This window comes from Lonchura striata, chromosome 3 (genome assembly GCF_046129695.1).
Source record: "Lonchura striata isolate bLonStr1 chromosome 3, bLonStr1.mat, whole genome shotgun sequence".
Taxonomy (NCBI): domain Eukaryota; kingdom Metazoa; phylum Chordata; class Aves; order Passeriformes; family Estrildidae; genus Lonchura; species Lonchura striata.
The window spans coordinates 104,280,752-104,424,930 of record NC_134605.1 but is presented as its reverse complement, the minus strand read 5'-3'; the positions used below and the strand labels follow the sequence as shown (position 1 = coordinate 104,424,930).

General features: G+C 41.4%; 3 protein-coding genes and 1 long non-coding RNA gene across 11 annotated transcripts; 2 read left to right on the top strand and 2 right to left on the bottom strand.

The window, feature by feature from the left end:
* Positions 1-21,204: 21,204 nt before the first annotated feature.
* Positions 21,205-23,573, bottom strand: RHOB (ras homolog family member B). Its single transcript, XM_021525337.2, has one exon. It carries the CDS (start codon positions 23,276-23,278, stop codon positions 22,688-22,690), a length of 591 nt encoding a protein of 196 aa, XP_021381012.1. The 5' UTR covers positions 23,279-23,573; the 3' UTR covers positions 21,205-22,687.
* Positions 23,574-26,033: 2,460 nt separating this feature from the next.
* Positions 26,034-29,779, top strand: LOC116183499 (uncharacterized). Its single transcript, XR_013339622.1, has 5 exons — positions 26,034-26,156; positions 27,720-27,846; positions 28,548-28,908; positions 29,108-29,198; positions 29,747-29,779. It is a non-coding gene; the product is annotated as an uncharacterized LOC116183499 (long non-coding RNA).
* Positions 29,780-48,410: 18,631 nt separating this feature from the next.
* On the bottom strand, positions 48,411-57,858 carry LOC110467985 (b(0,+)-type amino acid transporter 1). The gene is made up of 6 exons (XM_021525461.2): positions 57,115-57,858; positions 55,397-55,530; positions 52,541-52,670; positions 50,214-50,338; positions 49,708-49,795; positions 48,411-48,644 (listed from the first exon to the last, which is right to left on the bottom strand). Exons 1-6 carry the CDS (start codon positions 57,856-57,858, stop codon positions 48,411-48,413), a joined length of 1,455 nt encoding a protein of 484 aa, XP_021381136.2.
* Positions 57,859-71,013: 13,155 nt separating this feature from the next.
* Positions 71,014-138,627, top strand: PUM2 (pumilio RNA binding family member 2). Of its 8 annotated transcripts, none has more exons than XM_021525344.2 (21): positions 71,014-71,237; positions 93,458-93,526; positions 98,630-98,735; positions 99,017-99,204; positions 99,818-99,990; positions 102,958-103,228; positions 103,523-103,616; positions 105,462-105,587; positions 106,754-106,893; positions 108,579-108,717; positions 115,473-115,616; positions 116,622-116,903; positions 121,641-121,877; positions 128,076-128,343; positions 128,885-129,014; positions 130,565-130,699; positions 130,956-131,093; positions 132,718-132,843; positions 133,383-133,504; positions 134,771-134,963; positions 135,704-138,627. In XM_021525344.2, the coding sequence occupies exons 2-21, from the start codon at positions 93,476-93,478 to the stop codon at positions 135,833-135,835; spliced, it is 3,195 nt and encodes a 1,064-aa protein (XP_021381019.1). In that variant the 5' UTR covers positions 71,014-71,237; positions 93,458-93,475; the 3' UTR covers positions 135,836-138,627. The 8 variants fall into 8 exon arrangements, with proteins under 8 accessions (XP_021381019.1, XP_021381017.2, XP_021381015.2 ...); XM_021525342.3 differs by lacking the exon at positions 71,014-71,237 and adding an exon at positions 71,423-71,514 and having other exon boundaries at positions 105,465-105,587; positions 130,565-130,693; XM_021525340.3 differs by lacking the exon at positions 71,014-71,237 and adding an exon at positions 71,423-71,514 and having other exon boundaries at positions 105,465-105,587.
* Positions 138,628-144,179: the final 5,552 nt, after the last annotated feature.

Genomic DNA, 144,179 nt, shown 5'->3' with positions numbered 1-144,179 from the left:
TGTGGCATTCTGCTTTAGATCTAGTATTTCTCCAGTGCTACTGTTCATTTCTATGAATAATCTGGAAAATGAACAAGATGGAATACTTTAAAAATATGCTAGCTAGAAGAACACCCCAATAGATAAATTCGGAGATTAAAAAGCTTGAAAGAAAATCATAAAAGAACCCAACTCTGCAAGATTTAATTGATTACATACACATGAAAATCCTAAATTGAGAAGAATGAATCACAGGCACAAACACAAACAAGGAACACGTAGGTTGGCAGCAGTGCAGCAAAAAAGGGCCTGGAGTTACAATGGATCAAAAAACAAAGATGCACCAAGGATATGAGACTCTCTGTGAGACAGGAGATAATTACTCTGTTCTGGCCCACTCTGGAAAATCCTCAACTAGAACCACTGTGGCTCAATTAGAGAGAACAGAGACAAACTGGGGAGATTAAAGCACAGCAGCCAGAATGATGAAAGGACTGAAAATTGTGACCTACAGGCAAAGGCTGAAGAACAGGGGCTTGTTTTCTCTAGCAAGGAGGAAGTTTGAGGGGTTAAAACTTGCAGCTTTCCTTTGTGTAAAAAGCTCAATACTGAGCCATAGCCCAGTAAAGTATGAGGAAGATAAAATCAGCTTTGCAACAAGAGAAATGTGGGCAGGTTATTGCACACCTGTACAAAAAAGAGCCCTTGACATAAAAGGGAGATTTCACACAGACTAGATATGCCTCATCAGACTAGATATGCTTAATGCCATTCCCAGGGAGATATCCTGCTGGGACTATGCCTGGTCTAGATCCATATCTGAGCCCACACACAGCACAGCATCCTCAGCAGATGGAGTTAGTGCTGGACAGCTGAGAGAGGTCCAGAGTGAAAATCTGCCATGACCTGCACTGGATGGGAATGTGATCTATTCTGCTAACAGCAAAGCTCATGTGTGGCCCTCCCTGGATCCTGCATCTGACAGCAGGGGAAAGGGAGCATGTGCCTTGTGGGAGCTGACTTGGTGACTCACAGAAAGGTTTCTCGCCTGTGCATTTTGTTGTGGGATAGGCGAGTTTAAAGAAGGGGAGGTTCTTTAAACCAAGGAGATTGCTGCAGCATGTAGGCAAATCTTGGTTTTATAACACAAGCAACCATTTGGAACAAGGTCGTGACTGTTCTTAGCAACACTGGTACTTTTCTGCAGCACAAATCTACTTCCAACAGTATCTTCTCATCCAGTCACAGGCAAAGCATGACACAGAGCAGTATTTAGTGAATTTATTTTCTAATAACCCCCCAGAGCTTGAAATCTGGCAGGGTAAGGGCTTACTACAGTCCTACTGTTGCTGAAGGGAATTAAAAGGCTTGGCTCAAATCCACCCTAACAGGCAGCAGATTTAACTTCCATCTCCTTGCTGGAGGTGCATCCAGCTGTGCTGCTCCTTTGTGTGTGAGCTATCTTTGTCCTGCGTGGTCCATCCCATGTAACAGCAAAAGACTCAGACCAAAACCTTTCAACCAACTCGGTGATCAGCTTCTGCAGAGGAGCTATTTCTGATGGAATAGCCTTGATCTCCATGAGCTCTTGGCATGAGAGAGGTTTGACTGTGTGAAAAGGGATAAAGGATCAAGTCCTGAAATATTTTGTCTGAAACAACCTGGGAATGTTCCTCCATGCTGTGAGCAACCCTGTATTCAGTCATCTGAAGTAGCTGCTCTGACAGGATTTAAGTCCCCATAATTAGGTCTTTCACATATAAAAACCCAAAGCACAGACTTTCAGTTTTAAATAGTCCTGGCCTGTGTTCACCCTTCTGCCTCAGTTCTCAGAGGCTGTGCTTTGTGTCTGTGGAGGCTGTGTCATTATCCACCCACAGCAGCAGCAGGAAATTTTCCTGGGCCTGAACCTAACTTTTGTTTTTAGTTCAGTTTCTGACACCTCGCTCCCACTCCCGTCCTCAGGAACAGCTCCCAGGGAGGGTGAGTCACTTCACAGCCTTGGGAAGAACAGAAATGAGGAGCTCATTCTGGCCCCAGCCCCTTCCCAAAGCAGTTTGCACTGTTTGCAGGTACAGCCCCTGGAGGACTGCAGCCAGCATGGAGATGTTTCCCTATTACTGACTGAGGAGCCCAAAGATCTTAGAGAAGGTCTAGAGAATTTTCTCCTTTTGTCCCAGCAAGTCACACACAAACACACCCACATTCCTCTTCCCAGCTAAGGTGCCACTGCAAACAAGGAGGCACAAGCCTGCAGGGATGGGCAGCAGGCAAAGCAGCAGCTGCTGCCTGTGGGAGCTGCTGGTGCCTTCTGCTGTACTTTCCACAGAGCTCCTTCCTTCTCCCACAGCTGAGCTTGCTCAGCAGGTGCCATCCCCTGTCTCTGTCCTAGAGGTGTCCTCACTGCCCTGCTCTGCATTCATTTCCTGGCAGCATCTCAGCCAGAGAGAAGCCCCAGGACAGAAGCACTTGGGATGGTGGCAATGCTGCTGCTGATCACCTTTACGCCCCTGGCATGGTGACAGGATAGTGGAGAGGTCTCTGGTGGCACCTGCCAGCTGGGAATGTGCTCTGGACAGAGAAGGCAGAGAGCTGGCAGCTGGTAGATAGCTCCACAAGCAGAAGTAAGTTGATTTTAGTGACTTTTTAAAGATTGGAAAGAGTTAGTAATAAGGTCTAAATGCAATCTAACATTCAAAGAAGATCTCATGTTTAAAGTAGGAGATTTGGTCAACTTCAATGGAAAATAATCACAATTTTCATCCCTGACACAGAGGGGATGTGTCTGTATGAGTTTCAGAGTGCTTCAAAGGTGAGAATTTAGATGACCTAAACACACATTAAATTGATGGTTATTCACAGAACAGGCTAACCTCATTGGCTTACTGTGCCTGCAAGAGTATTTGTCTAGTCATGGATAATTGTCAGAATATTTAGAATTATGGTTTGGAAAAGCATAAGAGATCTGGAGATCTGTCTGAACCCTCTGAACCGTCTCTTTGCAAATGCAGCCTGGCAGCCTCACACAACTGGGTTTTCCTGTTGAGTCCCCTGGCACTGCTGTGTGTGTTCCTGGCTAGACACGCCACAAGTGAAACCTCTCCTGTGTGAACAGGGTGGCTCTTCATGCAGTCTTGGCCAGGAAAGCAAACAAAACTGAAAGGCAAATGTTATCTGACCACTTCTAAACTTCAAAAGCATTTAAAGTCAAGCTGTTATGTTGGTATATAGATATATGCTAAAAAAAAGCAGCACAAAAAAAAGTGGAAGGGCTGAGCAAAGAAGTTTCCTGTGGTTTGCTTTCTTTTTTTTTTTCTTTTTTTTTTTTTTTTTTTTCAGACTGGATTTCCTGTCAGGTGCACCCAGAATGAGGAGAAGGGCACAATTGTGTGGATCAGGAGAAAAAAAGTCAAAGGTGATCCCTGACGAGGACTGAACAGGTGGGAATTGTGGGTATGACTGAACTCCAGGGATCCTTTCCCAACATCAGCCAGGCATAAAAGGTGCTCCAAGCAGCCCATGGCACATGTGATGTCTGTCATGCAGCTCTCTGACACACAGGCATTTCCTCACGGGCACTTCCACAACATCTGTGCAACACAGACCTGCCCACTATTAATGTTATATATAACTGAGCAGGAGAGACTGAAAAAAGCACAGTGAAATTAGGCACACGTGTTCAAATTGCCGTGTCAAACTATAACCTGATGTAGATATTGAAGTTAATTATGGAAGTCACTTTTTTAACCCACCTACTTGGAGTTTTTTCTGCGCAAACTCACAATTCAGGCATTCTTTGCCCAATGAAGCATTATGCAACTTGTTAATTAAGGCAGTTAGAGATTTTGCAATCCTAAATTCTGTCTGAGAGGCCTTCCTATGGTACAGGGCTCCCCTGGGCTCCTAAGGGCAAGTCAGAAGCAAACTTCCCATCTTCCATGGGGAAGATCTCTTTTACAACATTCCCAAGGCAACAGGGGACTAATCCAATACACACACAGCCATCTGACCCACAGAAGCAGGAAAGTCAATTTTGTCTGAACTCAAACTTTTCTATGTAAGAGCAAAGTCACTAAGGGGTGTGTTTTGACAATGTTTGAGACTGGCAATTTCTGTCTGCAAAAAGATTATGCAGTATTTTTGAGCTTGTGGTGAGAGAAAGGCAATTCTCTCAGGCAAGAGAACACGCGCAACTATTTGTCATAAAATCACGGAGTCAGAGAATTACAGAATTGTAGAATCACAGAATCATTTGGATTGGAAGGAACCTTAAGGAGCATCCCATTTCAGTCTCACCACCATGGGCAGGGACACTTTCCAGTAGATCAGAGTACTCAAGGCTCCATCCAACCTGACCTTGAACACTTCCAAGGATGGATATCCACAACCTCTCTGGGCAACCTGTTCCTCTCACAGGCACATCCACTCAAGAGCCTCTGAGAGCTCAGCTGGGGTGTTGGTGGCACCAGTTCAGGGGCAGCAGCCCAGTCTCCAAGGCAGGCACAGACAGCCTGCAGCTGGCTGGAAGCTGCTTTGGGAAGGCAGGTGCCCTCCCCCAGGCCGAGCTCTTGGCAAAGCCCTCCTCGCCTGTTGGCTGTGCTCACAGACAGGGCTCACAAGGACAAACAGCAACACAAATCCACTGGCTCCCAGGGTGGGTAAGAGGTCTGCTGCTCTGCTCAAGTGGCACATTGCACACCAGAGCAGAGATCTGGCTGGGAAAAGGCTGCTTAAGACAGGGGAGGGTCAGCGTGCTCTCCTCCAGAGTCTGCAGGGAACCTAGAGATGGGGATAATATGATTGTAATTGTGACCATGGGACTGCTGCCTTTCCCTGGAAAGATAGGCCTATCTGCATGCCAGGCCCACCACAGCAGCAGGCAAACTCATCCCTTAAGTGTACAGACAGCTAGCATTGGACTCAAGGGCTTTGTGGCCACCCAAAGAATTCAACCCTGAATGCATAAACCTAGATGTTGCCTTGAAAATAAAGCAACAATCTAGCCCCTCCTCAGGGAAGATGTGAGCTTTGCCATGGCTGACAGCACTGTCTTGTCAGAGGGCATCTTCCTCTCATTATTAGCTAAGAGACTCAGCTCTATCCCAGATGACTGCTCCTCCTTGAAGGCTTACGGAGAACTGAGCTGGGAAACCTGTATGGTTTCACCTCCAGCCTAGAAATGCCAGAACTGAGACTGCACCAGGTCTGACAGCTTAGCAGGGAGCAGAAGAACTGAAAATCATTGCTCTGGCTTTTCAGAAGCAGGCATGAAGGATGTGACACGTTTTAGGATTGCTGTCAGAGGGGAAAAGTCTGCCTTCGTGTCAACGTAATGCTGGAGAAGCCTGACCAAGTTTTATTGTTGCCCTCAGCACAGCACAAAGTCTGTACTGCTCTGCCCAGGTGAGAGGTGGCTATTCATTCACCAAACTTTAAACGCTGCAGGAAAGTCATTTAGCACCTGAGCACATGCACATAAATCATCAGCCACGTTAAAGAGTATGAGGAGCTTTAAAAAACACCTTGCCTCCTCCTTGGTGCACAGTAAAGGCAGTACCAGCCTTTGGTAAGAGAAGCATTGAAAGCAACAGCTGGTACAGGCACTGAGTTAATTCTTGGCTACCAGCTTCAGCCCCGGGACTCCACCTTACAACACAGCTTTCTCCTTCAGCCTGTGGAAGCAGAGAGAAAAGAAAACCAAAGTGTTATCCCAGTTTTAATGATCTATTGCTTCAAGCCATACTTGGGGGAAGCCTCAGACTGAAGAGAAAGAGCATGGAAAATGCAAGGTTCACCTTCAGGACAAGGTCCTCAATGCATGTGTCTTAATGACAGCCTGCTCTTGGCTTATTTGGCATTTAATTGCTAAGGTTACTCCTGCTGTGTCTTCTGCACTGCAGAAAATAAGGGTGATCTGCAGAAATTAAGGATACAGATGGGTAGCAGATATGTCTGACACTTAAAGCCTTGGTAAGTGTCAATGGGGATGGCAGAGTTAGGGGAACTACAGCATTACAACACTTTCCCTCATCCCATCCAAAATTTATCAGCCAGAGTAGCCTTATAGCTCCCTTTGCCTGCAGGGAAAAGTATCTCTGCTGAAAGGAATATTTTTTACAAGGGCCAACTGCTTTGGTGTTGTTCCCATATTGGACAGCCTTCAAAGAAAGTGCAAAGCCAGTCCCAAAAGAAAATTGTTCTGTCTCTGTACACAATCCCAAAGGCCCACTGCTGAAAGCAGGGAATCCCCAAAAAGCCTTCTGCAGGTTTGAAATAAGTTATTCAGGAGAGAGAAAAATGGTTGTTTCCATGCATCAATTTCTCCTTGCTCCATGAGCAAAAGGTAACAAATAAATCTCCATAATGCACAACCACCTCCATGGCACCCCCTCTTTGACTAGAAAATCATCCTTATGGGCTCTGTTTTGTCAGTGGCTGAGAACAAAATAATAGAGACACAGTAGGATGTCCCTGCCACCCAGCTGGTTTATGGCTGACAAGGGCTATTGCAGAAGACTTGAGGGGTTTATAGATCAAATCAAATCCTTGTTCTTCTTACTCAACACAACAAACCATCCTTATCCTGAGTGATGGGGAGGAAAGCCTCCAGATATCCAACTTTTTGGCTTGTTGGGAAAATTTTGCCTGTACTAGCTCATTTTCCCACACAATTGAACCCTTTTTAGCTTAGGTGTCATTCCCTCTACAAATTTCAGAGGACCGAAGAGAAGGGAAGATGAAAATAGAATTAATCCCTTAGGCCAGGGAGGAAGCCAAACCATGGTTGTGTGACAGCAACTTTCTTGGCTCTCACTTGGATGTGAGGAAGGGCTTCTAGACAGAAAGCAAGAAGTGCTCTTATATTCTTGGCTGTGTTAGGTTCATGGTTGGACTCGATGATCTTAGATACTTTTTCCAACCTAAGTAATTCCAACCCAAATAATTCTATGACTCTATGAGTGTAAGATTGGCATCTCCTACTGCACCCCAAAAACCCCAGCTCTCCCAGCTGGTAAACTGGCACTCATCCCCATACACAGAGAATATAAAACAGAGCAGCAAAGCAGACCCTTTCAGAGGGTAGATAAGGCTTTCCACAGTTTTTTTTTTCCCTCTGTCATCACAGAATCATGGAATACTTTAAGTTGGAAGGGATCCACAAGGATCACAAGTCCAACTCTAAAATGAATGCCCAGAGAGAGCTCAAACCCAAAACTTGGTGTTATTAGCACCATGCTCTGACCAGCTGAGCCAATCTCAGTCATGATAAAACCAACCCAGCATCTCACCTCCATGGCTTTCATGTTTGACAGTAAGCATATATCTACATATCGCAGCTGAAGAGAGGTTTTTCTTCCTGTCAGGCTGGCTATGTACATGACCAAAGGAAAGCTTAACCGGGCCTTTGCAGGTCTTCATTTTTCTGTTACACTTGTAATATCACAAGTTTCATCACTAAGCCAAAACCCAAGGCATTTCTTGTGGCATCCAAGCTGCAAATTGGAATGTCAAGTAAAATAAAGACTTATAGGGCTGCAATTCCCCAGGACAAAAGAGGGGCTGCTTCTACAAAGCACTTCTGTCAGCTCCATGAAAATCCTTCCAGCAGGCTCAGCCTATGAAGGAGGAATTTACAAGCTGGTGATGATTAAAAGCCAGAATTGGGAAAATAGCATGCAGTCCTTGCTTAAAGGGCTAATCCAAGTCAATAATAGCATGTCTAATGGAAAGGCAGTTTGTATTCAACACATAATTTCATCCTCTCTCAAAAATGCAGGGATAAACTCCACCACAATCCTGGAAATTAATTCTGATCACAAGTTGCAGATCTGTCACTTCACATCAGCACCTATTACCTCTCAGATTCCCTTCCAAGGAACATTTGGGGTCTGGCGCATACCTGGTTAAGAGTACAAAAATGGAGAGAAATACAAAACAAATGTCCAGATTCTGCCTTCCTTATATTCAGGTCTGGTTTCAGAACTGAATAAAGGAACAGAATCTGGCCTCGGGTCTCAAAGGTACCTGGGAGCCAAGGCAGAAGAACCTGAACTGACTCTACCCACTGCTAGTTTCCCTTGCATGCAACTCTGGTCATGCAGTGTTCCCCAAATAGAAGTTCAGACCTCTTCACCTTCAGAGCCGGCCTATTTCTGCTCTCTGGTATTTAAAAATAAGTTTCTCTCCTTCCCAGGAAGGAGCCATGCTATAAATATCTCTATGCAGGTTTCCTAAGTCCTAATGTTTCTCACAGAAGGGTGCAGCTTCTTGTCCAGAAGCGACAAGCCTGGCTGGGTTCTGCAATGCCTTCATTAATGTCCTTGTGCTGCTGTGATTGCAGAGTAGGAATGGAGACATGGGCAGGAGCTGTGGCATTGCTGTAGCCATGGTGGTCCAGACACCAGCAAGATAAAAGTCAGGAAAATCTCTTCAAACTTAATCAGTGTTGGTGAGGCCACACTGAGAGTCTTGGGTTTGGTTCTGGGCTCCCCACGACAAGAAAGACATTGAGGTGTTGGAACATGTCCAGAGGAGGAACACAGAGCTGGGGAAGGGTCTGGAGAACAAGTCTGATGAAGGACCTGGGTGAAGGTTCAACCTGGAAAAAAGGCAGCTCAGGAGGAACCTTAGCACTCTCTAGAACTCCCTGGAAAGAGGTTGTAGCAAAGTGAGGCTCTGTTTCTTCTCCCAAGGAAGAAGAGATATGACAAGAGGAAATGTGCACAAGTTGCACCAGGAGAGGTTTCAATTGTACATTAGGAAAATTTTCTTCCCTGAAAAGGTGGTCAAACATTAGAACAATACCCAGAAAAGTGGTAGAGTCATCATCCCTGGAAGTGTTCAAAAGACATGTGGATATCCTGGTTAGGGGCATGGTTTAGTGTTGGACCTGGAAGTGTTAGGTTAATGGTTGGACTCCATAAACTGAAGGGTCCTTTCCAAACTTAATGATTCTATGCACTTTAATAAATCAGCTCATACAGGAGGAGAGTTTGGTTGTGAAACATGCATTACCTCAGTGTTTTTAACTGTGCCTTACATTGGGGACTCCAAAAAATAAGACATCAGTTTTCTTAAGAACCAGTTGAACTGATGAAAACATTCACAATTGTGTAAGGGGAGAGGGGGCCTGCAGGGATAATGTGTCTTGCCCAGGGAATCAGCAGCAAGCCCAGGAACACAGCAGAAGCCTCTTAACACTATGCAGCAGTGCAATAGTAGACCACACTTTTCTTGCCTGAAAGGAGCTTATTAAAATAGTTAAGCAATATAAACACTGCAGAAACAGTGATGCAGGCATATATGTGATTGTAACAAGTCCCACTGAGGAGAGAGACCAGCTAACTGCTGCATGGCACCTCCACACTCTGAGGCACACTGGTAGTGCTATTTCAGGGATTTCTAAATCACCTCCTTGCTTCAAACACTTTTCACATGAAACTAATCCCAGTAGTATCCATGAGCCAGGTCTGCCAAGAGGGATACAGATCAGAACAGATGTTCAGGGTGGCTGAAGCTATTAGACACAACCAAGCCAATAATGAGAAACTTTTATAAGGAACATTAGCCCTACATCCTTGAGATGTGAAAAGATTGAGGGGGCATTTCACACCCTACTTATTTCTCCTGATAAAAGTGTTTTCACCAGCAGACCCTTGCAGAAGCATCAGACTCTCCCACCAGCATCTCAGCATGTGCTGCAGTGTCAGAGCCTGTGACTCAGTGACAGCTCCAGAGACTTTAAATCAGCTGCTGGATTAAACGGACTGTGTAGAAACACTAGGTTTGGGTAATTCCAAGAAATACAAGCTCTGTGACTAAAAAAAGATGTTCTCAGACTGTTAAATATTTAGCTGCCAGCTGGGGTTACTATGGAGAGAGGTGGCTCTGTTAGTAAGGAATACTGAGGACAGGATTTAAAGAGCCTGTAAGGAAGAAAAGCAGTTTGGACAAAAATACATGTAAGGGTCAGATGGACAGTCCCAAGTTCAAGACCTTTCAGGCTGATTATTTGATGAAACATGGTGGTATCTCCTTTGCCTTATGTTTTCTGGGTCCTGTACACAGCAGGCAGTTGGCTTTCAAAAAGAGAAGAAGAAATACTGAGAGAGAAAAAAAAAAAATATTTTGTGAGTCAGCTACAAAGGAACATGAGGAGAGGGAAAAGAGTCAGGTGTCCCTGGGACCTCCTCGACCTCATTTACTTCTTATCTACAAGGGTGAAAACATAAGCAAGGAGAGCTGCGTTTCCTCAGCTGTCCAGAAATGACACAGGTGAAGGGCAAGCACAGTGCAGGGAATATCTGTGGCCAGATAAGAGCTGTGCAGAGAGTCAGATAAAGGTGACATTTCTTATCAAGCAGTCTGGAAGTCTGACAGCCATGCTGTGTGTTTGATATGAAAGGAGGGGACTCCCCACATCTCCTCCACTCTGGCTGCTCACTTTTATCTGGTAATCTGTCCAGCCTGGAGGAAATACTGTTGCCTTTGGAGGGGCAGAGTATTTTCCTCTGCTAAAAAACCACATATATCCAAAACAAAAAAATAAAAAAAAGCTTGTACAAACTGCCTCCAAAGCTGATCATACTATTGAGGAAGCAGTGCCCTACACACATTTAATGCATGAGCTCACCTAGGAAGCATCCCTTTGTTAGGCCACTGACTACAGCCTGAGCAGGGAGAGGACACACCTCAGCCTTGACAGTGCAGTTCTGTAGGAGTAATTTGTTGATCTCGAAGCATGAAGCTGAGTTATTGAGGGTGTAGGAGGAAAAAATGTTCTGCAGGAGCAGCCCAGCTCCGTCAGTTCCAATCAGTAATACGTGGTTGCAGACTCTCGCCCCTGTTTTTCCTTCCTCACTGAAAACAGAAAAAAACAAAGCTGCTTTCCATGACTGACAGCTGTGGAAAATAAAGTCAGTTGTTTTGGCCACAAAATCGGGTGTGCGTGAGAGCCCTGAGTGACTCAGCTCTGTCACTTCCCCACTGCAGGTTCGGTGCCGCTGCTGGCGAGGGGCAGGCGGTGGAGGAGGCTCAGGACTGGGCTGCACCCTGAGATGGACTCAGAGATGCTCACAGGAGCCCTGGAGTTGTGTCCCCCAGGCTGTGTCCTGCCCTGCACGTGTCCCTGTGTGCCATGGGGACAGCCTGCGGCTCCCTCAGCTGTCCCCCAAAACCACGTCTGAACAGAGGGCGGTGCGGAGTGGGGTGTGCTATATTTGTGTCTGCACTGCTCCCCATGACAAAAGATTCATCAAGCACAGGCAGGAGGGTTCCATGTGAAGCCAAAAGAAAGGCTGGAGGTAATACTCAAAATTATTAGTTCTTGCTCATGCTATTAGGGGAAATGTTGCACACATGCTGCTGCATCACAGGAACCATGAATCTCCCCAAGTGATGCTCAAGAGAAAAACAGGGACTGAAACCTCTCCATAAGAGAAGTTCAGATGAAAATTTTCCATCTGTAAAGTTGGGAGCATTCAACAGACTCTAGTTCTTCTAAGAACATTTAGGAAAGGGCCAAAACTCCGGTGCTTTCCAGGACAGAGGACATTTTACCTTCTTTCTAAAAATGTCAGACTAATTTATGAAGAGTGGAATGAGGAACAACAGTCATGGGCAGACATGAATGTCTGGGAAGTGTACAAGCAAGATGTGAATGCTAGCAACAAACACAACCTTCTCAGCACAGAGGCTTAAATGCTTCCCATTTAGGAACTGATTTGGTCCAACAGCTTGTCATAGTTTGTACAGACAGGAAAAACCTGTATTCAGTAATGTAGCAATATGGTTTTCCTATACCAGGGGAAAGGTCCATTAATCTTGGCATATTAATAAATGAGCACCTATTAGCAATAAATAGGCTAGAGATCAGATTTCAAGTGCAAGGAGGTGATGCTCAGAGCAGCTTTCTGATGAGAGAAGTAGAGGTCAAGAGAGGAAAAAACCCAAAATCTGACGGACTTTCAGAGAGATTTTGATAATAAGGGACAATCACAGGGAATGAGCTTGCCCTGGGTGGAGAGAGCACACAGGCACCTCTGTGTGGGTCCAGGTGGGCTCTGCAGCAAGGAGTAGGGCTCTCAGTGCAGCTGCAAAGGTCCATGCTAAGGGGCAATGCCAGGGACAGCAGGGTCCACTGTGGCTGGGGAGGAGCTACCAGGCTGAGTGCCCAGTGGCCTGGTGGGTGGGCTGGGGAGAGTCCTGACCTCTGTGTCTGCATGGCTGAAATCCCATCTGATCCTGTCCTGCCAAAGGGACAGCGCTGGAGCAGGAGCCACAGCTGGAGCACACGGATCTCTGTCCATCCCAGTGGTGACTGGGATGCTGCCAGCTCTGCACGTTCACACAAGGAAAACAGAATTACGTGGCAAAGCAGAAACCACGTGAAGTTCCCCTGGGTGTTTGGCTGCCATTGGGGAGACAAAAGCATTGTGAGCACACCTCAGTTTTTGAGCTCCACAAAGCTGCACATAAATAGGAATGAGATCACAAGCCATGGAACCTCAAACCCCAAAGGTCAGTGAGGACCCTCCCAGTGAAGGGCACGGCCACAGTGCAGAAAAAGCCCTGTCACTGGACAGAGCAAGCTTGGAGAAGGTCCTCTCCTCTGCACTAGCACCTCGGCTCTCTCGTCTCCTGTCCCATGGGACAGGATACTCTGGTCCTTGTCAGACCTGTGAAACTCACTCATCATCCCTCAATTTAAATAATGCCCTCAGAGTTCAGCAGGATGAAAAGAGGTCAGTTTTGATCATGCAGGCTTGGTGACTACCCATGTAAGCTGCAGCATAGTGGGTAGGACAGTCACTGAGGCATCCAAACTGTCCCTCAAAGAAGGGAGGCCACTAAACATAGGTCTACTCAGAAAATAACATGTGAAACGTGAGTTTGACCTCCTCCCAACTTTGTAGGTGACAGCTAAGCTTTGATGGACAGAACGAGTGTAATTTAGGTTGGAAGGACCTTGGGAGATGGTAACATTGACATTAGTCCAGGTAAATCACTGGCATTCATTTCTTCTGAATTCACAGGCAGCTTCTGTTTAATCAAACCTCTGCTTGGTGACAAATAACACACACAGCAAAGAAAAAGACAAACAACAATCCTGTCTCCCACCATGGGCAGAGCTTTGCCATTCAGTGCTCGGCTCTCCTCGGACACAGCCCCACCTCTGGGTGAAAGGGCTTTGGCTCACAGAGAAAAGAAAGGGTTAACAAACCCCTCAGCAAATGAAGCCCCATTAGAAAAAGCTGGACTGCTACTTTCTAGGATCTAGAACCTTTAGCCAAGGGACTCAGCTGGCTGGGAATTGGTCCCAGAGTGCCACAGTAGCCCAGACAGTATGACTGAGTGCTGGCACGATGCCCGTCACATTGTGAGAGAACTTCTAATCCTGGTTTTTGGAGTTGGGGTTTTTTGGTTGATTGTTTTGTTGGGTTTTTTCCTTCCTTCTTTCTTGCTATTAGTTATTTTTATAGCACTATTTTCAAGCACAACGGGAATTGTCTAATTGGAATTGTTTTGTTAAAAAAGGCTGATGAGCTTCATGAGAGACATCAGGAAATTCTGCAGAACAGTTATCAAAGCCACAAATTCTGGAAAATTTTAATCCTGCCAGTATTATGGAGGAAATCCCATGAGCATAACTATGTGCATATGGTTTTGCAGATCTTCCTTTTGTCCACAAAGATTTCCTCCATCTTTACTATCCACAGTGTTGCTGAGACACCTCGATAACCCTATTTGCAACAGCTCTTTCAGCCAGAAAGCCTCAAAGGAATACACTGTCCAACAAATGTTCCTGAACAGGGAAGCAGTCTACACTCAGCCTTTACTTGAAGTGGCTTCAGTGTGAGGGCAGCAGTTTGAAAAGCTGTGACTGAAGGCTGGGTATGGCCCCAGCTCAGCTGCAGAGCACTCAGTGATGCTCAGTGCTGCCCAGCAGTGAAGCCAAGAGGTGACTTAGGGCCAACCCACCAACCAGGGCTGGAAGAGCCCAGGGCCAGCCTCCCCTCCCCTGTTCAATTCATCCAAAAATGCAACAAATTTTGGCATGTGAGTGCCTTCTAGGTTGTTTTTCTTCTTTTGTCAACTTTTAAAGCACAGCCACTGGATTGGCTTGCAAAAATTAACATATAAGAATGCATATTTTTCTTGGGTTTTTTTAAAACCATTCATGCATAGAATTAACACAGTCTGTTAGTGGAAAAACTGCAAGTTCTGAGACCAGTGTGTGACTGCTTTATGAAATAGCCTTTTGGGAATGCCTAATAAACAATTGCTTTTAATTTTGAACATCTGTATCTATAACAATAGGAGCTGCTGACGTGGCCCTCCCTCAGCCCTGGGCTCTGGCTTTAGCCGAGTAGGGACCGGCTGCAGCCTGAAATCGATCTCCTCTGGCCCCGCTGCTTCATACGCTGTAATTCCAGCCCTCTGCAGCTTGTCCTGGCTGATTTTCCCTTGAAACTTGATCTTTACATGGATCAAAGGAGGAAAAGGGGAAACAAGAAACTTTTGCAGTGAAATTTCAGCCATGGCAGCTTGAGCTGCGTCTCCAGTTCAATCCCAGTCACCGGCTGCTGCCTGTGGAGTGTGCTGGTGTTTCCAGCCTCATGTCCTCATCCTGCCGGCAGTTTGCCACAGCACAGTCCTGTTTGGAGAAAAGCAACCTGCAAAAGGGAAACCTTGCCCCTAATCACATGAGGAGTTTTAGCAGTGCAACAAAAGCCATGCTGACATGGAATGACTCTGCTGATAAACTGACCTCTGAGACAAACCAGTATAATCCCAAAATTTAACAAAGAGTTCAGGAGATTATCACCAGCAGAGTGAATCAATACATTATTTACAATTTGCCTGCTATATGGTATTAGGGACACTGTCTCCCTGCAAGGTGACTGTGCACCAGCCCCCCAGCCCTTAGTGACACTCTGTCCCCTGGCAGGAGGGGGCTGGCACCAAAGGTAACACCCTCAGCTACCTGAGGGCAGCTGCCCTGGGCCATCCACAGCATTTTCACACCTTCAGCATGGGGTTGGTAGCAGTCAGCTAGGGAAAAAAAACTTCCTTCCGTGGGCATCTCTGCAGGGTGTGCAGTTAAATGGGGGTCCCTATACCTGCCAGATACCTGCACCCAGCTCAGGGGCCCAGCATAGACTCCTTTAAATTACTGTGGTCATTAGTTTCTTGTGATCAGATGGAAAAAAATATGCCTGTCTTATTTCTTTGCCTAGTTTGTGAGATGCAAAACTATAGAAACTTATGTTTCAAATACATGCTTAGGCTAAGGAGAGTAAAAAGTGGCTGGAACCAATGTCTTAGAGTATATATTACAACTGCTACAGTAATGTCAGTCTAAGCACAAGTGAAACATCCTGCCATCCTTACTTAGCTGCCTCCCTGGAATGATGAAGAATTAAAAGCATTTTTAGATTAAAAATGTGCAGAGGAATGTTTTTTTATTAAACCCATAGGTACCTCTGGAAAAGACAGAATCCCTCAGTAATCAAAGCCCTTCTTCCAGTCTGAAATCTTCCTGTATGAATATAGGGTGAGAACAGTTGCTCTGAATTTCACACCATGGTGTTAAATCTGAGCCCACCCAAGAGGAGAGGCCACGGGTGTCTGGGAGCCAGGGCTGTTAGCAAAGAGCTCAGGCATTAGGCACACCTTCGCTAAATTCCTGGCTACGAGATAATTACTACAATTTGCTTTCCTTGTCACCACTTTACTGGAGTATGTGTGTGTCCTCTTCGAGGCTCAGATTCCAGTAATCATTGGGAGTGTTTTGAGTGAAATGCAGCAATCATTGCCAATGCAAAGTGTTCTGCCACCATCAAGAAGGAATGAGCTCCCCAGCTGAAGGATGCCTTGTTTGGGAGCACTTCCATAAGGAGCAAACATGAGAGAGACACATCTACCTTCCTGCCCATCGCCTCACTCTGGGAAGGTGTGTTGGTACAAGCTGTCTTGACATGAGCTCTCTCCTATCCAGTTTCCATGTGCCTCTGGATGCCAACATTTTACTGTCCCTCCAAGATGACTATCAAAGAAAATGTAAATTGTGAGTATTTTTAGAAAGCAGTATTTAGAAACTTGAAGTTTCTTTCAGACACTCATGGTTGGTTGGTCTAAACTCCCCCCAAAAAATATATATCTATCTTTGTCTTTCTGATGTTCTTACACTTGCATACCAGGCAGTGACTTTCCTCAAAATTTTCCAAGCTGATAATTTGTCAAAAATACAAAGTGTCCAAATACTCTTGTAAGAACCCTGAACACAAGACCCCAGAGAATCCAGGAAAGTGGAACCGGATCCTGCAGTCGCCCTTGTGCTGGTGCGCTCAGAGGGAAGAGCCCCACAGAGCAAGGGCTGTACGGTCAAACTGGTCAAACCTCCTGGTATGAAAACCTCGCTGCACAAAAGCTTAGGAGCAGAGAAAAGGCTCTTCCAGGGCAGACCCTTGGGAGATCCTTCCTCTCCCTTCCCCATGCCCTGAGGACTCCCCAAGCCCTGGGGTCTCACCACCCTCCCCTGCCTGCAGCCGGGAGGGGAGGGGATATTCGCATGCAAATGAGGTGATTTCCCACCAGGAAACCCCCTTTGTTTCCAAATCCATATCTACAACCCTGCCAGAGCAAGCTTTGAATGCAGAAGCGGATGAATGACCTAAAAGGATGAATGACCTAAAAGCAACGGAACTAAGCATTCAGCATAAAATCCCACCCACTGGTCCCCTTTACTGGAAAGCAGGATTTAGCAACACAGACAAAACCCACACAAACTGGCAAGTGAGGAGGGAAATGTACACACTCAGTTAGTGCTGTAGGCACCGGGCTAATGTTCTTCCTCTGCAGCTACAGCTCAGTGTGAGGTATCACATCAGTGCCTCTGGCTTCGACCCCCTCTAACCCCACCTTTTAGCACCAGGGCATAGTCATGTAAGCAAAGCAGATATGCCTGCAGCTGTTATTACACCGAATAGTATAAACCTCTGAGGTATGGATGGATAATACACTGCTGACACATACACCTCTCACCTTCAAAGCCTCTCACTCGTGGCCCCTGTGACAAAACTGGGGAGAGGTCTGTCCTGTGCAGAGTGTGCACGGCCACAAAACTGAATTTACCTGTCTGCTACATTTCACAGACTGTGGCTTACCACTGCCACTGGGAGCAAGCCTGAAGAAGATTTGCTCTCAATAAAAAACTGGACAAATTCAAGGGAGGAAGAAGGAAGTGCAACTCATTCCTTTCCTCTAGTAGCATTGAAGAAAATGTCCATCCATTACATCAGCCTACTTAAACACTTAAAAACATAGAATCATGGAAACATAGGGTGCCTTATGTTGGAAAGGACCTTATATATCATCTAGTTCTGCAGACAAGGAATTAAATCTGTGAGTGAATTACTGTTAGCGACACTGATTCGAGTAAAACACTTGTGCAGTCCCTTAGAGTAACTATTTCTCTTTCTGTAGGAGTTTGTGTCAATTCTTTACCTGATGCCTTGAGAGGCTACCTAGAACAGAGGGTAGTCTGTGTTAAGGGAATAAAGTAGGTATTTGCTTTCCAAGGATACACCCTGGGCAGCACAAGAACCTGGCCAAGGCTATGATGGACAAGGAGGGAGGGGGGAGGGTCACACGTTTTCACACTTTTATAAATTCTAGGTCATTTACATATTGGGGTTAATTGTTCAATTACAGCTTCAGGTTATGAAGTCCCATCCTCCCAGATTGCTCTCCTCAATTCACTGTTGTTGATACTTTTTGGGTCTGAAACTGCAACAGTGTCCTTGGTTCTCCGGCTGGAAAAGGATTGATTGCCTTGTCTAACTAAACTGTGAAAAGAGCTTGCTAACAAGTTCAGAGTTAGTTACTAGTGCAGTGCAGAATCTGGAAAATATGAAAGCTAAAACTTAAGGCATCATACCGAGCTGCTAAAAAAGATTCGTAACCCATCCAACATAATGTAAGGCAAATGGAGCTAAACTAATTTATTGTTGCAAACCCAGAAAGCCACCAAGAGGACATTGCTTTAAAGTCTGCAATTGCACTTGTGCAACCCCCCTGGAGTGCATGGAGTTACATGAGGGTTAAAAAAACTAGCAAGCATAAAGCGCCTAATTCCAATTGAAAACAAGAGCATCATCAAATATCCTGCCAAAAGTACCGAGGAGATTTCCTCGGTACTTCCTTTCTCCCACCAAATATGACTTACTCTGAGTTTGACATACTCTATGGAGTGTGCCTTCTATACAGAGATTCTCTGTTTGATCATGCAAGGGCTGAAGAGAAGAGCAAAAGGTGGTTCTGACCTTCCCTGTGCGCCTTCATTTTCAGCCCTGACAAGACACCCTCACACTGCCAGAGGGTTCAGCCCAGGAACCTTGTGGGAATGCACAAGTGGCCTCCTCTCTTGAGTGGAGAATGATGGAGATGGTGATTGGGCCTTTCAGCAAGGTGCCTCTACATTTCCAGAGTTTGCTGCTGAGGATGTGGCAGCACCATCACAGGGTTCTGGCTCACATGAGAAGAAACAACTTCAGCAGAAGCTGAACTCATCTTGAACAGAATAAAGGAAGACACAACCTTCCTCAACTGAGGACATCTGTGCAGTGTGTGGACACAGCTGGCAAAAGCCTCTGTGCCCAGCAGTGTGCACAGGGACTGTGAGGTGAGTCAATGGTTGACCTTCCTTTGATGCTCCGACTTGCTCAACTCACTGCTTCTCCTGCCAGAGGGTTACAGCAGACAGACTGGGATCAGATGGATATGAATTAGGGGACCAGATGAAGATAAGCAAGAGAAGGTCCAGATGAAGCCAATCCTCTGTCTGAATACAGAGTGTAGGCTGTCAGGCACCTGCCCTGAGCTCAGGTGCCTGCCTGGCCCCAGTGGTGCAAAACCCTTGGGTACACTTAGGCAGATGCAGCTGTGGGGTGGAGCTGGTCAGTGTGACACTGTCACACTGTAGAGTGTCAGATGGAGCTGGTCAGTGTGACACTAACACTGTGGGGTGTCAGATGGAGGTGGTCAGTGTGACACTGTCACACTGTAGGGTGTCAGATGGAGCTGGTCAGTGTGACTCTAACACTGTGGGGTGTCAGATGGAGGTGGTCAGTGTGACACTGTCACACTGTAGGGTGTCAGATGGAGCTGGTCAGTGTGACTCTAACACTGTAGGGTGTCAGATGGAGGTGGTCAGTGTGACACTGTCACACTGTAGGGTGTCAGATGGAGCTGGTCAGTGTGACACTCTCATGCTGCAGGGCAACAGCCTGGCCGTGGGTGTCTGAGTCATGAAGGGTGGGATGTGCCACACCTTATGTTTCCCCTCCACCAAAGCAAGCCCAGCAATGTGACACAAAGTAAAGGAGTTACGTTAGAGCCCTGACCCCACCATCTGACCCCAATGGGTGGACTCCCACAGTGATCTCACCCTGACAGCTTACTCAGCCTCACACGTAGCAGAGAAAGGTCATGCTCGGTTAAAACCAAAATTTGCTTTCTTGCAGCTTTTTCCCCCTTGGGCCAGAGGCTGTATCCCTGACTTGGGCAAAGATCCAACTGGAAATAATGAATGTAATTACCTTGTAAGCACCTCAGTGGAAAATATTGGTATAGTTAATTATACAGGGATGCAATGCTAGCCCATTTCCTAGTGTTTAAAATACAAATATGAATGCTTTCTCCTTTGAGGTTTTGAGAAGATTAGTTATTGCTGCAGTCCAACTGAATTGATAAGGCTTTCAGCTATTGCAATCATTTTAATGAGAAGGTTTCTAATACAGGTTTAACATCAATGGCTGGCATCATGTGCAAGAGTGTTACTCTGCACAGAGCTGGGGGTTTGAGTCCCCCTGCAAGAACGAGGGCCCCTTTGGCCATGCCCTTTAAGCATCCAACACTGAGATTTCTTTCAAAGGATGTTTGATTTTAACATTCTCAAACTGAAGATAAGAAACTCATACACCGAGTATCTAGAGAATTGAAATTTGAATATCAGGAGAATGAGGATACCCAAAACCTAGGACTTAGGTACCTTTCAAGAAATCCTGACAAACTGGCTACATGAAAATGCGCCTGTCTTTCATTAAGAATCATAGGAAACAGTGTAATAAACTCACAGCATGGACTGATCATGTACTGTAGTATTTTCATATTATGGTTTATTGACTTTCCAGGTGTTGAACAAGGAACCTGTTATTTCTATGTCAGTCTGCCTGAAAAGCCCCATCACTTTCAGCCCTCTGTGAGCAAATGAGCAAAAGCCACTCCATGTGCTTTGCTTGCCTTTGCATTTGATAGCAGCTGTTAACATTTTTGAACTATATGTACCCTAGCAGTTACTCATAGGTCAAAACCTGAAAAAGCTCAACTCTCTTCTCACATCTCTGCAAAAGTAGTGGAGAAGATTTATGAAAATAGAAGCCTGTCCTTGTGAAGCTATCTGAGAAAGCTTTTCCAGGGGAAAAAAAATAAAGGAGACAACAGCACTTTGGGTATAGGTCTTATTGTTTAGCAACAATCACATTTTGGACAAGGCCACGTCTTCCTGGCAGGAGCCAAAGCCACAGCAGCAGCACAGGGCCTTGTGCACCTGCCCAGGAAAGAAGAGGGGACAGGCACAATGCCCTGCTAGGGAATCCCTGAGGCGGAGAGGCCCCCCGCTTCTTAGGTTGCCATGGGAATTAATGAGGCCACAATCGGGAAATCCATCCCGGCAGCTTTGGAGATGCTGGTTCAACAGAGAGCAGTGTTTGCTCCCATGCGCTGCTGCAGGAAGCAGGGCCATGCGCTCCAAGCAAAGGGGAGACCGCTAAAAAAACTGCTTTTATCTAAATACTTCCTTGACAAATAATCCTTACTGCTGGTGCTGCTTTTCAGTTTTGTGCCCGTTCTGCTGCAACACCAGCTCACCGGAGCCCAGGCAGGAGCCACAGAGGCTGCCCGTGGTCAACAGCAACAAGGATGGATCAGTCACCACCTTGACTTTTCAATACATTTCCATATACCATGCACTGAAAAAAAACTAAGGAAGCAGCTCCCCCAAAGGGAACTAAAACCACCATCCTCTAAAAGCTGCCAGATAGGTGTTTCACCCAGTGGAAAAAAGCCAAATAAAAGCATGTGTAGGCAAGGGGCAAACTCTGGTCTAGTTCAATAATATCCAGAGGACAGTCTCCATGAATCACAACACTGGTCTCACAAGTGTCAGCATAGAATCTTTTAATACTTTACATAAAAAACTGCATACACTATAGTTTTATGTAAACATCATATACATCTCAGTTTTTGCCATGTCAGTTTATTAAAAACAGTCTCAGTACCACTGTTGAGGGAAGAGGGAATAAAGTAAACAAACATAAATGGATACATTTGTTCTCTGAACCAGAGAAACAGAAAATTATTTTCACCCAGGCTGGCCACCTTGTGAAAATAAGTTTTAAATAAACCTTGATTCTTTAAACTGCCCTTTAGTACTAAAGTCTGATGTACTCACTGCATAAGTAACAGTGCTTTCACCCTTTTTTTTTTTTTTCCAAGGCAAAAATAATACAGTGGTTTTATTTTGTCTTGTGTTGAAATCAGTTTTAAACAAGACCCAGATGAGGTTACCGAGTAAGAATGTTTCCAATGCTACAGTGTTGTATGCAGATGAGCGCATTGAGTGTTTAATTTAAACATTAAAAACTCCACCGAGTTGTGCAAAGTAACATCTTTTGAAAATAAACTTTTAAATAAACCCAAATCAACACACTTGCAGGAGACAACATCAAAAGTAAGGAGCAGGCACCAAAATCATAATATGGCAATATCATCCCCTTGCTCATCCTGCCTCATCTGTCAGGAGGTGGATATCCAGCAAGCAGGACAGTTCAGCTTTACTTTCTGGCCTGGTGGCTTCTGCAGCTGGAGTCAGTTCATGGCTCCTGTTATCAGCAGGCATCAGTCACTCAGGGCAAGTTCCTTTGCACAACACAAGTCCCACCTGGGCACCCCCTCCCCACCTCACTTTAAATAAGCACCCCCTGTACTACCCCAGTTTGCACAAGACAAAAAAGGTAACATATATACAGGCTTTGCTTGGGATGACCCTCCCCTCCCCTCCCAGTCTCGGTCTTCAGGGCGCTAACTTCCACAGCAGGTCAGGCTCAGGCTGAAACATGTGAGGGAGAAGCAAGGATGCTGCAGGCAGCCTGGGAGAGGCAGCCCCTTTCCCCAGCTCGCCTGGGTGGAGGCACATGCAGGCAGGAGGCAGAAGTCCCTTCGAGCATCTCAGCTCCACCGCCCTCCTCTTGCAAAAGAGAGGAGGCTGCCCGGGAGCAGGAAGCAGCAGGTGTTGGCAAAGGGGCAGAACCGGGTGCAAGGTTTGCTCAGTCCAGTCTCAGCAGCTTTTTGTCGTTGAGTCCACGACTAACTCGCAGGGGCCAGCGGTAGGAGAAGGCTTCTCCCCACTTTATTCCCAAGATTCAGGGCATGCAATCCCCCCCTCCCTCCGTCCCCGCGGCTGAGCAAGCACAACCCTTTTTGGCCAAGGCTCAAGGAGCGTGCTCCCTCCCTTAGCCCCCACCCCATGCACAGCCAGTCCCTAGCGGAGGGGACAGGCAGATGCCGTGTGCGTATAACCCAGCTCCTCTGCACCTGCCAACAGGTGACCCGGGCGCTGTGCCCAGCGCCGCGCTCCAGACACGCCCTATAGGACTTTGCAGCAGTTGATGCAGCCGTTCTGGGTGCCGTAGCGCTTCTGCAGGGCTGCCCGGGTGGCAGTCTCGAAGACCTCCCGGACACCCTCCTTGGTCTTGGCCGAGCACTCCAGGTAGTCGTAGGCCTGGATGCGGATGGCCATGGCCCGGCCGTCCTCGGTGCGCACCGGCTCCTGCTTCATGCGGGCCAGCTCGTTCCGCACGTGCTCGTCGTTCCGCAGGTCCTTCTTGTTGGCCACCAGGATGATGGGGACGTTGGGGCAGAAGTGCTTCACTTCGGGCACCCACTTCTCCGGGATGTTCTCCAGCGAGTCCGGGCTGTCCACGGAGAAGCACATGAGGATGACATCGGTGTCCGGGTAGGAAAGGGGACGCAGGCGGTCATAGTCCTCCTGGCCAGCCGTGTCCCACAGGGCCAGCTCCACCTGCTTGCCGTCCACCTCTATGTCCGCCACGTAGTTTTCAAAGACGGTGGGCACGTAGACCTCAGGGAACTCGTCCTTGCTGAAGACGATGAGGAGGCAAGTCTTGCCACAGGCACCGTCCCCCACCACCACCAGCTTCTTGCGGATGGCAGCCATGGCCAGGCTCGCCAAGCTGGCCTTGCCGTGCAGCAGGACGATGGCAGCGCCCTCCTCCCCGCGGCCGCCGCCTCCCGCTCCCTCTCGCTTCTCACAGGGCACCGTGGCGAGCCGGCCCGCGCAGGCAGGCGGGCGCGCCCTGCTCTCTCCGCTCACCGGCACCGCGCCGCCGTATCCTGCCTCGCGGGAGCGCTACGGCCGCAGGGCAGCGCCGCCGGCCCCGGAGCTCTGCGGTGGGAGCGGTGCCGCCGGTTCTCGCCTCACTGCACAGACACGAACGGGACCCGCTCCGCGCAGCCACTGCCGCAAGCTGCGGCCCGGCGCCGCTATTTAAAGGCGCTCGCGGCTTTCTTAATATAGCTGGCCAATGGGAAGGCAAGGAGTGAGGTCATCCCCGGCGGAGAGCGCTGCGATTGGCGGGCGGCCGCGGGCGGGGGGCGGGGCCGAGGCGGGGGGGAGCGGCCGGGCCGGGAGCGGCCGGGCCGGGCCGGGGCAGCGCGCCCGGGGTGGCGGCGGGCGGAGCCGCGCTGGGGCGGCCGGGGCTCCGTGTCCCCGGTGCGAGCCTGTCCCGGTGCGAGCCCGGTGCGAGCCTGTCCCGGTGTGAGCCTGTCCCGGTGCGAGCCTGTCCCGGGTGAGCCTGTCCCGGGTGCGCCTGTCCCGGGTGAGCCTGTCCCGGTGCGAGCCTGTCCCGGGGTGAGCCTGTCCCGGGGCGAGCCTGTCCCGGTTTGAGCCTGTCCCGGTGTCAACCTGTCCCGGTGCGAGCCTGTCCCGGGGTGAGCCTGTCCCGGGGCGAGCCTGTCCCGGTGTGAGCCCGTCCCGGTGCGAGCCTGTCCCGGTGTGAGCCTGTCCCGGTGTGAGCCTGTCCCGGTGTGAGCCTGTCCCGGGTGAGCCTGTCCCGGTGCGAGCCTGTCTCGGTGTGAGCCTGTCCCGGTGCGAGCCCGGTGTGAGCTTGTCCCCGGTGCGAACCTGTCCCGGTGCGAGCCTGTCCCTGTGTGAGCCTGTCTCGGTGCGAGCCTGTCCCGGGTGAGCCTGTCCCGGAGCGAGCCTGTCCCGGGGTGAGCCTGTCCCGGGGTGAGCCTGTCCCGGTGCGAGCTTGTCCCGGGGTGAGCCTGTCCCGGGGTGAGCCTGTCCCGGTGTGAGCCTGTCCCGGGGTGAGCCTGTCCCGGTGCGAGCTTGTCCCGGGGTGAGCCTGTCCCGGGTGAGCCTGTCCCGGTGCGAGCCTGTCCCGGGTGAGCCTGTCCCGGGTGAGCCCTCCCGGCCCGGGGATCCCGGTTGTCGCCGGGGCAGGCAGGGCCGGTCCCCGCCGCAGGCTCGCCGCTCGGGACGGCCTGAGTGAAGAGGCTGGGCGGGCACCGAGAGGAGCGGGGAGCGCCGCTGCGTCCCAGGGGCAAAGTGAACAGAGAGCATTGCAGGCGGGTGAATAAAATAAAAGCGTCCGCTGGGCGCTCCTGGAAAAGCGCTCGACACCCTTCCTTAAGAAATTAATCATATTCGACTCTCGCCAGCTTTTGGCCAAAAGGGAGCAGAGGAATTGCAAAGCGGGAGAAGCAGCAGGCTTGAACTGAATTGGCCTTTGGGTCTCAGTTTACAGGGATATCGGAAGTCACAGCAAGGAAAAAATGAACGTGGAGAATAAAGGGGCGCAAAGCCCTGTAGTGAGGGGTTGCTGGGAGGGCAGGATGCGAGTCCCTTCACAGGAGGAGCTGGCTGGGCTGAGCTGGGCCGGGCTGGGCTGAGCCGAGCCGGGCCGGGCTGGGCTGAGCCGGGCCGGGCCGGGCTGGGCTGAGCTGGGCCGAGCCGGGCCGGGCCGGGCGCGCTGGGGTGGCCGCAGTGCCGGGGCACACACGGACACCGCCGGCAGCGACGCGCTCGGTCCCTGTTGCAGCTGCCGCTGCTCAGCCGGGTGGTGTCCCAAACTTCTTCCCTGCCAGCACAGGCGCAGATGTCTTGTGGCTACTGCCTCTCGGGGTTTGATTCGAAGTGTCCCGTTTTCCCAGCCAGTACTGGCATTAGGGTATGGAACAAAAATGAGTGGTTTGTACAATACTGTTGTTATTAAAAGTTGCATTTTAAAATACCCACTTGGAGAGCGAATGCATCACTGAGTACATCAAATTGCCTGACAAGTTACTTGCAGCAGACTGTTACAGAGGGGTGTGTGTCAATAGGGCAAAAGGTTCGTTTAATCCTAGACATTGAAATAAAATTCATTTTCTGTGAGATTTTTGTAATACCCATTTCTCCCAGTCAAAAGAGCATGTTCCTGGATGCTGACGGATGAGTTTGTGCCTTGATCATACATAGGTTTGTACAGCATATTTTATATGAACATAATAAATTCAAACTGATTTTTTTAAAGAATTCAGCAATAAAGTGTAGACATAGACATGGATGTTCTTCAGTACCTATGGCCTTCCAGCGAGCCAAATTTCTGGCTTGCATCATCCCTTTAAATCCGTTGTCACTGCTCACAGGCTTCAATTCTTCTCAAACTGCGTGGAAATCACCCCCCTGCTGCCATGTCCTCCTGGCACGGGGGGATGGTGCTCGGGCAGCTTGCAGCTATTTTCTCCGCAGTCCCAGGCGGGGAAGGCCGCTGGGAGAGGCGGGCGGGGGGATTTGCGGCGGATTCCCGTTCCATGGAATCCCCGGCTCGCCGCTCCCCCCGCGCCGCCCGGCCGCGCCGCGCCGACGGCGGGGCCCCAGCGCCCCCTCGCGGCAGCTCCGCGCCCTGCACCGCCCTGCGCCTGCTCCGTGCGGCTCCGCAGCTGGAAAACCCTCCGCTGGAAAACCCTCCGCTGGAAAAACCCACCGCTGGAAAAACCCACCTCTGCGGCGGCAGCAGGAGAAGCTGCGACTGCTTCACCTGGCCTGAGAGGTGCTGCTTAAATATACTTCTGATTCCGCTTGTATTTTGAATCATGCCTGGGTGTTTGGTTTTGTCCTTTCAGGAGCAAAATGTTTTATTAAATAGAAGAAGGAATAATGCAAATGAGCAGTTACGTGTATTGACTCATCTGTGCTGTGCCACCGAAGGCAGATAAATAAGCAGTTTATTCATTTCAAAGCACACGGCTCTATTGTTGCCCAGAGTGCTGCTTACCTCTTTAAAGGTTGCCAAGCAGGGTGACCTCATCCAAATTGTCTGCTGATTCCAGCTTCCAAACTGTGCAAAGGAATTACTCCAGAAATGTCCAGCTAGCTCAAGTTAAGTCCATAGCATGATTTTTTCTTGTAACTGAGCAGTATATATATATTTGCAGCACCCACTTATGGTCTGAGCCATGACTTAATGGCTCATGCTTAATTTTCAAGTCTCACATCTCTAGTTTTCCACACAGTTGCACTGAAAGCAAAGTGCCTGATGTTTCATCTCTCACCTTGCAAGACAGACTTCAGCAAAGGCTATGTAACACCTTGACCAAGGCTTTCAAATGCTTTATAAGTATTTTTTTCCAGAAACTTTATATCATGAGACTCAGCCCTGTGACCAACTCAAGCTGAGATCACACTCCTTTCACTGTCCTGGGGTACACTCCAGCAACAGCCTCTAGGGGGAACATCTAAGTCATTGTGGTTATTACACATCTGTAATTAGTGAATATATCCAGCTTATGTATTTTAGGGCTGAATTTTAACTGACATTGTAGCTTTTATATTTTCTGCATGAATCTGCATGATATAAACTGTAGTTCTTTATGCAAGCTGAATCTTCACCTCTAGTTAGCTGTTCTAGTGCAAAATGTGCACTCTAAGCATACTGTTAGTTCTGCTGCACCATATACTTCTGTATGATTGAGGAAGAAAGCATGAAGTAGGACAAAGAAGGAAGACACCACTTGTTTGTTTTTATTGCTTGTGGGGATGGTTTTGAGATTAAAACTCAGATTTTGTTGTTTATTTATTTATTTATTTATTCATTTATTTAATCCAAGTGGCATTTTTTAGTTGAGAAGACAATTCCTGTCAATTACTGGAGATTTTTTTTCCAGCTTATATTCCCCCCCTGCTCTTCTTCTAAGCAGATTTTCTAAAGGGCATGTCTGTAACTCAGATACATTGTGTTCAGGTGTAAATCTGTACCAAAAGTATGAAAGCTCAGTGGGGAAGGCAATCTTTCTCCTTTCTGTCAATAAGTAGGCAAGTAAGTACATAGCCTGCTGTGGCATAACATGCTGAGGGAGCCACATGTCCTCTCATGGCACACAAAGTCCTGCGTGCTGGCTTGTAATGCCAGCATCAGGCATCCTGCAGTCCTCATGCAGGCAAAGCTCCTCAGCAAAGCGAGGAAGGCAAGAGGCAGTGAAATATGAGCAGTTCACAGGCTAGTGTGGAAAAGCTCTGGGTAGATGTTAGAGAATGGACAGAAATGGTACCTGTCCCCCTAAGAGAAAAGCTTCTGGCACATTTAGGAACCAGACCTTGCTGTTTGTCACCACAGGTCCATTGCTTTCCAACGTTCCTGGAGGAATGCAGAGTTCAACTCTCAGAGCCGGGATCAGCACCCTCAGCAGACAATCCAGACTGATCTGCCTAGAAACTGGAATGCCAAGGCACAGCAGGAGAAGGTGAAATGACCTGTGTGTTTTCATGCAGATGTTTATGCTAAGTGCAGTGCACATGAAAGCATACCAGCCCAAAAAATATGCTTTCATGACTAAATAGCTGTATGGGATCCACTGGCATTGCTCTTCCAGGGAATAAGAGAGGTCAGAAGCTGTTTAATTTTTTCCAGTTCTTACAGCAAGACTATAAAATTCATACTTTAATAGGACTCAGGAAATACGGGTTGCCAGAGTAAAATTATACCACTACAGTATATTAAAGTGGCCCTTTGTCTCCAGGTGAGTTCAAATTAAATAAAAACAAGTGCCTCATCCTTAGGCAAGAATTTTTAGACCTAAAACACCTAATCTCAGTTGAAGAACCCTTCTGTAGCTTAAGGAAATAAATGAGCTGACCATATAACTCTTATGGATACTCATGATGTTACATGTCTACATCACCAGTGATGTCTTTGGAAACAGTTCTTTCTGCAGAGAGACCAAACTTGTCACCTGGTTCCCTTTGTTCTCAGTTTTTACTGACTGCAGACACCTTGCTGTCTTTGTCTACCAGGAAAACTGAGACAGAGTAAAGGTTGCTTGTCCAATGCCAAGATAGCAGGGAATTCAGTCTCTCTATCTGGAGTTAAAGAAAGTATCCTTAACAGTGGGAAGTTCTTTATTTTTAGGATCTCCAGTGAATGTACTTCATTCCATATTTTCAGGATGGTCCGACACTGGAAAAGGCTGCCCACAGAAACTGTGGAGTCTCCATCCTTGGGCATATTCAAAACCCAACTGGACACAATCCTGAGCAACCTGCTGTAGTTTATCCTGCTCTGAGCAGGGCAGGGTGGAGTAGATAACCCCTCCTCACCTCATCCATTCTTTGGTTCTGCAATTCATCCATCTGTGATGCCTCAGCAGATCTGAAAAGTGATGTTTGGAGGGTCTCTCTTGCAGGTCTACTCCTGTTTCACACTCCAGCACTGTCAGCCCACATTCCACCAGGGAGTTTGGCACACTCGGTTCTGAAGTGCTCACACAGGATGAGTCTTTTGCAATAGGAACAAGGAAACTTCTGAAGTAAGCATGTTGTGATTTGTTAACAATTTGTGTAATTTCCACTTTATTGGCAGTAAAGTAGATTTCTTTAAAAAAGCAATGATGTCATATGGTCCTCCATGTAGATTTATTTGCTATATTAAGATACATTAACTTATTGTTTTAATTACTGTGGTCTTCATGGTGGTCTTTGAAGCGTGGTAGTCAGTTCTCTCTGTAGGGGAACCTGTGACCTGAGGAACCTGAGGCAGCAAGAATATTAGAAGAAACTGGTCTGAGGGAAGGTGGTTGATGGTGGCAATTACTATCCTGTAAGTCTAACAAACTTATATTTCATATAAATTAACCATGACTCTATGAGGACTTGAAAACACTTTCTTAATTCCCACATGATCAATGCTCTGTCAGCAAAAGCAGCATGAGTGCACATAGAAGAGCTATTGCCATGTAGAATTCCACTAACAGATCATGGCAGGAAAAATGTCAATAAAACCAATTTGGAAATTTATTCAATACAGTGTTTTACGTTCCATCTCACTCACAAAATTAAGTCATTCAATCTAAAAAATAAATCTGTTACAGACTGAACACTGACCATAAACAATATCTGAGATTATAAAACAGAAATACAGGGTACTGCAGGAGTCTTGGTTACATACAGATTTGGCTTATACCTTAATTTTTTGATTTATAAGATGAGGTAAGAACAGGGTAGTCACAATTTCAGAAAATTGTGATGTCAGAGAAATTAAAAGACAGAAAAATAATAGGGGAAAAAGGTAAGACAGGAGTATAGGGACAAAAAAGGAAATAAGGGAAATTCCAAACTAATGGAATTTCTCTCCTCTCCTCATTCTAGCCTTCAGAAGAGCTTACAGAAAAAAAAAAAAAACCATCCTGGGAAAATGTGATTTTGTTTTATTTTCAAGGAGGGGCTGCTTTTAGGAGAAAGTTAGCTGTAACTGGAGATTACCCCTGTGGTAAAATATACTTCATCTTTGCTCTGTGCCATGAACACCTTCCCAAGTCCTGTGAGCCAATGCTGACACTACTGACACAGAGAGAGAAGTGGAAGAGATGATTCTTGGATGTGGATTCTTCATTCTCTTGGATGTGTCAGTGAAGGACAAAGTGAGCTACTGAGATCTCTGCCCAGAGTTCCACAAGGATGTAGACATCTACAGATGTTACTTTTATGTGTTTCTTCATGGTCAGGACTGGCTTACAGCAAAATCCTTGCATTTTGGGTTCTGGAAATCAAAGTGTTCTGCCTCACAGCACCTATTATTCCAGTGGCTGCCAAGATAGAACTCAGGTATTAAGAAGAAACAACTCCAGGCAAGGAGACAATTAACACTACAGAAGGAAAAGCTTAGGCTGCCAGCACTGGGGCATATGCTTACCTAGGCTGTTCTGCCAAGACAAAAGAAAGTGATGATAGAGGCCTGGAGATCATTAACCAAGTGCATTACATGAGGAAAGGAGGAGAAAAAAAACACTACAGGCACTGCCAAATTTTATGAGAAGGGAGCATTATTTTGTGGTTGGATTTCATCATGTGGAAAGGTAAGCAGATATCTTTGTTACTGTTGTGTTTGTGCTTATATGTTATAGGAGGAAAACATCACTTATCTGCAAAGCATCACACTTGAAAACTGGATTTGTTTCTTTCTCCACCTCCAATACAGGCTGAAGAGAGCAATTCTAAGTTTGAGATGTGGAACCAGTCCTGAGAAATGGAAATGAGCAAGCTACCATTCTCCATGGAGGTTTTTTTGTTCAAGGGAGTTACACAGAGGCTAGGACAGAAAAACCATCACTACTGGGACAAGCACAAGAAGCTGTGTTTTAGTGAATCTAATCCCAGGTTCCTGGTAGTAAGACTCAGTGGCAAACAGCTGTGCTGACAGTTTCCTTCCATACACTTCCTTGAAGGGTGTCCTTAGGGAAGTGTGTCACCACACAAGTGTCCAATAGTCTGCTGTCTTAATAGCAGCGGGTTTCTGACTGGCAGAGCAGGTCTGCCTTGCTCTAGGATTCATTTGTAAAGCTGGCCCAAGCTTGGTTCCATATATGCATCAGAAATGCAATGTATAGCATAGAGTACAATGGAGGCAGTGCTATTTCCACCTCTTCTTCAGGCACAGATTAATAAACTGGGGTAAACCAGCCTAGGATCTGGGGTAGAATAGTCCAGTTCATTATTGAATTCCTACCTTAAAAGTAAAGAAAAAGACTAGACTTCAATTTCTACACCTCTTTGTTCTTATCATCTGAATGTATGGTAAAATTTTCTGTCTTTCTGTAGCACTTGCAGGCAGAGGACATAAAGAGGAGGCAATGCCAGCAACCATGCTGTCAACTTTGCAAGTCATTAACAATCTGGAAAGAGACTCAGACATACTGTCAACCTAAGCAGAACATCTCAGAGAGGCACTGAGATGGACCAAAATGTAAAGATTTTGGGTGCAGCTCCCCATTCCTCCCTTCTGAGAAGCAGTGAGTCCTGGCAGTCCAAAGAATTGAGTTATGAACTGAGATTAAAGGCACAAGGCTGGAAGCAGGCAAGTAATGTGCAGGGTTTGAAGTCACATGCTGAAACACAGAAATGGACAGAGAAATATTCTAAGGCAAACCCCTTCTGATCCTGAAGTAAAGGTACCCCTCTAACTGAGTGCAACTGTCATGAACTAGGAGAACATGGAAGTCTGTCACTTTGTCTTGCTGCCTTCCTTGATGCTGGTGTCATCACTCTGGCAGCCTGGTTAAAGTTTCCCAGGAGGAAACAAAATGAGAACAAAGACAAATTTCTAAACTGATTATGCACCTGGAGCTGTACACTTTGCAAATGAACTTTTCCAGGTGAGAGACCTAGCAAAATATACAATAAGATTTTTTTTTTTTTTCTTACCCCTCTTCCTACCATTATTTGTCTGTTGATGATATCTTGGGTAGAAATGTTGGGGCTGGCCAAATATTCAGTATTGGATGGATTGCTGCTTTCCCTCTGCATCACTTTTTGGTTGCAGTTTCAAGTCCAGAATCACACTGTGCCATAACAACAAATGCTTCAAAGATGACATTTCCAAAAAGTACCTTTCTTCCAAGACTCTCTGAGTGCTTTTCAACATGAATTACCAGCCCATCTCTTGGTGATAAGTAGGTGTTATTTCCATCTTCAAACTGAGAAACTTAAACTGCTGCCTAAAGTAACTATGAATCATCTACTTCCTGGAGCTTTCTTTTTGTTTTCCATGCCCTTTCCTTTTTGTCCCCTAGGCCATTCTTAATCTCAATTTCTTCTCCCTTCTGTCTCTAATAATCCCCTCGATGCCACCTGATGTTGTACCCAAACTTGAAAACTCTCTTACCGCCACCCCTGCATGCACCTTGGGCGTGCCTGTGTGCTGCGGGAAGTGCTCTCCTGATTCAGGTAGCAGCATCAATTGAGCCTTCCAAGGAGCTGTATTTATGTAGAGAGGTTTCAATTGTTATTTCCATCCAGTATGTGCATGTGTGGGCGGGGAGGATTAGTCTGCAGATAAGTTAAAGAGCACAGGTGTCTCAGGTGCCTCCAAGGTGGAGCGCTGAACTGGGGAGGGGCAGTTTTGCAAAGATTCTAAGCACTTACTGCTCCCCCTGCTTGGAAAGTTCAGACCAATTGGGTGAATCAGAGCTCAGCTGATGCTTTGTAAAACACTGGGCAGCATATTGGCTGATGTCTCTTTTCAGTCTAAATAAACAAGTGCTTTCCTCCAGAACGGTGTTTTGTTCAAGATAAGGGTAACTGGTTTCACTCCCAGTATCCACTGAACATATCTCTGAATAAAACTGTTGTTACACTGACCTTAGTTTCTGTTTCTTAACATTAATCTTTTTATTGTTTTTTTTTTTTAATGGGAAATAGAAAGTTGACAATCTGTTTTCATTGTATACTCCTCTGCAACTGGAAAAGATAAACTCAGGGGAGGTTTTTAATCAACTTTTCTTAACCTGTATAAATTCAAGTTTTTGCAACTTCTATCAAAAAAATCAGCGATCTCCCTCTGTATCTGTCTCAGAGCAATTTTTCAAAAGATGTTTACTATGTGGCTAAGAAATTGATTTGGCTGGAATCCATATTTAAGGGCATCTGTCTCCGAAGAAAAATACAGGCTGGATAGTTTCCTGTTCTGTATTTTAGCATTGTTCTATGATCCAGCAGTCAGTGTATTATCCTGAGGCATCTGTATCCGGGGTTGCTTCTCTATTCCACCTCAGGCTATGTCTGTATGGCTGTACACACAAGGATGTGCATGTCTGCACTGCCAAGTAGCTGGAAAGAAGCAGTACCCCATGGCAGCAGGGTGCTGGTTCACCTTTCCACTCAGGAATGTGTCCCAGGATCCTGTGCAGACCCCAGTGCAGGAACACCTGCCCGGTGATACTGGGCTCACACCTGCCCGGTGATACTGGGCTCACATCTGCCCAGTGATACTGGGCTCACATCTGCCCAGTGATACTGGGCTCAGACCTGCCAGGTGATACTGGGCTCACATCTGCCTGCTGATATTGGGCTCACATCTGGCAGGTGATACTGGGCTCACACCTGGCAGGTGATACTGGGCTCACACCTGCCCAGTGATACTGGGCTCACATCTGGCAGGTGATACTGGGCTCAGACCTGCCAGGTGATACTGGGCTCACACCTGCCAGGTGATACTGGGCTCACATCTGCCTGGTGATACTGGGCTCACATCTGTCAGGTGATACTGGGCTCACACCTGCCCAGTGATACTGGGCTCACATCTGTCAGGTGATACTGGGCTCACACCTGCCTGGTGATACTAGGCTCCTGCCCACAGGCCTGCTGGCATGGATGTTGTACTCACTCCTGGCAGAGCTCAGACATTAGCTGTGGAAGAACTCAGATATTAGCCACTAATATCTAGGTCTTCTTTCTAGAAGACCTAGAAAGTCTGTAGGAGACTGACACTTGGAAAGTGATACGTGCCCGTATCTTAAGCTTGGAACAAAAATTAATAGTGATGAATCCATGCAGAAACAAACTGCCAGCAGTCAATACTCAGGCTAAGCTTGAGCCAAAGTGCTCTCCTCTAATTTAAATCATGCTGCCAGTGTTGGAGGGGAAAGGAGAAGAAACAGAGGAAGAGGAAACTGTTTTATTAACCTTTTTCTTTTTTACTTTTGCATATTTAAATATTAAACATGAATATTTATTAGGAAAATAAAAAACAAAGGAAAGAAGCACTATGGAACAGAAGATGGAAATTAAATAAAATTCATATATCATTCAATAGGGCCATTTCTAAGATGAAGAACAGTATTTGCTCCCCATCACCACAGTTGTCCAATTGAAACAGCAGGGGAACTCATACTATATTAGGTGAATATGTTGTATGGTACAATTTGGGATTTCAGTGAAGCAAATAGGCAAATAAATGATGTATTCACTAGAAACAAGAATTAATAAAAAAATAAAGTCAGAACATAACAATAAGAAAACAGTGTGTGAGAGAAATTTTCCATTTTCATTGCAAAGATAGTTTATGCATTTCATAAAATAATGTTGTAGTAGACTGCATGCTTAAGAATGTCATCAAGGCAAGGTTTGTAGACAAGCTGACTTAGTTGGGAAAAGAATAGACAAGATCTTGGGCACTCATGTCTTCAAACACCTCCTCCAGATCCCATTTGATAAAGGACCTGACTTCCCCCCATAGAGCTCTGCAGACCATGATAAGCCACAAAAACCATGACAATCTAGAATGTGTTTTGTGCAGAGATGTAGGAAGAACCTGTAGACTTCACAGATATCTACAAAGTGATATATCAGCAGTGCTTTAGCAAAAACCTCCCTGCACAGCACCCGGTACAGGGTTTTGGAAGGAGGAGCATTTTGGAACTAAAAAAGCTCCATGTGTTCTCTCCTTTCCGTTGCTTGTTTTGCAGATGCAGTGGAGAGAGGGTAATATGTCTTGCTTAGCAAGACCATTTTCCATTTTGCATCAGTTTCTTATGTAAATAGGTCTTCCTAGTGAACAATCTACCTACTAATTCATCTGTTTACTCAAAATCATCTTCAGACAGGAAACATGTTCTATTTTATGAAAATAGATTCTCTTAGGCTTTTGTCTCAGTTTTCTTCATGTCCTGACACTTAATCAAATTCATTTTGTGAAATGTACTGCATCTGTTTTAAATAATTCATCATCTTGTACCTCTGCAATCACTCAGAGAATGTCAAAGTGATACAAGAGCCTGTCATTTGGTATTATATTTTGATGGAGATGCAGGGCTAGATCATGCGACACACACACAAACACAATCAGCTCCAAGGGCCTCATCCTCTTCTGCTCTCTGGCAGATCATGATGAAAGCCCATTAATGGAATACATATATATACAAACACATTTTAAAATATATTTTATTTATATATATATATTTATACATTTTTATATGGACATCTATACAGTGTGGATCCCTCCAGCCACTGTCCTGAGACACTCAAGACTACACAGTAACTGGTCCTTGAATCCTCTCATCTCCAGTTGGCTCTTGTACAGACACACAGTCAGGTCTCTCAGCTGACTTCCAGGCTCCACAATAACCCCAGTAGCTGGCCAGGACCACTGGTCCCTCCATCCAGCCTTGGTTGCTTTGGTGTCTGTCTCTTAAAGCCTTTTATCCTACTCACCTGTTACTCCAGCTTGACATTCACCAGCGACACACCTAGACTCCCAACACACATGTGCACACAGAGCAGAGTCTCTCACTCATGAAAAGTCTTTGAAGTGGAGTTCAAGGAGAAGACAAGCCCTTCTGACCAGGTTCAGGGCATGGCCAGCCAGACAAAGCAACCAGCCAACCCTTGACATGTCACTGGCCTCTTTTATCCCCTTATCATTGTGTTTTTACACCTTTATTCCTTTCCAAACCACCAAGATCCCTCCCCTTCTCCCTGCATTTTTCCTCCTCCAAAGATCCCACAGTAAATCTTATGCAATTCCAAGATGCTCCTCCTCTGTGTCCTGTACCCTTACCCCTGTCAGTGCATACAGCCTTTCCCTTTAGCTCAGGTGTGCCCCAGGCTGAGACTCCCCAGGACAGCCCTGAGAGGGGCTGCACTGGGGCTCATGTCCCCTACTGGGGGTTTCTGGGGTTCCCCCCACTGCCTCTGATCCACATGTTCCTGTGGCCAGGCTTTAGTCACACTCCCCAGCCATCATGGGAAAACACTTTTGTGTGTGCCACAGGCTCTGCCCAGCGTGGACAGCTGTCTGCCAGCACTTACCCTGGAGGGAAGTGAAATGTAGCTGTGCTTAAAGCCTTTGGCAGGCTAAAGCCTAAATAAATATTTATCAACAGCCAAAGGTAGAAGAAAGAGATAATAAAAATACATCTTTTGGAAGGCTCCCTGTCCACCAGTATTCTGCAGGAAGGTAAATTTAAATTAATGTTGCACTTAAGCATTGCTTTGATTTTCAAAACAATGAATGGGCCCAGGTACATTTCCAGTGACCTGCTGTGAACCTGGTACATGCTGCATCACTAGGAAATTGCCAACGTATTATGATGCTCTGAAAATCTGAGAGAGGCAGCTCAGACTTTTTCTTCTCTTCATCCCAGTCTCACTTTCCCAGCAAGTGGAGATCAAGACCCACAGAACTTGGTCTGCCTCTGCCATGGTTGTCAGAGCATCACCATGGTCCCCCTCTCCAAACCAACACTTCAGCCTCACACCGGGACCACAGAGGAAAGGGTGAGGGATTGGGCAAGAGCAGGATCCAACATCACAAAAACAAGCTTGTTGTTTTCTTCCACTACAAGACAGCTGGATTCCCATTATAATTAGACAGCTATGGAAAAGCCTCATGGTAACCCCTACCAGCCTTTTTTTGACACAGTTCTGTGATGATTGCCATACGCATCAAGAGAAGAGATTGCAAACTCAGCACTGCCTTTTTGTTTTGTTTCCATATAGTTCCATAAAACCCATGAGGGGTTTTACCAACCCAGAGCAGAGGGAGGTGCTCCTGATGGTGACAGTGTTTCATGACATCCCTTGTTTGTCTGGCCACAACTCAGTTGCTTTAAGACCATGGCAAATCATTACATCTGGTAAACTCTGTTAACCAGAGATCTCTCCAGATTCTCAGTCTGTCAAGAAAAGACATTAATAAATTGCCATTACCACAGGGCTTCCCTATGTGGTCATCCACTAAGACCCTTGGGGAAAGAGAGAGCCCTGGGACAATCTTTACTCACTTTGACTCGTTGGGAAGCCATCCACCCAGTGCAGGATCTGGCACTTAGTCTGCTGCCCTATCTCAGCTACAAATTAATGTTAAACATAAATGTTATTCATCTCTAATTAATTATTAAGGCAATGTGTAACAGCACTCAGGAAAGATCATATTGGTGTGTGTCTGGATGCAACCCAGCCCTCCCTAAATCATGCTGAAAGCTGACTTCCCTCCTGCTGTAAGCACATTACTTCAGACTCAGTGTTGGTACATAAGGAGAAGATTTGTCACCCTTCTGGAAAATCAATAGGGTCTTGGCAAACTGGCTTCAGTGCTGTTAATCATCCTGATGGCACCATCTGCCCATCTACCAAACTGCAGCAGGGGAACCACCCTGCCTGAGGGCCCCCTCAGTGCCTGCAGAGCCTTGGCACAGCTGGGTTTGCACCTCTCACTGCATTTGAAAGAAGCCCAGCTGAAGGTAGAGGAGATCTGGGGACTGGGAGTGCAGAGTTCATGGAGAACTCTGTCATGTCTCCTCAGTATTTCTGTTGCATGTCTGGGGGCAGCGCCTCTGCCTGGTGCCCAAACCCAGCTGAATGTTCACAGGAAAAACAGAGGAGTAAAAAATGCTGAAAATTCCAGACGTCTGAGGCATCACTGCTGGTGTGTGCAGCTCCCCAGCACCTCATCAACATGCAGGGGATGAAGACATCCCATGGCAGCAGCTCCACTGACTATGGACTGTCACTTGTCACCACATGAGACTCTGATGTAAGTGCCCTACCTGCCCTGTAGGGAAGGGTCTTCTCCTCCTCATCCTCCTAACGCAGCTCAGTGTGGGGAAACCTTCTGTGCAGGGCCAGGACAGGCTGGAGACTGGAGCTGAACTCCAGGAAAGGATGAAGCAGATGAAAATCTGTAGCATGAGCAAAGGAGCTCTGGCCAGGCTGCAGGGCCATTGCTGCAGCAGAAGTCCTGGCTGCTGCCTCTGGAGATGTGCTCAAAGTGCAGCAGCTGCCCAGCTGCTGGGGTGGGGCAGGACCCTTGCACCACTGCTGTGGCTTCCCATCCAGCCCTCCCAGCCTCTGCATTCCCCCAGTGCCAGCAGCATGTGGGACCTGCAGAGAGCCAGGCTGGGGCCAGCGGGCTGGGGACATGGGCAGGGCCCGACTTCCTCCTGCTCTGTATTAATCAGTGCTTTTCTGAATCACTGATGTGGTTTGGCTGTGGGATATCAACTATGAGATTCAGAAATTAATTCAACTTGGGAGCTTTGGATGACTCAGACTGCTGTGAAAACACCCCAGGGCAGAGATGAGATGTAGGGAAAATTCACCCTGTGGGTATCTCTCAATGGACTTTAGCTGAGGACAAATTTAATTTGCAGAAGTGAAGCATATTTTATTTACTTTTTTAAACTAGTACTTGAAAGTATTCAAATAGGTAATCAAGATGCTCTTAATGGGTTGCGTTTATTGAGAGTTTGTTTTAAATCCCTCAACCTCAGAATTCCAGAAATATTTCCTTCCCCCAAGTGAATTCTCTGTTGAATTTTAATAATAATGATTCTACTGCATTAATTATGAAAATCAGAACTCACCAAATAAACAGACAAGATGACACAGCAGTGATGTTAGGCTGCCCACCTAACCTGTGATCCCACTGGAAGTTGTCTGTAAGTCTCAATGGAAAAGCAGTATGCAGTAGTTATACTGCTTTTAGGACTTTGTAAAGACAGAGCTCTTTCTCATGCATCACTGGGCTCCCAAAAATGGGTCTGTGTTATAACAGCCCTTAGAGTTCACTTAACTCTGCTGCCAAATATCTGCCCAAGAGAAAAAAAAAAAAAAAAAAAAAAAAAAAAACATTTTTGTAGCTGGAAAAATATCGAGGCAAAGGATTTGAAACACTGAGCCATATGGACTCCTGCCTTAGCTCTCAGTGCAGCAATGCTTCATTGCAATCAATAAATGTTTCATCATCATTTCCAATGCAGGGAGGCTTTAAGCAGCCCAGGCTCCATTCTTGGCTCCACTGTCTGCTCACTGTGAGCTTTAAGCTTAGTTTCATGTCAATATAGCAGGACTCAGTGCCCTGTTTTCTTCATGAAATGCAGGCTGTGTGCTGGGGACTCCCAAGGAAGAATCAGAATCAGAATCAGAATCAGAATCAGAATCAGAATCAGAATCAGAGCAGTTTGGACTGGAAGGAACCTCCAGTCCAATCCACCTGCCATGAGCAGGGACATCTTCAACTAGATGAGGTTGCTCAGAGCAGCTGCTGCTGTTCAGCTTGACCTTGAATGCTTCCAGGGATAGGGCACCCACCATCTCTCTGGGCAACCCTTGTCAGTGTTTCTCAACACCTTACTGTAAAAGCTTTCTTCTTTATAGCTTAATTGATCCTCTTTCAGTTTAAAACTATTGCCTCTTATCCCATTACAACAAGCCCCTACTAAAAAGTCTGTCCTCATCTTGCAGTACTAAAGGTACTGGAGGTTGCTATAAGGTCTCCCTGGAACCTTTTCTTCTGTAGGCTGAACAACCCCAACTCTCTCAGTCTGGAGAGGTGTTTGAACCCCCTGATTATTTCTGTGGCCTCTTCTGGCCTTACTTCAACAGGTTGATTGCCTTCCTGTGCTGGACACCCCAGAGCTGGATGCAGGAGTGTGGGTGAGGTCTCACCAGGGGAAAAGGGGCAGAATCCTCTCCCTGGGCATGCTGTCCACTAAGCTTTGGATGCATCCCAGGATGTGGTTGGCTTTCTGAAGTGGTGCTCAGGGTGCTCCACTCCCAGTGTGTAGGGGATGGACAGGCAGCAGACCGCAGCAATGGAAAGAAGCAGGCAAAATATTGACCATGCCTTCACCCCTGGGAAGCCAATGCTGATGACTGGCAGCTGGAGGGAAGCAGCTGTACATTATAAGAAACAGGCCCCAAGAGCAAAATCTGTGGAAAGATCTGGGGAAATTCCTTCCAAAAGCAAGGCCTTGTGCTGGAGGACACATCTGGATCCCATTTGTTGTCCATTGTCTCTGGAGATGCATCAGATTGTTTGAAAGCTCCCTGTGACCCACCCAGCCTGTGAGACACAAGGGTTGGATCTGGCTGTTTTCACAGACTAAAGTCTGGGATGTGACCAGGGGTGAAATTCACTTGGAGGAAGGAGTTCAGAGAGACCTGTGTGCCTTGCACTGGGCTTTAGGAGAACCTCAGCAGGAAGTGAGGGGCAGTTTGGCCACATCTGTCCCCAGTATGGCACTTCTGTGACTGCGGGGGGTGGGGATAATTTTAAGGCTTTGTGTTTAATGATGCAGGTTTTATATCAGGCTGATTTTCTTGCTTTACTGGTGGATGTGCTGGTTCCTTCCTTACACCCCCCCAGCCAGTCTAAGTCAAAGCCACCCCCACAAAATGCTAAGATAGTGTTGTGGACAGTGTGGATCCTCCCTTGGAGAGGATGGTCATTATCTCAGGGGCAACATGGGTCCCAGGACACTGGCTTAAGAAAAGCCAGATAATGGAACTTAAAATAACCCTGGAGAAATTGCTTCTCTGTGTAGTAACAAAGAGACAATTGTTGAAGTGACCTGCTAATATTCAAAGTGCTTTCAGGAATTAATTAGCTATTGCTGATGCCATTTGTGACTGACTACATCTGCCTGGGACATTGTCAGAGCCATCAGCCAAAGTTTTTGCCCTTCTGAACTTTATTTTCTATAACCTCTTACAAGCTAGAGCAGGTATAGTGCTTTACATGTGTTCTTTCCTTTGCAAGATTTATGATATGGGCTATATATCTTCATTTCTGCTTAAAGCCATAGAAAACATCTCTGTGGCTCCTGACACATCATGAGCATGAATCCAGGTATTCCCTTCAGGGGATGCAGGGCAAGGAGATACATCCTTGTGGACAAACCCAGCTGGTGGACTGTTAGCTCTTTTTTCCTTCTGCCCCAGGAGAAATGTGCTCCCCTGCTGTCCTGCCTGAGGGAATGCTGGAAAAGGAAAACTTGAGTTTGTTTGCCAGTCCCACCTCTTCTGAGAAAACACTCCTGGAGAGAGCAATATCCCACAAAGCATTTCCATGGGTCACACTTTGCAAAGCCCATTGAACTGCACAGTAATTGGGGTTCCAGGGTGAAAACATGAATAAGTTTCTTCTGCATAGCTCATTGCATTGCCTAGCAGAGTTATGGTGAGATGCAAATGTTTTAATTTTTAAGGGGGCTTCTGCATATGTACAACAAAATGCAGGTCCTAACTCACAGCTACAGCTTCTTTGTGTTAGGAACTACCACATCTTAAATAAATTACAACATTCTTCCACCCATACTCCATCTGCAGAAAAAATATATGTAATTAACCCTTCCCCATTATCCCTTGTGTTAATCTGTTTGCACTCACCTTGGATAATGAAAAGTCAAATTCACTTTGTGCTCAGTTACACAACTTGAGTCTTGAGTTTTGCTCTGGGTTTCCAGCAAGCCCTGAGCTCAGCTCCAGGAGGCAGCTCCTGCTTCCCAACCAGCTTTGATTTCAAGACAAGACAAAGAGCCAGGTTCTTAAAATGCACAATAAAAGTACCTCTAGGGCTATCCAACTTCAGCACAAAAGCACTTCATCTGGATTTCCAAAATGGCAGGATGATGGATATGTTTTGAATACAGTGATGAATAATTCGGTTTTCATGTATTTGCCTGACTCATCCTGATTTCAGCCTGAAAGCTGCCTTCCTTTCTAATCACTACTGCTTCAAGATAAGAAAGCCATGACCCTGGGGGGAATCCCCTGTCCCAGGGAAGTTACTGCAGCCTGAGAGAAGTGTCCCCAGTGCTGTTCAGCAGGTGGCTCTGGTGGGTGCTGTATTGTGGATGCCTGGGGTAGACACAGGGACAGATGGACACAGGAACCAGAAGGCCTCTATGGCAGAGGGCAGGACTTGTTCCCTTTTATCATTTCCCTTCCAGCCCCAGGACAAACCTCTCCCTTGCTCCAGAGCTGGCATCTAAGATTAGAGCTGTTTGATCTCACTCTCCTGCCCCAAAAGGAGCTTTTCTGTTGCCAGTGGAGGAAGCTGGCTCTGGGTGGGCAGGGGCTGCATGCAGCTGTCCATTGCAGCACAGTGAAACAAGTCCCTGGGCAGACCGACCCATCCCTCGGTCCCAGCTCTTTGTCCTGCCCAGCCGCAGGGCGAGGAGAGGCTGATGCTGCCGAGTTCTTCCTCACCTGACTGCCACTGACACCTGCCAGCCCCGCAGTCCCTGCGATGTCACCTCCCTGTCCCTCAGCTCCCAGGACCCTCTCACCTGCCTTGGGCACAGCAGACATGGGAACTTGTCTGACCTTAGGGGACACCTTACTGCTCTCTACAATGATCTCTCTATGATCTTAGAGGTATTGTCCTACCTAAATGATTCTGTGGTTTCAAGGAAGCCAATATTAAGCTGAGGTTTCAGCCTACAACTGCAATGCCTTCCCCATCATTCCCATCTTTGCCAATGCCTATTCCAAATCCCCCAATCCCTGTCCTTTGCCCATATTCAGGACTCCTGAGTAAAGTATTTTGGTGCTGTCTGACAGGTATTTTGCATTGTAAATATGAGGAATGCTACTTTTATGGGAAACTAAACTAGAGTGGAAAAACAGACAGGGTTGCTGGGCGGGTTGGCAGCACAGCCCTCAGGGCAGGAGGAGCAGGAATGCTTGATCCAAGGGGACACGGGGTGAGAGGACACTTTGGGAAGCTGATGAAGATTGCAGGGGATTTTTAAGGACCATTTCTGTTTCCAGTGGCCTGGAGTCCAGGCAGCTCCAAGGGGATAAAAAGTCACCATATGCTTCTTTACCATGGTCATGCTTGTGCCTGGTACATGAGAATCCTGGTAACCTGCAGCAGGATCAGTCCAAGCCTTTTGTCTTGCTCCAAAGGATGCAGCTGTGCAGGTTTTGGGGATCCCAGGGACCCTGATACCTGGAATAGCTTGCAGCATCACTTAGGTGTGCTCAAATACATCCACACTCCTCTGTACTTTCTTGCTGGGCATGAAGCATGGCTCCTGTCTGCAGAGTGGACTGGGAGCCATCCAGGGACAACAAAAGGGTAGCTCAGCTGGTACAATTTACAGAGCAGCCCTTCAGACAGAATGAAACCCTCCATACTTTCTGCAGCCTCTGCACACTTAATATAGATTGTAAAAGTATAGGTAAGAGGGACTACTTGGCCTAGGAACAAAGAAGATTATTGGCATCATTTGGTCCTCCTGCTTCCTCTTCAGTGAGATGAGATTATTTCCTTTTATTTACAAATATGAATGAACTAAGATTCACAACAGCTCAGACAGGCTGAAGTCTCATTACTTCAATTTTAAACAGGGTGGGATGTGAGTGGAAAACTGAGCACTAAGAGCCCTGGAGTAAGGCCACAGCAAAGGGAGAAGGACAGCAGATTCAATACCCTGAGAGATCCTGGGCACAGCTCTGGATTCCTAATTCAGGAACTGTGATGCTCCTTGTGCCAGGGTCTGTACCTTCTGCTGGAAATCTCTGTGCATTCTGGTGCCATCTCTTCAAAGGAATCATGACCTGTTGATGATGTTTGGCAACCACAGACTGAGCAATGAAAAAAAGGCTGAACTGTTGCTCTACTTTGTTAATGACACAGTTATGCTGTGGGAAAAACATACTGCAAACTGAAGAACAGGCCCAGAATGTACAAACAGAAAGGAAATCTATTACTGCTAAGAAAAAAAAAAAAATTATTCTGTCATTTCAAAAATTCTGGGCACACATCTTTGCTGTTTGTGTGTTGTTCATGTCTGGATTTTACATAGGTAATTCAGACAGACAAGCCAAGACTTGTATGTACAGTAATTCTCTTTCAAGCTACTTCTCATTTTCCCTGTTCTCAGCTCCACTGTTGCCTTTCATGTCACTGCATGGAAACCAGGGCATAGTCCATTAAATTAAACAATAACAACAGATGACCAAGCTTTAGAAGGAAAAGATGATCATTTATCTGCCAGACACTCAAGCCATAGGGTTCACTGTCTCTGAGGACAAACATGACACGGTAGCTTGATTCTAAAGACAGATGGGCTATTTCACTAGCCATTAATCTCACTGCTAGTTCACAAACCTAAGACCACCCATTTATTGTATGACTGTGGGTGTGCATCCTTTTTTAGCAAAAGCACTCCTTCATGAGGAATGAGTCACATACATAAAGACCCTGACAGTAGTCAACTAACTAATCAATAAATGGTAAAGTGCAAGATGTAGATCCCCCTGCACTGCCAGACTGAGTCATCCTAATGCTGGATTTATCACAGCCTAGACAAAGTTTCTAATAAGCGCACCAACTGTACAAAGTAAGGGTTTTCTATTGCTTCAACTAAGTCAGCTGAAGCTCTCAGAAGTGACTGACTGAAAGGGTTACACACAGTGGCCTGCATTAGGAAAGGTACCTAAGCAGACCAAGGGATGTCAGTGTCACTGTAGACTTGACATCTGTGAGGGCACACTTGGAATGTTGCATTCAATTTTCTGACCCCTTCCCTGTTCAAAAGGAAAGCAGAGGAACTGGAGGGAGCTCAGCAAAGAGCTCCCAAGACAGAGGTCCAGAGCACTTTGCCTACATGAAAAAGCTTCTTGAGTTGGGCTTGTTGAGTTTGGCGAAAATAAAGAGGCAACATAACAGCAACATACAGCTCCACAAAAGAGTTACAAAAAGGATAGAACCAACCACTTTGGTAGTAGAAGATGATACAGGGAAGGGCAACAGCCACAATCTGCAGCTTGAGATGTTCAGATTGAACTTCAGCAAAATTTCTTTATCCAGAGAGCAATGCAGAGAGATGGTGGGCTCTCTAGCTTCAGTGTTTTCCAAAACATGAAGAGACAGAGGCACAGATAAACAACTTGACATGATAATAGTCCTGCTTCAAGATAGAAGTTGGACAAGAGACCTCCAGAGGTCAGTTCCTACCCACAATGGAATGGTCTGTGATTCCCAGAGCTGACTGTATTTATTTCATCCCCTAAGTGTAAATGACCTGGAGAGCAAGTTAACACTCCTGAGAGAGCCCAGTGAGGTCTTTTTCATTTCCTATGCCCCAGCAGAGAGCAGGAGAGACTAAACACCAAAACCTCTGCACTAGCTGAGAACTATTCAGATAAACCCACTCAGTCTAAGTCAGTGAACTGTGTTTCTTGAACAGAGAAAAATTTAAAGTCATCTTGAATTCTACTCTGCCCCACCCAAACGGAAATTTGTCCTTAACCACAAATTATGGTAATCACTTGAACTTGGGCTTATGAGCATGCCTGACCAGAAAATCACCAAAGGAGGATTTTCTGCCCTCTCTCACACATTGGATTTTCCTTTACTGTCCCTAGGTGTAGTCCATCTCTGATGCTTCTGAGGAAGTCAGGAAAAAGCCCAGAATACATTCAGATTTGTGCACCAAGGTAAAGCTCCCAACAAGTTGTTGCAGGGTGCCAGCTGAAGGATGGGACCCAATGATACCCAGGGTCTAGAGGTGAAGTATAGATCTTATGATTATCTTGAGGTCAATGTTGATAATCCATTTTTCCTCTGAGCCCATGAAGAAATTATCTAAGCACAGGTCACAGGGATCTGGAGCTTTGGAAACAGACAGGACCAATAAGATCTTGTAGGATAACCTGTACAAGCTGCAGTTACAGAGCTCTGTCCACTGTCACACAGTCACTGTGCTGCAGAAATAAATGGTAAGGATGCGTTGCCTCTTCCTGGTACTTCTGTTGTAAATGTCTCGGGAAGGAGAAAGAGATTCCAATTTACATATCCTGGGGCTGAATAGATAAGCAATCATTTTGAAAAATGAGTGTACACACATATAAACACCCACACATGTTGTTAAACCTTCTGACCAAGGAGAGATAAGCCTGATGCTGATTGTTTATGATCATGCAGTAAAATTGCTATGGAATTGTTTTTCTTGGATGAAAAACAGAAACAGACACATTAACTCACATCATTGTAATGCCCGTTTTATTGCAATTATCTTTTAATTCTCTGAGTTTTCAGCATCTTGTTTTGGCATTATAAACACCTGCAAATCCTAGGCAACATAAATAAAAAAGAACATCTTGTTACAATAATATCTATAGAAAATGAGATTGGTGCCGAGTATGATAATTGCAGCTTTCCAGTTCCCTTATATCCATACACAAACCAATAACATATAAAGGCTATTTATTCAAAGTGCTAAGTCTTTTCATGTTCTTTATTAGAGCACAGCTCTATGTAATAGGCTTCATAAATAGGTAAGAAAAAAATTGTTTCAAAAATATTATAATCAGAGAAATTGTATTATTCTAATTTAGTTAAGTATCTGAGATGCAGCTCCTTTAAGAAGTTTCCCTGACATCAGACGAAGAGCCTGAGGCAGTGGGATGAAGGTAACCTAGAGCTCTTAACCTCATCAGTCCTTTTGAGAACATCCCCTCCTTTAAGAGACTCATCCCAAGAATTTTATATTGTCAAGGGATTGAGGAGGAAAAATTGTTCCCTCATTGGACTTTGTTGGCAACTCCAGTAAAAATCAGTGGAAGGAAATCCTCCTAACACTGTTTAAGTTAAGGATTTGGATGAGTGGCATCTGGCCTATACATTATCATACCTAACCCTTGGAAAAACAGACTGTTGGTGCTTCCCTGTAGCTGCTGGTATCACCACACAGTGGAGCAGGAGGGATGACATTGCAGAATGAGATTGTAATCAGATACACAACTCTGAGATGGGCTGGAAGAGGCCTGGAGGATCAAGTAACCTGTGTTCTAGGATCACATCAGGTTAGGTAAAAGGTAGCAGGATTGTATCAAGTTCTATAGAAGAATGTTGACAGAAAGTTAACTTTTCGTATTTTAACAAGTCATTTTAGGGACTAACTCCTAGACCGTTTTAGTCTATGACAGATATCCTGGAACCTTCTGGAAAAATGTGAAGAAAACAGCTTACAATACCTCTCCTTCCCCTAGAGCAGGAAAAAACCAATTGTGCCTCAGCATAATGGAAACCAACAGTGACTTCACTGTGTTAGGGGTGGGTGAGAGCACAGCCTGTGACTTTTTTGCTGTGCCTTTAGAATCATAGAAATTGGTGGAAATGGCTGTGGTAGAAAATGTAAGGGAACTGGAACCTTTCTGCACACTGCTCCAACACTGCACTGCCCTCATGGGGCACATTTCCCCTAAGCCCAGCCTGAACATCTCAAACCACAGCTTGTGACCACTGCTCTGAGTTGCTATTATAAAGGGCCCAAGTGTCTTCACAACTTCACTTTGAACAGCAGGGCTCAACACTAGATACATGATTTCAGGTGTTGAGTCCAAAGAGACAGACTGTTTCCTTGCTCTGCTGGTCACACTTCTCCTAATGTAGCCCAGTATGTGGTTTCTTTCATTCCTAGTCAGAGTATCTTGCTGGCACATATGCTCTAGGGTTTTCTGGTTGTTTTTTCCTCACTTTGTCACAAAATAGTTTTTTGTTGTTTTTTATTTTTTTTTTCTTTTCTTCAGGGGATCACAGGAAATGCATGGGTGAATGTTGGTACTTGACTGAAGCTGCTTGCATCCTCACCATGAATGGATGAATCCCAGATGACAAGTACATTCTCAACTGAGTAAACTGACAGAGCTTTAAATAACTTCTTGTCTCATGCCATAGGGTTTTCTGTGGGGCATGTGGGATGGTTTCTGAGACAGAGAAAGGACTGTTGTGACTGTGCACCTGGAACTGGAAGAAGCATAATCTTCCCAGGGTGAATACCTGAGTGAAAAAGGGTTTATTTCTTGTGACCATGGTGAGCCCTTGCATTATTGATTTGAGAAGCTCTGCAGTCACAGTGGGCATAACCAGGTGTAAGTAATCAAAGGCATTGCCAGGAATGGCTATGGGACTCAGCCTGCTATGTGAATAATATTTCATTGTCTATCTGCATGAAGTAAGAGGTAAGAACCTGAGAAACAGCCCTTTTTGGGATGCAAAATACAAAAGCACATATTCCTTTGGAATCTCTATGTAATGCCAAGGCAAAGCTGAAAAGAAGAAAAACATGTCCCCAGAATTTTAAGGAAACATGAGAAATCATAGCTGTGGTCCATCTCACTTGGACACTTACTGTCACTCACATTCTACTCATTGCTCTTTACAGAAGAATATTTTCTGAGCCTTGAAAACCAAGGGGAAAACCATGAGGTGCAGGCAGCCACGTGAAGGAAGGATGTTATCTCAGTTTGCATCCCTGGTAGTTGGAGCAACTTCCAGCAACAACTGGAGGTGTAAAGTGACTCTCTGTAAGAAGCGAGGGTGGTACTTAAAGTGAACCAGTGGGAAATAAAAAATGATGCCACTGAAAATGAACAGGATGATGTAGAGGATCTCTATTTGGGGTTGATCAATGATGGGAGCTAACACCAGGTACACAGCTGCCATCAGCACAATTACGGGGATGATAATTGGGACCTGTGAAAGCAAAACATCAGCATAAATACTCATGCAATTCTGGGCCTCTGTATGTCTGGACAACCCTGGAACTTCTGCAGAAGGCTTTTTAGATTAAACCTTTCTGCAACCTGAGGTATTACCTAGAAATAATACCAATTAATCCAGACATCCTGTTTCCCACCCAGCCTACTCCACTCCAAAGCTGAATATCCTTGCAAGAGCTACACCACCATATCACACCTTAAGCCCTAGTGTTTCCTGCCCTCCTAGACCTGAAGATGCAAACTACTGGGTTTAGTGCCAGGTCTACTCTTGCATCTAAAAGCCAAGCTGTAGACAAAACACAGAGCAATTGTATCCAAATCAACTGTACCTTAGCACCCTTGCACAAAAAGTTTTATCCATGTGTTGGCAGACAGGTGGACAGGCAATCTCAGCAGCAGGTTCTGTAAGCCTGGTCAGAAAGCATTTAAACTTCAATTTGAAGCCACCCTTCCTTAAAGGAGGGTGGCTTGTGCATTCATTAGTAATCCTCAGTCACTGAGGAAGCACTGAAGATCAGCTCACTCATGGCATCAGGAGAAGAACACATGACTCTTGATTTCCCTCCTTTTATCTGTTTTGTGGGGAACAAACCTGTCCCTATGTCATCTCAAAGAACTTGGGGCACTCCACCTAAGTTATTTTTCCCTCTGCAAGGTTCTTACACCTGGGCTACCCTCCAAGGAGTGTGCTCAAAATCTGCAAGCATAAACAGGTGATTGCAATGATCAGAATCATCCTTCATTTACCACTTAAATCTTTTAGAAAAAAAAGGATATGGTAGACATATTTTCATAGTGAGGAGGTAGGTAGGGCATTATTAGCTTATCAAGATAGAGAATTCAACCTTGACTTATGCCTGTATGTTCACACTGTCTCACCCCTTGTTGGCTTTGCTGACAAAAAACTTGACATTAAAAAAGGAAGAACAACCACATTGAATCTGTAAGCCACCAGTGCTCACTCTTTTCTCTAAATGTTCTCTTAGTCTTTTGAACAATATAGGAAAATATTTGAGGGTTTTATGTTATTATTTTACCTTGTAAGATCTTGGCAGTTCTGGTTTCTTGATTTTTAAATACAGAAGCCCAGAAATAGTCATTCCATAGAAAAGCCATGCCATAAAACTCAAAGAAAAGAAAAAAAATCAGACAGCATTAAACTTGGGGTGAGATCATCCAGGAATGTCAGTCCTACCTTGCAAATCCCAGATGTTCATATCTCCAATTTAAAAAGTGAATATTGATATAAATGTAGTAGTTCTTTCATTAATTTTCTTTCTAGCACAAACAATGAGAACTTTAGAATTACCTGAACATTACTGATTCAATGGGGATGAATCACATTCATTTAAGTCTCTAGTGACAGGAGCATTCATGCATTGCAAAGGTTCCCAATTTCTTTTTCTTTCTTCCCTCCTCCTCTCCCCAGTATTGGTTAGAAAGCAATAGCCCAGGCTCAAAAAGATCATGCAAGAAACTACTTATAAACAATGTAAAACCCAGGAGCACAGGGGATGCAAAGAGAAACCCTACACACACATACCTGAAAAAGTTCACGATGCTGGTGAAGCTTCCTGATATTATCATTATTAAAGACATGGCAGACGTAAAGAGTAGAGCAGGGGAGGGTGTGAGGCGTCGCACATGAACCATGGACAGAATGTCTGGCTGAAAAACAAAGCAAAGCCCTGTATCATCATTTCATGGACTCAGAGGTCCTTACTCATCCTCCTCAGCTGCAGGTGGGAGCTTTGCCTGCAGCCAGAGCCACTCATAATCAGCAAATAAGTGTCATATAAAGCCAGCCCAACTCCAAGGAGTGTAAATACAGGAAACCCCTTCAAGAGTACTTTGATTGTGTCTCACTGGTTTAATATCAAATATTTTGAGCAGGCAAAATGAGGTTTTCAAACTACTGATGTGACAGAATTAGTCAAATTAGAGCTTTCCTGACCACCATCAGGACCTTTGCCACAGGCCTCTGCCCTCTGTCTGCCCTCTGTCACGTCTCTCTGGGACTTGACTTCTCTTGGGATAACTGGAAAATGAGACAAGGACTATTCCTGAAACATTTACGTGAATACAAATTAAACCAGGATTTCCTTCAGGATTAGTAGCCTCTTTATTGTTTGTTTCATTGGCAAAGTCTAATGAGAAAGGCTGCTTTTAAAATTTTATTTTATTTTATTTTTAATTCACAACCAAAATATAATGCAAGAACCTTTGCTAGAGATGAATGTCTGAGAAATGGCATAAGCATTCAGCTCATAGTCTGGTACGGTCAGATTCAGACCATCTGTGCACTTCTCAGCACAAAGCTTTGCATGATAGAGCAGGCACTATCCTCAGAGACAGAAGTTGAGGAACCAGTAACCACCAAAACCAGCAACCACCAAAACCAGAAATCATCAAAACCAGCAACCACCAGTCCAGTCATTTCCACCAACCTGGTTGTTCATATGGATAAAAGATTCCCTGCTATGAACCAGGAGTGGAGCTGGTGTGGAATCATAGATTGATAGAATTATTTTGTTTGAAAAGGACCTTAAAGATCATCTAATTCCAACGTCCTTCTGTAGGGAGGGGACAGCTTTCACTAGACCAGACTGCTCAGAGCCCCATCAAGCCTGACCTCAAACTTCCAGAGACTGAGCATCCACAACCTCTCTGTGCAACCTGTTTCAATGCCTTCACACCTGAGGACTGAAATGCCAGACATTGTGGGTGGGAAGGACCAAAAAAAGCAGAGAGATTCAGGAGGAACACAAGAGGACTGCTCAAAACAGAGAACAATTCAGCCTTTTTCTCCTCTTTGTGGTGCAGTGTGATTAAGTGTGTGTGGAGGTGTACCTGTGAGTGAGGGGGTCTGCATCAGCAGCTGGGATGTGACAGCAACCTTGGGGGCTTGTTTGCCCAGATACCAGCAACTGGGGAGACTGGGATCCAGGTCCTGCGTATCTGAGCCCAGCTGTTGGAAGGACCCACACTGTACATATGTTTTATATGTATTTCTCACTAAGAGACCCCTGATCAGCCACACAGAGAAAATGAAAGGCCCTTGGTGTTGTTAGTGCTGGTGTTTGTGTGAGCCCCAGGTAAGTCTATATGTGGACCTCTATGTTCCCTGCTGGCTCTGCATGTATATATACAGATATATATGTATGTATAGCTGTATATAAATATGTTTGATACCTGTATTTGGCTCTGTGTGTGGCTACTGGACTTATTGGTTGGATGAGGGAGGAGGGAGCTACAACAGCCTGACTTCCACTGAGTCACCAGATCTGGCCTACTTAACAAAACCAATGATAAACCCAAGATAGGAGAGATTAAGGCTGCGTGTCACCTTGTAATTGCTATGAAGCTTGAAGAGCAGAGATATCCTATGCTGCATCTAAGCTGGACTACCCATGTGAAGACTGGATCACCCCTGAGACCAATCTGTGTAGTCAGTATACCAGCTGCAAAGGCAGCTGGAGGGTGCTGGGCTACCTGCCCAGTGCAAGCAAACACACAAGCATGGCCAGGTTCTCCTTTCCTGGCAGATATATTGACTGGGTCACCCCACAGCCTGTGACTGGTGCTCTAATGCAGCAATATTTGAGTGGTTAATTTCAAAGCTGTTCTTAGAATTTAGGCTAGATGTGAAGAAGTTCTTATGAATATGCTTTTGGAAGTGCCTGATTGAAGAAGACCAGAGACAACATACACCTTACGTTTGCAAGAGATGGGGATTAATGAGCAAGGAACAAACCCCTTGAAGAGCTATCACTCTGCCAGCTGAACATACACAGTGTTCCCATCTCTGCTTTAGTGTCACAAGAGGGTGAAGTTGCTCAAAGCAAGCCAGACCCCTTTCTTTGTGCTTACCATATGGCCCTCCCTGGCAGCAATGTAGCACACGCGGCCTCCGCTGAAGAACGTGCCGTTGGATGAACCAAACGTAGACAGGGCCACCGACAGGGAGATGAGCCATGCCCAGCTGCCCAGGACTTTGTCCCTGAGGTGGGAAAGAGTTCACAGCATAAGATGCAGTTCCAGATTTATTGAATACTTACTGTAGAACCAGACAGGTTACATCCCTCCATTATTTCTGTATTATACAGAATCTTTTTCCAAAGTCTTTCTAAAAATTTAAAGTCTTCTTGCAATTCCCATAATATTAGTGACCAGTAAGTTTGTCTTGTCTGACAGCTTTTCTTCCTGCTATATATTCTGTCCACACTACAATGGTGTACAAAGAGGTCACAACAGGCAAAACCACCTTTTTATGTACTGATGCTGTGGAAAAATGCCTGAAGATACTGCAAACACAACCAATAATATTAGCTCAGAAATCACAGAAAAACTGTTCCCATCACACTGGAAGAAATATTCTGCATTACAACCTCTTCCTGAATAGGCATAGGATTTTAACCCTTCAATCCCACATGCACCTATTACTGTTCTTCTGTGAATCTGACTTAAGCCAAAAAAATTGTTTGAATTCCAGATGTTTGGAACTACAACATGTTCAGAAATTTCTGTTTTGCAGTAGCAGAGTCACAGAGTTCAAGATAAACATTTGGAAGGAATGATAATTTTCTCACCTAAAAATGAAGATTGTCTTCTAGAATGAAGCAGCATTAAGAGTATTAACTGAGTAATAAATGATGGTGTTTGGGGTAATTATCACATACACAAACACTGTTTATCTAATTGGCAAAATCAAAAACTCAAATGTTTTTTTAGATCACTTTATTTCAAACAAACTGAAACCTGTGGTTGCTGTTTAATCACTGTCATCAAAGAAACACCAGGAAGTTTCCTGAACTCCTTTTGTGGCTGCACCTCTCAGCACTGAACAACGTTTCTTTCGGGCAGTTTTCCTCTTATATAGGGAATAAATAAATTAAATAAATAAATTTAAATGTCCTCCTCTGGTTTCTTTATACTCCTCTCATTCTTTCTTAATGGCCTGAATAGCTGAATGTCTTACTTGTGAGCCACAACCTTCACTTCCTCCTCAGACTGGCTCCCTACCTGTTCCCCAGCCTTTGAGTGCCCAGCTTTCCTGTCACAATATTTCTTCCTGAATTCACTCTTGGGTGAAAAGGTTAATCAGGCAGGAAAAGGAGATGTGTTACAAAGGAAGAAGCTCACAAATAACTTGTTAATTAGGAATGATGGGAAAGGAAGTGCAGGAAAGTTCATGACACTGCAGCTTAGTGAGGCTTTGTGACATGCTCAAACAAAGCACTAGACCTTTAAAAGCTCCTACTCATAATGATGTGAAAGGCTATTAGAGAATACATCCAGCAAGAGCTCAGTCAGATCTTCAAATAGGAGATCTTGTGAAATGCACACAGACGGTGCTGCTGACTTTTTAGGAAGAGCAGTACATAATCTGTGGATACACTGTGTCATCATTTCTGCCAGACAACTCATTTAGGGCTATCAGGGATTCTGTGTCTTTGGAAATATTTAAACTAAGGCTGGATGTTCTGGTGGAAGACCATTGATGGTGTCTATACCTCTCATGATGGTCCCTTCCTTCTCTTCCTAAATTCCTTGTCTTGTACAGAAACTGTTTAATGCCACCAAATACTTCAGGTTGATGAAAGGTAGAAATTGTTTCTGTGCAGGTCTGGGAAAACACAAGCCAACTGAAGTTATGAAAGGCAAGCCAACCTGTGTATAACAGCTCTCAAAGGTGTTGTTGAGATCAATGCCATTTTCCAGTTCCCCACAGATGGAGAAACTGAGACAAAAGACTCAGGTCTGCTCTAAATTCCAGGTGCCAAGTAGACAGGATTCAGCTGGTTGACTCCTGTCTCACTCCCAACACACTGCATAAGCAGGGCAGCACATTGCCCTCCTCATTTCCCTGGAAATATCAAAAATGTGCACCATTTATCAATCCTGAAGTCTGGATGTGTACCCTCACTGTACTCCCAGTGCCTGTGGGGAGATGCTGCTGGTGTGATCTTCATGTCTCCTTTATGGACACTTTCCATGAGGCAAAACATGACTTGGGGGAGTTACAGGTTCCAGGTGCAAACAAAGGGAATGAGGAGTAAGGAATGTGCCATCTTGGCAGCCTAAATGCACCTTGGAGACCGTGGCCAGAAGGAGCTGTTCAGCCTTCACCTCAAAGAACCACAGATTTATAGAATCATAGAACAGTTTGGAATGGACCATGAAGATCATCCTCTTCCAAGCCCCTGCCATGGGCAGGGACACCTTCCACTAGACCAGGTTGCTCAAAGCCCCCTCCAACCTCAACTTGAATGTTTCCAGGGATGGGGCATCCACAGCTTCTCTAGGCAACCTGTGCCTGTGCCTCACTACTCTCACAGTAAAATAATTTCTTCCTTATGTCTAAGCTAAACCTACCCTCTTTCAATTGAAGCCATTCCTGCTTGTCCTACTTTTACATGCCCTTGTAAAAACTTCCATTCCAGCTTTTTTATAGCCCCTTTAGGCACTGGAAAGTGTTGTAAGGTCTCCCTGGAGCTTTCTCTCCTCCAGGCTGTAGAGTCCCAGCTCTCTCAGACAGCAATGTGCTTCTGCCCTCTGAACATCTTTGTCACTCTCTTCTCTGTAACATGGCCTGACAGGTCCCCCTGGCCTGACCAGTGCAGTGCTGCCATTCCCTCTGGGAATAACATTTAAATCTCCTGAAAGTCAGGAGAGAACCAGTGTTTCTCAGGGCTGTGTTGCCCATGTTGCCCCATCAGAGCTCACCCCCAGGTGACGGCCACAGCTCCTGAAGACAGCAGCTCAGAGGGAGTCATGGCTGCCAAGTAGCTCACATTTACCAGCACATACAGGCATGTAACCAAAGGAATGGCAATCATCAGAGCTCTGGGAAGGGTCACCTAGAAAAGGGATGACAGCAGTGTTAGGTGCAGCACTGTGCTTTTTTTGTTTGGTTTGGTTTTGCCACCACCCACGTCTCTCATTCAAATTTTTCCACTCCCTAAACTTTTCCTCAGAATAAGACATAGATCCAGATTCACATGGCAGCTTTCACACCAGTCTTGTACAGTTCCAAAGTTAGTCTAAAAAACCCCACAACCAACCAACCAAAATAAATCAAACAAAAAGTACCCACTAAATCTTATTTAAAATATTTTAGTTTGTAGCTGTCCAAGATGGCTTTTGCATACTTCTTGATTATTTTATACTGATATATTCATTATTAGTATGTTATGTCTCCTGGTGTGCTGAATCTTCCCATAAATGCCTCACTGCCATGGACAAAGTTCCAGTGTATTGCATCACATTTAACTATTCTACAGTTTACATCAAAACAAGGGTTTGATCTCAAAATCTTAAAGGGGATTTACTCTAGGAAGGAAATATTTATTTTTTCTTAGTGGCAGGATTGTGTCTTAGAACACCACAGGATCATTTTAAGACTCAATAAAATCATAGTGTCTTATGCAACTGAAAATATTGGGAAATGTCAACTATGCATCCAAGAACCTGAAATATCAATTTTTGCATTCCCCATTCTCAACACAGGACAAGATATAGCAATTTCTACTGCTATATCCCTTCCCCACTCTGGAAGGGCCTGAATATCAGTGCTCACAATCCAGTGGGAGAGAGTGGCCCTGGGATCTTTGCTGCCATTTAGGTTAATATTTAATTGTATTTGCATTTAATCTGTAGGATCTTGTGTGCTGCACTGGTACAAAGCACACTCTATAAACCCTGCACTCACACAACTCTTGCAAAATAAGAGTTGTTCACTGCTGCAGTGTTTGATCTGTGAAAATGGGTAACATGGCGCAGAGAAAGTGATGTGAGATGCAGGTGAGCTACTTCAGTGCCTATAGCATGGACTGCAAAATGCTAAAATACGGATGTTTAAAAGCAGGGATCATTCACAGAGTTAGATTCCCTTTCCAGTGAGGCTTGGCTTGCTCTGAAGTTGCCCCTCAATGCAACAGGGAGAGATAAAGTAGTTTTCCAAAGTACAAATTATGGATCAAGTCTTTCAAAAAATACATGTTGTTTATGGATTATAGCAATGAGTGTTTTTCTGAATAAATCTAGGTGTCTACTGTGAGATCCTCTAAACGCTAAGAAAAAACTTCATCCCCAGAGCATTCAAGTGCTGCTTAATAATTTCTTTCCAGTCAATGGGTTAATTTAGGACTTTTATAGGACCATAAGATGGTTTGCATTGGAAGGGACCTTAAAGATTATCTAGTTCTAACTTCCATGCAATGAGTAGGAGTTCCTTCCACTACACCAGGTTGCTCAAAGCCCCACAAAAGCTGTCTTTGAACACTTCTGGGGATGGGGCATCCACAACATCTCTTGTGTCAGTGTCTCACCACCCTCACTATAAATCCCTTGATTACCATTCTTAACACAATCACAGATAGAATCAAACATATTTACAGCAGGATTAAGTAGGTAAAACCCAGCTTGCTTGCTCACTCACTCACCTCAGGCTTCTTCAGTTCCTCAGTTACATAATTTAGGTTGTTCCATCCATCATAGGACCAGAGTCCCTGGTAAAACGCCACTCCAACTGCCCCAAAACCTGCAGTCGTGCCTTGAAAACCATTCTGAAAACTCTGAGTTTGTCCGTTGGCAAGCAGCACCAACCCACCCACCACGATCACCAACAAAGCCAAGAGTTTGGCAGCTGTAAAAATGTTCATAACAGATGTTGCCAGCCTCACATTGAGACTGTTGATGATAGTTAAAATCAGGATGCAGGCAGCAGCTGTACATTTGACAGCAACCTGCGGAGATGAGCAGCCTGGGTAGAACGGCGCAATGGCGTACTCAGCAAAGCTCAGACACACAGCTGCCAAACCAGCTGGTCTCACCAGGATGACAGAAGTGTAGGCAAAAATGAAAGCAGGAAAGGAACCAAAAATCCTCAAAATGTAAATATAGTCTCCTCCAGACTCTTTAATTATTGTTCCAAGCTCAGCGTACGACAAGGCTCCAAACATGGCCAGCAGACCACATGCTGCCCAGATCAGCAGGCTGCTGGCAGGGTTCCCCATGTGATGTAGTACCCACTCAGGGGACATAAAGATCCCCGAGCCTATCATGGTACCTGCAATTAATGACACGCTGCTAATCAGGCCGACCTCTCGTTTCAGTCTTAACTTCTCCTTCCCTTCACTCATCTCTGTGGATGAATGGAGTGGATCTGTTGCCTTCATCTCCCTCATTGTGGAAATGTGAAGAGACAGAAGCTGTTGTAAGGAGAGAATCTGAAAAAGGATTTGAATAAGGACTACCTCAGGCTTTAAGGTTTAGTTAATAATTACAAAAGTCACACTGAATGCTGTTGAGAAGCACAAACCTATCTTCAGCATTTCACATTCTTTCATTATCCATCTTATCTTGGTAATTTATTATGCCAAGTTTGATTATCCCTGAATCTCATTGCAAGCAATGGTAATCCTAGTTATCTCTCCTTTAAATAATACTGCAAACAGCATCTGAAATAAGGACGAAGTAAGCAAAGTCCCCATGCAAATCTGTACTTTATTCTTTGCTGAAAAGTCAAGGTTCAAGCACTCACTTCAGTGCTCAATCGTATTTCCATTCTTCACCATAACATGATCAAACAAACAAGTCTGCTGAGCAACATGCTAAGGCTCTGCTCAACAAGGAACATTTCCAGTGTCTTGATCAAAGAAACAGAAAGGTTTTGCTAAAAACAGTCCAGAGACTCGTTTTCTGCACAGTAGTAGGGGCAATATGAGCTTTTTCCAATTTTAGGAAGTGGAGGTGGAGAAGCATGAAAAGGCTGTAATTAGATTACCATTGTACATAAGGTGTGCACACTCCCACCAGACCACAATCTTCAGAGCACTTTGTCACACCTCATCATACATACATTTCAATGCACACATGACAGAAACATGGTACAAGATTTTGAAGCTACCCCTGACCCTTACTTAGATATCTAACACATAAAATTCCAGGTCTTCAGGCAGGTTCTGCTATAAATATGACTATTACAGGCAGACCTTTCTCTGCCCTTCACAGCAACCACAGACCTTGAATCTTTAAAACTATCTGTCCTTCTCAAATATTTGAGCTAAAAAAAGCATGACTATAAACAGAGCTATTGTTTCTCTAAAAATTCCTTATAAATCATTTAGACTTCTCTTTTACTTTGCCTTTTTGTAAAAAAAAAAAAATCTAACTAGCTTTGCAGTTCTCTGCAAGAAGGTAACTCTTGGACTCTTAACATAACTAGTAGGTCCACAGGAAAAACACCACACACAAGTCATATAGTTTCTCATGCTAAGGCAAATAAAGGTGCTCAAATTTTATCGTCAGGTTGAAGGACTTTAAAGAAGAAAAAAGCTCTCAAATCTCATTTAGAAGTAGATTAAAAAACAGAGGGGTTAAGAGTATAAATGCTATTATTAGATTAAGGAAATAATGAAAAATTTTGATGGGTTTTGTGAAAGATTTTTCTTAATTTCAAAGTCCTTATAGAAATTAACAGCTGATCACGGGGTAGCTGTAACAAAAGCAAAAGCCTATACTTTATCTGTCAAGTAGGTTTTTTAAGCTTTCCCAGCAAAGGTGTGAGTTCTGAGAATAAACCTTGTACTGCAAGGGTGCAAATGAACACATTTCAAGTTAATGGTTTGCAAAGTGGTTGAGAACTTGGAGGGAGGCATCCCAGTAATGCAGAGTATTTTGGTTTGCTTTCACTAAGTGACAGTGCTCTTCTTGTCTGGTTTAGCTATTTGTAGTGTATTCTTCTTTAAATTGCAAATGACACTGTAAGGCAATGCTGGAATCCTTCAGGGGTTCAAAGGTCTGGGTTTTTTCCTGCACTACTGATAGTCCTGTGTACATCAATACATGTATTATGTATACCAATAATTATTGAAACAAAGGCACAAAATATGATTAAATCAACGCTAAAGGAAAATTTCATATGACTACAGGTAGATAACTATCCTTCTAGTAAAGCTATATATATATTTCTTTAACTCTTCTCCTGTTTTAATGAAGGAACTTCTGTTCTGAAATGTAAATGCAAAGTTCTTGGAGGGGATTTTTTCAAACCTTTAGTGTAGTTGCTCCTAGAAATGAATAGCTTTTAATATAATGTTGTAGGAAAAAAATTAGAATGTCTTCAAACTTTATTATGTCAAAAAAAAAAAAAAATCTGTAAAGCCCCTCATATAACGAGAATTAATTAACTGGCATGTCAATAGCCCCAGTCAATTCCTAGAGGGAAGTCTCTTTCCGATCCCAGATTCATTGCTACTCAGTTCTAACAGCTTCCACCTAAAGTAATAAGGAATCTATATAATAATAAGAAGAACTTGAGGCTATTCCTGTGGAAGTTAAGGTAGTCTGATTGCTTTGGATTTTTTTTTTTCCCCATTGTCTTGTTCTTTTTTTAACTGATATTAGCATTAAGGAGCAGCCTCAGATAGGAGCAGCAGCAGATAGTTTAGTCAAATGAATTGTGACAATTATAATTTGTCAAAACTGAGTATGGAAAAGGGCAACTCACTGTTCCCTTCCCAAAGGGAGAGGTATAAGTAGGAGTAAAAAATACAAGTTCTGCCTTCTCCTCGTGTGGAGTAGCAGAGCTCTGCTGCTCGACCTGTCTCCTAATACATCCCCTACCTGAACAATTCTCACTTACCTTTGACACTGCAATGGGTGGTTGCCATCTGCTGGTCCCGAGCAATAATGCGACGTGGCTCAATCACTTTTTTGTTTGATATTTTTCATTCCTGGCTGAAAAGAAAGCCTACTGTAAGTATTACTCCTTCAACATCAAGATAGCATAAATAGACTATATTCGAGCTGTGAATGAACAGTCTCCTCAGTGTCTTCATGGTTTTTTTCATCTCAGAAGGACTAGAGAAAACCAATTTAAAGTAAAGGTTAATTTCAGTGCTAAAAACTAGGCAAAACATGGACAAATATTTTGCAATATTTAATTTTAGGTCCCAGGAGTAATATTTGGAACACAGTTACAGGCTTGGCTTCCTTGTACCACACTTGGAAAAGAGTTACAAATCTCTAGATGGGATTAAAAATAACCTGTAATCTCAGGGTTGATTGGCCAAAACCACTGCCCATATCTTTCTTTGGAGGTAGACACAAATACTATACTTATAAATTTGTGCAGAGATCAAGATTTTTTTTTAATTAAAAAACTCACCAAGCAACAAACATTAAGTTGGAGGAGAGGTACTAAAGGTTAGAGAATTCACCCAGGATGTGGGTTTGATAGTCTTCTCTATTTAAGAATATAGAAACCCACAAATTCAGTTTAAATACTCTCACCTCCAAAATGCAAAATTTGAACTGCAGTTGCAGGCAGATCTTGATGCTTGTGCTTGCCATATAAGTAGAGATGCCTGACTGAAAACAGAGAGGAAATAAAGACCAGGGAAGTGGAGCTCTGAAATACATCTCAAGCCCATAAGAAAAACTGGGGCAGAGACACAACACACCCCAGATGTCCTGTGTGAAAACAAAGGAAAGAGGACTCATTGAGAGGTATCCGCCTGGGGAATGTGTACTCCATGTGTTTGACTCTAATGCTCTACATCCCCAGTGCATCCTGGCTCTTCTCACATCTGAGCCTTGAAAGAGTGCAGCTTTGGCCTTCCACCCCACTGGAGATGGCCTGGACCCATCAGCTTCTTTCATGATGTGCCCAGGGGCCAGCAGTGTGTGGTTAGCCCCAAAGCAACAGCACACATGGCATAAAAAATAGGGTTCCTTGTACAGCAGAGCTCTGGCTGGGATTTTTAAAATGCCAATGTAAGCTGCAGCTAGCAAAACAAAAACACAGCTTGGGCTACTGTGAGTAGGATGGTGGGGTAGAAACGACATTTCTGAGGTTGCAGGACAGCCCTAGGGTTCACAACAAGAATCATCACTAAAACTGAGCTTGTTTATATTTAGTGTAACTGCCCTTCCCTGTCATGCTACAGTAGAGGATCTGAAGTTGGGGGGTTCAGAATGAATCTTAAATGGCCACAAGCTGCACCAAAGAAAGTCCATGTTGGATATAATGAAGAATTTTTTCACCCTTTTTTTGAAAAGGTGGTTAAGCATTGGAATGGGCTGCAGAGGGAAGTGGTGGATTCACCATCCCTGGTGGTGACTAAGAAACTACCGTTTGTAGCACTTAGTGCTAGGGTTTAGTTGGCATGGTGGTATTTGGTCAAAGGTTGGACTTGATGGTCTTGGAGGTCCAACCTTATTGACCTTATTGATTCTATGATTTTATGATACTAGATGCTCTAGAAGATACTTGTGGAGTAAGATGAAACACTGATGAAATGAGAACCACAGCTGAAAATAAATAATTACAACTTGGGAAAAGTACTGATCCCACTGCTCCTTGCCCAAGTTGAGTTAATCTATCAAGTGCTATTGGTACTTTTTCTTTCAGCAACTGAGGGAAATTATACTAATTTCTTCCTTCATTCTGTATTTCCTGGGTTTATAGCTATATATGTATACAATATGTGTGTGTACATGTGTGTGTGTGTGTGTGTGTGTGTGTGTGTGTGTGTGTGTGTGTGTGTATGTGTGTGTGTGTATGTATATACACACAGTCTGTCCTGTTTTCTTTTCCTAGCAATCTAGACTTAATAGTTTATTTGCATTAGTCTGTACTCTTAAGAACTCCTTTTAAATATTGGAATTAAGTTTCATTTATTTATGAAATTTAATTCAAGATTAGATTATCTTGTCCTATACAAAGTCATTATCAAATGAATGCTATCATTACCAGAATACAAATTAACATTTTTATGAAAACTGTCTAGCAAACAAGATTAAAAATAGAACTAAAACATGCCAAAATTCTATTTAATCACTGAAATGCATTCCTACATTTCTGAGTAGATACACAGTAATACCTTCACTAACACAAGATAGTTTTATTATTTTTAAGATAAACTTTTACAGTACATGCTTACATCTTAACCTGTAAATCTATATTCATTCTGTTAGGTAGCATTCTATAATAAAATAGTTTTCTCTGTACAATTCCTGTCAGAAACATCACAATAACATCGACCCAAATAATTCCAGTTTTCCTCAGGTGAAAGGGGAACATAGTAACTGCAGGAACTAAACTGAATTCCTGAAAAACTTCACAAAAACGGATCCCTATTTTTGAATGGAACCCTGGACCAGAAGTGCCATTTAGGCCACACAGAAGTCAGGTCCCTTCTCCAGCCTGTCCCATTGCTGCCACATCTTCCCAATAACCCTGAGGACTGAAGAAGGGCTGTTTGCCCACCTGCCTCTTTTCTTCTTCTTAATCACAAAAGTGAGGGAAGTTTTGGTGGTGTGGCACAGCAGACGACCTGCCCTACTACTAGGGTACTAGCAAAAGCACATGGAGAACAACAGCCAGGAAGGAAAACAGGGCACGATCGCTTGCAGCAGCTGGTAAAAGTCTTGTGAGCTGCCTCCAACCTGTTTGCTTTCCCTGGGCCACAGTCGGGAGTGCAGGGTGGGGCTGGGTGCCTTATCCCTGCCTGCCACTGCTGCTGTCAACACGTGTGAGTGTGAGGCAGATCACCTTCCCACTGCCCTCCCCCCACGCAGGGGTGGGATGTGCTTCAGCTCACAGTCAGGGCCAGCACGAAGGCAGGGTTTGTCCCTACATGCCCAAAACACTTTCTTTGTGGAGTGGCTACAAGCTGTGTGAATGGCTCTGGCTATCCAAGCTTCCAGCTCTGTGACATTGATCTCCTGGGATAAGCTCAGCCAGGATCAAAGGCTTCTCAAAGAGCTAGGACAAGGGGGTAATTTTAATGCTGTTTAAGTATAACATCACTTAGACTCTATCAAATATAAAGGAAAAACTAATGTTTTCCTGGAAAAGTCAAGTAAGTTATGACAGTCTTTAAAATCTCTGCTTTATGAAGTTGCAACAAACATGTATTTTCCAACTAATGCTTCATCTTGTGCATTTTTACCAGCAGAAAAACTAATGATCTTGGGAAGATAGTGATGTGTTGAGACTAATTCCTCCCATCTGTATGCTTTGGTTAAAGCTAAAAATAGATATAAGTAAAAGGAAGGATGAAATTGATTAAGCATCTTTTCTTGGCCTTCCAGGGGAAGTATGTATGTGTGGGAGATGGGAACCAGGTTTCCATTCCACTTGGTAAATTTTCACTTGAGATCGTATGAAGAAAAGAACTGTGCTAAAAGGTTTGGAGGACTCTTCCTGGTCTAGGGATCATAGCTCCTTAATCACCCTTGTCAATGATGCAGTCAGCATGATGTAACATGGATGTACAGGAATCACTCTTAAGTAGTTTTGTTCTCTTGAATGAAAATTGGATGCATCTACAGATGATGTTGTTCTCTTGAATGAAAATAATGAAAATTGGATGCATCTACAGATGATGCCCTCTAATTCTTAGTCCTTAGCCAAAATGAGTGGAAAGGCACCTCTTATTTACACGTAAAAACTTCCTGATTTGCAATCCACTAACAGGATGTATTACAAGGGAAGAAGTTTTCCAGACAAACTGGATTTCCATCTGGAGCCAGCTCGAGCCAGTAGGCAAAGCAAGCTGCAGGGTGTGGTCTCGTGCCTACTTTTCCTGTGCCAGGGAAATGGGAATTGATTATTCCAATTTGAACAGCTAATCTGTGCTTCCCACTTGCAAAGCTTTTCATTCCTGGTGTCACAGAGACAGCAAAGGTATAGCTGGCTGGGTGGTGGGTTTCTCCCCCAGCAGGTCCCACAGGAAAACAAAGCAATTCTCCTCCCTCTCACCCTGCCTTTTCCATTTCTTGCTTCGGATGCCGGCTCACCCTTGGGTCCCCACCCCAGCACTGGGGGTGTGGATGCTAAAACAGCTGTTGGGCCATGATAATAGATTAGCTGAAGACAAGGGTCCTGTACTACAAGAGAGGGAGAGCTGACTCACAAAATGAACTTGAATTTTGTAATGGTTTAAAACACATTGTTTCAGCTCAATGAATTGGTTATTTTGTTCTGTATTTGACTAACTACCTAGGAAGAAGGATGCATGAGAAACGAGAAGTACTTTAGAAGTCTGTAAAACCTGCAGATATAATTAAAGGTAAGCCCACAGAGTTATGAAAACACTGTTATTATTTTTATAATATGTGCATAACATTGGCACCTAATTTTCAGTATTATAGTGCTCAACCGCTTTGTTTATGCTCAGGAAGCAAGGCGGAATTTCCCTTCCTCAGTCTGTGTCTGGCATTCTATGCTCAGTATGCTGTGCCCTGCTGCTCTGAAGGCATGTTTGGCACAGAAGGAGGTTTGGGTTCTCTGGGTGGAAATGAGGGCCAGTGGGTATGTCTTCATGCTCTAATGATGAGTCAGAACAGAGGTCTGAAGCTAATAATCTGTGCTCCATTTTGGTATTTAAATGATGTGTCCAGTCATCTTGTTGCTTGTGGTTGGGCCCCCTTGACACTGTGTAAGAACAGGAAACTCTTGTGAGCTTCAGGTGCAGTTAAAATACAAGAAAAAAAAATATAGCCTAGTGATTACACCAGAGGAGCAGAGATGACTGTAGCTGTCCAAATGTTACCCTAAGCAAAATCCACTTGGTGTCAAGGCTGCTAGTTCAGAGCCCTGTCAGAAGAACATTTGGCAATTGGGAGGATCAGTATTTGATATGGCAAGAGGTAGAAGGGTGTTGATGAACCTAAGACATGAAATTATGTAAGTCAAAGTACTGTTGCAGATCTTCTAGTTTATCCTTTGCACTACAGCTTCTCTTTTTGAAAATACAGAGTTCTAGTTCATGCAAGTTGGCGAAACTTCATGCAAAAAAATCAAAACTTCTGGATATGTTCTTAGGGTTCTTATAATGTATTTCCCTAGGAGAGAAAATAAACCAAAGCATTCTTCCCACTCTTCCTTGTTCTGATATGGCTGAATTATGTCATCCTAAGTGTGCAAAAAAAACCGCTCCCTATTATTCAGAGTTCTTGTGCTTGCTTCCATTGCCTCGAATATTTCTTTAACTTTTCTCCCCCTTTTAGAAATTAGAATGTTTACTCATTACTGCTTAATATATTTAATGAGTGACAATTAATTTGATGCCCAACTCTGAGGTTTCTGTACTGACTATCATATTCAATCTTCAATTCTAAGAGCCATGGCCTGCCTCTATCATGGAGAGTTCCTGGAACTTAATTCTCCACCAGAAACAAAAATATACTTCTATTGAGACACGCAGGCTCTTTTTTTAAAGATAAGCATTGATGCCACTCTGTTGTGAATGAAGTGAATGTGAATGTGAATATAAAAACCAGCTGGCATTACTTCTGGCTTTGCTCTCCACAGCTATTCACATTCATTTATGTACATGAGGTGATGCCATTAATGACAGTCGCTGGTGGCTGTGACTCTGAGGTATGGTCATGAAGTTTCTTCAGACCTTAGCCAATTATGAGGGGATGAATGACTCGGGGACCAAAGCCATCCTGCAAGAGAAACAAATCTCCTCCACCATTATAGCATAGATTTACTTAGCAAAGCATTTCCAGGAGAGACATTTCTTTCTTGGGACAAGTTCATGATGATCTGTGCTGCACGCCACTCATTGACATCTCCTCTCGTGCATTTCTTTTAAACATCTTGTTCTTGTACAATTATTATCTTGCTAACAAAGTCTACAGGAGCAATGACCATGTGTGCAACTGAATGGCAAGCCAGCATTTTGGAACAGTAGTATAGTAATTAGTCATTCAAAAATGGCATTAGTGACAGAATTTACCATAATACAATTGTGAATTTTCTGTAGGTGATAAATTAATGTGCACTAACTCATTATGTTATGCCAGTTGCTATCTAGTCCATAAAAAACCCAGATTATGTGTCCTTCCTTGAAGAACTTTACAGGTGCACATACAGACAGGGAAAAACAAATGGAAATAATACCACAATTCTGAGGAATAGAGCAGATTGGCCTTTTCAGCATACTTAGAGGCTGGCTGTTGTCAGATGGGTTTATGGGAATAATACTAGGGTAACGCCTTTTTGTACCAGTTTTTGTGTTAAATGGGAAATTTGAAGGATAAGTAACTCAGAAGAGTTCTTCCCACACATGGGATTAAAAGCTTAAAACATGTAGCTTTAAACATTAAAATTAGACAATGGATGCAGTTGCATAATGTGGGTCAAATGTTTCCATATCAGAAGAGAGGGTTGAGACAGGCTGCGAAAGATTGAGGGAATTCAGACAACAGTATCAGTACAAGGAGAAGCTGCAGAGACTGAACAGGTTAGTGGTCAAAAGCAATAGAACAGAAGATCAGCTCTGACTTAGCACATGAATGGCTGTGGCAGGGAAAGGCTGTGCTTGTGAAGCAATGGTGAGGCAAAACGATGCATGGATGGGAAAGTCCTTCTGTAAAAAGAGTCTGCAGCTCCTAAGCCTGTTTCTCTGAGGCTCTGGGGACAGATTAGCCAAGAGGGAGGCTTGGCTCACTGGGGCAGAGTTTTTACTGCAGTAAACCCTCCTATGTGTTATGGTAAAACATGAAATACAAACAAATTCCTACAGCAATACATCTAGCAGCATGTCTAGGGACTGTAGCATTTCAGACTCATTGATTTTATTAATTAAAGTCTCTTGACAAAATGGGATGCAGAACCCAATGCATCGGGTGCCTAGATTTGGTATGCAGTGGTGATGTGGGAAAGTTAATTTCAGGATGGGATCTGCTCCTGCAAATGCATGAAACATCCAGATCATCATATTTTACCAAGGTGTAGCTCACAAGGGACATGCTAAGGATATAAAGCACCATTCCAAGGCCCTGCTCTGGCACTGGGACAGACAGCTCCAATGGCTCCCGAGCTGCAAGGCTGTCCCTCAGCAAAGGTGTAGGTAGTTAACTGCGACTGTTTTTTCAGAGAACTCAGAGGTTCACACATCCCTGACTGCCCCTCTTAAGATGCAGAATGACAGCCAGACTGGGGATTAGAGAGGGGATAGTTAGATGTGGGGTTTGAACTAGAGGGCCATTAAATGCCTTCCAACTTAAACAACTCTATGCTTCTCTGACAGCAAGGCCATTAAGCAGAAGATCTGAGATAAAGATATTGACTTCTTCCCTGCAGAACAGACCAGCTGCAGCAGAGGGCAGCCAAAGTAGGCTGCTGATCTGGGGACTCTTTCCAAAGAAGTCATGCCTGTAAGTCTTGAGCAAAGGAATCAAATTTGGGTGGTCCCCCGTACTGGGAGTGAAGGATGTCACACACCTTGTTTTAAAAGAGTGCAAGATTTAGCAGGGACCTTTTTTTGTGGAGATGGTTTGAAAGTGTCTACCACATCTAGTTGTTTCATTTTCATGGCAGAATACCTTTGTTTTAATTAATACAGGTTAAGTATTTGCTACCCTGATAGATCCAACAGCACTGTTTGTCAAAACTGCTGCTGGGACATTGAGGATACTTATTCACAGAAAAACAAAGCATTACTGTGTTAGAGGAGTTTATCTGAAATGTCTGCAGTGTACACAGAGCACAGACAGCTGTTAGCATATCATTAGCAAGAGGAATACCTAGGAAAAACATTTTGTAATGGACTGATATCAAGTAAAACTATCTAAAGCATTAAGTATTTTTAAAGTTTCCACTCAGAACAAAGGTCAGAGAGAAAGTAATTTCTTGAACTATTTTAGCATAGTCAAAAACTTTAGTGCCATTATTAAATTGTGAGATGTGTGGTGGTGGAATTGTTTTATTCTTTAAAAAAAAAAAACTTTAGAAAATAATCAAATAATTGTATTTATCAGATCAAATCCCAAACTGATTGCACTTAAACATTTTTCTGTTTCATGATCAGTTTGGGTTTTTCTGAGAAAAAGCACACTGAGAAACACATTGATGTCAAAATCATTCAAGCTCATGCTTATCAAATGCATGTTGAGTTCTTTGTGAAGATTTGATGCTTTATACAAACACTGATTATAATTATTGAGGACAAACAGAGTCCCCAGAAGGGTAAGAGCTGGAGAGCTGGTATAATGTAGACCAGCTGCTGTAAGTGTTCAGGATGCCAAGAGCATAACAGGGTTTCCTTCAGTCCCAGCTGGTCTGCATGAAGGGAAGGGCTGGCTTGGAGGCTGTGACTTAGAGGCCTTCCCTCCTCAGTAAGCACAGGAATTGGCTTTTCAGCCCTGCAGCCTCCCTGGAGACAGCCCCAGGTGGCAGTGGGATGGGACACTGGGGATCACAGAGATTAGCCACGTGAGTGGCAGCAGGCTGCAGACATCTGAGTATTTAGCTGACTAGTATTAGACTCAAGAAGTCATTTTCATTTCTTGCAGAAATGTTTCTATCTTTATCAGGAGCTGGGAACTTTTATGTTCTTAACCATGTCTATAAATACTGAAAACAGTGAGGATTTTCTCCTTTGAGACATCTCTATTTTTAAGAACACAGTTGGTAGTCACAGACATCTCATCCACACAAGTGCTGTGCCAGCAGTAGCACCAGTACAGGTGCTATTCCTGCAGCCCAGCTCGCCTGGAGTCACTGCCACAGGCAGGGCTGGCCTCCTCCCTGCCAGCACATCGAGGGGTCAGCAGCACCAATGTGCACTGCCCACAGGGCCCAGAGCCAGGCTTGGCTGAAGGGTTGAGCTGTGGATGGCACCTGCCACTGTTTCCTGCACTGGAGCATTCTCTAACCAGGCTCTTAAAGAATGGCTAAAAAGGCAAAATAGGGGATTTTCTTGTGTTTTAAAATGTCATTGACATGCAGAGATCCCTCTAATTTTTAGGGGCTGCTAAATATGCAGAATTTATGCTCATGTTGAGGTTATCAACACGCAGTGCTGGCAATGCCTACCTGCACCAGAACTGTATTTACCAACAGCACCTCCCTGCTGTACCAGTGATCCCATCTTTAACTCTCTCATGGGAAGGGCATAATTGGCTCTTTGCCTAAAATCACCACACAGTAACTATTAGCACAGCAGTTAACTAATAAATTAGTAACTGCCGAGATGCATTTTCATTTGGTGTAACACACACATGCAAACGTACATGGGTGGCGTGGGGTGTTACCAGGGACCACTGGGGACCCCTCAAACAGGCCTCGCCTTCCCTTTGTCTCCCAGGCCCCCAGGTGGGTGCCACTTCCCACTGCCACGCTTCCTGAAAAGCCTAAAATCACAGGATCACAGAATTGTTAGGGTTGGAAGGGACCTCTGGAGATCATTTAGTCCAGCCCCTGCCAAGGCAGGTTCACAAGAATTTGTCCAGGTGGGTTTTGAATGGAGATGAAGATTCCATGGCATCCCTGGGGAGCCTTTTCCAGTGCTCTGCCATGTCAATTTAAAGTTCTTCTCCATGTTCAGGTGGAACTTCTTGTATTTTAGTTCATTGCCACTGCTCTTGTCACTGGGCACCCCTTAAAAGTCTGGCACCAGCCAGGTGCTCCAGGCTGGAGGAAACTGAGAGGAGACCTCATTTCAGTCTTCAGCATCCTCATGGGGGAAGTGGAGGGGCAAGCAGCAATCTCTCCTCTCTGGTGACCAGTGACAGGAACCAAGGGAGTGGCTTGAAGATGAGTCAGGGGATGTTTAGCTTACGTATCAGGGAAAGGTTTCACCCAGAGAGAGGTTGGCTGGACACTGCAACAGGCTCCCCAGGACAGTGGTCACAGCACCAAGCCTAAGAGAGTTCAAGAAGCACTTGGACAACATTTTAAGGCACATGGTGTGACTCGGGATGTCTGTCCCGTGCGGGGCCAGGAGGTGGACTTCTTGATCCTGATGGGTGCCTTCAAACTCAGCAAATTCTATGATTCTGTGATCCTCTTGGCACCTGCCTTTGACATACTTATATGTATTAATGAGATCCGCTCTCGGTTTTCTCTTGACTGAACAGGCCCAGCTTCCACAAAGTCCTCTCATACGGGACATGCTCCTGACCGCACATCATCGTTGTGGCCTCCACTGGACCCCCTCCAATAGTTCCCTGTCGTTCTGGCACTAGGAGCCCAGAGCTGGCGGCAGTAAATGCAGGAGAGCACAAGCACACCAGGCCAGCGCTACTGACGCTGCCGGCGAGCAGGACAGGGACGGGGACAGGGACGGGGATGGGGACGGGGACTGGGATGGGGACAGGGACAGGGACGGGGACAGGGACGGGGATGGGGACAGGGACGGGGACGGGGACAGGGACGGGGATGGGGACGGGGACACCCCTCCGCCGTGCCCGCTGAGGGGCGGCGGGCGGCGCATGCGCGGCGGAAGGGGCCGGGGGCCGCCGCCTCCTCCCTCCGCCTCCCCGCGGGCCGGGCCGGGGCGCGCAGGCGCGGCGGGGCCGGGGCGGGCAGGGGCGGCGGGGCCGAGCGGCGGCGGCGGCCGGGGGGAGCGGCCGGGGAGGTTCAGCCGCGCTCTCGCTGTCCCTGTCCCTCCGCGCGATGTTGTTGTGAGCCCCGAGCGGGCGGGAGGGGAGGCAGGAAGGAGCGGCGCCCAGCGGGAGCGGCAGGAGGAGGAGGAAGGGGCCGGTGGGCGGGCAGGCGTGTCCCAGCGGCCGCTCCGGCTCCGTCGCCGCCAGCCAGCCCGTGAGTAGCCCCGGGGGGCCGGCGCCGCGCTGGGAAGGCCGCGGGCGGGCGGAGCGGGCGGGCGGGCCCCCTTCCTCCAGCCCCCTTTTGTCTGCGGGTTCGGCTGCGCGCCGAGGGAGGGGAGAGGGAGGGAAGGAGGAGGAGGAGGAGGAGGAGGAGGAGGAGGAGGAGGAGGAGGAGGAGGAGGGAGGGGGCCATGTTGTGGCAGGTCACCGGGCGGCGCGCGGCCTGCGCGGCGGCCTCGCCGCCTTTGTGTCCGCCCGGGAGCGGCGCCGAGGTGGGGACGCAGCGAGCGCCGTGAGGGGCGGCGGCGCCGGGGGAGCGAGGAGGGAGGGAGGGAGGGAGGGGCGGCATTGTGCGGTCGGGGAGCCGAGCCCGGCCCGGCGGGGCGTGCGGGGCCGCGCTGCTGCCCGGGGCAGCGCCGGGGCCCGGGGCAGGCGGGGGCGGACGCAGCCCCGGGGCTGCAATGGACTCGGGCTCGGGGGGAGCGGAGACAGGGGCGGCGCTCGGACCCCACGGGCCACTGCGTGGCTGGGATCACACGGGCTTTGTTCGAACGTGCGAAAAACTTGTGTTGTTTTTTTAGTGCTCTTAAAGATAATAACCGCTTCCTGAGAGTGCAGCGAGAAGGCCAAATGCCTTTGGTAAGCTGGTGGCACACAATGAAGCGGTAGGGTTTGATTCCACTTCAAATCTGCCTGTGCAGACCACAAAAACAAAAAGTTGAGGGAAATGCCTCCTGTCCTGAGTGGATCGTGCCTACAGAGAACAGTTTGGGGTTAATCTCCGTGGCAGTTATTGTGCAAAGATTTTCGGGTTTTGTTTCGGCATTGTTTTCTCGTGTATTTCCTAAGGTCAGATCCTTATTTCTTTGAGAGAAAATATTTTTGGGACGGTTTATATTCTTCTGGCTTACAGTTTGTAGCAAGATGGCTTAATACCAAAATGTGCAGCATGTTTGAGATGTGATAAAGAGCCTCTTATCACCTGATTTCGGGATGCTTTTTTTCTGAGCAATTAGATGTGTATGAGCAATGTGAATCAGTAAAACTCTTAATTCGCCTAATATTCCCTACATATGCTACAGTTAACAAAATACTTTGAGGTTTATTTTACTTTCTCTTTGTTGCATCTCCACTGAGAGATCAGGCCTTCATAGTTTCAGTAAGCTAATGGTGTAGCTCTTCAGGTATGTGGGATATGAATGCATTCAAAATATAAACTATGCCATGTTACCATTTTTACACATAAAGCGTAGTTTTGTGTTATATTTAGTCACGTCTAGGTTTAAAACCAGATGTTAACAACAGTCGCAGTTTTATTGAGAAGCTGAGGGAAATGCTGCCTGCTTTGCTCAACAACTGTGTCAACGCGAGTATAAATATGCTAGGGAAGTGGGAGAAGGAAACTCGCATTAAAAGGGAAATGCTAATTTAGTGGTGGTGTCGTTTGGGTTATATGGGTGGAAATGACACCAGATCACCTGACAGTTTCTGAAGTGTTCAGAGTTGAAAATTTGGAATTTGGCCCAGCAGAATGGTTAGTAGGCAAATGCATGTGAGAAACTGCTTGATAATGCACATTCTGCAGTATATTATGTGGATGTTGTACAAAGGAAAGTCCATGTTATTTGAATACTCTGTTTTCTGCATTAATAACAATGGTTTGATTTTTTTCCCCTCGTAGTATCACTGTAGTAATAAATCTTCTATTTGAGGCATGTTGGCACAGCGCTGAGGCAATTGTAATTGTATCTGGTATCGTGATTGAGCTAATAGTGCAAGCAGTTGGCTGAAAGAGCTGGGCTTGCATGTCTTTTTATAAGAAGATGCCTCTTGTTATGACAGTGTATATTAAATCTTACAGTGGATTGTGGAGTACACTGAAGGCTTTATGTAGTTGTTTTCCTTGGGTGTTTCTCTGCAATGTTCTCGGTGGGCCAGATGTTGCAGGTGTGTTACAGAACGTCAGCTTGCTGAAACTGTGAACTAGATTTGATTTTTAAGCAGCACTTTCTAGTTCACTTTTAGATATTGCCCCCTCTCCTTCATTTAGTGATACTTGAGTGTGTATTGAATAGTCAGCATGTGTAGAAGCATTCTCCTTGATAATTTAATCTTTCTTTTTACAGTGGTTTCCAAAATTCCAGAATTGTTAATCTAAGTTTTTTACACAGAGGCAAGTAAGCCAATAGAAGTTTTGAATTCCTACTTGTATGTCTTCCTGCTTATTTTTCTGAATGTGGAATTATATGAAAATTAACTGTCTATTGCACTAAAAGGAAACCTAAATTCTCTTGGATGTTAAATTCTATGTTGAGAATCTCCTGTAAAATGAGCATTAATACATTGGATTTTCTTTTTACAAAGTTTGTTAGAAACTCTACAGAGGAAACGCATAAGACAGTAGACATAATGTATAAATGCTTCTCATTGTGTGTATCAAAAATGTAGATGTGTATGAGAGTTATCAATCTTCTTTATCTTCAAGTAATTTAAGTGAAAATGTTTGCCCCATTTAATTGCAATTTCCCCACCCATAACATAACTCTTGTCTTGCTTATTCCATGTAAGCCAATGCCTAGGCCTTTGTCTTGGCAATGAGGAAAGAAATCTTTCCTTTAAAACCTCCTGTAACAAATATTACCAATTGTGTAGTGTTGCTAGTAATGAAGTTGGAGGCACTTCACAGTCATGTAGTGGAAAACCATTTTAAATTACATCAAAACACGTAAAGGATTCAGTTCTAGCTGCTTCGGTGTCATTTCAAACAAGTTATATAAAATTCATACAATGGTTGCATGCTGAAACTTTACAGCAAGATTTAGTTTGGATCTCACTCAGAGTACCTGCTGTGGCTTTTAGAATAGTAGGCAAGAGCTGGTATGTGAAATGTTTAGCTTACAAATAAAGGCTACTTATCTCTAAAGATTATATTTCATTATTGCTTAGCAGATAGTTTTTCTAAACATGGTTATTTAAGAGTAGTTGTAGGTACGTAGAAGAAATGCATCAGAAGAGGTTATGACAACCATCTTAGGAGTTCAGAAGGAAATGCCTAACTCCATAGCAAAACCACCTCAGTAATAAGCCACATTTGACTTTTTTGCCAGTTCTCTGTATATGCATTTATTTACACTAAACTTGAGTGCTGATATGATCTACTGTCCTCTGCAGGCTATGCTAAAAGCACATCTGCAGCCTTTCTAGGCAGGCTTATTTTCTGACACCACATATTTGTGTACCTTGGACTACGTAATCTGGTCTACGTTTTGTAGTTGTGATTATTTTAAATTTAATTTTCCATACAACTCCAGGGTAGATTACCTCTTGCTTTATTGAGGTGTTGGCAGAAGTATCAGAGGTAATAGGTCTGGTTGTCCATCTTTCCATATAATGCTTTCAGTATGTAATTCCTAGTGGAAGTAAGTGGAGTCATGTCAGATCTATGTGTTCATAACTTTGCTGTTAGATTTCATCCATGTTTTTTTAGGAAGAATTTTGGATGATGGATTGAACTAGTCATATAGACATTTTGCATGGTTGATACAAAGTTTAATGTAGAATTAGATGATAAATCTCTTCACAAAGGAAGTGAGTTTTTAAAAGCTGCATTAAGTTCTGTAACTCTTCACGTGTGTATTGATTAAATACAAAGCTAGACTTACTGGAAATGAGTTTGTGTAGTTTATCTAAAAATAAGGAGTCTACCTTGACTCATATATTTTAAGTATCTTCTATTTGTCTCCTCTGTGATATATATTGCTTAAATTTTAGTTCTGGCATGGTACAGTGATGAGTTAATCAGGTAGTCTGAAGAAGTTGCAGAACTCATGTTACTACAGTATTTTGACAATAAGCAAATATCTACTGTAACAGTACTGATAAGGTAAAGTAGCTTTAGATCTTGCATTACTCAAAACCAAGACTGTTCAAGATTTAAAAAAAATACTCCTACCATATAATTGTCTATATATTATATTTTTCCTTAAAGATGCAACATTTGATAGTTTGTAAGACTCGGTGAATAAGGTAGAACTGTGTAGAGGGATTAATGGACTGGTTTATTTTGTCTATATTTGAGATCTAAGTGTTGTAGTCTGATTAAATATCTATCCACATATGTTAGATTTTAATTGGATTTGCCACTTTCCTTTAGCATGAAAAATAAGACATTTCTTGGACTTGAGTATTTTTTTCTCCATTAAGAAGTACTTATTTTAGATTGTAGGTGGTATTTTGTGTTTTATTTATATCCATTCAGATAATAAAAGGCTGATAATACATCAGTTATGGTAGATTAGGAATGTGTGAAGATCATTAAGTGTGAGTGTTCAGGCAGGGACACGTGTTTTTTCCTGAGAGGATTTTGTCAATACCAGAGTGTTTTGCTGTTGTCACTTATAATTGTTTTAAGCCAAGTCTTAAATGTTTCAAAGTGAGCTGATGAATTTACTTTTAATCTGAGTCTGAAATCTTTGTTTTGTGAAGACCCCCACATGTACTGTTGTGTGAGTTAGAGACGTTTAATGTCAAGTACTATGTTACAATTTTGTGTAGCTTAACACATTTGAAAGAACAATTGAGGCTGGGGTATAAGAGTGAGATGTAGTTCCCATAGAAAAGTTAGTTTTCTGTGCTACTTTGATACATAGTCTACTAATTATAGAATCAGACATGGCAGTATAACAGAATTAGTGGTTTTACACATCATGCTGAGTAATAATGTAAAAGAAACTGCTGCCTTTGTGATTGAAAATTGTATTTTGATTTTTTTAGCAAGGAAGTACGTGGGCAAGAATTTATAATATATGGAGCTCTACAATTTTAATATATTGTTTTGTAAAAACCGGTAGTGCTTTTTTTTCTTTTAGAGTCCTACTTTGGCAATGGCATTTAAGATTTAAAGTTTAAATCAGTAAACATATTTCCCAATAAATATTGTTCTTGTATTGCTTGGACTTCTTTTTTTTTTTTTTTTTCTTTCAATACTAATTATAAGAGCTATATATTTAAAGATATGTAGGAGAGCCTTTTTTGTTATCAAAAGTTTTTTGGGTTTTTTTTTAGCTTTTTTTTGTGGCGTGAGCATTTCTTGTGTCCTCCTAGGCATGGATGAGGTGTCCTGGCTGGAGATCAGAGGAATGAAGCATTTGAATGCTGGTGTGGAAGCCAGTGAGTGGGGTTGGAGTAGGGGTTGCCCCACCTGTAGCAGTAGCTGCAGTAACATCAGTGCCCAGTTCAGGTGGAAACACTCCTCACACTATCCCTGTCACTGTGGTGTCAGGTGCTTCCAATATCCAGGTACTCCTCAGTGGATGTTCTCTGTGCCACAGTTGGAATTTCTTCCAGCAGCAGGCTGGAGGGCAGCTGTGTGTCTGGCAAACACTGCTGGCCCACAAGAGATGGTGTTCATATAGGTCATACAGTAGGTCATAGATTTGTTTTTCATTGAAACAGTTGCTGTGTTTTGTGTCAGATCCACATCTTTAGGAACAGTATGTGTGAATTAAGCTGATTTTTCAATGCTGTAATAATAAAACCTAAAACTTGCCAATAATTTTGTTAAAGCAGTTATTTGTGAAACTGCATAAAATAATTTTGAAATGTTCAGTTGGAGCCATTTTTTAAACTTACATAAACATATCATTTTTCGGAGTGCCTGTTTTTTATCAGAATATGATATTTGAATTTATGCAGTTTGAAAAGGCACTCTCTCCTGGTAAGCTTTATGTGAAGTAATATGCATTTAGGAATGAGTCTTAGTTGTTACACATAGAGATGAGAATGTTTTATTCAGGTGAAAGAGAAGTAGAATTGAGTGTAGATTAAAATGTAACTCTACTTTTGCAAATGGTAACCTAGAAGAAAAACAAAATCCAGTTTTAAGCCTTTTGCCCTCAAATGTTTGATAAAGCTTCCCAAGTTTATTTTAAAAACTTTTGTTTTGGTTTGAAGGTAGGAATTACTTTCTCCCCCAGGATTCTGGTAGAGTGCCACAGTTCAGGTCTGCAGGGAACTTTCTGCACCTTCCCAAACCCAAGGACATAGGGACTGTACTCAAAATTGTAGTATGTATAGGACCAAATGTAAATACACAAAATTTGCTGACGTTACAAGCAGGGATGTTGTCTGTTGTATCTTCATCTTCTTCTTTACCTGTTGTTTCTCATTCTTTAATTTCTTTTGGCATTTTGTTTCTGGCTTTGCCTTTTACTACTTCCTTCCTCTTATATTGACCTACATAGGAAAATAGAAAACCTTTTACCTGACATCATGCTTCATGCTATATCACATTCTTTATTACTTGTGCAGAAGCTATAAAGTAGTTTTGTAAATCTAAAATTCAACAATATTTTATTTGTCCATTTAGATACACTTCCTGAGAATGAAAATGATGTTTTCCTTGCTAGTGGAAGTTGCACAGTTAATGATGCTGCTTTTCACTAGCATTTCTCAATGTTGACATGTTGTGTTGGTAAAATTATTCACAGATAAGTGCTGTATAACAGTTACATCTCCCTTCTGCCACCTGCTTTCCATCCCTAGTGATCAGAGCCATGCCTTTATCAGCAGCTTTGTTTAGTTCAGTCAGGTCCATCAAAATACTTCTGGATTCCTCTTGCAGGTGAATGTCATGAATCTTATATGTGTTTTCTGGTAACCTGAATGGGGGATGCAGAGGAACTACTCTTAATTTTTTGAAGTGCTTCAGTGGATTATGAAGATTTGGTGAAGGGGAAGCTTCTCTTTGCTGTGCATTATCCACGTGGGAATAGTAGTTTTTAATTTACTGTAATCATCACCTTACTTATGTGCAGTTTTTTGACTCATTTGCTTTCATTCTTCAGTAGCAATATAAGCCAGCAGAAATCAAGGGCAGATCAGGGGATTTCTCCATTTCAATTCTTTGATTTGAGTTCTGTGTTCCAGTGTTCTTTGGGATTTAGTTAAGATGGAGGTTGCTGTTTTGTTGAAGGTGTTTTCTGGAGGGAGATTGTTGTTTTTGGGGGTTTTGTTTTTGAAAACTATAAAGTTAGATGTACCAAGGAAATGGTTTTTCTAAAGTCTGTATTTATGCAAACAGTGGATGGAGTTTAGCTGGAATTATGTTCTGTGTCTATTACACAGACTGTGTAGGTTAATATATTAAAAATAGAATTTTATTGTGCATTCAAAGAAGAATTGAAAGAAAATTAATAGAAGCAAATATAGTAGATAAACATCTTGTAATTTCTGATGTTCAAATAATCACTGAATGGTTTGGGTTGGCAGGGACCTTAAAGATTATCCAGTTCCACCCCGCCCTACACCACCATGGGCAGGAACACCTTCCCCTAGATCAGGTTGCTTAAAGCCCCATCCAGCCTGGCCTTGCACACTCCCAGTGATAGGACAGCCACAGCTTCTCTGGGCAACTGATGCCAGCAGTCTCACCATCCTCATGGTAAAGAATTTCTTCCTAATACCTACTATAAACCTGCCCTCTGCCAGTTTAAAGCCATTTACCCTTGCCCTGTCCCTCTATGCCTTGGTCCAGCTTTCCTGTAACCCCTCTGGGTACTGGAAGGTGCATTAAAGTGTCCTCAGAGCCTTCTCTTCCCTAGGCTGAACAGCCCCAGCTCTCCACCAAGACCCCAAGAACTTCTCCCAGCATTGTGCTCCATCCAGTTTTCCAAGGGTATGTTGCAGCATGGTGGAAATGCTACAGCCTTCTTGGAAGCGTCTCCTTCAGCAGCCGCTCTGAGTAAGGCCACGAGAACAGCCATTTCAAGTCCATGCACACAGACAGTTCAGCAAAGATCTTTGTATGATGTATTCCAGTGAAGGTTTATTGCACCCACCACACCAAAGGGATCAGGGACAAAGACAAGACCGGGTGCTGTGTGCAAAGTTAAGTAGGGGAGGGCATAGGGGTGGTACAAAGGGCAGGGCAAAGGGCATTGGCTTACAGGGAAGACTGGGCTGGCCACCAGAGGTACCACAACCAGTGAGGAAACAGAGAAAGGAAAAACAGGGGAAGTTGGGACACATGGGGAAAGGAACTGGGATGGATCAGTGTTAAGCAAGAGTCCATGAAGGAGTCCTTTCTGTCCACCCAGGTGGAGAAAACACTATGGTAAGTCTCTCCAAGGCAGTGCTCTGGGGATTTCCCTGAGGAGAAAGGATTCAGAGGATTCCACAGGAATAGTCTTCTGTCAAGTAAGTCCCATGAGCCTGATGCCTTTAACTGGTGATTTCAAGTTAATAGAGAATATGGAAAAACCTTATATCCACTTTCATACCAGAAGATACCTGATATTTTTTAACCAATGCTGGGTGATACATAGAAGTTTGTTGAAAGAGTTGTTGCTGGTGATAAGACAAATAGATCAACTTGGCTGGAGTCACTAATGGATTGTGAAGAATCTTCAAATTAGTTAAAGTACTAAAGGATCTCAGTAGGAGAATAAGAAGTTGATAAATGTACTTCATCAACTGCAAGAAATGAACTCCTGGGAAGACTAGTGAAACATTATTTTGGGTCTTCTGAAAGCCATCTGAAGTATCTTAAAAAGAACTGAACATAAGGCAGACAATGTCTTTAGTAAAGATAATTACTTGTCTACTAGGTTATTTAATTTTTACTGTGGTTAAAATCTGGGGAGCTGCTTGTCAGTGTCCTTGATAGGGGGTTATTGAGGGGTGAACTGTGGGAATTAACACTGAAGTGTCAATAGTTGGAAGGCAGTTCATGCTATTAATAAGATGCTTTAAATTTTGGTCAGCCCTGAAGTTGGATTAGATTATTCCTTCCAGCTGAAATATTCTAAGTTAATTCACAGTAACATTGGAGGTCTTTGATAGCCCAGAGAAAGATCAAGTGGGTTATCCTGGAGATCCATAGTAGTGTTGAGGCTTAGTTTACCCTAATTGGAAATTATCAAGACTAATGGAAGAACTCCAGATGGCACAAACATTTAAGAGGAGCAGGAAATTCAAACACACCACAAGTGGATACAACACTTGGTTGAAATGAAAAATTTCTTTTGCTAAGTGTACACTTGACACATTGGTGTCCAAATTGACCAACCACTGGCTCAGAACTAACATAGTCTTACAGAGCATTTTAGAATAAGAGGCGCAGAAACACGCCAGTTGTTAATATTCTCAGAATACTGTGTTCTTCTATATCTGCTTCAGCAATAAAAATTGAAGTGGTGGACAGCAGTTACTAATGGGCAGCACTTCAGAGACTTGAACTGCTTTGCAGGCAGAGGAGGAGTCTCTAAAGAATAATTTTGCAGCATAGAGGAGGGCAGAGGCTAGAGGAGCATGCTTTGCATGAGAGGTGATAGCAAAAATCTGGATGTTCAGCTCCTCAGTACAAGATGTCAAAGCCAGCACCACTAATTTGTGTCAGGACACCATTGTCACCTTCCACATTAAAACAGTAGTGACCGTCCAGTCATTGACAAGGTTAAGTATAAACTCCTTAACCTAGAGATAATCATCCCCGATTCCCATTAATCTTTCTTTAAAATATTTAATAGTGCAAAGAGTTATAAAGGATAATGAACTAAGTATGAAAATTATTTCATGTGAAGTTTTGACTTTTTTTTCTTTCCCTCAACATCAAAAAAGCATTTCTGTCTCTGGTAGCAGAACATTTGAGGAAGATTGCTGTGTGCTGTGGCATCATCCTTTTGTTCACATCCCCATGAGACTGCTGATAGGCTTAGTGATCATCAATCAGTATGTAATATTTGGAGTTACAGAAAAGAAGTTTTTTGTAAAGTCAGGATATATTTTCTAGGATGTCGGACTGCTTGCAGATGTTCTTCCCATATGCTGAAGCAAACAGCTACAGCAGTGTGATACTGCCCAGGCTACTTGTCCTGTCTTTTCCTAGTTCAGCTCCGGCGGCTTCCCTCCTTCATGGCAAAGGTAGTTAAACATTTTGTTAGTTTAATCTAAATATTTTAGGTTGTGAATTTTAACATGACCTGGGTTTTTGCCTCTTGCAAAGAGGTCTTTCCCTCTTGCTTTTGAAGAAGCAAGAGCTGATAAGCAAGACTGACAGAAAAGATTTGGCTGTTGCAGCCTTTTCCAACAATCCAAAGGGTAGTGGGTGCTATAAAGAAAAGAACATAAATTGTATCTTTACCCAAAGTTTCGGTTGAGCTGCAGTTGCTGCAACTCATATATGTTAGAACTGACAAACATCTCTTAAGTTTTGTGAGTAGCTGCTGCAACAAAGAAACACCCTTCCTTAGAGGGGAAGAGGAGAGAACAAAGAGTCTTACTGAGTTCAAGAGCTTTTTGGCACTTTGTGGTCTGAAAGAGAAGCTGTGTATTTCAGTATTTGCAAGTATCCATCCTGACTTATGTGGGGGTCTGTTAGAACTAATATAGCCGTGAGAAAATGTATAGATGCTATTAAACTAGCAAAATGTGCAAATACTTAACAGGATGGAATGGACAATTCCTAGCAAAAATTCTGCCTTGGTTTTAATAAGATTATTTTGTTTGTTGTTCAGTAAGATAGACTAATATGTTTATGAAATAGAAATTGGGAAATCATTTTCCCATATGAGACCTCACAGTCATGTAGCCATCCCTTGAAACAGTGAACATAATCTCTTCATTCAGATTGAGAACAACATAATCTGTTTCCTGACTTTACAGTGGGAATTGCATTTCCTCAATCATTAATTCTTCCTTTTATAGATTTTTCTTAAAACTGTCCCTAGAAATCTAAATATGCTTGCAGTGTGTTTTTTTTTTATTTCCTATCTTTGTTTACAACTTTTATTTCAGCTTAAAAGTGAAGTGTAGTTGTGAAATATAACTATTTTAAAGTGATTTCAAACTAACTTTCTTCAGCAGATTTTTGAGACTTTTTCAGATGTTAATCACCTTTACAACACATAAATACTTTGTTAGTTTTCCATTGCAATAGCTCAAGTTTTATCTTAGCTGATTGATGGGATTGTTCTCCCTGTAAATTTAATACCCCTGTGAAGCTGTTCTGAAGATCATTTATTTCTGTTTCTGCAAGCAACAAGTTCTCTAACAACTTTTTTTGTAAGTATTATTTTTCTATGCTTGGATTTGCTCTGGTTTAATTTCAAGTTTGCCATTATCATCAATTAGTTCCAGTAGCATTTAGCTCCACCAAACTAGAAACCCAGATTATGGTTGTTGAATGTATGATTTAAGCAGCTTCTCAAACTTGAAAATAGCTAAAACTTTTCAGGCCTCACAAACTAGGAAAAGAAATCTGAGACTTGGGAGGATTTTCTGTTGTCCCTAGAGAAGAGCTGAGGGGGAGGGAATTTGATTCCTGTTTTGCAAAATCTGTTCCTTGTTAAAAAATCTTGTTCAGTAAGTTCCTGGTGAGATTTTTCTGTCATAGTAGTGCTGTATGAGATGGGGCAAATACTGTGAGTTTTTTGAATGAATTGTAAGGTTGGGCCTTTTTTTCTGTTAAAAAATTTAAATGTCTTGCAACTTGATTAGTGAGATATCACCTTATTGCCTGTCTGCTTGTGATTCTCAGTTTTGATAGCATAGCTGGAAAGAGGAAATATGTCTGTCTTTCCCCTCTCTTTGATTTGAAGTAGCTGAAAAAGGAGTATTTTGTGATGCATTGTAATGTGGTTTCATGTAATTGGACTGAAAGAAAAGCATTGAGAAGTTTTTGGTTATAGGCTTTAAAGCACCTCCCTAGATAGAAGAAAATTACAGTGTTGAATTTTGCAGATACTTGGGCAGTATTTTTAGTATTTTCCAGCATGTAGTGCATGGAGTAGGCAACTTAAAGTGAACTGTCATCAGGGCAGAGAAAAGGAGTTTTTGCAGTCACTTGATTGTGCAAGCAAGTTTGTTCTGTATGATTTATGTTCTTTAGAGACTTTTTCTTAATCACTCCTTCCAATCACATTTGCTGTGTCTGTGCCATTTCTGCCCTTTTCAGCAGCAGCATTTCAAACTGCAGGTGATGGTTTCAACTAGTGAGGGAACTGGTCCAGTTCCCCGCCACTGCATATTGTCTCATGTGGTGTCAAGTGATGAACTGCTGCTTCCTGCATGTGGATTTTGTGTTAGTTGTGTCTTTATTAACTATCTTCACCAGTGTCTTGCTGCTGTCCAACATACTTCTTTATATTTCCACCTGCCTTGATATCTCCAAATACCTGGCAGACCTTGTCGAATGTCTTCCTGTGAATGACTTCTTTATCTCACTTTACCAATTCCATTTCTTGTTGTATGAGTCTTTGTAATATGTATTACACTTAGAGTTCTTTGAAGCAGGGTCCTTCATACTTTAGTGCTTATTCAGTAGTTAGCATAGGGAGAGCCTGGTTTCATATTACAGCAAACAAATGGCATGTAGTCAGCTGTGCATTATCTTGGATTTACATATAGATAATCTATGATGTGTGCTTGTGCAGCAGTGGCTCTACACAGAATCTCTTCAGGTCTGTGAGGAATTACTGTCAGCAGCATAAACCTGAACAGCAGTGCTGCTTCCAGAGGGAGTGTGGGCTGGGAGCAGCCTTGGAGGACTAGAGTAGGAACCAGAGACCTGTGCTGGTGCTGTATGGAGCCAGCTGCAGTCCTTTTGCATTCATTCCCATGTGCTCCAGGTTCTAGGTGAGACTGTGAGGCCTTGTTCTAAACATGGTTATTGTGTGGTTATGGAATTTTGTTCTAAAGTTAAAACTTGTTTTAGGCTTTCTAGGAGAGTTTTACATGACATCCAGGTGGTGGAAGCCAGAAAACTTGGCTAAAAAAGACTGCATATAGGCATTCAAATGTTTTGCATTTACAGCAAATTTCTTGATGTGTTCTTAGTCATTTCCTTACACTATTCATGGTGTCAAGAAAATAAAAATACGGGTTAGTGTTAGTTCTTTTGCTTTATCTAAGTTCTCATTGATGGGTTTAGAATGCCGTTTGCCTTTTTTAATGTGATTTAAAATTGGTGGTTTTGAAAATATGACACTGCTGTATTGCACAGAGGAGCTGCATTTAGCTTTCTGAACTACCTTGACTCGGTACCAGTTACATTAAAGTCAGGGTGAAAAAGGCCCTTGTGTGTCTTTATAAAGAGTTATGTGAAAGCTTTTTTCTCTTCAGTGTAAAGATGAAGAGAAAAGCAAAGTGGATAAATAGTGAAGGGAAGCATGTAGTTGGGTAAATGATTTCAGGGAATACTTTGTTTTGTGTGAAGATTAATAACCTGGAATTTAGACATCTAACCAGAGATTTTGCTCATAAAATCACCATCTCATATTTTTCTAGAGGATAATTCAAATGTGGATTGTTTCTATTCACAAATACTGCTTTTGCTTGCCCTATATAATGTGCCTGTCTGTGTACTGATAGAAGCTTTTACATGTAACTGCTCTTAAATTTTTGGCTTCTTAAATGAAAAAGTTGAAGTATTTGTCTTTAAATCCATTGAAGCACAGATGTATCAATAGCAATCTTTGAATTAATTCTTGTTAAAAAGCTTTTGTCACTTCAATTTCAATTCTAAATAGCCTGCTTAATTCTAGTTTTTTACTTTCATTTACTGTTGCTGGTGTAGTCTTTGGTGTTACTTTAGATTTTTACTGCCTTTGGAGGACTATGCTATCACTTAATGGGATATTAATATCCAAAGCTAGGCTGCAATTCTTAGTGAATTAGTAGTGATGCTTACTGAGTTAAAAGTAGTCTCTAGTTGTGTTTTTTTAGAGTTGGCTGGTTTTTCCAGCTTTTAGGCAATTGTAGAAATCTACAGGTAGTTTAAATGCTTGTTGTCCAAAGGGAACATCCTTAGAAAACAGCTGAAATCAATGATAACAGCAATTTCTTTAAATGTCCGTTCACCTGCTGTAGACAGATAAGTAGAAAACACATATGCTTCCCTGTAGCAAGGGAGGAACTAAAACAATACACTAAAAGAAGTTAGTTTTACCATTTCCTAGCTCTCCTTGAGGTTATGCAGAGTATAAAAGCGCAAAAAAATTCAAGGTGGATTTTGAAGCAGACTGACACATATGAAACCTTGGGTTTTTTCACTGTTATTTTATGCTGGGGATACAGAGAAGTTGTTTGTTGTGTCAGCACCCTTCTTTGCAAAAGGTAGTTGTTTGTAGTGGAATGAGGAGTCACGAGGCATCTAAAAATTCCAATTTGTTTGTTTGTAAGGTTTTTTTGTACTTTCAGCTGTTCAGTTCATTGCATAAGAACTAGGTAGTTTCATCTCTGGTTGTAGCACTCACTTTGAGAAAATCAGACTGTTGGGTATTGCCTAGTTTCTTCTTGCGTGCTTAGGAGGGGGGAAAAAGTAAACCTGAAAGGCCAACAGTTTGTTCAAATGGTAGTGGATCATGAGTTTCATGATGCTGGAAACTTCTGAGCAGGAGAATTACTGGGAGAAGTTCAGTTTTTCCATGTAGTTTTACTGAAAACTAAATCCATGACAAATTAATATTTTGTGTGGCAAATGAATTTTCCATATTCTGGAGGAAACAAAATGAAAGTAAATGCTCTGAAGAAAGGGTTTGTTACTTATCAGTTGCTGGGGGTGGGAGGAATGTTTGTGATATCAGCTCTACAACAACACAAAATAAAATGTTTCCTGGAAATTCTGTTAGACTGACTTCTGGAATTTCATCAGCCCCACTTTTCGTAGGTGTGGTGTCCATGTGTATGTACATACATATAAAATTATTTTCTTCATACAAATTATACTATGTATAAATGAGTTATGTTCTGTGGGATTCCTTAGCATCACATTTAAGGGTGTGTTACAACCCCATAATTTTTCAAACATAAATTTAAAGTCTGTGGGTTTTTTTTTTACTTATCAGACATTTGTGTAGGGGAGATGTTCTGTTTCAGATTCCTTGGTAATAAACAGAAAAGTGAAGATAGTTGAGATTTCTAAAGAAAACACATCAGCAAAAATTATTCTTGATTAAAATGTAGAAAATTAATTTATGGAAATTTTACTTGATTCAAGGCCTGTGGGTGCCAGTGTTGCAATTCTTGTTAACATGTTTAAGACAAGCTTGTTGACTCTATTAGAATGAAAGCTATGTTTGATTAATCATTACAAAATACATTGAGATAAATTGTCCCAGTTCCTGCTTGTATGTAGATACCTTTAGAGTTTATACATAGTTTTCATCTTCAGAAAAGGCAACGTTTTAAGCCTTTTTTTATATTGCCTAGAAAGCGCTCAGTTTTTTTTAAGGTTTTTAATTTACTACATAAAATTTTCGAATGAGAGCAAACGACGAAGTAATGAAAGCTGATGTCTCAAAACAGCAGCACATCAAAGTAATGTCACACTTCTGTATAGAAATAGCTGGATTGTTATTACTCACTGACAGAGTCTTTCTGTGTAGAACAGGATAATAATGGTTAGAAATTTGGCTCTTAAATTGCTCTAAACTTGTGTTATACCACTTGTAGCACTTGCTACTGCTACCAGAAGGGGGATGCTGATGAACCAGCTTAACAAGAAGTGTAGATATTTAAAATTAGAAAAAAAAGTTTACTCATATGCATATAAGTAACCAGCACCAATTAAATTAAGCATATTTAGACAGAAACTTCAACTCATATTTCATTTCACAGCTTTGTTTTCAAATTTCTGAATATATTTAGTGTCTCCCTTTTTTGTTTCTGGTATATTTATGAAGGATCATTGGAGTGAGTTGCAGAATAATGTGTGCAGCAAAGGAAGATGAGTCTCACCAAACTACATGAGATTTGTACCTAAACTGTTTCATATTGGTGATTAAACCTGTATGAAAAAAATTTCTTGTATTAAAAATAGTTCTTCAGTTTGATTTCTGAGCAGTAAAGGACCAGTTGCCACTTTTTTAAAGGATTACTTTTTCTTGTAGCTCATTTAAATAATAAGCTAAAAGGTGTATGGGAAATATTATTTTAATCAGTTTTTCAAATTAAATTTTAAAAAATAATTTCCTCTTTACAAGAACTCTGGACAAGTTTTTATGGGCTTTTTCTTCCATTTTGTAAATTTATATACTACTTACACATTTCTAGTCTTTTATTTTGCAAACTTCTGTTACCCTCCCTGCTGTGCTGTACATTTCTTAGAAACTCTTTTGAATAGATAACTTCTTACACAATTAAAAAACTGAGAAACCTGCTAAACTTACTTAGTCTAAACTATATGCCCTATTTATGTAGGAATATATCACTTCAACTTTTCAAATGGTGCAAACAGTGTAACTGTTATAAATGGTTATGAAATCTGGTTTCAGTACAAACACATTAATTTATGTGAGCCTGGTAGTTCTGCCAGTATTTGGCTGTACAGATTAAAATCCCGAGCTTGAGGACATTTGACTGTAGTTTAGGAAAACTTGTTCAAACAGTTCTGCCAGTCTTATGGCAAAGCTTGAACTGGTTGGGTGGGAAGGAAAATCATGAAAGCCTGTGCAAAGAAGAGGCAAGTTTCTTATGTGATGGAAGAGTTCATTTTTAGGGGGAGCAAGTGCAATTTCTTAGAATCCTCAGCTGGCTTTGAATGAGCCATCATGTAGTTCTGAAACAGGGGGCAAGATATCCATCATTTTTCTCTGCTTTTCCTTGTGGATAGTGATGGTATAATAATGATTTCTCTGTATCATCTGCTGGCAGAAGACTATGCAAGTAAATCAGTATTTTCCAAAATTGATGGTGACTTGTGAGATACTATCCAGCATACTTTGATATATATATAACATATATGCATTTTTATACATCCTGTTGATAAAAACAATTCGTTTCTCCTCTGTGCAGGTTGGAGGTTATTGATATTCCTGTTGAAAACAAGCAAGCAAAGAATGTGAGTTGGCTTTTTCAGCAGGCTGGAATCTGCTTTGGCTCAGGGTATTCCCCTGCCCCTTTAATGTTCTGCAAAAGCCCCACCTCAAAATGTGCTCTTTTCTGTCATTGACAGTGTTCTCAATTCTGCTAGGATTGCTTCTCAAACTACAATACAAAGCTCACAAGGAAATAAAGCAGACGAACCTTAAGATCCCAAGTGACTGCTGAGCCAAGCCAACTAAATTGAGAATTTGGTCTTGTTAGGATATTTGGATGTACTAGGAGTCGTAGAGTGCAGAAGTATGGTACTGCTCAGTCTGAGAATGAGTTAAGAAACGAAAAATACTGCAATTGAAGAATAATTCACTTCCCTGCAAAAGTTGGTTTTAAAACACTATTTTAACACAGTGAAAATTAAGTGCTTGCTGGAGGAAGATGTACTTTAAGATTGTAGCCATATAAATATTTGTTAGAACTTAAAATTGGTTGCCTAAGTCTTTTGTCAGAATGCCTTACACCTTCTTTGTTTGGACTGCTTAAGGAGTCTGGACATTTTGGAGTATTTTGTGAAACTTTCAGTTGTGTTACTGTTCCACGTGGCCCTCAGAAAACCTTTCCTCTTATCAAAACACAGCACCTGTTGACTTTGAATTACTTAGAAGCAGTAACTTTGATTAACCAGTTTGGTTGTAAGTGAACCTCTGGTTCTCTGATGCTTCCAAGAGGTGTGAGAAGATACATTACTCAGAAGCAGCTTTAATCAAACAAATGTCTTGTTTTAATGTTACAGAAAATAGTTGGTGCTTAGGGTACAAAACAGTTCAGTTGTGCTTCTTGTAGTTTGCTGTTCAGCTATTCAACAGCTTTTTGTTGACTGGGTGCACTGTGGATTGACCTCTTAATCAAAGTAAGGATGTTTTATGTAATTTTGGCAAAAATATTACAGAGCAGAAATCTCTATATACAGCCACTTATTGTACTATGGCATAACAGGTTTGGAGACGTGCAGTTTAGGCTGGTTATATAGTTATTCTTCCTCGTCCTTTATTATGAATCTGTTCTAGATTTCTAATATTTATATTAAAAATACTGGCTTTATTTAATAATTTCAAGTTGGCCACCTATCTGAAAGGTTTTTGTTGATCTGTCTTTTTGGGAGCTTTTTAAATGTCTTGTCAAGTATCTGACATGGCTTTACAGTACAGTGTTCAACTTAATAGACGATTGGCAGAATTACTATGTATTGGGTTTTCAAAATAGATTAAGTTGATCATAATGTTAAATTTCTGCCATTATCATATATATCGCATAAAATAAATGCTACAGAAGAGCCACTCATGTAGAAAGCTGCTGGAAGGGTATTTTGCATTGAAGTCAGTCAGTAAAATTAAGAAAAATGCAGAACCGTTTGCAGTGTAAACAGCAGCTTCGCTTTCTTTCCAGTCCTAGTGCTGTAATTACCAGGTGTTCTGTGTTGAATTTCTGGCCTAGGACACAACTTCAGCTGCAAAATATGTCTTCTTTGTCACAGTGGTTAGGGTATTCACCTGAGAAGGGAGGGATAGGATTAGGCATTTCTTAAAGCAGAAAAAGTGGGTTTCCTACTTTCTGGTCATCTGGTTTAACCACTTTTGATGTATAAAATAAAGTCATATTTTTCTCTTTGATACTGTATTTTTTGTTACTGTTTTCCACAGGCCTTTTTTCAAAGAAGGAGCTGTTCTTTGCTTTTGCAAGAAAATGGTTACAAGCTTATTTCTGGCAAGATTCAGGGTTATTTGAGAGAGTAGTTGTCCCAAGATTTGGATGCCGGGATTTCAGAAATGGATATTACTGTAAGAAGTGTTTCTTGTGGTAATGCTAGATGATTTCCAGTCAAGAGTCTGCCTCCAAATTCTGTCCTGAGTTACTGAGGGCAGGGTTTCATGTTTCTGGTTGAGTTACCATATAGGCAGCACTGAGTGGATGCTCCTGTCCCACCTCTCTCCACACCACGTTCTCCTTGTTGCTCTCCCCAGTGTAGTAACCTCTTCTCTGGGTGATCTGGTGAAATTCTCATGCATGGAAAAGGAGCGCAAAAAACGTCTGAATCAAACAGTTCCCTCAGTGGTTACCAAGTTCATATAAGGGGAGTACTAAAACTGTTGGGTGAAGGGTGGCAGGATGGTACTCTACAGAGTCTCAATAGAGTAAAGGAATGGGTTTTGTGTAGGCCTCTAGATTTATAAAAAACTATTTTAAATTTCAAGGAGGGAGAGGAGGTATAAACTTTAGAAAGAAAGAGTCTACTAAAACATAATTTTGTTTTTAAACATAATTCTTTGTTAAAATCTCATTGCTAATGCTGCAATGAAAAATGGACTAAAATGTCCTGGTATGTTGTATCTAGAGCCTGTAGAAGAAGATGAGGATTTTCTGTTGATGTGTTAAGGGGGAAAAAATCATGAATGCTTAAGCCATTCTACCTATGTAACAGCAGTATGTGAGGAACTGTTTTACCTAAAGACAGCTTGGTATGTAATATCTGTACATAATTTGGGGGCCCTGTGGAATGATCTGCTGTGTGTTGGAAATTTGAAACCGTTGTCCACTCCCTTGCCGTGGGCAGGGACACCTTCTGTTAGATCAGGTTGCTCAGAGCCCCGTCCAGCCTGGCCTTGAGCAGTTCCAGGGATGAGGCAGTGATGTAATCAAACAAAACCAGGGAAAAAAACCTTGTAAATGTTGAGCAGTTCCACAGGCCTCTTTTTGACTTACGAGTTATTCTGTATAACAGGGTATGAATAAAAATAGAAAAAGGGGTTTTTTTTTAATGTTCTGAATTTGTGTTTTAGAAAGTATTAAAATGTTTGTTTCTGGAACCTATGAATTAAGTTAATGTTGGTATTGAATTAGAGAAAATAAAACTCCTTGGTAATACAGATAATCCCAACCAAAGTTTTTCCTTTGGGGAAAGGGCATGTCTTTATACATAGGAGACTTAGCTGGTGTCATTCTGGATATTTTCTTCTGTTGTTGTAATGACAGGTCTGGGTTAGTGTTGAAGACAGACATGGAAATACTCGTGCTGCCTGTTTTTTTCTCCAATTTGTAAATGATCCGTGAAACACAAATTTATGATAGGGGCAGGATCTTGTGGGCTGTTGTTTTTGGTGGAAAAAATGATTATTTTTTCTCTTGCTGTGGATAAGCAATAGATAATGCTAACTTAAATTTTAAATTTTCAAGAAGGAGGTCAATGAGCAAAATCAATGTTCATTGTGCTAAAACATATTTACAGTTTCATAAAAGCTTTAGTTTCTTATAATGGTCTTGGAACTGCTTAGAGGAAAAAGGGAGTTAGCTGTGCTCTTACCCTGATTCTTGGATTGTCTGTTCTCAGAGACATGGAAGGAAGGGTGGCCATGGTTTTGGACTTCACTGAATTTTGAAAAATAAGCATTTCTCATTAGGCCTTGCAACACCAGAAGAACACTAAACAAATAAAACCACTACCACTGAAAGTTAAAACCAACAAAAAAAGCCAAACAACAAACCCCAAACAACCCACCCAAAAACCACCACAACCAAAAAAATGATGACTCTTTCAAGGTTGGTTGTTTGCTAACAGTGATTTGGGTAGTGTTTATGGTAAATACAGTTTGGGAAGCTTTACCTGCATATCTGTTTATAGATCATTAGATCAAAACTACATATTGAGACAGAAGTACCTAAATTAATATTGGTTTGTAATTGAAACTAAAAGTGCATGACCTCAGCATGATCAGTGGCCTAGGTAGGTAAGATAATCAGCTCTCTCAGTAATCTGTAGAAGAAATTATGTTTTCAGAAACTTAATATTCAACTTCAGAAGTCTTCAAGGTTTGAATTTCTGATTTTTCTTTTTAAGTAATTGCTCTTCTACCATTATATTTTCTGTGTGCATGCACAAATATTTGATTATCCCTTGGAGCTAACAAAAGTTTTGCATAAAATAGGAATCTGTTTTTTAAAATACTAATTTGAAGAAAAATAACTAACATTATTTAAGGATACGTTGATATCTGCTTTCAGTTTTTAAAAAACTAAAATCAACCTAATTAAGTGTCAGCATTACTGGAATAAGTCCAGGGTGCTGATGTGCCTACCCCATAGTTCAGTCTGAAAATTTCTCTTCATTATTTCAGTGAAATTGTTGGGAAGTGATTTCAGACTCCACCTTAACTAAAATTTTGTTCTTCATGAGGGAATATTTCTTTGAGCTGTGAAATTTCTTCGTCAAAAGCACAGAGACACTCAACCCCAGAAGTTAATGGCTTAGAACGACTGAGGCAATAGCAATAGTTTGGGAGCAAAATTTTGAGGATGGAGCATCTATTGGCCACTTTTCCAATGCTAAGAAAGAGTTGTTTGTGCCAGAATGTTGAAAGCACCAGATTGTTTCTTTGCCTAGTATTTGTGCATCTATTGAAAAGTGTTAGTTATGTGTTATCAGCTTTGTCGGGTAACTTCAGTTTGGTTTATTGGCTGGTGTAAACAGATAGATTTAGTGGTGAAAGTAGCTCCTTAAGAGAGCAGTGTTGAGAGGGAAGTTAATTTTAATCTGAACTTGAATAACTTTGCCTGCTGGATGTCACTATTCGGAGAGAAGAGGAGGGAAAGAAACAGCTCTGAATTTCCTTATATTATTTGTTTTTCTAAGCTTATCCTGGCTTTGAAAAGTCCTTATGGAAACCATTTTCTCAGAAAAGAATTAGCCCAGTGCATTGTGTGTGTACCATGGAAAAAGGAGGTGGTTTGTTGCAGCAGCAACTCTTACTGTAGTAAAATACCTTTCATATTTGCAACAATAAAAAAAAACCAATTTAAAAAACCAACAAAACAAAAAACAACCTGTGGAGAAGGAAAAATGTGATTTCCTGGATGAAAACATGAGGAATTGTGATAATGCAGTCTGTTACTAGATTTTAAGAGCAACACATTTCTAGTAGGTTTTGTGACCTGCCTTGTGAGCTTTTCTTTGCTGCCAGGTGTACTCAGTAACAGTGTGCAACAGTTCCTCTCCTTTCTAAAGTATTTTATATGCCCAAATCTTTAATTTCACCTCTTTTTTTTTTCCACATTTATTGCAAATGTACTATTGGCTACCGTTTCTATATTGGGCAATAGATGTACAGATATGTGGAGATTAAATTGTTTAAGTCTCTTGGAATTTCTTGCATGTTGTTATATTAGCAGGGTCATTAAATTGGTCACTAGCTATATCTGTTAATGAAATCCAGACTCCTGTTCAGACTAAATTGGGGAGCACATTTTTTGTATGCTTTCAATATTCAGAATTCTTCTGGAGTATTGGAAACTCTAACTTTTGAAAAGGTATTAGACTAATGAATTTTTCTTTTGGTCTTCCCTCTACAGGTTCGATCTGTGGATGAGATGAATCATGAGTTTCAAGCTCTTGCCCTAGAATCTCGGGGAATGGGAGAGGTAATTATTGAGGGCTGAACATCCAGTTGGTGGTTTGGAAATGTTGATGCAGTTTAAGAAGTCTAAATAATACAACATGAAGCAAAGAGCTTCTCTTAAGAACAAGTTGATTGTTTCTGTCTTAGGTGAAAAGAAACTAATTATGTTAAAAGAACATTGGTTTTTTGACTGGTCCTGCTGTGTCTGTCATTCTTGTTAGATGAGTGATAGTTGTACAGAAGTGAAAGGGTAAGTTTTTATTAGAGTGTACAGTTCTATGAAAGGAGGCATGTTTTCACTCTCATTGTATATAAGCAAGTGGCAACAGCTGCTTGCTACTCCTGAGAAGTCAAGGAGACTGGGATTTAAAAAAAAGGTTTGGCTCCAGAAAAAGTGAACTGGCGTACCCAGCAGAAATATGTGGTAATTTACTATTTTTTCACTGGTAATTACTCCTTAAAAGATTTTAACTAGGTTGAAGAGTGCTGTTACGTAATTTAGCTGGAGGGAAGGAGGACTGTTTCTTTTGACTGATTTCATTTATTTGGGGTTTTTTAAGTCAGTGTACTTTAAGGCTGGGGGAAGGCATTTAAGAACATGAAGGATGGCTTGACTCCTACAAAAGCAGTTCCCTGAACTGTTTAGAAGGTAATTGACAAGTTATTTGACAAGGGGTTATTTCCCCTGATTGGACCTGGTGAGGAAATTAATGTTGAACTAAGATTTCAAATGTGGATCCTTTTTTCTTGCTGGGTATTTATCTAATTCAGTTGATAGTTGAGCCAGTGACAATATTGCACCCTAACTTTCTCAAAATGATGGTAGGAATCTTTATGGATACCGTAACTACTGATGAAACATAAGTGCTGTGTTCATGCTGCTGACTGTTTTTGAGCAGACATACGGCCATTGCTACTTGATTTTTTTTTTTTTAATTATTTTAAAGAAGCAGTCAGGAATCACATGACTTTTCAGCAATTTTTGCTTCATCCAGGGTTGTCTTTGAACCATCTCCCATTTGAAAAAAATTATAGATGCAGACCTGTTCTTTAGAAACCTGAGTAGCCACACTGCTCCCCTACCAGTTCTTAAAACTCTGAAAAGTAAAAGTGTTAGTGAAGTATCTGTGATAGTACCAGCAGTGTGATAAGAGTGGATGGGTAAAATTTATGGTGGTATTTGATCTTTTGACACCCACAAAGTACTCTAAAAAGATTGAAAGCAGTGAAAATGAAGGATGGCACAAATGCCTGGGAATTAAATTACAGTATAGATTCATTACTGTTCATACCAATCTTCATTTTAGGTAATCTCAGATAGAGGGATATATTTCTGCATGATTAGGAATCTGTTGGTTTGTTGTCTTGGCATTCAGTGGATCTATAAAGATGTTTAAAAAAACCACCCACAAAGAGTCAGAGTTCTGATACTCAATTTCTGCAGCATCAGAAATTGATACTACATTGTGACCCTGCACTCACCAGGTTATTTTGTCTTTTGTTTCAATTGTGTTTTGCAGGTATCTTGAGGTAATACAGGTTCACATAGCTAGATTGACTTACTCAGTAATTTTCTTGATGTATTGCACAACAGTAAAGTAGTTCTGGGATACATTCCATGGCTCTTTTAATCTTCTTCTTGATTATAGCCTTCTAGAATATTAAAGGAAACGTCCTTATAAAGTAAGCTAGAATTGGTAGAGGCTCCTACATGCTATCCTCCATATGCTTTGAAAGGTATGAAAGAGAGGTCATGTCAAGTGAACTGTTCCTAGCTATTGGGAAATCACGTTCCTTATTTTCTGTGTCTGCCAGGATTTTTCTCTGAACTGAAATTAATTTCCTTTTCATAATTCTAATTCTTTACTGATACTTTTTTCACAACTGGGTATCAATACTTGGCGTTAGGAGGCTGTTAAGTCTGTGTTGCAGACATCTTTCTCTAAATGTCTTTCACAATTTTTGCTTGGTTAAATTGTTACATTGGTTATTCATAGATGATGCTTCTGGCTGCAGCTCCTAAAATCTGTGGTGACCTGTAAGGTCTCATTAGTACTCTAAAGAAATAAGAACACATGGTGCTGTTTCTCTGTAGGTAACTGTTTGCTATATCGGGGCAAGCCAGAGTGGGCTGCAGGACTTCAGTGTAACCCTCTACAGCCACACAAAACTTAGTGCCAAACAGAACAGTAAACTAAATCTTTTGATAATGTCTGTTGGTTTAACTTAAAGGATCAAAGCACCCAGAGTCCATTTTGGGAACAAAGTATTCATTTCTAGTGTCAAAACTTCATTCCGACAAATTCATCTGAGGTGTTCACTGAGCTCTGTAGGAATTACTTCTGATCCTAAAAATAAATTTTAAAAAATTATTTAAAAATCCTTATTTCAGGAGTCAGCAATGGAGACTGTGCAGTTTCATATCAGAGAGCTGGTTAAGAGGCAGAGTTCATATAGCTGCTTGTTACTATTTGTGTGTGGTAAAGAGCTTTGTTTGTCTGGCAGACTCCTAACAGGGATCAGTGCTGGTACTGGAAAGGACACATTTTAGTGTACTTTTGGGAGAGAGTTTAGTAAGAAATACAACCTTCTCCATTATTTTTACTTATAATTGGATGTATCTTTGTAAAGTTTGTGTTTTATTGCACTGAATAGAGAAACTGTTGAGGAAAACACATGCTATCAAAGAGTAAAGCACAATGATTTTAACCATCTGTATTGATTTGAGATGACTTCTAGATTAAGTCTTTTTCGGTAGAACTAATCAAACACATTGTTGTTCCCGTCTGTTTAATTTTTCTGAAAAGTACTTAATTGTACAATTAGAAGAATTGCCAACTGATAGGGCTGTTTATTTGACAAGCCAAGAGCTACTACATTCATTTAAAAAGAGCATAGTGTATGTTATACCCATCTGTCAAAATAAATATTAAATCTAAATCAGTGTCTCTCAGGGAGTTGCAATATTGTAAATTTAGTAAAATTGCATTTATTTAAGTATTCAAGGGACTTTGTTTTGTAGAAATTTTATGAAAATAATTTCAGTAAATCTGTTTCATCTTCCGTAGTTTAAATTTAGCCTCTTGGTATGGATCATGCGTTATATTTTGTGTTAAAGATACTTTACGTTCTTTGTGTAATAAAATGCCTGCAGACTGAAAGTTGAATTTATTTGTTTGAAATTTGAGAGTAAGTAGCTTACAAAAGAAGAAAAAGGGGCAAACCTCAAAAAGCCAAAACAAACCTTAAAAAAACTCAAACAGCAGCAGCAGCAAAATACCCCCCAAAACAACTTGTACCTTTGCAGTGAAGATTATTGCTTCTTTCTACCAGGAGACAATTTTTCCTCTCATACAAATCATATGAATGACTTTTGATATCAAAACCAGTATTGCAGTGTCTTCTGCTCTAAATTCGCTTATTGTTCTTAACACTGAGTTGTCTGAACATACCTGTCTGATAGTGGAATTTACTAATTCCAGGGTAAGCATACTTCAGGTAATTCTTATTTTATAGCACTTGAGATATTATTAGATCTATTTTATTCTGACAGGATTGTGTTAGGTGGTGACACCTTCACTTAGGTGTTTCAAAGCTCTCAACTGGACACATATTTGAAATTGGCTTAGATGGCATTTAAAATAAAATATGATTCCCAAAAGCAAGGTTCTTTAGATAAAGTAAAATGCTTCAGCGTTAAACTTGTCTTGAGGAGCTCTTGTTGCACTCTTAATACTGGGGCCTGCAAGAGGCAGTCTTACCCTTCTCCTTTTGAGGCTGTTTTCACAAGCTCAGTGTCCCACTGAAATTTATTTAAGAAATATCTGTATTATATAGACTCCTGTTAGTGGTTTCATCAAGGCTCATACTAACCACCTGTGAGGTTCAGAAGGGTTTTTTACTCAGTTAAGTTACAGAAGAAGCAAATTTCCAGAATGTACATATTTGCAGACAGCTTTATCAGATTACATTTGGTCTTTTCTAATTCCACAAAATTTAAAATTCTAAATACAGCATTATATTATGCAGAATCTGATGGATTGTGCAGCTTTCTTCTTCCCTACATTTTGCAAGTTGTTCTAACTTTACTTTCTGTTGATGTACCTTGTAAAGTACTTATTCTGTCTAAGGATACATTAGTTACATACAGGGAAAATATGAAATGTAGAGTTTGGCAGCTGTTGGGGAAAGGTACAGGAATAACCTAGTAAAATCAAAGCAAAAAGGATGCTTGTATTTGAGGAATTCTTGTTTGTGTGGTGGTTCTGTCATGTCTAAGTCTTTCTGTTGTTGAAGACAGTACAAGAGGTACTGGTCTAACATGACACCTTCTGTTTTACAAGTAGGAATGAAAAAAAACATACATCTAAATAACAGTGTTGGTATTTGGAACTTCACATATGAATGTCACAGATTTTTAACAGCCCTATGGTCTAAAGGACCATAAGGACTTGCTACCATATATTTTAGTCACTTTCTAAAATTTGGAACATGATGCATTTCCAAGTGAAGATAAGTTCTCAGTGAACTGCTGCTCTTTCTGGTTATCACAGTATTAGTTAACAGCCAAACTTCTGAGTCTTTGGCAGGAAGGCGCTGTTAGTTAAAGCTTCTGAGAAGATTGTCTTGACTTAATACAGGGATTAATTTAATTTGCTTTTTTCACAGCTGCTTCTATAGTCTATATTTCTTCCTCATAACTTCAGATCTCGATACTGTTGGGGTTATTTTAGCAATTCCTTTTTTACAAAAAAAAGAAGCAGAGCAAATTTTTACAAGGGCAGATAGTAGAATGAGGGAACATGGTTTTAAATTAAAAGAGGAGAGATTTTTGATTAGATATAAGGAAGAATTATTTTACTGTGTGAGTGGTGAGGCACTGGAACAGGTTGTATAGAGAAGGTGTCACTGCCCTATCCATAGAAGTGTTCAAGACCATGTTGGAGTGGCAATCCTGCCCATGGCAGGGAAGGTAGACTTAGATGATCTTTAAGATCCCTTCCAACCCAAACCATTCTATGATTCCATTATGTAAAACTGATTACTCTTATTACTCTTAATATCCTTTTGTTATTTTTGCCCATCTGTAACCATACTTAAATACAACCATCTTCTTTTTTAACAGCTTTTACCTGCCAAAAAGTTTTGGGAACCTGATGATTCAGCAAAAGATGGACAAAAAGGGATATTCCTTGGTGACGAGTGGAGAGAGACTGCATGGGGAACTCCTCGTAAGTGATTGTTGTATATGTACTGAAAAATCAGTCATGATTACTGAATGTTATTCAAAGCAAATTTTGTAACTGAATACTACATTTTACTTTCCTCTCATTTTAGTTTTGAAAATGTATACTGCATGGTGATTGTATTTCAAAAACACTTCTTGAAACCACGATTTGGATTTATTATATCATTTTTTATCTTAATATTGATGTTGTAATGAAATGCACAAACTTTGCATGTTGCATTTTAAAAAATACTATTATTTTATTTATTTGTTTGTTTTTAACAGACCATTCTATGTCCCAGCCTATTATGGTACAGAGAAAGCCTGGACAGGGTTTTCATGGAAACAGTGAAGTAAATGCTGTATTGTCTCCACGATCAGAAAGTGGTGGCCTTGGAGTGAGCATGGTAGAATATGTGTTAAGTTCCTCTCCAGCTGATAAATTGGATTCCCGGTTTAGGAAAGGAGCTTTTGTAAGTAATGCAGTGTGTTAAGCTTGCCTGGTTACCCACTATGGTCTTTATTACATGGTTATATTTCCTATTCTCTTTGTTTTTAATTTTTAACTCTTTAGAAGGAAGTAGTTGCTGTCTCTCTTCTTTGGTTGGAGGGGGCAGAAGAGGGAAGTGGTTTGGGAATCTTAACTAAATAGCTGTCTTAAAGTGCTTTCCTAAAAATTTTATTTAAAAGTAGGAAAAATACTTCAAATAGCTTAATTTAAAATGTGTGATGAGCTTTATTGTAGATCTTCTGTGTTTTCATGTGGGTTTGTTTTATAACTGGATGTTTTAATTGTATAATATAAACATTTCTCTAATTCAAAGTGTTACTGCTTTAACAGCACCGCTATAGTTAAGGTTGAGTTAGCTCTTCCATTATAAATCTTGGCATTCCTTTTCACATTTTGGCAGTTATTAATTGCATGTGGTTGAAACTTGACGATCAAGTGACCCACCAAATGCAATTTCATTGACAACAAACTGTTTGTATTGTTTACGTGCACTGTAGTGTAGAACTAGGTCACCTTGTGGTGCTCCTATTGTGTTCTGTTCAATATTCAGAATCAAACAGATTCTTTTTCCTCAGGGCACTAGAGATGCTGAAACAGATGGACCTGAGAAAGGAGATCAGAAAGGCAAGGCTTCTCCATTTGAGGAGGACAAAAACAGAGATCTTAAACAAGGAGATGATGAGGATGTTACTAAAATAAATGGCAGAGGTTTGCCAAATGGAATGGATGCCGATTGCAAAGATTTTAAGTAAGCTTTTAAACTGTTTCTCAAGAAGACAAGCATGTCTCTTAAGGGCATTATTACAGTTCTGGTTTGTGTGTCAGCTTCAAACATTACCCAGCTGCAGACTGATTCTTCCCCTCGCAAGTCTTTCCTTTCCCACTGTGCCACATGTTTCTTAGGATGTCATTAATGTGTGTGTCACTTCTCATGAGACAAATTCATCTTAACACAGTAACTATTAAAAGTAAATGGGTACCTTCTGAATGTGGTGCATTAAAGAGGGATGAAAACTTTAACCCTTTTAATGTTAAACTAAATTTCTTTCTCTCTCTGCTTCTTTTTAATGCTCTTTTGCATCTGAGTGTTGTAGAGAGTAAGTCCTACAGAATTTTAACTTTCCTTCCGATTTTGCTAGTGGATACCACAGCCTAACACAACTAATCATCTCCCCATAAATCTTCAATTAAGGTGCAGCAGTGTATTTTCCTATTCACATAATTGTCACCCAAGGAATGGTGTTGTGGTTTGGTTGTTTTTATAGGGAAAAATAGACTGGACCAAGCTCAAGCTTTTGAACAGTGACCTCTTATATGACAGGAGAGCCAGTCTGTTTGGTTTTTTTTTTCTAACACTGAACTGTATTTTAAATTGGGTATTTTTTAAGGGCTGATCCTTCTTTCTTGAATGACTGTGATGCATTTGTAAGTGTCATACAGAAGAATTAAAAAGATAGAGAACTAGAGTTCTGCTCCTAAATTTGTATTAATGTGATGAACATGACCAGATAGTTGTGGTTTCATTAGTTCATTACTGAACTAGTATATTAAAATGCATGTTTGAATCCCATACGTAAGTATTTCCTACCATTTTAAAAATGTATTTACCTGAGGCTAAAGAGAGATTCTTGAGGTCTATTTTTCAAGACATATCCTTGAAAATAATACAATGCTAAGCATACCAGAGAGCTCACATTGGCTCCTTTCAGTTGTGTGCTGCAATATGCACAGTAAACAAAGTTACCTTCGTTTTTACACATAGCAAATACAGAATAACTTCTGTCCGGCTTTTCTTTACCAGTATCTATTTCAATTTTGAAATAGGTGTTTGTGAAGTACTTTGTATTTCATTTAAAGAGAGAAGTTATTGAAAAATACACAAATGCAAAAAAGCATCCAAAGCCAGTAAACCTCTCAGAAAAATAAAAAAAAAATAAGGCCATCTAAATGAAATGGGCCATATTAAGTGGTGGTATAGAACCCTCCAAAACAGAGGTTTATAATTGAAGTATTGACACAACTTTAACTATAGCAACAGAACAGCACCAATGTAAGGAGCAACCTGTATTATCTAACCATAAGTATTAACAAGAAATTTCATCCTGTCCTCCTCATTGTATTTTTATTGTACTTGTGGCATTTTTAAACTAAGTATGTACTGAAATAACTGCCTTTTTTCCTTTTGTTCTTCACTTTGTTGATGCTGTATTTCACTTGGGAAAAATAGGGAATATTAAAGGGCTTTAAACTCAAGTTTGCAGCAAGACATGGTTGCTTGCTAGGATACTTAGATGGTAAGCCAACATGTTCCATACAATCCTCATGAGGTTGATTTTTACATTAAAAAAACCTCTTGTCAAAAACCTGCTCCTTTCTTTGACATATTTTGTCTAGAGTAATAAATCATACAGTGTTGCTGCAATAAACACCCTAAAAGGCTGATTTCTAGCTGTACAGACTTAGGTGTTGTTATCAGCCATTCCATTCAAGTGCTAGTAGATTTCTTTGCATTAGTCATGGGCTTCAGTGAGGAAGAGATACTTTGGCTCTGGAGCCCTGAAGAGGAAGCAGAACAGATAATACTGAGGCTGTGTCTCTGACCTAGAGCTAGCAGTACAGCAGACTGGTCTGGCACTGTACTGCTGCAATAAACATAGGTTCTTCCTGCAAGATGACATTTGGAATTTGAGCCTAGTTTTCACAAGTAAAGCCAACTAAACTAGAAGTTCTGCATTTCCTGAGAAACAGTATATAATCACAAAGTTCTGCCAATGCAATAATGTTAGTAGATCATAGATTTTGTCACACAACTCTTTCCTAGTCGTTAACCTAGATTTTTGCCTGTAAAAACTGATAGTCTAAACAATATGGCTTCCCACAGAAAGTGGGATACCACTCCAAATTAAAGTATACTAAATCTAACCAAATAGTGTTGGAATCTCTTTAGGATGTTACTCTGTTGACATCTCACCTCATCAATTTGCTTGTAGGTGTTTATAGATGTACAAAAAGTCCCCTGTAGACTGCCAGTCAGATGAGAGAGCAATTCAGCTTTGTATATATTATTGTATCTTTGATATTGTATATTCTATTCAGTGTTACATTAGGAACACGTTTTCCCCACCAATCATCAGTATAGTCTATTAAATGAGTTGTGTAGGAAATTAAATGTTTCAGTCACATGCTAAATGAAGTGGTTATTCGTTTATTTTACTCAAGGTAAAAATATATTGCTTGCTTTTCAGTTGTTAAAAATGGTTGCTATATTGTATGTTTGCCTTTTCCAATTGAAATTTTGCTGAGTCTTTCGGTTCTGTGGTGTGAGATGCCCTTAGCCAATTTCTTTATTTAAATTTCTCTACAGTACATTTCTTGTCACTACCAAAATACAATAAAGAGGCATTTGAAAATTTGCAGGTGACCACAAAACAACCTCACAGATCAGTTTGTTTTTCTCACAAGTGATTTGAAGAGCTCTATAGTCAGTCTTAAACTTACAAGAGAAAACCAAATAAAATTATGCTTTAGAGTTCAATGCATCCTTTATCTTGAGCCATCAATGCGCATGCTGTTTGAAAATGTTAAAATGAGTCTGTCCCTTCTGTTTGTAAAGTCTCTTGAGTTCAGAGCTGCTTTGAAAGTAGAAATACTGTACTCTGTCCTTGGACAGCTTTATTTAAGACTGAAGAGTCTGTCTTAAATTTCTTCTGAACAGTCGTACCCCTGGAAGTCGACAGGCCTCCCCAACAGAAGTAGCTGAACGCCTGGGCCCCAATCCCAGCACCACAGAAGGATTAGGTCCTCTTCCCAATCCTGCAGCTCACAAGCCTCTGGTAGAAGAATTTTCAAACCCAGAAAATCAGAATCTAGATGCCATGGAACAAGTTGGTCTTGATTCTCTACAGTTTGACTATCCTGGCAATCAGGTACAAATGGACTCTTCAGGAGCTACTGTAGGACTTTTTGACTACAATTCTCAGCAGCAGGTTAGTAATGGAATGTGGAAAATTGATCCTTTAAGTTGTTGATTATCTTCTTGACAATCAGTCATTTCAACATGCAATGCATTCACTATTATTTTGTGACTTAGTCAAGGGCGAATAACTATAATTAATAATTAATCTAGAATAATATTGTTGCATAATTTTCTAGTTTAGTAACTTTAGTAACTTCGTTACAGAAGTTGGTTTGACGTTGTTTTTCAGTAAGCAAATCCAAGTACATTATAGCCCTGACTTTTGAAAACTGAAATGAATATTTTCTCTTTTTTCCCCCAATAGCTTTTCCAGAGGACTAATGCTCTGACTGTTCAGCAGTTGACAGCAGCCCAACAGCAGCAATATGCACTGGCTGCAGCTCAGCAGCCACACATAGGTGAGGTTTCTGTATAATGCAGCATGTGTCCCTGGCAAAAGTGGGTGTGTTGCTTTGATAGACTCCTTTCAATTTATCCAGTCTTCTCATTCAAATAGATACTGATCACTTGGCTTCTTGCAGTGTTCTCATGAGAACTGCTCAGAATGACTGCCTATGACTGTACTGTCCTTAATGTAGGCTTTCTGTTGTAAATTTTCCCCTTTGGACAGTTGTATACAAAGAAATAAAATTTATATTTGCTTCTGTAGCATAGTAGTTGAATGTTGATGGGAGTGAAAGTTAAAAATGCATGCTGCTATAAGCAGTAATAGAAACACTAGCTTTATATACTAAAAACCAGTATGCAATTTTAAGATTCTGTTGCAGTTTAGTATTTTCAGTAATCCAGTTAAAAACCATTGTAGAGTAGAATTTTGAAATCATACTGTTGTGTTGATTAAGTTTTAATTTTTCCATGTTAATGGAGCCATTTAAACAACTCTTTCTTCTTGCAGGTACCCTAATGAGCTAATTCTTTAGCAGGCATTTTTTCAGTGCCTTTAGTTCGGTGAATTAGTTAAATACATCAAGTTCTTCATGAGCTGCAACTCAACAAGGAGCCTTCATTTCAGTGACATCAATTTTATGTTCCACTGTGGGGAAGCTGTTGGTGTTTAGGTGAAGGAAGTTGGAACACACATAGAAACAATTCCTTGTTTAAGGAATGGCGATAGTTGGGGCTTAAAATTTCTACCCTCCCCAGTTCCACTGGATTGTTGAGATGTGTGCACAAATGTCTTTCCTCTGTGAGAAAAAAAGGATTCTTAGGATCAGAAAGGCAGGCAGAAGTAGGAGGTATCTGCAGTGACTTGTGTCCATGCTCTCCTGCAAATAAGTTTTCCTACCAGCTTGTTGTTTAGGTAGGTTGTGAGGTCTGCTCAGACTGGGATCAGCAGCCTATAGCTGGGATTGAAAAGTGGCAGCTCTTCACAAATACAGGCTGAGAACCCAGAAACGTGGCAGATTGAGATGTTTGTGTGACTCCACAGGTCCTGTCTTGGACTTCTAAACTTTGGAGAAGCCTCTGCTTTGTATGAAGTGCTGACTTGAGTAGTTACATGAAAATTTTCTTTTTAAAATGCAGCCTCTTCTCATGTGCTTATTAATAGAAAACTATCAAAAAATATTTGGAAGGAGGGACATAGTTTGATGTGCCTTGCTTGCTGAGTCAGTGTTGGATAAAGTATGTGAACCCGACTGACTGGGGAAACACTGGGTGATGATGCTTTGTTTGCTGCAGTTTCTGCAGTTGTCTCCTTCCATTACAATTCCTATATCAAATTATGATTCTTGGGAAGTAAGATTAGTATTCATATGTGACTGTTTAAAAGCTAGGTATCTGACTTTAACTATCTGGTTAAATTTTTTCCTGATTGTCAGTGAAGAGAGATTTTTGTCTCTAGCAAGTGGTTTATTTCATCTGGCTGATTCACACACTAGATGACTTGTCTGCTAGAGATTTCATTGCAAGACTAGTTTAACTTTTAGATAGTTAAGTTGGGCAAGATAAATTCCATTTTGAATAATCCCTTCTGTGTAAGGATAGATAGACACATATGAGATAAATCTCCTTGGAGTCTTTAGATCCAACAAAACAAAGCTTTTAGGCCTTGGGATTAGTAAGAAAGGACTGATGAGAAGACATAAAAGTGTTGTTTTCTGTAATTATGTACCTGGTCTTAAGAGCTTCCAAGGTACAAGCAGTTCTGATTTTAACAGATAGGCTGTGTGATTTGGGTGGTGTGAATGTGATGATGCTTGCTAAGAATGTTGGCTGTAATGAAACTCTGTTTGTTACTGCAGCAGGCGTATTCTCCGCAGGCTTGGCTCCAGCTGCTTTTGTGCCAAACCCATATATTATCAGTGCTGCTCCTCCAGGGACTGACCCGTACACCGCAGCTGGATTAGCTGCAGCAGCTACCCTAGCAGGTAACTGAACACTGAGAAGTGTCTGTCTTGATAATTCAACTGAACAAAAAGAGAAAAAAAGTCTAATCTGTCCTGGTTATCTCTGCAAATGTAGTTCTAGGAAGGAGAGACTTGTAAAAAAAATGAATACTGCGGTTTGGAAAATTCTTACTACAATAGAAAAGATTAGAAAGGTTTATTATATATGGATTCCAAGTTTCTCTTGCCAGTGGACTTTACAAAATTTAGGGGTTTTTTTCTGTCCTAAAAGTGTTTATCCTTAGTAAGGTCAATCTGACTTTGACAATATTTATTATTTTCAAAAGATGTGACACTTAGCCTCTCCTTGTATATTTTTACTCAGTGCATTAATTTTCTAATTCCAGATTTTCTCATTCCCAGTGGGCATGAGAATAAAGATGGTCTCCAGCATGCTAAAAGGCCCAGATAACAGAGAAACACAGGAAAATATCTTAAAAAGTTACTAGATATCACTGTGATACAACATAACTGAATATTCAAGTCCCAGGTAGTGCTCAGACTTGAGCATAACATTAAAAAAAACAAACTCCCTTGTTTCCATATGGTGTTTCACAGGGAAGGCAGTAGAAAAAAACTAAAAGACATACATAAATAATGGTTTATATGTACAACCCCATGATACAGAGAGATTATTCTTCTACAGGTTCTTTATCAATCGACTGGAAGAGTTAAGTGTGCCCACTTAGAAGAGCATCATGTATATGCAGTGGAGGCACAAGCAATAGTGTTTATAAGCAAGGTCATCATACAGAAAGGAGGAATTGCAGATTATCAAAGTCTCAAGTACATCACTATCAGGAGGATAAATTTTGTTCATACTGTGATGTTCTGAAATTATTTTTTCTTGCAACCATGAAAACTGATGTTGAATGTTCTTTGGTACCCAGACTCTGAATGCTTTAAGGTTTTTCTTTGTCATATGAGTCTCACAAGGGTTTTAATTTTTTCATAGAGAAGATATGACTTGGTGTGAATTTTTAAAATTAGCCTATTTGTATTCACGTGTCATTTTAGCTAATGTGGGAATTCTTTCTTTTTAATACTGATTTCTCTTACAAAAATGAGAAGATGGATCAATGAGGGATGCTACAAACAGTATGTTAAGCAACTGCACTAGATGGAATAATGATGCTTTCTGGTTTTAGGTCCTGCTGTGGTTCCACCTCAGTATTATGGTGTTCCATGGGGGGTGTATCCAGCCAATTTATTCCAGCAGCAAGCTGCAGCAGCAAATACCACAGCAAATCAGCAAGCAGCTTCTCAGGCACAGCAGGGACAGCAACCGGTATGTTCAGCATGAAAAGCAGAGGTGCCTCACCTTAACATTCCAGTGTGTAAGGGTCAGATGCTGGAAAACTTTACATAATTCAGATGTTACATTTTATTGTATTATAAATGAATGTTGAAGGCTCTCAATTTCCATACTCATTGTCACTATCTCACACCATGTTAAAGTTATTTTACAGTCTTGTTTCTTAAGACATTAAGCATTAAAAATGGTTCCTTTCTTCCATTTGCTGTGCTGTTATGTGTATAGGTGATGCTTCCTGTGTAGTAAATTAATGTAAAGTTTAATCTAGGAAACTGACATAAGGCGATGAAAATATACATTCTGGCAATTTTAGTAGGACATTGTTTCTTTTATGCTTGAGAAAAAACTAATCTATGTTTTTGTAAATTAGCTGGAAGTTTGAATTTTACACATTTTTTGTCCCTTCAAAAAGTAGGGAAATAAATGTATTACCCATAGTTTTGTTGCTTCACAGGAAGGAAGGATTGCCCAGCTTATTTTTCTGTGACATTAATTGTATTGCAGCATCACCATGTGCCATATGGTGTTTTGCCTTGATGAAGCAAGTGTGAGCAATTGTTACAAGAACTTGTTGAAAATTCAGTTTCTTTTAAGTATTTCTTTAAAAATGCTAATTTTCTGTTGTTACTCTGGATACATTTTTTAACTATTGTATGAATTTTCAGTAGAAATGAATGGCAGTTTTGACAAAGGAAAACCCCAAATTTTACAATAATTTTTCACTCGAATGAATGTAAACATTTCAAAATTTTTATCATCAATATGGTTAATTTCAATTCCATTCTTAGAAATGTAATGCAAGAAGTCTGAGATACCATGTAATTCCAGGGGTTTCATCACTGTTTTTATGTTCAGGTAGATATTTTTCTACTGATTGTTTTTATCAGTGACCTGCATTGGTAACTGAATGTATATTGTCTCTGCAGTTTCTTTTTGTTTTCTCTATAAAATTAATATCAATTTATGCAAATAACATATGCAGTTCTTTGTGGGGATATATTGTGAGTTGTATTTCTCCCTTATTTTGGACCTGAAGAAGTTGATTTTAACCAAGAGAAATAGGGTAGTTGCAAGAATTTAGATTGCTTTTCCGTCAGATTCCCGGAGATTTGCTGTCAGAACATAATGAAATATGCCTGCGTTGCATGGTGATGGAGTGTTATGTGAATGTTTAAAATTTAGTGGGTGCATTATTTACAACATTGTTGGCAGTGGAGTATTAATTATGTAGACAAGTTACTACAAGTGCTGAAATGTTCCGATTTACATCATGCAGTTGCCTGGAAATAATGTAAGCAAATGTGTTTATCAAGGAAGGTCAGGTACTCAGGTAATAAATAATGTAGGTTGTAAAATGTATCACTCTTACAGATTTTCTTCCTTCCTTTATACTCATTACCATTGATGGAACATACTTGAGTCCTGATGTCCAAAGCAGGGCAGATATTTTATGGTCGTGTTTATCAACAAAATAGTATATACCTTTTATTCTTTATATGCGTATATTCTGGAAACCAGTGAGATGCAGGATTTCCAAAGTGAAAAGCAGGGCTGAGAGGCATCAGATACTCAAAGCAACTGTTCTAGGCCTTTGTTAGCACATAATAGATTGGCTTCCTTACCCTTTAAGGAAGGAGTGTTGTGTCTGCCTTTTCCAGGTCCTGCGAGCTGGAGCAACTCAGCGCCCGCTCACTCCCAACCAGGGGCAGCAAGGGCAGCAGGCAGAGTCACTTGCAGCAGCTGCAGCAGCAAATCCAGCTTTGGCTTTTGGTCAGGGTCTTGCTACAGGCATGCCAGGTATGTATGTTACCAGTGGATTAAGAGACTCACAGAAAGTAAGAGTATTGGTGTTATTAGGTAATGGATTAACAAAGTCCTGTTCCATCTATGATAAGCTGCTTAGAATTGAGTTTTATAGCTTTGTGTTATTCAGTTGGTTTAAAATACTGGCACAGTATTTTTAGAGCACAAGAAACTCCTCTTGCATTTGTTATTTGGAGCATTTTCTCGGTATTTGCTGTTACAAATGTATGCACAAGAAATATCATTGATTTTTGCAAGGTAATTTCATATATAGTGAAGCAACTACAAGCTGTCTTAAAAATTCTTTTGTTCTCTGGTTCCTCTGCAACAGGAAGTATTAAGTTTTGTTAGAATAACTTTTATTTGGGACTTAATAATATCTAAAGTCCAGAATCCAAAATTAAGACTTTTTTTTAAATTACTGCTTGATTATATCTGAAGATCGTAAAATCCTTGGAAGCACTCCAAAGGTTGGAGCCTTCGATTCTTTTAGTGTGCATGGCTTCTGACTTCCTGAAGAATGGTTTGTGTGTTACGGAGTGATTAGCTTGAAGTTCTGCATCTAAGTGTTGGGTAGTTACCTGAGCAAGAGCAATTTCAGTGTACTTGGGTATTCTTCAGTATGAAAGTTAAGGTTCTTACATAGTTAAGTTCGACAATGTTGATCCATTCCTTGGACCTGTACAAGTTCTCTCCTTGGTCGACACCACTGTGAGATACCCTGCGGCCTCGAGCCAGAGTTATTTGCTGCATGCTCTGGGGCTGCATTGTGCACTTGGCCTCCCTTGAGCACATTTTAGGTTTTAGCTGCAGAGCAGACTGCCTATTGTGTTTTTCCCATCTGTTTTCTTTTGTAACTGTAATTTCTATTTCTTCTCATACAGTAGTTATCTTCAGCTTTTAGCATCTTTCTCCTAAAAATTAACCATCTTTGCACAAGCCTCAAAGGCTTGGCTATGACTTTTTTTTTTTTTTTTTTTTTTTTTTTTTTGAGTGGGTGTGTGGTGTACATTTGTTTATAGTTACTTACTAGTTCTTACTTTGCATCTGGAGAAGTAGCTGTCTTAACTCAAGACTAGTTTGTAAAGCCTATAAATACCTCCCCCCTCCCAGGTAGATGATTAAAAGTAATACTGAGTTTAATAACCTCAGTAGTGCAAGAGCCTGTCCTTTGAAGAAGGTACTTGAAGACTTTTTTTCTCTTCCACAAGCTCCAAAAGGTTTTCTGTGAGGGCAAGAGCCTTTTTATTCAGTTTCTATTGTAGGTTCTTGCTTTATCCTGTCTGATGCTGCAAGCCTGGATGGCCAGAGAGGAACTTTATTCTTTTGAATATATTTCAGACTGTTGAGTAATAGGAATTGTGTGCAACTGACTTAAGCTTTATCAACCACACTATTACAGGGAATAGAGCCCAAAATATAAAGACATTTTTTCAGGCATCATCAGATGGGTTTGTAGTGACTCATAGGAGTAGTGGTGATTCCTCTTTTTAGGGTAAGAAGAATATAGAATGAGGAAGTGAATACACGCCTTTATATGTGGGAATCTTGTTACTGGGTTTGGTGTCTGTATTTGAGACAGATGCTTGGGCTCCATGTATAAGCAAAGAGAAATAAGAACTTGATTTGTCTGCCTCTGTTTTAGTTTCCTGATTTAGGATAAAATTAGTTTGGCTCCAGAGATGCATTTTTCTATTACCTTACTATAAAATTGAATCAAGATGACTAAATAATATCTAGATACCAAAATGTGATTCAGTGAATCCCAGACAACAACCACTGAGCAACACATGTAATGTAATAAACAAGATTTCATGTGGAATTCATGTTTCAGTGGACTAGGATGTTTTACAAGAAAGTGAAAGTCTAACTTGAGTTTCAAGCATTTAAACACTCTTTATAGAGAGAATATTTATAGTCTGGCTTCACTGTGAACTAGCAAGTCAGAGTATATTGTTCAGCTTGTCCATGCTGCTGTCCTGGTATTTGAGCTGCTTTCTCCTTGTCACAGCCTTTGTGTCAGATGAAATTGATAAAAATGTTATCCCAACTATTCAATGGCTTTATTTTTAAATTTGGTATTTCAAGTGTTTCTTTGTTAACTGTTTAGGAAGGTGTCTGTGTCACTTAAGATACCTATCTCATTCTACATGCAGAGAGAAAGTGCTTGAAATCCAAGCTACTTTTCACATAATGCCACTGTTAAGTCTCCTTTCAGAAAATCATAGAATGATAGAATGGTTTGGGTTGGAAGGGACCTTATAGATAATCTCGTTTTAACCCCTTGCCGTGGACAGGGAACCTTCCACTAGACCATGTTTCTCAGAGCCCCATCCACCCTGGTCTGGAAGACCTTCGGGGTAAGGTGCCAACAGCAATCTGGGCAATCTGTTCCAGTGCCTCACCACCCACACAGTAAAGTTTGTTCCTAATATCCAATGCAAAGCTGCCCTCTTTCAGTTGGAAGCCATTCCCTCTTGTTCTATCACTTCATGCCCTTGTAAAAAGTCTCCAGCCTTCCTGTAGGCCGCTCTGGGTAATGGAAGGCTGATAAAAGGTAAAACTTAAAATTCTTTTTTAAAACCACTTAATGTGAAATGCATTTTGCATTGAAGTTACACAATACCATTTTAAATTCTTCCTGTCCTAGTTGAGCAAGTCATTCAGTAACAAAGATTCTTCAAAACCAGAGTGTTTCCTTCCTAATATATGTGCAAGAAAGTATCAGAGGATATTCCCACATTCATAGGGCAATTAGTATACATTCTGCTTATGAATAAAACCAGTCCTCATCAGAGGCAACTTCCAGACTTGGCTTAATCATCCAAAGTCAGGAGTCTACTTGAGACTTCAGCTGTCTTAAGGAGTCCAGTGGAGATCTCCCTTGTGCAGTTGCTGTAAAGAGACTGCAGAGCTTCTCAGCTTACCCTAAAATAGATGTCTATAACAGCAGGTCAGCCAGATCCCACCAGAGGCTCCACTGACTGTGCTGACTAGGTCAGATACAACTTAGTTTTTTATGGAGCTCACACAGTAAAGGTGTCATGGTGCATCTTGCTTGCAGGTAGACATGTGAAGTGAGTAGTCTAGGAAATAACGCCCAGGTATAAAGCATTAAAATCAACAATTTCTGTCAGTTGGCATAGCATTTTTTTGTTTTATTGCCTAGAGGATTTTGAAGTGTGACATTGCAGTGGGTAGTATGAAATAGAATTCAAATTTCACTGTGGCAGATAGACAGCATAGGCAAGGTACAGTGATTATAGAAAGGATAAATGGGTTACTGGCTGGATAGTGAGTTCTGGATTTGATTTGTGAGAGAATGTGCAGAGATAAGGCTGAGCATGTCTTCATCAGTACAAGCAAAAGGTTATAGGGGTTCAGGTTTTGGACAGAGTTGGAGAGGGGAGAGGATGGCATTTTTAAAGGAGCAGATAATTGAGTTGGTAGTAAGGAGTGTTACATCTGTTAAACTGTGTGTAGAGAGAAGTGGCAAACTGGCATATACTTGGATGTCATCTCTGAGGGAAGTTGCACTACTAGATGGGTAAGGGCAGTACTAAGGATGAGCTGCATGAGCCAAGAGAAATTTCACTTCCTCTCATTCTTTAGGTGTATTCAAAGTTTGTGAGATAAGAATCAGGAAATTTTTCAGAGTCTGTGGTTTCTGGAGACATTTAGAAATTATTTCAGCCAAACACTATAGTTATAAACTAAATTGTTTACTTTCACATTCTCTGCTGATCCAGAGACAGTAAGTGTAGATAGAGCAATTAAACTCTAAAGTAAAGGTGTGATTAAGAACTGATTAGGAAACAGCATGTTTCAGTTTTCTGACTGCATGGGAACACCACAGTGAACTTGAATCTGAAGGCACTAAAGTGAGATTGATAATTGTTAGTTTTGAGGGGAAAGAGCACAGCCACAGGGAGAGATGATGATGTGATGGAAGGTAATAAAAACTGAAACAGGAAGAGAGAATTGGAGAGGAGATCTGCCAAGTCACCACCTTATCCCTGATAAGAGAGAAGGCAGGGGAAGATTTCTATATTTGTGCTCAGGTTTCTGGGATGAAGCACAATTTGTGGAATAGTGGAAAGGAGAAGATCTAAGTTTTGCTGTGAGAGCTCTTCTTCAGTTATTTAATCTGATGTTAGATGGTCTCTGAAATTTTATTTTTGCTATCAAAGCAAAAAATTTTATATTTCTGAGGCTGCAGATGCACTTAGCAATGTTTTAGCAATTTCACAAACTGTCAGTCCTATGTTGCTTTGTTGTGGTAGATTTAAGTAGAAAGCTGAGGCCTGTTTTGGTTCAGAATGTATTTCAAGAAATTGGAAAGAGATGAACCCATCAGTTTTTATTCATAGCTTGAACCTTCTGTGACAGTATCTAGATGCTATTGACCTAGCTTATCATTACTTATTTAAAATGTACTGTCTGTGGGTGGATCACAGGTTCATATAATGTCAGAGAAGTGTCTGGAGGGCTTGGGCATCTTGTAATGTAAAGAGCAAGTGCAAATTGCTTCCATTTTTTAAATTTAGCAGTTATATGAGTAAATTATTTTAGAAAATCTAATATTAATATATTAAACTACATCAGTATTTATTTCAGTAAATTTAATTTATGCAAAGTGTAAGTTATCTTCCCTTCCCCCCTTCAGGTATTTTGCATTGGAAAATAATCTTGTTAACATTGTGGGCTTGAAGTCATAAAAATCTGTATATTATTTTCAGATGAGCAGAAGGGTGTAAACATTAAATCAGTGGGCGGTTTCTGCAGTTATACTTAAACAGTTACAGCATTATCCATGGTTTTGTGAATTTGAAGAGGGTAGGTGGGCAGAGTAAATACTGGTGAGCATTAGCCAGTTCTGAGTTCAGAAAAAGTGGTTTTATATGATAACAGCAGGAACAAACAAAACGTGTTGTTATCAGTTGAACCTGCTACGAGTAAAAGCAGAAATTATGTGGGTACCAGTAATTAAACATTGCTAATGTGTGCAGGAACATGTGTTATTATAATTAGCTTTCATACTGTGCCACTAATCTAATATTTTGTGTTATCTGCAGAACTACAGTAAAACAGACAACAATTTGTCACCTTTCCCTACCTTGGGAATGTAGCAACCTTTCTTACTGGTGAAGGGGTAGAGCAAAGCACATTTTTGTAGGTGGAAGAGGCAGTGGCACCTCTAGCAAAGTATTTCTAACTAGTTCAAGTGTAAGAGCCTGTTTTGTTTGGTTTTAACTAGCCAAATTTTCAGACAAATTACGTGGAGGACAACTGTCTTCTTGTGCTGTTGGTGAGAAAGAGAAGGTAGATGTGCCTGGAATGCAAAGCAAGTAGTGAGCAGTGAGAACAGACAGTTTTAGAATTATAGCAGTGATGATTTTTTATAACCAGCATAATGCATTCACCTCCAGAACTGTGAATTGAACCTAAAGATCTGGATTTTCATTGCTCCTCTCCTGTTCAGTGCTACCTGAGTCTCCTTCATATCTTCATATTTTCTTAGTGTGTGAGAATTTGGACCTGTGTATCCAGCTTTCCTACAGTGCACTGTAACCACCAGGCCAGAAGGGAGATGATGTTTCCAGCTCTTTTTTGGACTGTGTCTAGGCAGAGGAGATTACAGAGATGTTTTTGAAATTGAGGCTGATGATTGGGGTACTTACCTTAAATCAGAGATCCAGTTACATTCAAGTCCATACGCATTTCAGAGAGAAATCTGCTAGACCTAGTTCTGAACATACAAACCAACTGATGGGAACTGCTGACTTAAAATAGAATGCAAAATTTTTGTTCTTACATGTACAAAAATAGATGTGGGACTTTTGCAATCTTGTCGTTTTTCTTAATAGTGTTAGTGTGTATTTGAACATGGGAGGAATATTGTTTCATAAGAATAGTCTACCTATCAATTAGAAATTGTTATATTTTAAATATCAGCACCCTTTCTTAGATTATCGTAGCTTGTCTTCCATTTTTGAGGGATTCTTATTCCAATTCATTTCTCTTGCTCTTGTTCTAAATAAAGGTATTTTTTTGCTTGGCTTTCTTTTGTCTCTTTTGCTTTTCTTTGTTCATACATTGTATCCTGTATTTCTTCCTACTGCTTGCTTTTCTCCTTTTTCAACTCCCCCTCCATTTCTTCACCAGTTCCAATTCTTAACTGTCAATGGAATGAAGTGTTATGCTTGGATTGCAGTCTTTTTTATTCCTGTGAAACTGGCTGGTCCAAGGTACTCCTGCACACACAGCATTCCTTTCCTAATGTGTTTTTTACAGATGGACTTTTAAGTGTTGGTAGGGAATGTGTGGAATTGCCAGACTAGCATTTAGCTCAGCCTTTTAATTGTGCACATCTCAAGAGCTTCTCCATTGACAAAGGAGTACAAGAGAAATGTATTGGTTTTTTAACTGCTGAAAGAAATTGATTTGATAATGATCCAAACACTGCCAGTTGTGTTGAACCTATACCTTCTCAATATGTTAGAAACTTTAACCTTGACAGTAAGTTCAACTTTGGACAACTAATTTTAGCAGTTATTGTAGTTGTAAAAAATTACCTGAAGCATTTCTAAATCGGATTTTGTTCAGTTTTTTATGGTCTTTACTGCTTTTTCTTTGATGTCCAGTGTGGCAGAAAATGCAGTTTGTGGTTAGAATATTTCAAGGAGAGAGGAAATGCTGCCTGTATGAAGCTATCTGTACCACTGATCCTTGTCCTCTGTGTTGTGTAGGTTACCAAGTGCTGGCTCCCACTGCCTATTACGATCAGACCGGTGCCTTAGTAGTAGGCCCTGGAGCAAGAACTGGCCTTGGTGCACCGGTCAGATTGGTGGCCTCAACTCCTGTTCTAATCAGTTCTGCAGCAGCACAAGCAGGTAAATATTTAATCCTGTGCAGAGGTTTCTTTCACTTCTCTACTGAATCTTAACAGTAATGTTGATTAGTATTTGACATCATTGTTTTCTGTGCATCAGTGAAGTTTCCTAGTTGTGAAGGATATCCTGTGCATGCTTGCTTTTTTTTTTCTGTCTTTTGTTCTTACTCACAGATGGGGTTTTCCATTTTTAATTGGAATTTACAGTCCTTTTCCCATCATATACAGGCATGTTTCTGCAAATGTTACTTGTCAGATAGGAACATTTTCTCCTTCCTCTGCCCATGCATTATAACATGCACTTCTCATCAGTCCCCTAAATGGTGTCCTCTAGGAAGCATCATTTCATTGCTTCGGCCTGGCAGAAGATGGACTGCTCTGGAACCTTGCTATGCTTTTCTCATTAAACTTATTTTCTCCTGAAAAATGTGGCAAGGAGAAAGCTATGTGTAGAATGGAAAGTAAAAGAAGAGAATTAGTTATATCAAAACTCTCCAGATTCCTTTTTTTTTACCAGTTGTCAGATCTAGTATTACTTTACTGAACCAATTATTGCATTTGTTGAATTAAAATCTAGAATATTAACCCTGGATTAATTAACTTGATCTGTTCAGAAAATTAGATTTTAAGTTAATCTATCAGCTTCTTTGTCTATGCAGAACTCACTTCTGACAGTAGCTGAAGATGTCTTTGAATGACTCTTAGCTGCAATTCTGCCACTGCTACTTTGGATATAAAAAGTTCAGTAAACAGTAATGTCTTATATTAAAATTCCCTCAATTACATTAACAATTCTGCAGCCTTGACCCTAAAACATGTGCTGTCTTCACCTTTTTCCTTGAGTAATTAAGATTGTGTAATACTATTAAGTCTCTTAGTCCTTTAATATGTGAATTGCTGCTTGTTTTAAGAGGGCTTCAAGAAAATACATTTTAGTTCTGAATGATCCATTTTCAGTCAGAAATGTTTGAGAGAGTAATTATGATTGAAAACATGTGTTTTACAGCTGCAGCTGCTTCAGCTGGAGGAACAGCAAACAATCTCGCGGGAGCCACGAACGGTCTATTTCGGCCACTTGGTGCCCAGCCACAGCAACAGCAACAGCAAACAAATAGTAGCCTACAATCCAATTCATTTTATGGCAGTAACTCTTTGACCAATAACTCCCAGAGCAGTTCCCTTTTTTCACATGGTCCTGGCCAACCAGGAAGCACATCTCTTGGCTTTGGAAGTAGCAGCTCTTTAGGAGCAGCTATCGGCTCTGCACTTGGTGGATTTGGCTCATCAGGTAGGTTGTTAATATAGTGAGGACATTCTGTGAGACTTTTGTGCTAAGCAAAAAAATATATCTGTATCAGGCATCATATATATACAAATATATTTCTAAAAAGAATACAAAAATAGGTTATTTAAGTTTAAAACAAATTTTAGGGGAATAAAAAATTTTTCAATTCACTTGGGTTCTGTATAGAAGATGGATTTTTGAATAATATCCTGTAGTCACAGGTATCTCCAAAATACTATTCCATACCGATCTGTGTACTCTGCCCCAGAAGTTTGTTACTGTTTTTCAGTAAGCTGCTTTTGTTTTAAAAGAAGCCTTCATTCTGTGGTTAAAGTAACAGTTGATGATAGTAAAGATACACATTCTTATGTTTTAGTAATCATGCAAGAAAAATTCCTAATTTTATATTTAATAAATCATACAGTATATGACTTTCTAAATTTGATCTAATATCAAAGTGCTTGCTTCTATAACATTTTTAAAGGATTTATAAAACAAAAATACCTAATACCCAAGAATAGGCCTTGTTAGCTCTAGCAGGTTTAATCTTAGATATAGTTAAGCCTAAATAGTTCTGTGCATTTCTGGGGCCTTTAATTATTCCAACAGATACTACTAAATATTACCAACCTGTTTGTAGTAAAAAAAAAAAAAAAGGCATTTTGTCACATTTCTGCCCTAAAGCACAAATTTCAAATTCACACAGTTTTAAAACATGCAAGGTAGGTTTTTCTTATATTTCAGATTCAGTTTTAGTGAGGCAAGATAAACATTTTTTAAGAATATTTCCTTTTGCTATTAATCTTAAGTTTACAGCACTGAATTGCTTCTTGTTACTAATATTATTTTAATGAAATCAGGGGAGCATGTTTGATTTTGCATATCTTGTAGATGGGTAGAAACTGGGGGAATATTATGCACGCTAACAGTATTCTTTGCAAAATTGAGGAAAATCGGCGCTGAAGCCAGTAATTTTTAAATAATTACAAACTGGCCTAATATATGGGAGAGAAAAAACAGAAGGAAAAGCACACTCTTCAGTGTTAAGTCATGGTAGTTGTTATTTGGTGACTGTGTGACTAGTGGCATCAAATATATTGCATACCAACACAGAGTTTTTTTCTCAGTGTTATTTTTCATAAAATAATCAGAAAAATGTTTTACTTTAACAAAACTAATACTAGGAAGACCAAAATCAGGTTTTTACACTCATCCTGTCCAGCATTTGATTTGAAAGAGGAGACCAAAACATCCCATGTTCAATTAAAAAAAAACTTGAGGCTACTCAGTAGTGTAGGTTTTCTTAATTTTTCCTTAATTTACAGCAAGTAAATTTTATTTACAAAATTGTGCTCGCCAATATAATGTAATAGAACTTGTCCTAAGCTATTTGTAAGGTTTCAGTGAACCCTTAGCAGCTGTGTTTCACTCTAGGTGCAATTTCATTAGTGGTAGATAGTCATAATTTATATATATAAATATTTAATACAGTGCAATTATTTAAGTTCTCTAGATAGAATAGATTTAAGTCATAGTTTTTATCCTGCACTACCTTAAGAACCTCCATAGAACACAAATTTTAGTTGTGTATCTACTTTAAAAAATCAGCATAGCTTTTCCTGGCACAGGAGATTAAGCCTTTTTCTTTTACCAAAGGTCAGTTACAGAGCTTTGTCCAAAGCCCTCAGCACAGAGAGCACATGCTGAAATCTTGCAGCAGTATCCAGGGTGATTTAATTAGCATGGTAGTTTGCACAGGGAAGCAGGAACCCCATACTTTTGCAGTTTTAGAAGTGCTGATGAAAGGTGCTATCTGAACCTGAAATATTTTTAGTAGTATTATTAGAGTAAAAGTATATTGAAAGTGCTCTTCTGCCAAGTATAAATTGTACTTGCACTAATAGCCACTTTAAAAATGCTTCCTAGTTATTTTTTTATTTTTTTAGAGTTCTGGCCTGTATGTATATATGAATTGAATTACACAGATAAGCGCTTAAACAAGTGGTATTCATGTATATGGAGATGAATTGAAAGTTTAATTTTTTATGTGCCACAGTTTCATCTTCTTTTTAACTCCCATCAGTGTCTTGAAAATGTTGAATTTCAGTTAAAATATAGCCATGAAGACTGATAGATGGCAGAACACATTTTGCCCTTATGGTTTCAGTTTTTGCAGGGGGCAAAAATAGCCGCAAAAAATGCAAAGGTGAGCATGTTCTAGCTTGAATGACTGAACAAAGTAGCAACTGAAAACAGCAAACATACCATATAAATGACTGTATGTACTCACAGTCTCTGTTTTTTTATAATAAAGTTATTCATACTCCATTTTAAAGATGTAGGTACATGATGATAAGTTACTGCAGCTTAACAGGTAGCCAAGAATTAGATCAACTATGGCAGCTTTCCAGATGCTGCCTTCTGGCATGTAACAACTGTAAAAGAATTGGAATAACTTAGTGAAGGGGAAAGAGGAGTAAGCTATTGCAACTTATCTTCTGAGTTTTGTGAGCATTGCTTGTTTTTGTGTGTAAATACAGCTCAGCTGCTTTGTGGTAACTTGTTAAGCTGCAGTAATGTAGCCGAGTAAGAAATGCTGAAAGATGGAAAAATAGCAGTCCATGATGTAGCATTGTATTAACATTTATATGGTTCACTGAGCTGGAGCCTGTAGAGCTGGGCTCAAAGCTTGAGATTTCTTTCAACTGTTGCCTTAATTTGCTCTTCTGGTTTCTTATTCTCAATCTCCTTGCCTAGTTAGTCCAGTATCTTTTCCTTCTGGTTTCTCCTCTAGTATGTCTTCCTTCCCAGTTTCCAGGCAACATTTATCTCCTGCTTTCCTCCTAAGTATGTTTCTGTTTCTACTTGTACTGTGTGATGTTCCCATCGTCAGCTTACTATTCCAGTCTTTTTGCCCCACAATCACATATACCTTCTACAGCCTAACTTTTCTTCAGATCTGCTTTCTTCTCATCCTCAGTCCCACTGAAAGTGCTTGCCAGTTTTTCTTGCAGTCTCTTTGTTCGCTCCTTTGTCTTACCTTTCTCTCTTCCTCCTTCTGGTTTCCTTTTTTCTCTTTCCCCTCTCCCTAGTCTATTTCTTGTGTTTGGCTTTTGTCTCCCTGGCACTTGAAATGGAAAACTTCCTTTCCTCATTGCCTCATGGGCCTTTCCAACACAGGGTGGAATCTTGGACAGCAGTTTCAAAGTCTGTTTTTGACATGGCACATTGAAATTCAATTGCAGGCACAACCTTAATCAAACATCTTAGACATGCTGTGTATGGTCAGGAGTTTGAGTTTTCAGCTATGAGTCTGTAGCAGATCTGTGCTGAACTTGGATGAACTGTGATTTTGCAAAGATTTTTAGTCCAGTCTAAGAGTGAGAAAATAAAGGTCTCCTGTTGCTGGCATATTTGGTCTGAGTGTATGAAAGTATCAACTACTCAAAGAGGGAGCTAGATTATTTTGGTAAGGATAAAGCGCCTTTCTTTGCCTGTATTTCTGAAATGGCAGTATTAAGACAAAAGTTCTATTAAAAATTTTGTCCAAGAAAGTTCCTGCCATGAAAAATATTAGCCAAGTTGTTAATGCTATGAGAAAACAAATTAGTGTCTTAAAAATGGGAAGTTTCAGGCGACCTTTATGTTGTTCCATGCTGCCAGCTTTAGTAGGAAGGTACTTGAAAAGGATAAAGGTCATAGAAGTAAAAATTCTGACCTTTCCTTTTTAAGTTGAAGTAGTCAATAGTAGTAATCAATTTTCCAAATTCAGCTTAAGAAAGATATTTGTTATTAAAATCCATAATCTTGGTTTGGTTCATGATTATAATAATAATTATAATAAAGTTCAGTGTTTAAAACAGGCACTCTTAATTTAATACTTCACTAGTATGCAGCGGATGCTAGAATTTAACATTTCTAAAAACTTTTTATTGTTCTAATTTGTCCTAGACTGCTCATCGCCCTGCTGAATGCTGCTGTGCAGGATAACCAGTCCTTCACTAATACACTGTTATCCAAAGCCTCTAGTCTAATTTGACTTTCAGAAACACTGATAGTCGTAAAAATCATGTTTTTAGTTTCTCACTTAATTTTCCTATCTCTGCTGTGCTTCTCATCTTCTTTCTTGGCTTACTCCCTTTTTATAATACCTTTTCAAAACACTTCATTGAGAGCCATAATTCTGATAGGGAATTTAAAGTAGTCATTTTTTTCCTACAGGTGAGGGGTTCACAAACAAGGAAGTTCAAAAATAGCTGAACAGCAGTATAACTTATTTTGTGAACCCTTAAACAACAAATAATTTCCTCTAGACTTTTTCCTGAAAAGATGTCACTGTCTGACTGATAATTTATGGTGGAAAAAAAATGCTCAAATAATTTAGTGGCAATATTTTTAGAATCATTTATCCTATAAAGTGACATTGTAATCTAATCTTAAACATTCAATATTTGTCCCAAAGCCTGAACTCAGGCATTTAAAACAGACTACTGTAATATTACTATGAGAAGTCTAGTGTGAAATGTTGAAAGACATGGAAGTTGGTGAAATTATTTGCCAGTGGTATGTTTATACCCACTTAGATTTACTTAAAAGCATGTGTGGTTATCACAGTAATTGTCTTTGTCATAACGATTGCTGTAATTATTGTGATCGCTTCTGTTGTTGCCCAGCTGTAGTTGGGGATAGGTTTTATTCAGTTGACACTGTGTAATTAGGGTCTTTTTATTTCTTCTTCAGTTGGCAGTTCTGCAAGTAGTAGTGCCACAAGGAGAGATTCTCTATCTACTAGCTCTGACTTGTACAAAAGATCTAGTAGCAGCCTAGCACCCATAGGGCAGCCATTTTACAATAGTCTGGGATTTTCCTCCTCTCCAAGTCCAATAGGCATGCCTCTGCCAAGCCAAACGCCAGGACATTCACTTACGCCACCGCCATCACTTTCATCACATGGATCCTCATCCAGTTTGCATTTAGGTAAAAAAAACAAAAACAAAAAACCAAAAAACACTTTTTGTTTGTATGTGTGTATGTATTTCTATGTGTAAAATATATGTTGCATAAGAGATGTCACATTACCTTTGCTGTTAAACAGTTTTGTAATGAAGAGGGGCCATTCCTGAAAGGTGAAGAGCATGTTCAGATGCTCATTGATATGACAGTGGAGGGCACTCAGCTTTTGGTAGTATCAGGCCAACAACTGATTTTTCTTCCCTTGCAGAAGCCCAGTAAGAGTTATTGGTCCTTTTTCTATTATGTTTCCACACTATGACAAGCCAAAGGTGCATTATTTTTGTTTCTCCTCTACTGTGTTGCCACTTTAAGGACATTTTAGATTGTGTGCTTAACAGTGAAGTGACTTTCATTAACGCCCCTTGCCATGATAAAGTAGAAAAGTGAGCAGTGCTCTCTCTCAATGTAAAATGTATTGAAAGATGATTTTTGAATCAGTCAACCTCATGGCCCAGTTACTTTGCCAGGATGACAGTAGTTTATCACCAGACTGATGGAAGGAGACCAAAAAAAGCATTTGTCAAAGAAGCAGCAAAGATCTTGTTAGTGGTGGCTCTCTGTTATGCATTTTTTAAGGAATGCTGAAAATAATGTCTCAATTTTTTTTGGCTAGTGAGATGACACGGGAGCTCAACCTTTCTTTTAAAAAAAAAATTAAAAATAAAAGAGCAAAAGAAACCACACCACAGTATACAGTATATTTAGAAGATAATGCCTCTAACCTGAGGTTACCTAGTACAGTTTTTCTTTTCCGCTGCAAATATTTGCAGTCATTTAATTTGGATGCTAAAATCATACAGTGAAACTGGATGTAATTCAAGATTGAGTTGCCAGTTGCTCCAGTAACTGTTCAGTGCACAGTTCCATGCTTGCAATAGGCAGCATAATCCCCTATACTTCTTAGTGCAAATAAAAGAGGAAAAAAAAATTTAAATGCCTACCAGAATACACCTAAAGTGAGAAATGTGTGAGTGATTTGTGTAACAAGGTTAAATAATTAAAATAAATTACATTTGCAGTACAGTATCCCCTTCAAGGTTAAGTGCTGAATACCCAAAATAAAACTGGGCAAGGGGATGTTTCAGCACGTTTTATTTTTTTTTACTTACCTTTTTTCCTTTTTCAGGTCTACAAAGTGCACCTTTGGGCTGAGACCAAGCATGGAAAGTTTCAGCCCAAATGGAGGCTTTTGAGAAAGTTCTGACCATCTGACAATGGGGTTATCATGGAAATCTTTTTCTTTCTTTCTTTTCAAAGTACTCTCACCATAGTTTTCATATTGCTGAAAACTATACTTAAACCAAATTTTGGAAGGCATTATCTAAACTTTAAAACATTCAAAGTTTTGTTCATTTGATACTTGATAAATGTTAAAAGATTTTTTTCCAGTTCTGAGAAAATAGGCTGTGATCAATATAGAGTATTGCCTCTATCAGCAGAAATTGTTAAATACTGACTTTGACCCATTTTGAACTGTTTGGCAGTGTCAACTAAGCCTAATAGCTTGTTAAAATCATGTACTAGATCACTGCGTAACTGCCAGAATATACAGTTGTACTCTGAAAATTGACACAACCTTATTGGCTTCCATGTGTTCTCTTCATCCTCCATGTGAAGTGGACCATGATTACTGATAAACTTTTTGCTATATTACAAAATCAGCCTGAAATTTGGAAATGGAGGACTTTTGGATACTTGCTTTCACAAAAATGCAGAAAAATGCAATTTTTTTTTTTTTGCCTTTCTGCCCTGTGCCATATTTTTGCACAGTTGCATTCAAAGTGCACCATCTAAGAGTTTAAGACTATTTCTGCAGTTAATTGTCTGTCTTGTTATATTTATTTCAGTGTGTTCATCAGCCACTCTTGGAAGCATGTTTTGTTCTCACATACAAAAAAATAAAAATCAAAGGTTTCTCACCAAAATGAGAAGTTCCATCTGAAATCAAACAGGGAGTGTATTATAAGAAAAGTATGGTTAGCATGTAGTCACTTTTCAGAGTAGAACAACATTTTTAAGTTCATGTCTGCATGCAGTTTCCATTGGTATTCTGATAATGCCTGTCAAATGCAGCTCTCCCTCCACCTTCCAAACTTGTCCTGCCTGCTTGTATCAACAGGTTCAGCTAAGTTTAACCTTTGTTTTAAAATGGGCATCAAACTCGGTTGCTCCTGTTTCAGCCACCAGAATCTTGGGAAAGGGTGCATGGTTTTATAACCCCTTTGTCAGACACTGCTGCAATTTGTAGCTTAAAAGAACAATTTCCCTTTTACAAGAAATTTGTGATATTTTACTGCTTTTATCTCACCAACTTTTATCCAACATCCTAAAATAGGAATGTGCTAATGACTTTGTGCTAGTGTCAGTTTTCCTGTATTTGAAGAGATTTGTCAGTTGTCTGTAACTGCTGCTTTACTGTAATCAGCTGGAGCAGTAAGGTCATGAATTTGAACTACCCTTTCACTCCCAAGTACAAGGAGCTGCAAGAGGAAGTAGTTTTCCACTGTCATAAAAAATCCTTTTAGATTGGTAATCCTTATTACCCTGTTTGATGGTACTTGCAGCATTTTAAGAGTAGAGTTTTGGTGTAGAGTAGGGTTTCTAAAATCTCAACTTTTGGAGGTAATTATTTCCTGTGTGTTGCAAGCCAGGTTTGTTAGCAGTTGGGATTGATGTTTCATCTTCAGAGATGGTCATTCTGGGTAAGAGTAAAGGCCCCTTGGCAAGGCAGTGTGGGGAGCTTTGCATTGCCTCAGCTGTGTCCCTCCTCTGTAGGGCTGCAGTAAACCAGACATTACAAACACGTGCATTGATTCCTAAAATATACATAGATAGGTGTAATTCTATTTTCCATATGAAGATGAAACTTTTTAAGCTTAGGATGAGATTAAGCTACTTTTTTACAGATAAATAAATACTTAGTAAAATTAGGTTTAAAGCATTTATATGCATGTATGTGTGTTACTAGAAAATACTGCTGACACATGTAAATAAGTTACTGTGCAGTAGACGTTTTTTCTATCTTTATTAGAAATAATTGAAAAAATAATAAATACTAACAGACTAATGCTGTCAAAATTAATGTGCCTTGATCTCGTTTTTAATGTTTTTTTCATGTTCTCCTTAACACTAAATATGTTAAGGAGTCAATTATTTAACATGCTTTATGTCCTTGAACCTTAGGCTCTGATTTAGATTATCTATATCCCCTTTATATCTCTCTGCCTTTTCCTCCCTATGGATTAGCCATGGGGCTTTAGGTTCAACTAAACTGTTAAACAACTTGGTATTACCCAGTGCTTTGGAGATCTTTGTTTTATGAGATCAGAAGTGATAGCTGATGATTATCTGAAGAATGAACTGCACACTTCTTTCCCCAAGAGTTTGGAATTGTGTGGCTATACTCATGTTTAATATGTATTTTAATTTATTCAGTAGGGTATGTTCCCCAAATAACTTACAAGATCTAGGCTGTTACTTTCCTAGTTTGGTGAAGAAAATAGGCCATTGTACTCACAATTATGTCTGCATGTAATAAGTACCTAAGACAATATGCCTTTATTTTTTGTGAGTTTACTGTCTTTCAAATCTGCAGAGTTGCCAGTGAGCCATAACATTACTGTAATTAAAGGTTATGTGCAAATAAAAGCTAATTACTAATTAAATTACTCTTTTTTATAATAGTATCCAGTGTTTTACAAGGTTCTGCTTTCTGAGTACCACAGGTTCTTCTGGGCACAATGGATGTGCTTTGTTAATACAGCCTTCCTGTATTATTGTTCTGCCTAATGTGATTGTCTGAAATAGCCTCAGAGGGTAGACAGGAGCCTCCCAGTTGCAGCGTAGCTGTCTTACAAGTCTTAAAAAGTGATGGTTCCCAAATTACACTGAAAAAAGGCTTTATAATTCTCAGCAGGAAATGTATATTACACATATATAGCATATTTGTTAAAAGCTACCAAATTTCTTAATTTCTGTTTTAGTTGCTGGATAAATTGTCACATTTAATTTATAGAGATGAAGGTTCAGTTAAAAAAAACCCAAGCTGAAACAATTCCTGATTCACATGTTCAATTCTATGACTCTGTATGTTGACTGAGCATATGATCAAAACTTAGTTTCTGGCACAGAATTGAGCATGTGATCAGAGGAGTAATAGTGATCTTGCAACAGGAAAGTAGCCTATAATTTCCTTTCAGATGGGCTCTGGTGCCCTCTCGTGATATTAAATAGTGTTACTGCACAGCACATACAGGGAAGCCAGGATTGCAGTGGTGTGCAATGTTTACATAGTCCAGATGAGAAATAACATCATTTCAGCTGCATAACTTTTTTGTTCTTTAGAAGTCTGTTCCTAGATGAGAACCTATGGCAGAGCATCACTCTGCATACTGCTTCACCTGCAGAATGTTGGGGTTTCCTTTTCTTTTGTTTGTTAGTACCATAGTACCACAATGTTTACCAATGGAAACTAAAAATGATAGTTACAAAAATTTGATTTTTCTGACTGTAGAGAATTAAGACACTTTAAATTAAGAGAAAACCTGGTTTTTAAAAGATGTTGTGGCGCATAAAGTATTTGTTGGTGTTTATCACAGAATTTTGAAGACTAATTATAAAATAAGTACTAATTATTTCTATTTTAGGGCATAATCCTATACAGTGCAATAAATGTGATGTTTTATGTGTCTTTCAGAGCACTAACATCTCAGAATCTGGTACTACAATTTGACCTTTTGAGAAAGATAACTTTACCATTAATACATTGCCAGTCCACTGTAACACTCTTGTTGCCTGGCCTTATAAATATTTGGAACCAAAGGAAAACAAGGATTGGCTAGGGCTCAGTTAGTTGGGGTTTTTTTCATTGTTTTATGAGTTTTTTTGGGGTAGTTTTTTTCTGGTTTTTTTTTTTTTTTTTACCTTGTTTAAAAATTAAGTTTGTGATAGAGCACCATTCAAACAGCACATACTGCAATTTATTTTAAATTCAAATGTAAATACTTAATCTATTGACTTTGAAAGGGCTTTAATTGCAATTTCATTTCCTAGACAGGGAGCCAAATTGTTTCCTTTCCCAATTCATAGTCAATACTTTTAGGGAGGGTTTGTTTTTTTCTTTCCTTAGTTTGGTTTTAGTAGTAGAATTGAGGTTCCTATGTTGGAATTGTTTTTGAGTATTTCTGCTTGTAGTATAGTAAGAGTATCCCTCTGAAAAATCATACAGCAGTTGGGAAAAATGCTTTGGATGCTTTTTATGATAATTGCTGCCTGTTGTAAAGTGGATGGAAGAGGCATGCTGGAGGAGTTCAGAGTGACACACACTGATCAGAGAGCAGGGTGTGAGGAGAAATGCACAGGACTGTAGAGTGAAAAGAGCTCTAGGTAGAATCACTAGCAAACAGGAGTAGGACCCAGACACAGGGAGGTAATTCAGTTCTTGGAAAGTAAGGAAGGATGAAGTGAGAGTGGTGTTTGTGCAGTGAGGAAAGGACTTCGAGTTTCTAAAATGAGCTTCAATTTGATGAATCTGTGGTTGTTTGATGATTAAGTAGAACATTCTTAGTTACCTGGTTTGAAATTTGACATATTTAGTGCTGAGAAGAGGTACCAGATTGAAAGCTTGGGATGCTGAAGTCATCAAATAACCTGCAGGACAGGTACAGCTTGGCAAGAGGCACCACATGTACCTCCCCAAAAATGCCCTTAACACGCTGTAAGCTGGAAAGGTATCTCAGTAGGGACTGAAGGGTAGTTCAGATTTCATGGTCTATTTTGACACAATTGGCTAACATCAAGACTACTAACAAGGGTATAAGCCAGTATGACTCGTGAAGTGGAAATCTGCCCACTAAGCTTAAGGCCCACCCAGTTCTAAGGTTTCTGTAAGGCTGAGTGGGTGCTCACTTTACCTACCTTGATATATTCTTCTAATGACATTTCTTTTCCTGGTGCCCTTCACATAAAAATGAGGAGGAGAACGGTTTTATTTATTGCAAGATAAAGCTATCTAACTCCTCCAACCATAATGAGGTAAATATAAACAAGACAACACTGTTGTTTTCTTTGGCTCCAGGGTGTATCTGTAGTTTTAGTTCACTTGCTGTTTTGCTGTTGCTTATTTTCCTCACGGCTGTTACTGACAGAGCTGCTTCCTTGTAGGAGGACTGACAAATGGTAGTGGTCGCTATATTTCTGCAGCCCCCGGGGCCGAAGCCAAGTATCGCAGTGCGGCGAGCACCTCCAGTCTCTTTAGCTCCACCAGCCAGCTCTTCCCTCCTTCGCGCCTCCGCTACAGCAGGTCTGACATTATGCCCTCTGGACGCAGCCGGTTGCTGGAAGATTTCAGAAACAATCGTTTCCCTAATCTTCAGCTAAGGGACCTTGTTGGACATATTGTTGAATTTTCCCAAGACCAGCATGGTTCTAGGTAATTATTGCAGGAATAGTTAATAATATTTTACCGCTTTGATATTGTTTTATTAATACAGAACTTTTGAATGAGGTGCTTGTCATCTTAATTCAAAGCATCTTAATTTGGAGCACACTCTTAAGTTGACCTTCTCTAAGAAATTTAATTGTAAAAGTAGTATTAATTTAGGTGCCTGTAGAAGTTCTCAGTGTAAAAAAAGCCTCATAACTAGACTTGTAAACCCTTAATATTAAGGAATGAAAAAGGCATTGATGAAGAAAACAGAATATGTGGCATCTGGAATGTAAAACTACTTTTTGTCAGTACATCACCAGGTAGTTAGTTACTTTTCATCTTTGATGCTTTTCAAATGAAAGTTTTCAAGTCTTAATTTTACTAAAATGTATCTTTTTATATGCAGAGGCACTACTTTCATTTTAATAAATTTTATAAATGTTGACTGCTTTCTTTAGAGTGTTGAGGTGTCTCATTGAAACGGTGTTTGAGAAGTTTTCCTGTTGTTGATGCAAAGCATAATGTACCTTTTTTTTGCACTTAGATTTATACAGCAAAAACTGGAGCGAGCTACTCCAGCTGAGCGCCAGATGGTATTTAATGAGATCTTGCAAGCAGCCTATCAATTGATGACTGATGTATTTGGAAACTATGTAATACAGAAGTTCTTTGAGGTAAGCATAACCCTGAGTGTATGGATGGGCATGCAAATGAAGTGCTGTAAATCTGGTTGAATTTAACTGGTCTTTTCTTAACACCATAGCAGAATTCTACATGACTTCCACAATCATGTAGACCCAACTCTGCATGGGTGTTTTCTGTTCTGTATTCAGTGTTTTTTGCCATAATGGACATGGTTTCTCCTTACACTGGTGGTGCATGTGTTGGTGAGCACTAGTGAATGCACAGGCATTGAGGCTTCACCAACCTCTGAGCAGAACTTGGAGAGACTTTCATCAGATGAAAGGGAACATAAATATTTGAAAAATGGTTTTTATTGGTTACTGCATCGTCGTACAGAATGGGTCTGGAAAATGCACTTGTGTTCAAACAGCTGTGTAAACTTCATCGGGTGCTGTGTATGAGGAAATTCCCATAAAATGTAGAGGCAGAAGAGTTTTGAGTAAGGGGTATCCACCATAAGATACATCCAGTATTGCTACAACGAGAATTTAAAACAGATTTGTCTTCTCTTAAAAACTATGTGGTAAAAAAAGGCTTTATCAAAGAATTACAAGATTTGGCTTGCAGAGAGAAGAAAGTAATAAATGTGTCCTGGGAAAAGTTATGTGTAGGAAAGGTATCTAGTATAGTGTAGTTTAAATCAAGGGCCATATCAAAGAGTGGTGGAAGGAAGGTGATGCTGGAAAATTCCCAGTAAGAAATAAGGTACTTGCTATAAACAAGAATGAAGTTGCTAATAATCTACCATAAGAATAATGTGCACACTTTTTTTACTTCTTTTTTAATAACCAATCAAAATATCTTTAAACTGTCACTGACATATGATAAAAAAGATCTTGATTTTGCTTAAGGGTCATCATTTGCTATTTTTTTCCATAATGTTAAGTTGGATGAATACACAGTTAATAATGGTTAGCTGAGTGTTTTCATCTTAATTCTGCAGACCACTTCTCAAGAAAAAAAGTACATGTGCCCTTACATGTAATAGGGGACCTCAGTTTACAGTATAGGTAGGCAGGTGAAGTTCCTGGTCAGGCTTTCTTCAGAGCTGATTACAGGTGTAGAGGTTGACAATTCTCAGCAATGCTGCAGGAACATTGCTGTGCCACCAGCTGGTTGTCCAGCTGGTCACTTCTGTGACCTCTCTTACAAGATGTAAGATATGCTGTACAAGATGAAAAATCTGATTTGGATTCATACAGAATAGTGACCTGTGATCAATTTGCCAGTATAACTTATTTGAAAAAGTGGTTTATTGCACTTAAATATTCCTACAGACAGGCAAACATAAACTATATCGTTTCTTCTGTTGTCGTTCAAGGTCATGCATTTGATAGCAGTATGTGAACTGGATGTGGAATATTAAAAAATGTTGCATTTAGAAAAGAAAAGCTTCTGGTAAATATCCCTACCAAAATACAAAGTGAAAAATTATTCAAATATTACAGTCATGTACATCTTGACCATACATACTCTGACATGTAAATTCCAGCATGCTGCAATGTCTTCATTTGTTAACAGCATATTTATTTTCTTTTAGTTTGGAAGCCTGGATCAAAAGTTAGCCCTAGCAACACGCATCCGTGGTCATGTTCTGCCATTGGCCCTCCAGATGTATGGCTGTCGTGTTATCCAGAAGGCACTTGAGTCAATCTCACCTGACCAGCAGGTAATTGTAAGTTAGAGCAATGCTTTTTTAATTTTATTTATTTTTAATGTATCCCTCTTTTTACTTGATTAAATTGATGATTATTCCCTTCATTATGAAATATCCTGGGGGCTAAAATAATTGTTTAAATGAAAGTACTGAGGTACACAGTTAACACCAGTGAATGTGAAGGTTGGAGTCAGGATGAAATTAAATCTTTCCCCATTTAAGGAGGGCGGGGGAAATACCATCATAAAGACAAGGATAATCTTTGTTTTTCCAGAATGAAATGGTGAAAGAGCTGGATGGCCATGTTCTGAAATGTGTGAAGGATCAAAATGGAAACCACGTTGTACAAAAATGCATTGAGTGTGTTCAGCCCCAGTCGCTGCAGTTCATCATTGATGCATTCAAAGGACAGGTAGTGTCAGTGGTTCATTTCCTCTTTGCAGGTTGCTTAGATTTCACAGGAAAAGGTCTGCAGGTCTTTGTCCATCATTTGCACGTACAAGGTAGCATTTGCCACTTTGCACTCAGCTTATTTTAAGTAGAATGAAAAAGGGAATGATGGCATTGGAAAGCTGTTGGAGAGACACATAATATGCTGTAAAAAGATGAATTTGTTGGAGAGAAGGCTCTAGAAAGCAATGTTTCTATGAATTATAAATAATAATAAATATTTATGTAATCTAAATACATACAAGGGACTTTGCATGCCCAGGCTTTGTGTTTGTGTTTTGTGATAACACCATTTCACATTTCCTTCACAACCCTTGGCAGGGCCATTTTTCATATAATAATAATATACGTGCTCTCAAGTATACGTTTTCCATTAAAAATTACATTTTCCTCTCCTGTTGCTTGTGTTGCACGTATGTCTTTCAGTGTTTCCCAATGAATGTCAGTCCTTAAGGAACTGCAGTGATGAAATTTACTAATCTGTTCCCTTCATATGGACTAGTGTGAAGGGGGTGTAGTATTTGTTTACTTCAGATTGGGGTTTTTGTTTTGTTTCCAAAAAACCATTATTGCTGTAAGATTGATGTTATGCTGCAGGCTAGTGAATGTGCTGCAGCTAAATAACATTTTAATCCTCTGAGACAAGCCTTGAGAAGAATTGTAAAAATCTTACTAACTTGGCTATATAACTAAACTTTACTTTAATGGATGGCCAAATATATTTCCTAATAAAATCTACAATATCTTTCTCATTTTACACAACAGCAATACCTGAATTACTGTTGTACATAGTACTAAATTGCATACCAAGGTTTCTAGGGTTCGGTCTTTTTACACCAAAAAGTGAGTATGAGGTCCATGAGATGCATTTTTTAAACTGTAAATACAGCCGCTTGACTAAAGTGTGAGTTTATGTACTGAACATACATCCTAAGCACCAAGTAATTATATATCGAATATGGCACACTTAAGTGATACTACTTATCATTTTCTTCTGCCTGCATCATCTCAGTTGATGCCTTATCATTCTATATTCAGTCCTGACCAACACTGACATTTTTGGCATTAATCCTCAAACCATAAATGTAGCTTTCAGAGAAGCAAGCAGAAGGAATGAGCAAGATTTGGCCGTATGTTTTCAGTAGTTACTTACAAACTTTATATCTCTAACTGGGAACTTATTATGTATACTGGAATATGAAATTGGTGAAAATCAGCCACCATTATTAAATTCCTTTTTATAAGTGTTAAAGTCTTAAAATTTGAAAAGAAAGTAAAAAGGAAAGCTTGAAAGTTGAACAGCAATTACCTAAGGGTCATACTTCCAGGCTCTCCTTTGCAGCCATGTAGGCTAGAAACATTGTAATGAACACTTGGGTTCTTAGCTGTATGTTTTCTGGAGTCCTTGACACACAAAAACCTACTTTTCCATCTTTTCCTGACTTTTCCTGGAAATAGAATTCTGGTCTTGGCAGTCAAAACTTTTTTTAATAGTAGTTATCTTCAGTTCCATTTTGAATGCAGCAATATTGCAATAGATGTGCGCTTCGGTCGGTTTAACTTCAGTTTGCAATCCTATTTTCAAGGTATTTGTACTTTCAACTCATCCATATGGTTGTAGAGTAATTCAGCGTATTCTGGAGCACTGCACTGCTGAGCAGACTTTGCCAATCTTAGAAGAACTGCATCAGCACACAGAGCAGCTAGTGCAGGTCAGTGCATGTAGACTCATTTTTAATGCACTTCAGAGTTCTTTGTTACCATAATTTACTCCTGTATCCTAGTTAAAATGCATTTGCTTCTTTTTAGTTTTGTCAACATTGATTTTTTGTTTTTCTTTCCTTCCATAGTTTTAATGAATATGACTTTGGAAGTTGGGAGGCAAAGAAGATATAAAAAGCATTTTTCTTACACTTTTGACTGTAGCTTGGTGTTCAGGGGAATATTACAGCTTCTAAAAAGTATGATCTTAAATTTGAGAACTTCTTTCTTTAGGAAGATAAAAAATACTCTAGCAAAACAATGGTTTTACGGATTATTTATGTTTTTCATGTAAAATTTATGGTCCGTTAAGTAATTTTTGATTAAATATTTCTTGCATCACTTTGCTTCTGTAATGTTGACATACTTATTGTATTTTCCTTATAGCCATGCAAATAGTACTTTCATACTTTATGCTCGTGTACAAAAGCTGTCAGTATTATTTACTTGGTATGAACACAAAAGAAAATTCAAGTAATCTTATTTTCAGGATCAATATGGAAATTACGTTATTCAACATGTCCTGGAGCATGGTCGTCCTGAAGACAAAAGCAAAATAGTTTCAGAAATAAGAGGAAAGGTTCTAGCTCTGAGTCAGCACAAATTTGCCAGGTATTGCACAACTTTCATATATTAAAGATTCATTAACCTTGTGAAGTTGTAACACTGGATTTATTTTTTGTGTTACAAAAGGGATACATTTTTTTTTTTTCTATTGTACATCCTGAAATTTCATATTTTTGTAGAGATGAATGGTAGTGATACTTTTATACTAGGTTTGGGGGAGGGAAGAGGCAAATGTTCTGTAGCAAAACAAGAGGTTCTGTGGGTTTATGGGATGGCTTTTGTTCACTTTGTGCAAGTGCAGGGAGCAAGTTCCAAGTTTTCATGTAAGGATGCCCAGAGACAGGTGAAAAGCTGTGCTGGAACTTGAGTGATGTGCTGATGATGATAAACTGGGACTTGCTGACTCTCAATCCATCCACCAATCTGCAAGTATAACAAGGCTGCCTTTAAAAAGTGGTAGTTCAGTCTGACAAGGATTTTCTGCCTTAGAAAGTCTGGAAGACTGCTGTAGGAGGCCTGAACTATTCTGACTTTGGAACCTAAAACTCCTACTTTCATGCTTTTTGCTGAAGTATGGATTATGTGCCTTTTGTGAAGGAAAAATACACCTCAGAATTCATTCTAGGTGATTTAGTGAGACTAACCTTGTCATCAAAATGACGTAGAAATGCACTGTGACTTTATGGGAGCATTTGTTTTAAAAATTGCTTGCAAACTAGTTTATTTGGATTTTATTTTTCTTTGGCCTGAATAGAACTCTTCATAGCCCTCAAACTTGCTTGATTTCTAAAGCGCAAATTTAGGACCAGGATCATTTTGCTACATTACAAGCTTTGATGGCCTTTCCAGCTTATGAAATAAACTGGAAGGTCAGAGACTTGCTCTACAAAAGAATATTTGATGGAATCACTGATGTAGGCATGCTCTTAGAAAGTGCATTTATTCAAAAAGCAAGAATCTTCATACCTAGCTTTCTCTGTTGTGTTCAAAGGGCCCACAACCAGGATAGATATGCTAGGACACATCTGCAGCCTGAAGTCCAGTACACCTATGTAGGTTCAGTGGAAAAGTCTCTCCTACTAAATAATCAGAAAATAACCCTGTCACATGGGTGAAGTAATAGTGATGTGGTGACTAACTTCTCAGTCATTAGACTGGAAATCTGGAAATGAGGAATTGATGCGTTTGCGATACGCTTTTTACTGGCATTAAGAGCCCTGAAGAACTGATAAACTTCCAGAGAAATTGATAATAGTTACCTGAAAGAATGTTACACCTCCAGTCCCATCATGGACTTGCCTTATTTTTCAGCAACGTGGTAGAAAAGTGCGTGACCCACGCGTCGCGTGCGGAGCGAGCCCTGCTGATCGACGAGGTGTGCTGCCAGAACGACGGCCCTCACAGTGCCTTATACACCATGATGAAGGACCAGTACGCCAACTACGTCGTGCAGAAGATGATCGACATGGCCGAGCCTGCCCAGAGGAAGATCATAATGCACAAGGTACGTGTGTGCAGCCATGTGGTGATTCAGAAATACCTCTGTGAGTTTTTCTGCCAGAGCGCCTTTCCCTGCAGATGCAAAACTCAACGCTTCTGTAATCTAGAATTTGATGTATAACCATGACATTCGGTGGAGCTTGGTAAAGCAGAAAACAGGTCTCTCAGCACTGAGATAAAAAAGGAAAATTTCATTGTTGATACTTGGAAACAAAGGAAAGTTGGATTTTATCTCCTGTCTTTGTGCCAACTTTTGTGTGAATATACTTCTAGCAGGAAAGTGTAGTATCTCTTGTCACTATTAATATAACAGGAGAAATACTGGTTTCTCTTTTTATTTCCTGGTTGTGGGTATGAATCCACTCTGCAGTTCCCCCAGAAGAGATTTCCGCACTTCCTAGCATACAGGCACATTTCTAGTTAAGAATATCCAGACAGGGAGAAGTGTGCTGTTGCCATAATAGCTGAAAGCTGTTTTAACACAGGGCCTAGGATATTCCTGCAGGAGCTCTGCTTTCCCTGGTCACCAACAGGGCTCTCCCACAAAGTCCTGCCTCCCTTTTCCTGCAAGAGAAACATCAGTTATTTGATGAGTCAAAATCATCAGTTTTACATCTTTCCAGAAACTTCCAGTGCTTTGAAGTACAGGCTTCTGGCATCTTTTTGCATAATTTTTTCTAAGTGTTGTTACCTCTGCTTGAAAGTGTGGATGTTAAAAAAAGCCAAACATGTTTCTTATTACAGATTCGACCCCACATCACGACTCTGCGTAAATACACCTATGGCAAACACATTCTGGCCAAGCTGGAAAAGTATTACCTGAAGAACAGTGCTGATTTGGGGCCAATTGGTGGACCACCAAATGGCATGCTCTAAAAGACAAGGAGAAACGGAAGAAAAATTAAATTGTGAATTATCAAAACCTACAACTTAACTCTAAATGTTCTGATTTTTTTAAATCTATTTATTGACTTTGTTCATCCATTTGTAAAATTTTTATTCTTGTGTATATTTTTGGGGAGTGAATTGTTAAAAAAAAATATCTCCAGCCCTGATCCGGAGACCTATCAGATTGGATGGCTGGCAAAGCACAGAATGCCTGTATATGATGTAATTGTATCAAAATAGCTGTCACATATTTTGTAAATTTTTACCTTGTAAAGTCACTGAAATAGTTTTTAAAGGGAAAAAGTACAGTATTCTTTTAATACACTGGCTTGCAATCTGGTAGGTCTACCCAGCATCATAGCACAACAGGTTTATAGAGTTGTATATAGAATTAACCCTTATTTTTCCCTTTTATGTGAAGTCTTTTATACCAGATTAAAATTGATCAGCTTCATAAACATTATTTAACATGTTGAAAAGTTAAGTTGTGTTTTGGTGGTTCACAACATCCTATCCAAATAACAAACAGGGCACAGCAAATTAAAGTAGGGAAGGACAAAACTATGGAAACTTTGAGAGTAGGTTTTGGCACTTGCTGTGGATACAGTTTTTTTTAAATCATGCCCTAAGGTTTTCTCTAGCAATGTATTAAAAATAAAGTGCTGTATATACTTATATATTTAATTGTTGTACAAGGTAGAGGGATTAAAATGATGGTGGTACTTGCATTCAGCAAAGTACTCTGTTGGAAAAGGAGTGAACCCTGTATTAACTTTACAGTCAGTTTTACAATGCAGGAAGAGTAGAGATATGTATTTTTTTATTTTGCATATAGAATTGTAAGGATTTGAAAGTGTTGAGCATTTATTTTGCTTTCTCACTGTAGATGCAAAAAATAGGTAATGATAAAGAGAAGGGGCCACTGAAAAGTAAACTTGATAGCTCAACACTTAAGCATGATTGATTAAATATTCAGATAGCTTTTTGCTTCCTATAAATATATGCATTGTATACGTGTAGTTAATAGGTGTAAGTTTACAGTTTGAAAACAAATCTCTTGTTTCGATGTTTATTACAAAGCCTTGCTAATTTAGTAGTGATGCTTACCTTGGTTGTACAGATGTACATTTGTAAACCTTCATGCTGTAAATGTAATTTGTTTTACTCCTTTTTGGGACAAAAATTTGCATTTTAGTGTATATTCATATCCTCATTCCCTTCTTTCCCCCTGGCATATAGTGTTGTATAATGTAAATTTATTTCAGCAAATCAAGAGTGATTTTTTTAAAATTCTATCTTTATATGGTTTCAAAAATATGAACCGGCTTTCTTTTTATCTATTGTGAGAAACATTATGTTTTGTTTATAACATAGCTGTTGAATCTGTTCATATGGACACTTTGGGAAATCAATCTGTTCAAATTTTAAATCAGGATAAATAAGCATAGTAAGAAGTGGACTGAAATACTTGGTTATTACAGAAACCAATGCTTCTTCCATCTTAATAAATGTGGCATGAATTTTTTGTACAGAAGAGTACTGTATTTTTGAATAGCCTTCTCGCAGCGTAAAGCAAATATGTATGATACTGTCGATTTTTTTTCCTCTGGACATAAGACATTGTAACAGTAACATAAAGATGATGTACATATACAAGCGGCCTTATGTACATTTCCCAATGATCTTTTTAAGGCAGAATTGTGACCATATGTGTATAATTAAAATCCTTTTTAATTCTTTGCCTATGGAAATATTTTGGAAAAAGCTTACTTTGTATATTCAGTTTCTGAAAGATAAAGAAAGTGCTTTGTATGTTGTTGAAGTAAGTATTTTGTGTAAAATGTTCATTTGGATGGCTTAACCTAAAGTTTTCATTAACTTGGTAGTTTGGAAACAACATCTTGAGCATTGATCAAATAAAAGGCTGTTGTGGTAGGGGTGTGATCATGAGAAAGAAAATAGTAGTGGTATAAACTTGTATGAGGAATTCTGTCATGTTACTGTTGATACCAGGGTTACCTAACTGTTACTATAGCAGACATCTGAGGCGCTGCGTTTCTAATGGTAGTGATAACTCCTTAATAGGCAAATGGCAAAGTTTCTTCTGGTCTACTTCCAGTGCCTGCACAAAGTGAAGTAGTAGGCCTTGTTATTTTGAGTAAGCACAATTCTAATTGCCAAGTAGGTTTTGTATGGCAGTTCACAAAATTCCTACCCAGAGGTACCAGCCCAGTCATTGGAGCCAGAGCTTTCCTGTAGTCACCCAGGATGACTTCTGAGCCACTTCCTTGGACACATCAATTCTCAGTGACTATCTTTGCCCTGTGTACCTGTGCCGTGTGTTGCAATCCACAGAGCCAGCATTCCTTCAACACAAGACAGTATGTCAGGCTTTTGGGGATGTCCAGACAGAAACTGATAATGTCCCTGTACTTTGTTCCTGCAGCACTCATGCCATGGTTGAATTTAAACAGTCCTGTAACTGTCATCCTTGGTGCTTTCAATATCTTTAGTATAATCTTCCACTTGCTCTCCTGAGATCATTTGTGCACAAGTTTTATCCAGGAACATGAAAATCACTGGATTTCCTTTCAGCTATTTTAGGGTTTGGGTAGAACCACTAGACTTTTTGCTCAAGTATTGCTTTTTGATATAGATTGTTTATGGACCAGTTTGATTAGGTTTGACTCCAGGTGGCTCGTATTGAATAATGTAATGTTCACGTGTATATACTGTAAAAATCAAAATGAAAATGTGTGAATAACACTGTGTGAAATATATCTGGTCTTGCGTTTTTCCTGTAGGAAACCAGCCATATTCTCAGTTATGTGATTTACATGTGTCTGTGGAGCTCAGCTTTGGGAAGGTGCTTGCTCACTTGTTCTGATGGGAATTGGGCAATTATTGAAGAACCCTGGATTAGATCATTAAATTTTCAAAGGGCAGTTTTGAGCAGCTAAACCTTCCTATATTATACATCTTTACTGCTGCCTAGTTAAGGCTACAGCCTGGTGACAGTTTCTTCGTACATCTCTGGATTCAGGATGAGTTCAGGAGCATTTGAGAGGGTTAGCTTTCAAATGAGAGAAGAAATTGTTAGCTCTTTGTGGCAATCCCTGGATCCACACTCATTTCTGTTACTGCCCAGGAGATTTTTCAAAAGACCATTTTTAGCTGAAGGTATGAAGTGGACTGACATCACAGGAAATGAGCCTGGTGGGAAATAACTCACCTAAGAACCATTGTTCTGTTCCTGTGGACAGAACAGTCATAATGCCCATCCCTCCATCGCTGACTTTTCCATCAGAGCATGGAGATAATTGAGGTTTTGGGGTCATAATGCTTAGACGTTTTAAAGTGCTGATGCAAATTCAGAAACCGATTTAGTCAGTGTTCTCTAAGAATGTGTATTTGAAGAGATGCTTATGGCTCACCACAGCGTAGTAGCACAGCTGTGAGGTTGGGCTCCATGAGACTGATACTCAGCATTCCAGTAACTGGGAAAGTGGGTTAACAGCGGCGTGATGACCATTCTCACTGTGTCAGTCGGGGAAGCTCAGAGAGTGCAAAAGCATTTTAATAGCTAATGACTGGTCATTGAAACTGCAGATTGCATGTAAGTCATGCACCTGGGGGGGAAACTCAGGGCAAACAACAGAGCAGCACTTTGCCCCTGCAGCCAGGACGGCCACAGTGCTCGGGTGTGGAATTCTGCATGGAGTGGTGCCTGAGCATCACGTCCAGGGGCTGGCAGATCCTGCCACCATGGTGACAGTTCTCTGATGCTACTTGAGGAAGGAAAAGGGAACACCTTGAGCTGTGTGATCTGAGCTGCTGCAGCCCATGGCAGGGCAGGAGTTGGTTTGTTAACACAGTGGTTCACATCATTGCAAGCTGCCAGCACTACCTGAAATGTCATTAGTCTCTGGGCAGCACTGATGTGATGAACTACAGGCAGTGTTTTACTCAGCCCAAACAGATTCACATACACTTTGGGCACTATTTGTGCCCAAAGGATGCTGATTTGAGGACCTCTTGGCTTGGGAATGAGGAAGCTTGGTTCCTGTCGGGGATATATATCCATCTTGGGGCTCTGCTCGGTTCCTGATGTTTGGCTAGGGAAGTGTGGGAGAACTTGGCAAGTGTAGGTCCTGCCAGCCCAGGAAGAGACAATCTGAGAGACGCTGCAGAGTGAGCCTGGGGTGTTTGGTCTCCTGTGCAGCAGAGCATCCCAGGCCACCCCAACTCCATCATCAGACGGGGTTAAAAACCAGCACTGTCATCACAGAAAGAGTCACACACGGAAAGGATGGAAGAATGTCCGTCCATCCAGTGTTGATAGTACTCCAGAGCCAATACAGGACATGGGCCTTGCTGAGCTGGTGTTTTAGCCAGCAGAAGGAACGAGATCCCAACATCACACATCAGGTGCCAGAACACAGAGGCTGTGGGGTGGGGGAGCGACCACCCTGCATCGAGGCAATGAGGGGTGGGGAAGACCAAGCTCAGGGATGTAACTGAGCTGCTGGTGCTCCTCAGTGAGGTGGTGCATGAGCGTTTCCTCTGTTGGACGGAGCCTGCTCCCTCTGCTCGCTTTGTGGTTAGGGAACTTGCCCAGCAAACGAGATGCTTGAATTAGTTTCCATTACCAGCCTCAGGGTTTTGAACCCACCTCCCTCACTTCACAAGCATTTTCCTAACCACAAGAAGCTGGGCGGGTTTACTTTCTACTCCTGAGTTTGGGCTGGGCTTTTAGCACAGCTTGAACCATTCATTGCATCACAAAGAGCACAAGATGGAGCATGACTCCTAAAGCATGCAGGTGGGAGTTGGAAATTCTGCACCTGAGATCTTTGTCTCCACCTCGATTCTCCCAGACTCACTTAATGCAAAATATATCTCAGGAGCAGCATTCCCCCATCATTATCAGACTGGAAACTTTCCAGAGGCTTTATAAAAAGCAGCTGAAATGCAGGAAGACCTATTCTAAAGACCCTCTTCCTTTCATTAGAACAAACATTGGAGTAAAACATTCACCTTCTCACCAGCATCAGTGCTCTGGACACAGAAGGCCTTCTGTCTCTTCCTCTTCTGCTTGCACAGCGCCTGCCCAACCCTGAACTCCCCAGATCTGCAAACAAGGGCTGGTGCACATTGCAAGTGACACAGCTGGTGTACAAGAACATCGGGCAGGGAGGAACCCCTTATATAGCTGAGCCCTAATGAGCTTCGTTTGAGCTTCAGACCTGCCTGGAGGGTTCAGATTTCCTGGCAGCCGCACAGCACCGCAGCCCTTCCTCAGCCTGGCTGCTGGATCTTTTCCCAGCCCAGCCTCGGGGAGCGAGGCAGCCCTTCCCCAGCAGAGCCATGCTCCGTGCTGGAGGCTCTGGGGAAGGCTGCCTGTGAACCAGGACAGGTTCACACGCTCCAGCTTCACAAACGCTCGCTCCCAGTACTGGCTGGGGATCGTGCCCACAGCAGCACAGAGCTGCCCCAGCACCTGACTGCTGCAGGGGAGTGTCACTCGTGAGCACTGGGGGGGACATTGGCCAAGCCTGCTGAGGTCCCTCTCCTTACAGGTGATGTTGGCTGTGCCTTCTCAGGCTGCGAGGCCACTGTCTGCTCCTGTCAAAGGGCTTTCCTCAGTGCTGGGGAAGCAGAACAGTTGCAGGTGTCAGGTCCCAAAGTAAAGATCCCCAAAGACATACAACTGCTTACTGAGGACTAATGGAAACTAAGAAGGGAAGAGTTATGGCAAGGGAACACACACAGGTGGTGGCTGAAATCACTAGCCAGCCTGGGTAGCAAGGGAGATGATGACAGCACATTTCACAGCTATACTTTCTTCTCCCAAATATAGGCACCCTATTCTTTGTCTAAACTGAGGATCAAAAATTAGAAGTTCCCTGGTGGGAATGAAGACCTTTCTTTCCTCCCCTGTCTAATCCTTATCTCCCTTTCTCTAAAACAGCTAAAATACAGCATCAGAAAGTATTTCTATTCCTCCCTGCACAGGATCAAATCAGGAGGAGAGGTTTTGGGAGGCCATCTGTTCACACAGGCTAGATCTTGGAGAAGGATTCAGCCCCCTTGCCTGAGCTCAGTTTTGGTGGGTCTGCCTAGATGCTGTTCCTTGCTCCACACCTGTGTGTGAACTGAATCCAGAGGCTGGTACAACAACCAGAGCAATCGCTCAATAAGCAAGAATCAGAGGGCTGAAGCTGGGCTGAGGAGCTGGGGATGGGCAACCTCAGTGCAAATCACAGAGTCCATTCCAACCCCTTGCATGCAGGGGTGGGATGAATGGAGCAGAGTTCAACCCCATCAGAAATCCAAGTATACACTGATCTCTTTCAAGTGGCCCTTTTAGCTCTTAAAAAGCCTTTTTGTATGAAAGCTCACCATCTTAAGTACTCCAAAATTCACATGATGTCTCCTGTTTCCTTGAAACATCATGTGTCTCATGAGAACTAAGGGTTTGATTATTCATCCCAGTTTGGGAGTCATACAAGTTCACATCCTGCAGGGAAAGGGTCTGTCATGCAGCCCTACCCCAATGCCACCCCCTCCACATGCCCAGCACCGAAAGTCCAGGGTGTTCAAGCTGACCCAGCCCACATTTCCGGAATGTGAAGGAAGGACTGGGCCCAAAGGGTTTGTTGGGGGTGGGAGTGAGAACAACTTTATACTGAAGAATGGAACGGGATGAGAGGTGGCAAAACAAAGCATCTACATTACACACACGCACAAGACTACTATAACCACAGTGCAATAAACAACCATAAGGCCATTTTGGATCACAAATAATGGGAGAAGGGGAGAGGAAGGCAGAAGGAGCACCTTGAAAACCAAATCATGTTTTTTAAAAAGTACATAACATAGTAATAATAGTAAAAAGACACTTTATGCGTTGCAAAACCTTCATTCCAGGCCTCCCTGTGAAGTATAGCTAATTTCACAGTCACCTAAAAAGCAGCCAAACTAAAAAAAAAGGAAACAAAAGAGTATAAAATACGAAGCAAATAAAACATCTGTGTTCACCCTGCCAAAGGCAGTGCTGTTATAGTGGAGCAGGCCTCAGGCACACCTAAGCTGAAACCCATGGTAACCCACAGCTTTCTCTTCCCTGCAGACACATAGGTCAGTATTGTAAATGCAGGCGAACCCGGTGGGAAGAAATGATGTCTGACTCCAGTTCAGAAGGCTGAATTATTTCTTTATTATAACTATACTATAATACATATATATACTATTTAAAAGAGATACTAAAACTACATACCTACTTTTTCTAAATACCATATCTAACTCACAACTCATGACAACATGACAGTCCAGACACAGGTGGATTGAATTTGCCATCAGGCTCAAACAATCCTCACTAGAATCCAATCAAGCAATCACCCCAAGTAAACAATTCTCTAAACACATTCCACATGAGAAAACAACGAGCAAAAATGGAAATTGTTTCCTCTTTCTTTCCTCTGTGCTCCTCTATGAAAAAGTCCTAAGAGAGAGAAGAATGTGCCTGCCACAGGTCAGCAATGCAGGAAGCCCCACACTGCCCAGCCAGGGTTACAGCCCTTGCTGCCTGCTTCCCTCCAGCTCCTCATCCGTGTACGTGCCCTGCTGTGCCCCTGCCCTCCTCCCTGTGCCTCCCTCCCGGCGGGCAGGTGCTCCCGTGGAGGTGGGTGACGCCAGGAGGGCGCTGGCCGGCAGGCCCCGGAGCACAGCGGGGCTCTGCCCCAGCCTTGCACCGCGGCACACGAGCACCGCTGGAGCCGGGCTAGGGGCGTCCCACCGCCAGGAGCTGGGGCCGGGACAGGCGTTCTCCCGATGAAAGCGTGGGAAGGGCCAGGCTGGGGCATGAGACAGATGGGTGGGATCGGGGGTGAAGCGATGCTGACAGCCGGGGCCGGAGGCGCTCGCACCGCCTGGAGGGCTCGGCCAGGAGTGACTGTCCATGTCTGCGGATGGGGTAAGTGGCCTTGAAATGCTAAATGGAGGATGATAATTGCAGCAAGATGCATCCGTTTGGTTAATCAGGAAGAAAACCTGTACATTACATCGTATCAATTTCACCACGTAGTCATGATTGGTAGCAAGAGGAAATGCTAAAACCTGTGGCTGGCCCCAGAGCCATCGTTTCTCAAAGACCCTCAGCCAATCTGGGGTCCAGATCACTCAGCTTGATGAATACATAAAAAGACAACAGTATTTTTTTATAATGTTCCAAATAGCTGTTCTAATCAGCTGTTACTGATGCAGCCTAGCCCTGCTCACACAACTGCTCTGCTGCAGCATCTGCTTCTCCCAAGACCAGCTTTTTTGCATA

Coding starts and splice junctions, on each gene's coding strand:
- PUM2 (XM_021525338.3), top strand. CDS start 71,434: ATGTTGTGGCAGGTCACCGGGCGGCGCGCGGCCTGCGCGGCGGCCTCG. Junction 93,527..98,629: donor AATCTCGGGGAATGGGAGAG/GTAATTATTGAG, acceptor CTTTTTTAACAG/CTTTTACCTGCCAAAAAGTT. Junction 99,991..102,957: donor GCCGATTGCAAAGATTTTAA/GTAAGCTTTTAA, acceptor TCTTCTGAACAG/TCGTACCCCTGGAAGTCGAC.
- LOC110467985 (XM_021525461.2), bottom strand. CDS start 57,858: ATGAGGGAGATGAAGGCAACAGATCCACTCCATTCATCCACAGAGATG. Junction 55,531..57,114: donor AGGAACTGAAGAAGCCTGAG/GTGAGTGAGTGA, acceptor TCCCTTTTCTAG/GTGACCCTTCCCAGAGCTCT. Junction 49,796..50,213: donor AGCATCGTGAACTTTTTCAG/GTATGTGTGTGT, acceptor CTTTTCTTTGAG/TTTTATGGCATGGCTTTTCT.
- RHOB (XM_021525337.2), bottom strand. CDS start 23,278: ATGGCTGCCATCCGCAAGAAGCTGGTGGTGGTGGGGGACGGTGCCTGT.